This window comes from Carassius carassius, chromosome 44, assembly GCF_963082965.1.
Source record: "Carassius carassius chromosome 44, fCarCar2.1, whole genome shotgun sequence".
Classification (NCBI taxonomy): Eukaryota; Metazoa; Chordata; class Actinopteri; order Cypriniformes; family Cyprinidae; genus Carassius; species Carassius carassius.
In genome coordinates this window covers 21,423,144-21,551,467 of record NC_081798.1, presented here as the reverse complement: position 1 = coordinate 21,551,467, position 128,324 = coordinate 21,423,144, and the positions used below count along the sequence as shown (strand labels likewise).

The 128,324-nt window shown below is 36.5% G+C and overlaps 1 protein-coding gene across 26 annotated transcripts; it reads right to left on the bottom strand.

The window, feature by feature from the left end:
- Positions 1-8,394: 8,394 nt before the first annotated feature.
- On the bottom strand, positions 8,395-105,640 carry LOC132126641 (adhesion G protein-coupled receptor L2-like). 26 transcript variants are annotated; one of them, XM_059538034.1, is made up of 26 exons: positions 104,827-105,639; positions 83,165-83,349; positions 60,441-60,654; positions 53,903-54,012; positions 47,177-47,977; positions 40,699-40,992; positions 39,977-40,080; positions 39,287-39,472; positions 36,090-36,128; positions 34,712-34,895; positions 33,611-33,733; positions 32,872-33,077; positions 31,968-32,141; positions 31,307-31,516; positions 29,659-29,879; positions 27,971-28,037; positions 22,457-22,548; positions 20,760-20,804; positions 20,059-20,085; positions 17,894-18,062; positions 17,657-17,785; positions 16,335-16,431; positions 14,607-14,735; positions 14,194-14,211; positions 11,677-11,715; positions 10,317-10,456 (listed from the first exon to the last, which is right to left on the bottom strand). In XM_059538034.1, exons 2-25 carry the CDS (start codon positions 83,271-83,273, stop codon positions 11,678-11,680), a joined length of 3,786 nt encoding a protein of 1,261 aa, XP_059394017.1. In that variant the 5' UTR covers positions 83,274-83,349; positions 104,827-105,639; the 3' UTR covers positions 10,317-10,456; position 11,677. The 26 variants fall into 26 exon arrangements, 25 of the variants coding, with proteins under 25 accessions (XP_059394002.1, XP_059394003.1, XP_059394005.1 ...); XM_059538036.1 differs by having other exon boundaries at positions 11,677-11,712; XM_059538035.1 differs by having other exon boundaries at positions 10,318-10,456; positions 11,663-11,715; positions 104,827-105,640.
- Positions 105,641-128,324: the final 22,684 nt, after the last annotated feature.

Here is a 128,324-nt window from a genome sequence, read left to right as displayed (position 1 = left end):
GTTTCCTTTTTAATTTTTTTTTCTATGTTCCCACTAATTCTTTTGATAATCAAATAGCTTTAATTACACAGTTTCAAAGATTCTTCTAATTGCATAGAAAATGTGAGATCTTTTTGCCTTCCAAAGAGCAAAACGGATAACGGGCTGGATTTTATATTTAATAATGAAAAAGTGTGCATGGCACTTAATCTGCCTGACTAACAACTACAGTAAAACATATATAAATAAATAAAACTAAATAGAAAATAGAAAATAAATCAGACGTGAAATATGGATGTGAAGACACATTAGAGAATGTCTTTATTTATTGATTGAAATGTCTCTGTTAATTTGAAGTTCCCTGTTATTTTTGCCCACAAACAATTATTTATATTACAGTCTCTAAAGCATGCTCATAATTCCATTTCTTTCCCTGTGCTACTGTAAAGGCAGTCAGTGACCTATTTCACACTTGTTTTATGTCAGAGTAAATCAAAAATTAGAGACAACCATCTTAAATGGAGTGAAATGGTGTGTAACAGGTTAAAATATGCTTTTGCTCTCTGAAAAAGAAAACAATGAAACATTCCCTGAATGAAAATGAAACCATTAAACACGGAGACACACATTTGGTAGGGTAATGGCTTCCATTAGAGCATATTAGCCTTGCCTTTTTTTCATCTGCCTTAATTTTCAATTGATTCATTTTCAATATATTTTAGCGCCACTTCAATGGCTGTGTTTGGAGATATTATTTAAAGCTTGATTAGAGTCTCTTTCTCTATGGAATTTTAAGAAGGTCCATTAAATCCTAGGATACGTGGTTCTGTTTTGAAGGAAAATACGTCACTCTGACTTCACAATTTTCTGGCAAGCTTTCACTCCTTAAATACCGTAAAATAGTTCTTGTGCATTGAAATGTTAGTGAATGCTAATTAATCGCTTGCTCATACTATATTACCGCTGTATAGTTTTCTGTGGATGAGCTGAGATTTTAATTTAAAACATTGGTATTGTATCTGGTATTGTTTCTTACTATATATAAAATTGGTGTGAATGGTTCAGGAGAGAGGCTATTTTTGTCATTTTTCAGACAAGGAACAGTTTGTTTAAGCTTTAACGTCAACATGAATTCATAACTGATCCTTCGCATTCCAGGTCATATTCTAATGATTTTTTGGCACGTTATTCCAAAGAGAGAGAGAAGAAATGTTTGCAATCTTTGTTTGTTTTCTTTGTCCACATAATATTTATGTTTCACACATTATCAGTATAAAATGGGTTGTGAATGCAATTTCATGTTGACTTAAAAGCTATTCATGCCATTTTCATCCTAGAAAACACAAAACGTCCCCTCTATCCAACAGAAATAACACAGAAATAGGTGTCCTGAGAAATGCCAGTGTCTCTGTGACAGCCCAGGGTTCTGTAAAAACAGCACAGAAAATATGACCCATCATCATCATTTCAGCCCATCAGAAGGCTTGGAGGCGCCTCTCTACCTGTGAATTGTTTTGAGCGTTTGGGTTAGCTGACAGCTGGCTGACTGACATGTCTTTGGAGGGCTGGGTTGTGAATTGAGGAGACTGTGTCATTCACTGTCATGGCTCATAGTGCTTATAGCAGATTGAAAAAGAGCTCTGTTGTGCTTCCCAAAAGCATTCATTAAGATAATTAAACGAAAGGAGAGACCAGGGATGGTTGTATCACTTTTTGCTTTAATCGTTTGTTTGTGTTCGTTTAAAACTAGTTCCCAAATTCCACCCTTTCAAGAAATGTTCTTCTAAAATAGCAAAAACATTTGAATAACAACATACAACTTATAATTTAGAAATCTGAAATATTACTAAGATGCCATCATATGTTTTATGTCATAATTGCATTAAATACATATTAAATATTCATAATATTTATAAAAGTAATATTTATAACATATGCAATACATAGGTTTAAATGCTATAACATTTGCATAAGATTTAGTTTTTTTTGCATCATCATTTTCTCAACTCCAACCCATTTCAGAATTGTATTCAAAAGGGTATCAAATTGAGACAGTTTACTCAGTTTATTATTAAAGTGCCTCTATTATGGATTTTTGAAAATTACCTTTCATGAAGTATTTAACACAGCTCTAAGTGAATGAAAATATCCTGCAGTTTTAAATCTGAATATAAATGCAAATTCATTCTTTGCCACTAGGTGCCTTTTGGAGTGGTAAAATAGCGGTTTCCCCGGTAACGCTGTACACAAAGCAGCACTGCGCTCACAAACACTGCTTTATCAGGCATTTCAGGCATGATGACATGAAAATGAGACCAATCGACCAATCACAGCAGATTAGCGTCACGCAAAGGAGGAGTTTGAAAAAAATGAATCGTTAAACTAATCATTTCGGAGACCTTGAGCAAATAAGGTCAAAATAAATGCATATCATAAGACGATGCAAGTGTTTTTTGACCTTGCATGCATGTCGACCTGTTGTTGGGGACTTCCAAAACCAAAATATGAACCTTTCATAACCCAAAATAGAGGCACTTATCACATCCACCACCACAACTACTACTACTGCTACTACTATCATAACAACAATTTCCCCAGTTTAATAATTTATATCAGAATTGTCAGAAAATAGACATTTTATTCTATAACAACAATACTACTACTACTACTTCTAAAATAATAATAATAATAATAATAAAAATAATAATAATAATAATAATGATATAAAAATCTGAAATATTACTAAAATGTACCAACATGTATTTTAGCAGATGTCATTATTGAACTGCTGTAGCCCATATGTTTAAAAGATGTAACATCTGCATAATATTTTTGGCCGCTCAGAATGTCATTCTTCACATCAATTAGCAGTAGTTCTTATAAAGCATCACCTAAAGGGCAGACATGACATCAAACTCATAAAAATCTGAACAAATCTGATCAAATTAGTCAATTTCAGATGATCATTCACAGCTGTGTTGTGACAGAGATCCAGACGCGACTGAAGCACACAACTTGACATTTATTGAGAGGCTAATTTCCGACTCTTCAGGATCCGACTCCAGTAGGACCACACTGGAGTGCACTTATTTTCAACCTTGTGTGATACATAAAACTATATACCCAGGGTAAAATTTTTACTGCTTTATGGAGTTCTTAATTGTTTTAAGTATGAATGTTTAAAAGTAATAAATAGAGACACTAACACTTTGGTAGAGGGACCAATTGTTAATATTAACTAGTTGCTTATTAGCAAGTCAATTATTAACATATTGGCTTTTTGTTAGTACTTATGTAGCACTTATTTTACATGACTGTATTTTACATCCATAATCCTACCCAATACCTAACCTTAACATCTACCTTATTAACTGTTAATAAGCAGCAAATTAGGAGTTTATTGAGGCAAAAATTTTTAGCTAATGGTTTGTTAATAGTGAGAATCAGACCTTAAAATAAAGTGTGACTAAAGAGACAGAATGAGTTAGAGAATTTAGATGTTGGAGAATACTATAATGCATGGCATTCAAATATTATATCTCAGATCCTTTTTGACGAATTGGAAGAATTTGATGTGAAATGTGTGAATTCATATTATAATCTCTGTTTATTGATTACACACTGCGGTGTCTTGGCAAATCTGAGCACAGAGATGTCAAATCTGGTTAGTATTGTGGTCTGTTTCTAGAGAGCCTTAAAAAAGACGTTATTTCATGAATGGAAAGTCATTATTCGCTGAACATTTTGTCATCTACAGCAGGTCTGGCTTAAATGTGTGATGTCTGACAAAACAGCAAACATTTGATTTGAAACACCATGAGGACAAGTGAAGTATTTTTAAGGTGAACATTTTCAAAAGTCTCTGTTTGCTCTCCATTTATTCTCAGTGCTGTAGAAGAAACAATCGAGGGGAGGGAATTCTTATTTGTGATTTTCTTTCCTATTGGAAGCTTCACAGCTAAATTGCTTGCCTTGACAGGTAAAGGATGATGATATTTAAGGGGAAGAAAACACAAGGTGACTTGTTCTACCCACATAGCGTGAAGATTTTGCTTTGATGATGTTCTAATTTAGAGCTGTCTTTTATGTCGACACTGCAATCGATGTGCAGACTAAAAAAAAATCATTTATTTGTAGAATAAATATTTGAAAGAAAAAAAAGAGCTTTGTTTCTCCTCTGAATGTTCGATTTACCTTTAAGTACTTTTCAGTCACCTTTCAGAATTTCTTCTAATCCTGAAATAAAACAGATTCGAATGCATGATATTCATAAATCTGGTCACATGAATTGAGCAGTCCCTGATAAATGTTGTATTATGACCCTACACATCACTTCTGCCCTGAATCCCAATAAGGCTAAATAAAACCCCAGAGAGATTATTTGCCCTGATCACCTGATGGTTTAGTCACCTGACACTATCTCGCCATCAGCAAGGCAATTCATAATCAATATTCTCCCAGAAAGCACACCTGCATTCAAGGTTGTGCTCCGAACCTGATTAATTAATGACGCTGTGTTGTGTCCCTGCAGACTTCATGATGATCTTTCACAGACAGAATACAATAAAAGATCTAAAAGTTGAAGCTGTGACCTCAAGTATGGAAAGTTTCTGAATATTACTTTCATATGGTTAATATTTTTGTACAGTATTCAATACAAGTTAAAAAAACATTTCCAATAATAATAATTATAATAACAATAGATTGTCTTGACTAACTTGATTGTCTTGTAACTGTTAAATAATTATTTTTATTTAATGATTGTTTCAGAAATTATAAGAATGCCCCAAATGACTTTTTATTTAACTGTTATTTTCTTTCTTTCTTTAATTATTATTAACAATTATTTATTTTTCTTTCTTTTCTTTTACTGATGATATTTTTCTTTAGTCTCTTAACAGTTAGACCTTCTAGACATTTTTATGTTACAGTTAATCAATGTACTTTTAACTCTATCTAAATTTCGCCTAACAATCAAAATACAGAGCAGGCTGTGTGTAATATTGTTTCCAACAATGCAAATAATTTATATATATATAAATTATATATATATATATATATATATATATATATATATATATATATATAATATTAAATATATAAAAAGTCTCCTGCACTACAAGGGGACATAAAACACTGGACCACGTTTATACTAATGTGACTGATGCCTACAAAGTCACACCCCTCCCCCATCTGGGTCAGTCTGACCACCTCGCTTTGTTCCTGCTCCCCAAGTATACCCTGGTTATCAAATGTGTGAAACATACAATAAGGACTGTTAAAATCTGGCTGGTAGGTGCTGACTTCACTCTTCAACATCAATTTCAGCACACAGACTGGAGTGAGTTTGCTGCCCAGGCCACCACAAAATCTCAGATCAACATTGACAATTCATGACCAACTCTGTCCTGGAGCACATCAACAGATGTGTGAGCAGAGTGACCACCCAAAAAAATATATATTTTTTTTCCCAATCAGAAGCCCTGGATGAACAGAGAGGTTTGCCTCCTGCTCAAAGCAAGAGATGCAGCCTTCAGGTCTGGAGACCGGGAGGCTTACAGCTCAGCCAGAGCCAACCTGAGGAAGGGTATCTACCAGGCCAAACTCACACATAAACAGAGGATTGAAGAACACTTCAATTCTTCAGACCCCCGGCGTATGTGGCAAGGGATACAATCTATCACAGATTACAAACCACCTAACTCTGTGCCCCCCTCTCCAGCACCTGGCTGTGTGGTGTGCCACCAACAAACACCCAGAAGACTAAGGAGATCATTGTGGACTTCAGGCAGACTAGGAATCATGCACACACACCCTTCTATATCAACGGAGCTGTAGTGGAGCGTGTGTCGAGTTTCAAGTTCCTTGGCATCCACATCTCAGATGACCTCACCTGGTCCCTAAACACCTCCACCCTGGTCAAAAAGGCACAGCAGTGCCTTTACTTCTTACGGAGCCTTAAGAAAGTTCACCTGAGTCCCAGGATCCTTGCTGAATTCTACCGCTGTACCATTGAGAGCATACTCACAAACTGCATCTCAGTATGGTACAGCAATTGCTCTGCATCTGACTGCAAAGCACTCCATCGGGTGGTGAAAACTGCTCAACGGATCACCGGCACCCAGTTAACTTCCATAGAGAACATTTATCAGAAGCGCTGTCTGGGCAGCGCAAGAAACATCATCAAGGATGCCTCTCATCCTAACCATGGACTCTTCACCCTCCTTCCATCCGACAGGTGTTACAGGAGCCTACGCTCTCGCACTAGCAGGCTCGGGAAGAGCTTCTTCCCCGAGGCTGTGACACTTCTGAACGCCACACCACCAATCTAACCTGGACCTGCTCTTTTACTGCACTGGTCACAGTACTTTACATACATTATTTGCACTATTCATATTTTGCACAGACTGCACATGGTTAAAGCTATTACACTATAAACTATCTAAAGTTGTTAGTGTACAAGCACAGTAAACTATTTCTACAAAAAATATCATTGCACTACTGTTTTTTCGCATATAATACATTGCTCAACAATACTTTTGCACACTCATCCAACTGTATTTATTACCACTGTTCCCACGTTCCTGCTGTTCATAATGTATATATAATCCTTCATTGCTCTGTTCATAATGTACATACAATCCCTACATTGCATTCATATTTATATTCTGTATATACTCTGATCAATATTGTATATAGCAACTCCACTGTACATTCTGTATATCATAGCTTTACTTACTCTGCACTTTTATGTATATAAAACACTATATTCTTGCACTTCTGGTTAGATGCTAACTGCATTTCATTAGCTCTGTACTTGTACTCTGCATAATGACAATAAAGTTGAATCTAATCTAATCTAATCTAAAATATATATTTATTTATTCCATTTATTTATTTATTTATTTTTTTGATCAAAGGACTGAACAGAAAATTAGAATAATGTAAAGGAAAATTGTTATTTTAATTTCAAATATATTACAGTTTGAAACGTTTGCAGAATTAACTCTACCTTTTCATATTACTATTAAACCTCCTATTAGACAAATGTCTAGATTTCAGTGTATGCTGCACAATATTTATTAAGCAGTAAGCCTGAATGCTATTCTGCACATAACCTTTGTCTCATCTTTGACTCTTATATCTCCTATAAAGGAGTTGACTTCAAAGAGGCGCAGGGAAAATTTCTGGGTTACGTCAGCAGGTGCAGAAAGACTTTCTGAAGACTGATAGTTTCAAACAGGACTTCAGAGAGACAGGTTCAAAACTTCATAAACTGCAGTTTTCTCCAGTAAATGAACTTGCGGTTCCCTGGTGCACTGCCCTCTAGCTAGAATGCTGCAAACTGTTCTCAGGCTGTTTATGAGGGTTCATATTGCAGTTTATGTATCAGCTTACAGAGCTTTTCACTTTGATGTGCATCACCAGCTTAAATAGCATAAACATGCCAAACCACTGAGCTAAAAGAGGGATGAAACACCGTCTCAGTTTTAAAATGGATTGCTACCCGTATCTTTACACAAACAAGCAAATACGCACTCATGTTTCAAATTGCCAATGTGCAAATAACAACACATTCGATTAGACAAAAAATTCACATTTATTTATTGTTAAACAAGTGTAGAACTTTACATCCTTTGTGGAGATGGGCTCCTTAACATGTTTATCAGAGATGGGTCTTTTAATTATGCTTATGAGGATGAACTACGTCGACCAGTGCTGTAAAATATTCACAAAAGTATCATTTTTAAAGAATAATTTAATAAATAAATATCCAACCCCAGCTGCAGTAATATGTCTATAAAGAAGAAGGTCCTCCTTCATGCTCAGCTGCGGCCTTCAGTCGCCACATTTTTCATGCTTTGCACAGATTTGCACAAAAATAAATTTGTGCAAGGCACGAGAGCATCAGAATCTCCTAAAATGAACTGATGTGGGGCGGCAAAACCATTTTCATGAACAGGACAGAGAAATTTCCATGTCTTCTGCAGCGGTCATCCAGCGATTGCATCATCGTAAACACGCTTCGAAACTTTTTACATAGTCATCTCGTTTTCAAAATCTCTTTATATTTAGGGTTGTTCTTGATTATTTTATAGGAATTTATTTTACACAATCAATACAACAAAATATATTGTTCTATGTTATATCATTACCCTCGACAGTTCCGTGTATGATTGAGAAAATATAAGGCCTGGGGTTTGTTTTCTAGTGGTCATATGGGAGTTTGCCGATGATTGTAAAGGGTGTTACAGGACTCCTTGAATTCAGTCAGGACAATCTCTGCATGTCCTGGAAATTTCATTTTTCTATATAATAAACAAAAAAGCAAAAGCAAAACTTGCATTCAAAAGAGAAATATGTGAACATATATGTACATCCTTTGAGAAACATATGCACTGGAACAAGAAAGACTTTTTTTTTTTTTTGGCTTAGTTTTATTTTGATTTATTTATTTATTTATTTTTTAAGTGAAACTGTATTTCTATAACCAGGCCCACACGGAATCTGCAACCACAGAACATTGAAAGGCCCTCAATTCTCAAAGTTTTACTGTACACTTCATCCGACCCTTGCTTGCTTGTAAATAATTGTGGCTAATTTGATTACATTCAGCTACCAAAAACAGGGTAACAATTAGAAATGGCAAACTATGTTTCAATACTAGTTTTCCAGTAAAAACGTTTATTTAAACAACATTATACTTGCTGAAGTATGTCTTAAGATTGTTTCTCACCCCATTGGCATTTTTTCCCTTTTAAGAATAAACCTTCTTAACCCTTGTGCTGTGCTGAAAATCCTTTACCTAATGTGGTGTTGCTGGTCATTTAAAATTTGTACATATCTTAAGATGTATTATCATCAAATCTTGGACTGAATATATTTGTCAACTTTTTGTTTTCTTGCATTTAGCACAGTTATTGTTGTTTCTGTTTTGGAACTGAATGAGTGTTGGCTGCAGTGATCTGCGCTTATGCTAGAGTTGCCAAATCCGCACTTTTCCTGCTGCGGGTTGTTTTTTTAGTCCGCAGGTTAAAGCGAAATCCCCTACCCCTCTGTAATGCGTTTTCGACTGTGTACGACCCCCGTGGAAACCCTGCTATTGAGCTTGTTTGGATGTGATAGGGCTAGTTTGGAGTAGCAGTTGGGTTGGTTTTATTATGAAGTCCTGGCAGCTCTGGCTTATGCACCTCAGTTTTTGAGTAAAAACAACATTATTTTAGCATCATTTTGGCAATGTATACCATTTTTGACCAGGAACACCAAGCGGTGGGAAAGGTAGGAAAAAGGTTGGAAGGTAAGACAAGGGAAAGTATTTATACCCTGTTTGAAGTCAGTAAAATTGAAGTAACAACAACAACAATTATATTAATAATAATACAATTTGCCAGTGGGGTAAGAAAAAATATAATTCAAGAAATCTTAATATCAGGTTTATGCATTTTTTTAAATACATTTTACCGAAAAACAAGGCATGATCCATTTCACCAACGTTATCCATTACATGGCAAATTTCCAGCTAAAAATCAGCACAGAAAGTGCAATAAAAAGTCTGCAGATTCCGTTTGGGCCTGCCTGTAACACATTGGACAGCAGCGGTACTTCTCCATTATGTGTGCAGTTATGTGGGAGGCTAAAAAAGGAAGACCACTCTGCCATCTGTGGATAGGCGGGGCTGTGTACATGGTGGGCGGTGCTTATAGTTAGTTTTAAAGGCTTGTGACCAGCTGCATTTGTCCCTCTCGTACATCCCCCTCGGGGACACAGGCGTCTTTAGAGATGGGGATGATGAGGCCCTCGCTACTGTCTCTGCTCATCTGATAATACGCGTTCAGCTGCTGGCCTGACCCCAGGTTGGGCATGCTTTTATAGTAAACGTCTTCGCTCGGACTGTGTTTGGATGGCGAGAGATCCTGGCCGATGTCTAGACTGCTCTCCGAGAATGGCGAGTCTCTGAGGTTTGGCATGCTGGTGTACACCGAGTCTCTGTTGGGGGAGGGCAGGGCGGTCTCGGCTGGAGCCGGGAACTGGCCGATGTAGCTGTGGGGATGCGAAGGCCCTCCGTCCGTGTCGGCCCTCGCTCTCTCCTGCGTGTGGTACAGGAGCGAGTGAGTTCGCTGGGGGATGAGTGGGGCTTCGAGCGTGCGGGGATGCGTGTGGTGAAGGCCCAGACCGTCCATCTCGCTGTCCCCACCCACCTGCACCAGGGATGACATCTCTGCGACCACAGGCTCCTCCCCCCTGCTGATCCCCACCCCCTTTTTGGTGCTGATCCGGGACTCGGCGGCCCTGAGGTTGTTGTGCACGAGCTCGGAGATGATCATCTTCTCGAAGGCCGTATCGTTAAGACTGAGCCCGCAATCCACCACCTGCACGCTGTCGCTGTAGTTATGAAGTGAGTAGCTGTTATTAAAGTTGCCATTGAGTGGTAGAGTCCCGAACGTGTTCGTATCTCTGCCGCTGGTCACCGAGTGTCCTGCAACAACACAAGAAGAAGAAAAACGTTAGGTTGGCCGCTCTCAGAGCATCCGAAAGATCAAAGCACAATGTTTAATGCTGTTTAGGAGTCTCAAATGCAACATTTTTCAGAACATGTAAAAATCGCAAATCTTTAGTCTGCGCGTGTAGAACTGTAAGGCTCTGTTAGGAAAAATGCTAACTATATTTTTGCCTAATGATAAGTAAAAATTTAACATTTGGTAAGCATACGAAAATTGTAAACTGTTTTATCGAACAGCTTCCTATATAAAGTCCATTGGATTAAATTATATTGCATACATTATGTATATATATATATATATATATATATATATATATATATATATATATATATATATATATATATATATATGAATTGCATATATACTTGCATAGGGCAACAGTTCCTATATAGCATATCTCAACAACAAAATGTAAACTATATTACCACCCAGCTCTAAACTCATAAATGCAACTAAGAGGTGAGATATTAATATGTTAAATACAACATCAAAAATTAACATCATGGGTTTCTGTAAAGCTGCTTTGAAACAATACGCAGTGAAAAGTGTTATAAAAATAAAATTGACTTTAAGTTGTGAATTTACTAAAGTAGTTTAACTACTTTCAGCATGAAATTATGCACAAATTAAGTTAAACCACGCCCTAAAACTGTGTAGTTGTATTTACGGATTTTAAAGAACTTGGATCCCAGTTCTACAGCTCCAGCAAAGTATGCCAGATTGCAGGAGTCTGTCACATCTAGGTGTATATGAACAGATTTGCATAATTCCCTTACTGAATCAGCAGGCGCAGGCACAATTCATTCTTTGTGAATTCTCCACAGTTTGAAGTTCAGAATTTTTTCCTCAATCAAACAATTTTGAACAATTCACAATTACCAATTTCAGAACATTGGTTTCAACTACATCCCAAACAACATTAAAATCATTCTGAAGGGTTTCAAACATCACAGACACAAATGAGAGAGCGGCACAGATGTGTATTCACAGATGAAAGAGCGGTGACAGTCAAAGAATTCATCAACATCAGCTTGTATTTGAAGCAGTTACGGCGGTGGGGGGAAGGGTTTGAAAGTAACGGAAAAAAGCCAAATTAGAAAAAAACACAAACAGCCATTTCTCACACTACAGAGAGCCAATGAAAGCGAAAGCATCCAACAGACAGGAGAGAGAAAACTCACTCTGAACAACTCACATCAAGTCTGTCTGTTCAGGCCAGCAGACCTGAGCGCTGCTGATGAACGAAAAGAACACAAAACAAAAAGGAAAATGATTTATTGTAAAACATGATGAGATATCACTAACAGAAAAAAGTTGGGGGAAAAAAACAAACCAAAATAAATTACAACGTTAGCGCAAGCAAAGAACTTTGCAAATTAAATTAACATCACAATTAAGGCCTTTTCCCTCCGTTAAATGTCACAGTTGGGTTTGTTTGCTGGACTGGACTCTATGTGGTAATTGGAGCTCATTTGCACGCCGGTGGATGAGTGGCCATCTGCATGAGCTACGATAATCTTTATCTGCATCTTACGAGAGCCCACCGGTGGGCGGCTCGGACACAGCCATTCTCAGAGCCTCTCCACAGAAATGACTAGACAAAGGAAGGAGATGGCAGATGGGAACAGAAGAGGGACAGTAATTTGATTAGAGGGAGTTTAAGAGAGATTTCTGCTGGATATTGAGACGGAAGGGCTAAAGAAACATGAGGGCTTTTCTTTGACGGAATCCCTCACCAAACTCTTAAAACAGACAGAGATATGAGTTAAACTGGAGGAGGGTAACACAGAATATACTGGGGACACTACACATACGCTATGACACTATGGAAGCCTGTTTCTACCATGGGGTAAAAAAAAAAAAAAGAAAAGAAAAAGTAATTGCCATTTTCTCATTAATCTGAGTTTTTTTTGTTTGTTTTTTTTATTTTTGCTAATTTGTGAAAGAATGTCAAAGCATTAGAGCTTAATCTCATGAAAATGCATATCTATAGCACATTGTTTATTATTAATTTGTTATGTGCTATTTATACACAGAAACTGACTCTGGCATGTACGTGTTTGACGTGGATATAATATGCAGTTTGTGCATATGAAACACACTTTGTTGACATGCATGTAATACGCATTTTGCCTTAAATGCAATTACACTAAAAAAAAAAAAAAAAAATATATATATATACATATATATATATAAATTGAATTTACTACATTTTTTTAAGGTAAGTGGTTGCAATCAATTTATTTTAGCTACATATAAATAAAAAAAAATTAGTTGACTAACTTTCAACATTTATATTTATTAAATAGAGCTAAAATAAATTCTTGGCAAACATTTACCTTCATTTTTTTTTTTAAGGGTATAATATGCCCCTACCCCACACCCTTAAACCTACCGATTGCATATCATATGCATGCTAAAGTCCGTTTCTGTGTATAAATAGTACGCCAAATAGAAACATAAAATCAATGGAAACGCCACTGAAATGCACATTCATGAGATCGGTTTAAAATATAAACTCAGAATTCTGACTTATTTTCTCAGAATTGTGAGATATAAACTTGCAATTGCAAGTTATAAAGACCCATTTTGAAGAAAAAAAGTAAGAATTCAAAAATTTGACATTTTTCAAACAATTGTGAGTTTAGATCTCATAATTTTGTCTTTATAATACGCAATTAAGAGGTATGAAGTCATAATTGTGAGAAAAATGCAATTCTGATTTCTTAACACCAGTTGCGAGTTTAGTTAAATCTGAGAAAAAAAAAAAAGTGAAATCAAAATGTGCAATTACCTTTATTTGTTTGTTAGTTTGTTGGAAACAAACTTCCATAATATCTGGATACTTTAAATAATTTACTTGCATTATTTAACAACATGTCAAAATATATCATTTTACGGAAAAAAAAGTTACAAAAAACAAAAACAAAAAAGTATTAAATAATAAGACATTAAATAATAAATTAAATTACAAAAACTATAATTTTAAGGTTTAAGTGGAACATGTCTATAGCTAATGTAGTGAACTACACCTGTCGATATTTTGCAAGGACACCTGTGTAAACTCGAGGGGTTCAGACATCATATATCCATGTTTTATGAAAACTAAATTCATAACTTGGCAAATATATATATATATATATATATATATATATATATATATATATATATATATATATATATATTTATATATATATATATAACAAACAAAGAAATATATGCTACAGTAAAGGTTTTTTCGTTTTTTGCCATGTTGTTAATTTTCATAAAACATCTGAATCTCACAGCCACAGTAGAAGCAAATTTTAACTATAAACTATATGCTTTTCATATTGAAGAGACTGGCTTCAAAATCTGTAGCCATTCAACTTTTAACAGAGAAGAAAGTATTTGGATAATTCCAACCCAATGTCCAAAGAAACTGTGTTTAACAAAGAGAGAAGGCGACTGCTTTCAGTACAATCTCCATTCAGAATGACGTGTGTACATTTACATTAAGAAATCTCAATTGTGTGTGCAATGTGCATGCATCGTGCCAAGTTGTAAAATGCAAAGGTGATGAAAGTATTGTTTCATTGAGAGCAACATTTCCTCGTTCTAATGATTTTTGAACCATGTGCTGACAGTATGTGGATGGTCTGTTGATGGCCAGAGATTTAAATAATGGTAAAACAATTACATTTGATGGGCAAATTTAAAACTGATTGCATACTTGTCTCTCTGTAGGTCACTGAGTGTGTGCAGGAAGGGGAAAGAGAAAACAAGACACAAACAGTTAACAGTGTCATGTCACTCACAAAAAAATATAAATAAATAATAGTAATAAAATGAAAAATAAAGTTGAATTACTTTTACCTCAACATAAATATTAAATTATAAATAAATAAATGTGTGCAATATTTTTTTAATACAAATAATTGTAAGCATCACAATGATTTCATAGTGGAAAAAAAAGCTTTACTCTGTGCTATAAAATCTCACACTGAGAACTACAGTTTTAGCCTAATGCATCCGCACAGAGGGGCTGATACTGTTACTGCCTAGTGCTCCGATAATACTCATAGCACTACACAGTACCACATGAGCAGAAGGGCAGACAGGAGTGTAGTGGGTTAGTAGGCACACCTGGAGAGTGAAAGACTGGCACCGTTGGTGTGTTACATACGATTGTTTCAGCCAATAAGGTGTTGTAGGGGTTATTAGTGCCTTGTGGTCTCAGAAGAGGGTTAGTAAGAAGATAATTGCCCGTCATTCCTGAAGCAACAAAAAACAAGAGGACAAATAAGATTATGACCTAATCTTATAGTAGTAATGAAATAACTGGATATATGAATTAATCTACCTGCATATGTGTGAAATTTCACTGGAATCTACTTGCTAATATTAAATCAAATCAAAGCCAAGAAATGCAAATAACTCATTTTAAATGTTAAGAACATTTGTCAGTGATATCCTACATACAAAATAAAAGAATGAATATTTGTCAATGGCAAAAAACAAAAACACTACCATACTGGGCACAGTTCTTACTATTTCTAAATCTCAGTTTAAAATAGTCAGTGCTATATATACATATATATATATATATATATATATATATATATATATATATATATATATATATATATATATATATATATATATATATATAAATTATAAACCTTTTTTTTTGGTCTATATTATTATGTCATGTGATATTAATATTGTAAACAAAACCAGTAACTGATGTTATTGTTTCTGAACAGAGACACTGAAGAACACAAAGACAAATAGCTTCTTTTTTTCTTTGCACCTTTGTGTTTTGTGCTCGAATGCATGCATTAAAAGCATGCTGTGTGTTTCAGAGCAAGCCAAAGCAAACGGCTCTAAATAATATAATCTTACCACAGGTCAGCTAGAGTTGAACATCATCTTCTCATCACATGCATTTCAACCCTGGCTAAATAATAAATGACAGTTTTTTTTTTCTAGATCCTTGAAATAGCTGACTGAGGGCATATTTCCTCCTGACTCACTACTGTAGCTGTGTAAAACGGACCCAAAAGGGGCTTGCCTGGCTTCCTGTGTCTTTAAATGGGCATTTATTGTTTGATTTTACATTAAAGTCAACATGAAATCAAAGTTGACCCTATTTACTTTCTCGATGAATTTTTTCTGCTGTTACTGTGAACGAATCATGAGTCCAAGTCATTCAAAAAAAAAAAAAAAAGTTTTTTTTTTTTGTTTTTTTTTTTTTGCATTATAATCTTTCATCAAAATGTAATAACCTGCTTTGCCTCTGAAACGACTTTTCTTCCGAAAAACTGTCATACAGAGACCACTTTTCACAATGAAATGAATTTGCTATCTGACAAATATGTCACATCATATTAGCAAAAAGGTTGCAAATGATGTTTCATGTTGACTTTAACTAAAATCACATGTGGGTGGTTTAAAATTGATACTTGTGCATGTTTACCAGTAATCATGCTTTTCATAAGCTTATAAGTTGTAAATGAAAAACCTTTTTATTTTTTAATAAATACATTTGAAATATACTTGAAACTTTTTTTAATTTGATTTCTAAAGCAGGCCTGATGAGCTTAAAATAAATGTTAGAATTATTGAAATGTTTAAAATAAATAATATTGTTGAAATATTTCATTCAAATGAAAATGGTGAGTTCGTTAGTGCAGAGCTTTTCAAATCATTGGCTATTAAGAGAATTGATAAAATATGAAGTCAATTAAATATTTGTAAACATTTAATTAAGCATGGATGACTGATTGAAGATCATCACTGTGTCCGAGTCTATTATTTTGGAGAAAAGTTTCCGTGAAAGCGAGCTGAAATGAGTTTGGATGTATGACTGACCTTGGTTGAGGGTTGATGTGCTGTTGATGTCTCCTGAGATGAAAGAAGACTCCGACTGTTTTCTGACTGTGTCGTTCCACATTCTTCTGATTCGACTCTGTTAGATGAACAAACAGCCATGAAACACTGATCACTATCTTTGGGAGGGAAAATTTGCATGTTAGATTTTTTATTTTATTTTTTTCTGATATGTACAGTGGATGCTTTTAGACACTTCAGTCGTACTTATCTGATGCAATGGCATTCATACATTTATAACACAAGCAACCGGCGTCTAGAAACAAATGATAGCTTTTATCAGAACGGACTTCACTTTTCTGAGCAACTGGTAATATATACCATAGCCATTATATTATATTATATTGTTAATGGGGATTTATGGACAGTTTTTTTTTTTATTTATTAATAAAAAAAAAATTTATGTGAAAATGTACAGTTAAATCTTTGAGGATCCTTTTATTCTCTTCTCTCTTGTGTTTTATTATTTTACATATTAGCATTTATTAATTATTTATTCTAGGTATTTTAGGTGATTTCAAACATAAAATGGATCGAAAGAGAATTAAATGAATTAGTTAAAAATGTAAACGTGTAGGCAGTAAATAATACCAAAAATTTCTCAAGCTTCTGTTTTACAGTGATGATTTTTCTGTAATTATTCAATGCATTTACATAGAATATTTGACACTTTTAGGAAAATAAATAAAATTATATTAAATACATGTAATGTTTCGTGCTTTCCATTTATGTGACTTAACATACTGATGATTCATCACCAACGTGTAGCCTGTGTATGCTAAAAGTTTCTCTGGGATATAAGTATTAAGTAAATGCACACTGGGGCAACTTTCCTCATACATAATCAATTTGATTCGTTTGGGACGCTTTTGTTGTTAAAAAACATAATACTCTCCACTCATTATTTTCACATTACAACTATAAATCAGTATGAAAAATATTTACCCCAGAGATTTTACAGCATTCAACATTAGATATCATAATGCGGTTTATCAAGTAAATATTATAGTATACCAGAGCCCAGAGATCTAAACATTGCACAGTATACACAGCTATTGCTATGATTCTCTATAATATAATGCAATCCATCATAAAGACGTGCAAATAAAATCTGTAAAGTCTGTCTGCAAAAAACAAGAAAAAAACATAGATAAAAGATCTGTGCCTGTGTGTGTGTACTGGAGCAGATGGAAGCACTCACAGAGTTTCATTTCATTCCAATATGAAATGTGTCTCATAACCGAGCGTCGCATTAAAAGCCGTCAAAATGAAAACAATGGAAATTGGGTCAGTGGTGTTTGTACCTGAGTACCAGAGGAATAGCGAGCGCTTGTCCGTGTTGTTGAGGTCTTTGTGGAGTTGTGTGAGCTCTCAGTCGTGATCCCGCTACAGCAGTACGTGTGTCGGAGGCATTTGCTGTACTCTCTCCGAACCTGCAGTTCAAAGACATTTTTTCCCCCCTTTTAAACGTGAACTTTTTAATGTGCGCTTCCCGTGTTGCCGCAGCTCGGGTGGAACAATATATTTCAGAAAGCACTTACTTTCTTCTGAAGCAGGCAGTGGAAGGTGAAGATAAACATGCCCTGGAAAGTGTTGAAGATGGTGAAGAGATACGCCAAGACAACGGACGACTCGCTGATAAAGAACAACCCAAATGACCAGGTGAGGCCCAAGAGACACAGCAGAGCAAAGCCGCCCATGACCCACGACCTTCCAAAGCAAATGAAACAGAAACAATGAGGCATGAGAGAGCGACATTTCCTTCAGCAAAAAGCTGAAATCATTACAGCATTACACTCTCAGCAAAACAATGCAAATCAAACACGGGTTCTGAAAAAAAGAAATCATTTGGACTGACATCTTAGGCACAAGTAGATGGGAAATGCAGTGGAACATATCATTGAGAGGTTAATCAATCCCATATGGAAGCGGGATTATCGTAAAGAAGGTTTAATCAGTTTTGAGGCAGTGGAGTGTGGAGATATTTTTGCATGCCACACTACTGGGTAAAGACGCATGATACTGGGCTGCATTCAGACGGAGGGGGAAGAGAAAGAATCATCTCTGATTGGTCCGTTTTAGTGGAGGAGGCGCTGACAACAGGTCTCGGCTGGCTAAAGAACCAAAGAGATAGAGCTTGCTTTCATCAGAGGAGAGATGAGAGATGAAACAAGGAACCAGCATATGAGGATTTGAAGGAAGAAGGAATAGGAGGGCTTTGGGTTCTAAAGGTTTTCTGAGGTCTGTAAATGAGGGGCGTAATGGATGGAGCTGAGGATGCATTGATATAAAAATTATATCCGCTGATCAATTTTTGTATTATTATTTTATTTATTTTTTATGTTAAATGGCTAACACTAAAATACTGCTGTCTAAAAAAATTATAAAAAATAAATAAAAACAGCTAAATATATAAGTAACACACTACGATTCATTTATAAATGAAAATAGCTAAATAATACCTATTTTCAAACTTGTAAATGCAACAGTGAATTTTGGCATTACATTGTAAAGTACAGTGTAAAAGATGGATTTGCATATGTGTATATATATATATATGCTTCCAATATGGACATGCCAATAATTATTTCATATAATGTTAAAATAAATTGTTTCAATAAATAAAATCCTGCAAATAATTTATAAAATAATACAATATAATAGCAACTATTAAATAGTTTTAAATGCTACAGTAAATTTTGACATACTATAATAATTAGTGCTGTCAAATGATTAATTGCATCCAACAGAAAAGTTTTTCTTTATGTAATACATGTGTGTGCACATTTATTATGTATATATAAATACACGTGCAATATCTATTTTGAAAATATTTACATGTATATATTTACTGTATATTTATATAATTTATATTATATATAAATATATTGAAATATATACGTGCACGTGAATGTATTTATATATACTGTATATAAATGCAGTAGACACATACATATATTATGTAAACAAAAACTTTTTTATTTTGGAATGCGATTAATCGTTTGACAGCACTAATTATAATGCTTTAAATAAAAAGCATTTTGAGATCTGCTGGAGATTATGTACAACTGTTTAACAGTGCCGATAAATCATTTGTGTTTAAAGATTTACTTTCATTCAGGGATATGAGAGTAAAGGTAATCTAAATGATTAGCATTTAATAAAATATTTGTGGAAATCAGCATACGCAGTTAAATGTGCAATACTGGCCAACATATACAGTACAATATGGACTGTAAGTAAGTAAATAAATAAATATCCACTGATATACTGTATCATATACCCATGCACAGTATGTTGTAATTGAGGGCATGGTAGCTTGTGTGAGAAAATGAAGAGAAATAACTCTTTGGCATCTGAGGGTTATAAAAGTAGGAATATATTAAGGGGTTTGTCATATGAAGAGTAAGGAGGTCTGAGAGTTCGAGGGTAGGGAAAACGTGAAGGGTGAGGTTACGGAGGGTGGAAAGAGTTATGGGTTTGTAGGATTTAAGGATATTAGGGTATGATGTTAAAACGAACAGCAATGGTCCAGGCGGAATATAATTTAAGAAACCAGTTAAGCCACAGACAGACAGACAGACAGACAAAGTGCATGAGCAGCACAGAAAGACGGCGCGTCTGGAAGAGCCCAGCAAACAGACAATAAGATGACAAGGGGAGCAACCATGAGGCTGTGGCACAGATGTCTAGCTAACGCTCTTACTTGATAAATGGTTTATTATCTTCATAGCTAGAGAGCATGGCCAGCAGAAGAGAGAGACAACATTGGATCAGGCAAATCAGTTGGATTAGCATTGAAGTCCAAATGTAAGAATTCTGAAGTTAAAAAAATCAAATAAAGCTGGACAGAAAAAAGGTCGATTTTGTCCTCAGCTGTGACAAGACAAAAGTTTCCTGAATAAATGTTCTTAAAGACAACATGAAACATATATTTTCTGTTTTTCAATGTGTATAGCTCTAAAATATCTTCTGTAATATCTATAAATAAATATAAAAAATATTCAGCAACATAGTTATATAACACCAATATATGTCATTTTATATAGTCATTATACTAATATATATATATATATATATATGAAAATGAAAGTAAATAGGACGTATTTCAAGTTGTCTTTAACACAGTTGATGATTACATGACAAGACTTTTCATAAAACTTTACTGCCACTGTAAACTTTACATTTTTTTCTTCTTTTTTTTTTTTTTTAAAAGAGACGGCCAGTACATTTAATTTTCCCATGCTGCTTTGCCTTATGCCCGTTTCTAAAGAGCCTAAAGATGGTTCTCTCAGGCCAAATGTGCCAGTACTTTGCACTATTATGCAATATATGCCGTTTTACACTATTTAATGCGGCAGTAATGTTTTATGAGCGACGTAAGTTACGGTGTGCGGTGAATCTTACCCAGGCAAATCAGAATTATAATAGCCATCACAGACGCGATAATTACTGGTTTGGGTAAGAGAACAGAGAGAGGACAGAGAAAGAGAAAGAAAGGAGAGAGAAAAAACAAGGGGAAATGGGAAACAGAGAAATGAACCGAAATGCTGCAGGTTAGCTTGCTGAACATGCAACATGCTGCCATGAGCCTAGAGTTTAGAGGATTGATTCCTCTTGCCCTGTGGTGATGGGTGGAGAGAAATTTAGACAACATACGGCCGACACAATGCCTGTGAGCAACATATTCTTCAAGCGTGTTATTCATGTCTATATCATTGTTAAATCTAATAAAATATGCATATTTCCCCAATGGCTGTGTGTTAAGTTTAAAAGATCACATTAAATGCAATCTGTGTCATATATCAAATCCAAAACATATAAAGGCTCTTTCCATGAACAGGGTCCAAGAGTTGTGACCAAAAATTTGGAACTTGGCTAATTTGTCATTTGTGAACATTTAAACATGAACTAACAATAAACAACATCTACAGTATTTATTAAACTTAGTAAATGTGAAATTAAAAATTATATGTTACCAAATCCACTGCACTGTGAACTAACATGAACAAACGATGAACATTTATATTTTGTAATAACTAACAATAACATTGTTTAAATTGTTTTAATGATTCATTAATTTATGTTAGATAATGCATGCAATGAGATCTTAGTTTAAAGTGTAAAATCATATAAATGCAATCAACACTGCAATCAACATATAATGCAATTGTCTTCCATTCATGCAGTAGAAAAGGCACAAATAATGTCACTTCATGCCTGAGAAAATGTCAAAGAACCTGACATTTTTGTAATATAAGGAAATCTTGAGACATAGGGCACATGTGCAATATATGAAAACATTTTAATTATTACTACTAATATTATTTATTGATTCATTATTCAAAATCTAACAAAAATATTAATAGTGTAAATGGGATTAAGACAATTTAATGTATTTCAGTGTGTAATGTATTTGAATGCATTGCAGGCTTATTCATGGAAAGTGCCATAATCACTGAAAACACATTGGAAAAAAGACTAAAAACAACAAAAACAAATCGCAATTTCAAAACATAAACAAAAAATGTCATACACTATCAAATATAACCAGTAAGACATGCATTGCCATGCCAGCAGAAGAAGAAGAAAAAAAAAAAAAGATTTATATGGTCAACCAGGACATTTTTTTGTTTTTGTACTTTTCTGATACAGAAAGAGATCCCCCTTTCCGTAACAGGAAACACATGGAAGTGCTTTGACTGTGCTGTCTTTACACACACACACACACATCTGAATTCACTCTCCAGGCAGACTCTGAATACGGGGAGTTGTTCCAGAAAAGAGTTTTGTGGTCACTGTAAAGGAGGAACGACGCTGAGCCTGTCTCAATCATTCCGTGCCTCTCTGGCCATCGCTCCCATTAATAAACGACGTGCACCTGAAGAGAATAACATCTGTCTGGAGTCCATCTGAATCCCTTCAGTCGACACACTCAAATTCATCCAAGCAAATAACAACAGTTTTGTAGATGCTACATACAATGTAACCAAGAAGCAGTGTCTGTTCCTGTTCTAAATGTTAGATTAGGAATGCTGATTCTTCTGAGTGTGTGGCGGCACACTTCCACTCCACATGAGTTGGGGGAAAATAATGTGACTTACTTGATGTGCTCCAGCCGGCTGGAATCAGGTTTCAGCGATGTAGAGTGTTTCATCATTTTGTACATCGTGATGAGCAGGAAGATGAGATTGAGCTGTGTGCGAAAGCAAAAGACCTTTATTAATAAACAAAAACGAAACTTAAAAGATTAGATAAGTGAAGTTTTATTGGGAGCATTAATTGAAAACAGCCATCCAAGCATCCCTTCAGCCAGTGCCTAATACAATAACCATCTGGCATACTGCGAGACAAAGCCAAGAAGACTGGCGCCAAATACAGTGTCACTATATATCAATACAAGAATACAAAAAAAAGCAATAAAACCGTTTAACTGCAGAATGAAAACACAAATAGTTCAGAGACCACACACGGAGAAATGGATATTTGAGATTTCCTCAGGGAAGGAAAAAAAAAAAGGATAACTTTAAGGAATATTCCTGGTTATTTCATATACAAACATCGCATTTGTGGCAAAACCTCAGAGGGTAAGCATCCCTTAGTCTGTGAAAATGAACAGAAAATTTATATTTACAGTGTTCCAAATTAGCAGACAATCATTCAGCGCTGCAAATAAACATTTAAAATACACTACCACCAAACTATCACACTAAGTAAACCATAATCTTACACATGGGACTCGTGTGTTTATTATTTTGACTGATTGTATGGCACATTTACTGTAAATATATTTTTGAAAAAGTCCAATAAAAAAATAAATAGTCCAATTTAATTCACAGTCCAGTTTATTTTCTGTGGCTGTCAACCGAATCCCACAGATATTATCCATAAATATTAGGTTATTTAATAAAATGTATTAAACTGTTACTTTAAAACCCCAGATACTCAACGAGTTAATACATGAATTTTCCATTTATTGACACAAATGCAAAATGTAGCAAACTGGAATTATTATTATTATTATTTATTTATGTGCTAGTAAATATGATAGCAGCATAAATGTTAATTAACAATTGCCCTTTTTACGGTAAGTGTTCTTGCTTTAAACACATTCCTGTTCATTCTTACAAACTTATTTTTTATTTAAACTCAAATTAATTTTCTTAGGTAATCATGTTACAGAAGCTGCCTTTAGATATTAAGTTAGTAAACACAATTTATTACTTAAGTGATTTCTGCTCAGTGAAAAAAAGAAAAGAAAAGAAAAAGTAACAGTGTCCAGGATTTTTTATCTACAAAACCAAAATATTCTGTGCTTTTAAATTTTGTCCATTAATTTACAATATAAGCAATCGACTACTGCACACCTGTTTCATTTGCCATTTTAAAACCTTCATGGACATCGAAGACACACACACACACACACAGCGAGAAGGACCTTGTGACAACCTAAAGTAATGCATTGGTCATAGTTTATCACGTACTGTGTAAAATGACTTCTCAATAGCTGCAAATATGTGGGACAACTACGTGGTGACGGAACATTTTCTGCTCTAATCCATTTTCTGGAGCACAGACAGACGAGAGGACGTAACAGTCTATCATTTGCGGCCGCTCTCATAAGTGGCGGTGTCACCAGCTCAAACAAGCTCTTCAGTTCAGCTACTTGTTCGGGTGCACAAGCTCATCATTCTGCCATCAAAACAGCGATGGCGATCAATAATGTGCTGCTCATGCAATCAAGTGCCACGGTTTCTCAGAGACATCACGGCGAGAGAGAGAAAGAGAGGGGAGGGGGTGGCGGGGTTATGACTGGTTTTCACGGCCCCTGTACCCGAATTTATGAGCACAGAGCTATAAAAGGCCTCACACGCCGCCAGAGCACTGACAGTGATCTGATGAGACGAGAGGAAGTAAGGACGCTCAGCAGAGGGAGTGGTAACCTAGCAGAGCAGCCACTACACTCCTAAAGCTCCTTGTTCCTGCCCGTCCCATGGGCTTCCACCGCTTCGAAAAGAGCTTTTCCTGAACAACCCCCCCCCCCCCCATCCCTGAATCATCACCGCTAGCCAAGCAGAAGACCCTCAACTCCACTCTGGGACACTGGAGAAAGCTGTATGCGTGGGTTTCGCATTTGTGTGTGTGTGCGTCTTGAACTCTGATTGAACCAGATTAAATATTTAAGGTGCAGATGGAACTGTCTGCATGATGCAAACGTGTCACAGTCCAAGCGTGTTTTAACGTCACTCACACACACTAATGGTTCCCGACCACTCATTAGCTCAGTGTCCTGGCTTTCATGGATCTTATATGCCTGATGCCCCAGAGCTGAGTAACATCTTTTCCACCAAAACCGGTGGTAGCTGTCCTGCCTGAGCCAGTTTTGGCTGGTTAATGTGCGAACTTTTTTTCAAATGTTATGAGATTTTACCTTAGTTGGCGCTTTTGATCACAAGCTGCTTTTGATGCAATGGCCGTAAAAAATAAATAAATAAATGAGCATTTTCCTCCTTGCGTAATGTTTTGTTCAAAATGCTTTTACCCCAGCACATGATTTGTCAAGTAATATATTTTGACTCTTGTATCAAATCACCAGCTCCTTAGCTTTTCTAATGTAGTAAACTTGCTTGTTAGCTCACTTTGTACAACTGACCCTTCACAAAGACCTGCCCCCTTAGTTACTGTTGCTATGTCCGACCACAAAAAGCCATGGCACTCTCAAGTTCAAAAACGTGCCACACATCATGTTCAAAAATACATCAAGAAAACTGACAACATGCCGACAGACAAGTAGCAGGTAGCACCGAGCAGGTCACTTTAGTTATGAAACAAAGTATCCACTTTCAAATGTTGTGATTTTTAACCATTTCACAAAATACTGTTTTGTGGCTCTGTAATGGGTCATGACAGATCGCTGAATTGCCTCAGTTCAAGCGGCACATGAACCGATAATCTCTTTTTCTTTATAGCATGAAATAAACATGAGTGAACATCAGAAGGTATCTTGTTTCAACCATTTTTCAAGTTCAAGTCCACCATTCTTAATCTACTCTCTGGTCTGTTTTGTTTGTCGGACAACACTGGCAGATCCGGTGTTACGATTGGTCAGATTGCCTGTCAATCAAACTCCCTGAAGGGTCAATTTGTTGTGAAGGCCGAGCCCAAGTGGATGAAAAGTGAAACGCGAGTCACGATAAAAGAACTGATTAAATTATCTAAAATAGATTTTTTTATCTCACATTTGCTTGTGTTAACACTATTGGTTAGGTTTAGTGAAGGTGGTATGCTATTTTCAAAGATTTTCAAGATTTTATTGGACATTACATTTCTGAAATGCCACATTTTGTACAAAAATCTAATAAAATTAATTAAAATAAAATGTTGCCAGATTCACACTCATTTGTTTTACAGTAAATAAAAGCTAAACACATATTTAGCGCCACTCATCGGAAGTTTACGTTTCAATGTGATATGAAAAGCAGCCTAATATTTGGCAGAAATGCTGACACATATACGTATTTCCAGTGAACTTGGGTTGAATGTATTATTCCTGGTCAAAATAGACATGTTGTTTGAGACCAGATGGCTTTCACAGCAAATGTCAAACCAATGTTTATGGCTCAGAATTGACTTTTCGGTTGTGGAAAGTGGTGGAAAATGCCAGCATATAAGACACTGGCTTAGGGACCCTATTGGTGGAAAAAGGAACTAGATTAGCTGTGAAATTCATGGAGCGCTACATCGCTGCAGCATCGGGCATGAGGACGCTGAAAATAGATGTAGAATAATGAGAACCACAATGGGCTTCAACTAATTGAGCAGGATCACACCATTCTTTCCCTCTGCACGGCGAAATGGGTGAAACTCTGAATAATGAGACTCGCTCTGGCTCTCTCATTGACAAGGACAAAACCAATCTGCTGAGAATCAGGGGTCAGAGGTTGGGGGAAACCTTGGTCTCGCGTTCCCCCGAGAGCCTCTGGTCTTTGTGCTTTATCTAGCATTGTCAAGCAGCCTGAGGACTACGAGTCCTGCTTGCTGTCCGAGCAGAGCACGCAACAATAAATCAGCTTCATAAAGGGTCACAGTCTTCCTGCCGCTGATGACTGGAACACGTATTCTGATTATCAGCAACACTGCAGACACATACATCACGCCTCATCCAGCGCTGCAGCGGCTAAACAATGTTTGCAGTATCTCGCGGCCTGCCAGCCTCTTTAAAATCAGTCTGACTTGTCGAGAAGAGTGATAAGTTATACTCCATTTATAACTATTCAACAGCTTTTTTATAATCCTTTACAAATATTACGCATTCTGATATTATGACCTGAGAACATACTTAAAATATCTAACTAGTCAAGGTTAGTTGATAGTAAAATTTTTGATAAAATGATAATTAAAAAGCACACGATCTGTTGTCAAGTAAATTTAGTTGTAAATGTTACAGTCGACTGCTAAATTGCAGTGTTTACATAAAAGAGTCTGAAATTTAGATTTTTGATACATCTCTTCCATGACTTCTTTTATATATGCTCTATGGTTATGTGACGGATTCCATTTAGTAGACATGTTTATTTATTTATTTTCTTGTATTATTTAAGTAACGCTGGATCATTTGATTATTAAAAGCACATGTGGATGTTTCAGGCCACTTCTCTAATTACCTTCAATTTTTTATTGTGCCACAAACCAGCGTTTGAACCATCTGTGTGTCTCTAAATCTGTTTTCAACTAAAACAGCTAAACAGAGCTTGGCAGGAAGATCACCTGGTCTGTTTACATAACCATAAAGGATATAATAAAGTCAACCCTCCACAAACATCTCTACTTGTCCTTCCATTTTCAGGAAGACGATTTGATTTTTTATTATTTTTTTTCATCCAGAGATTAGAGGGCAAACAAACAGCCAGGCAGATGTGAATACCACCTGCTAGTCTTTCCAGCATATTTGTCTCTATCAGGCCTTCTTCCTCTTAACCTCCCCAATCTAGTCCGAGGCTCTAATCTCTTTTTCGCAAATAACAGCATGCTTAAACTGCAGCTATGTCAATCCAGTATGCCTTATGACCGGCATCTCACGGCAAACAAACTCTGTAGTGTCATCAGCTACCTTCTTAAAAGGACTGAACCATGACAATATATGTTTTTGATTTGTATTATTTGACATTGCCGTTTCTTCTATCCGCATCCCAAGGGGCTGTCTCGACCCTGTAGCTTGAAAGCGCCCTGCTGAGTATCATTTGAGGATAATGTTGTGCTCTAATGCCACGTTGAAAAAGCCGCATCGTATCAAAACGATCCACGAGAAAGAAAAAAAAGCCTTAAGAGCAGCATTTCCGAACCTCTCCGCAGGCTGCATTGACTGGGTCTGCCGAGACTGAACCGATCTAAGCAGAAATCGATGGGCTGCAATCTGTTGAATAAGGCTGAAGAAACAAAGGCAGCTCAATGTTTTTGCACGGGAGGATTTTGTCAGTTACTCTTTAAACTCTGAGGCACAGTCTCGCCCTGCACAGAAACATTCTCCTTCTTGTTCTTTCAGCACTCAATCACACATGCTCATGCACATGCCATTTACAATTTTAAGCCATATGAAGGTCAGTAGATACTGAACGCACCATAATAATGAAGGTGACGGGTCCGATAAAACTCCAGATGAAGTGATTGTCCATCCTGAGCCAACATCTGCAAAGACAACATATTCACAATAAAAGAAATGCAACATGGCAGCTTATAGAAAACATGTCTAAGCCATTCCATTACTTTAGACAAAAAACAAGAGTTTTACAGAAACATGTCTTTAACAAATGGTGGTTGCACACACTTTCTAGATAAAACATTGGCCCACCGGTTGAAAACTGGAGGGCTGATCAACTATCGAGTGAGAATCTCTTTTAATTGCTTTCAAATGGTTGTGTTAGAAGTGAATGACATGAGTACTATTTATTGGTATCACTTGATACCACTTAATTTCATATGATTTAAAATGATATATCGCCCCAAAATATTCTCACCCTCATGTTGTTCCAAACCTGCATGAATTTCTTTCACAAAAGACAATATTTTGAAGAATATGGGTAACCAAGCAGTCACTGCCATTTGCTTCCATAGTACTGTATGTAAAAATTGTTTTCAAAATATCGCTTTTGTGTTCAACAGAAGAAAGAAATTCATACAAATTTGGAAAAACATGAGGGTAGGTAAATCATGATAAAAATGCGTTTAAACTATCCTTTGAGCTAAACACTTAAAATCACAGTGAACACTACATTCACCGCAGGTTCACTGCATCCCACACACCAATATTTAAAAAAATTCATAATAGACGAATCTCTGTCTGGTCATCTGAGATGTCGGTATGGAGATAAAAGTTAGTATCGTGATATTTCGGTAGTATTACAACACACCTTGAGTGTATATAAGCACAATTTGTTATTTGCTTTTGGCATCTGATAAAGCGTTTGCACCTGGAAAGTCAGTCTTAACAAGTAGATACTTGCATTATGGCGTGAACTACGTTCTGACAAATATTGGAATGCAATTACATATGGATTTGAGTAGTATTTGTTTGAATTCTGCATATTTAAGTATGAACAATTGTGTTAGAGATGCTTGCCTTTGCAAACAGCACCAATAAACATACACACTAAGGACGGTATCTGTTACTGAGCAGGCTCATGTGGGTTACATTACAGTGTTTTATATAGCTTGATTCTGCATTCGTTTATTAAACTCTGCTCAAAGACAATAATTTCCTGTAACAGATCAAGTTTCTCTAGAGTGCGACTTCCAGTGGGAAACACTGATCATATAAATTGTCAATGTTCTTCAGTGTTCTAAGAAACCGTAGAAACATCAGAGACAAATGCAGTGCTACAAGCATCGCTTTCATACCAATATAAACACATCTGAAGCAAAGCTATGTGCTTCGTATTAAGAGACAGTGATGTGGCAGACAGGGTCGACACACTACCACCTGTTTATGTGCTATAAGGAGCAACCCAAGAGCCCATGCAGGGCTGAAGCACTGCCATTAATCTGCGTAAAAGCCTCTTTCTCATGCGGCCCTCATCTCCGTTAGAGAGCATTTACAAACAACAGGTCACAAGAGACTCTTTGAACAAAAGACACTAACGCATGCAGCCCTGCCTGGAAACCGCATTTTGTACTGTAAGGCATCCTCTGAAGACTTTTTGTGTGTGTGTGTGTGTGTGTGGTACCTATGGAACCATCAGTTTGTGGTATGCTTCCGCAGACAGCATTGCATTTAAAAAAAGAAGAAGAAGAAGAAAAAATGCTTGCTTACGCTTTCTTTGTCCCGTAGCTTCTGTAGTCTACAGCAGCGGAAACGCCCACGACCACAGCGGGGAGGAGGTATCCCGTCATGTAGAAATACTTCCTGCGTGAATATTCGCTCTCGAAGACCTCCACCAGCATCAGATAGAGCTGAACTCCTTCCAAACACATCCATGCGAAAGATGCCAGAAAAAAGTAATGCAGGATTCCTGCAATTATGGAGCAGGCCATCTGTGGGACAGACACATGGGTCAAAGCTGTAGTTTAAAATGTACATTTTTATTTTTGTATATTTAATTTAATTTAATTTATTTTATTTTAACTTTTGATTTTAATGTTTATTATCTTGTATTAACCTTTAGAACATTCTCAACAAAGTTTTGATATAATGGCTCTTTAAGCTTTGTAATTAAATTTGATTTCTTTTAGCAATTTAAAGATTTTTATTTCTTTATTACTAACCAAGGACAATTAAAAACATTTTGACATTGACATTATCTAGCCTGACTTCAATTCAAATTTTTAAAATGTTTAGTTTAAAAGTTTAAAATATATTCAATGAAATGCATTTATACACACACACACACACACACACACACACACACACACATATATATATATATATATATATATATATATATATATATATATATATATATACACACACACACACACACACACACACACACACACACACAAAATCCAAATTGCTGACTATCACTGGTTGAATACACGTCCCTAGACATTCCCATAAGACTAGCTGAAAACATCCCATCCGTTCAAATAACGTACCAAGTCCAAAAAACAAACAAACAAACAAACGACTTTTATTACTGTTATAACATCTTTTCAACAAAAGTTTTGATTTAATGACTTAAAAAAATGTCAGGTATTACAGCTATGCGGTAGATAGCCAAGTGTACGTGGACCTCCTTCTAATTAATGGCTTTGGCTGGGCCTCTTAATTCCAGTGAAGACAAATCTTAATGCTTCGGCATAAAACGACAGTATAGAGAATTGTGTGCTTCCAACTTTTCTGGCAACAGTTTGGTAGAGGGCCTTTTCTGTTTCAGCATGATAACGCCTCTTGTCTACAAAAAGAGGTCTGTAAAGAAATGGTTTACTGGTGTGGAAGAACTTGACTGGCCCACACAAAGCCCAGACATGAACCCCACTGAACACATTTGGAATGAACTGGAACAACGAGCCCCATCTCTGATGCCATTGTGTTTAAATGGGAGAAAATCCCCACAGCCACGATCCAGTGAAAAGGACAGAGCCTTTCCGGGACTTTTTTTCATATTAGAAGTAGTAAAAGAATGAAAGATATTTTCAGTAATATAATGATTTAAAAAAAGTATAAATGTATATAATATATATATATATATATATATGTATATATATATATATATATATATATATATATATATATATATATATATATATATATATATAATGCAATTTCTTCAAATAGATTCTGGACAAAAAGTGTCAAGTTATTGACTCGCAAGACTCAAGTAAGCCTGAAAACTATAATCATGTGTCAAAATGCTGCGCTGGAACTCCCTTCAGAAATTTGTCTTGGATGTTGTGGACATGTCTCTAGATATTTCCAGGAGACTCGCTGAAAACATCACATGCATTCAAGGTAATGTTACCCTGGGCTCCGTCATGTCGATTCCGATGAGGAAGATGAGCTCAGCGATGAAAAGGTTTATGCACAGGTTCTTGTGGATTGTGTTCCTGTCACTCTGCAGCCCACGGAAGAAACAGAATGTGAAGATGCTCATGGCCAGACAGATGAGGGATACCACGATACCCACACGACTGATGACGCTTAACAACAGCTCCTGGACTTTATCTGCACCCTAAGAAACAAACAAATAGTGATGGAGGGGAAAAATGTAGAAGCAGGTCACATATATTGAGTGAATTATAGAGGGGCTTGCAATACAGAATATGTAACACATTTCCAGAAACAAGTAAATTATTCTGTCCAAATTGAAATCTAAAATATAGCAAAGCACAGCACTTTTGCGAATTAGATAAAATTTGATGTTCATTAGACAGTTATGTGGTTATGTTTTTCCCACTGGTGGCAGAGAAAGATCTGCTTTAAACATTTATTCAGTTTTTGCTTAAAGAAACTTTTGCTTATATCATATTTAGACAAACTCTAAAACATGGTGATTTGCAGCCTTCAGTTAGTAGCGTTCGGCTTAAAGAAGCAGATGAGTGTTGGCGGTGTCTATTAGAACAGCTGGGTTTCACAGTAACGCACGGACAAAAGCTTAAATATTTATGAAGATCGCATCTTACCAGCAGCTCTCGATGAGCCATGAGCACCGCAAAGTTGGTGAGATGACTACAGGAGCAGGTGGTGTGACTTTTATTGGCGTGGATGAGTTTGCAGCCCTGAGTGGACCAGTATCCCATCATGGTTCTCTCCGAGTAGTTCCAGAAAGAGCAGTTGGAGTTATAGTAATGCTGCATCTGTAATTCGACAAGAGGAGACAGAACCATTCCTCATGAGTTAGCAGACGATAATGAATTGATATTTAGCAGCCGTCCCTCTCTTAATGGCGCCTGCGCGAGAACGTTAGGGGAACGGCATCCAAATTCACTGCGACTGTTGGGGTTCATTCTTTCGCAAATGATACGCTGGCCATATCAAACAATCTTTTGAATGCGCAGTGTGTGTTCTCACATAAACGACTAAAGAATCTAATAAGGTTAAATGAGTGCGAAATCTAGCATGGGACCATTGATTATATGAGGTGCTAACAGGGGGCAGAATGGTTTGAAGGCATGTCTGTGGAAATCGCACAATTACTTTGACAGAGAGCAAAAATCAAGCCGGGTCTCCTCTGGGAGCGCTCCTGACACTTTAAAAGAGAGCGAGATGATAATTGGTCCTCTGGTAATTTCATCCTGCATTGTATAGCTAATCTGGGAGTTAATTTTCCACTCAGAAAAAAGGAAATTGCATCATTTACATCCTAATGTCGACAAACGAATTAGTTTTCATTAAGAATTTGGTCTAGGCTGGTAATAATCATTGGTTCAGACTTTGTTAATTTCATGTTCGATGGCTTAAATAAACCCCTCTGTGACCTTGTAGGGTGTTGGAATTGAGACTGCTTTTATTTTATTTTCTTTGCCAGCTTGCTTTGCTATCCTGCTGTTTTTACGATCCCTTTGTTTGTTTATTGCTTGCACTCACGTCGATGTGCTCCAGGGTGAAAATCACAGGCTCCGATATAAATACACGACTGGATTCTTTGTTTATTGAGGCGGCAATGACGTCGGAATTCACAGCCACGGAGAGGTTGCGTCCGTTAGCCTCGTGGTCGAGCTTCATCGTCGCATTGTCCGTGGTTAGAAACTGCCCCAGGTTCTTATAAAGGGCAAAAACCAACTTGGCAACACCTGCGAAGAGAAAACAGCAAACCTTACTTCTCATTAAAGTCTATTATGTCAGTGCATCTGTCAAGAACAAGTCTGGATTTTATTTCACCATATAGTTAATAGAGGAAAAGTGGAATTTACATTTTTTACAATTAATAGTAAGTCTTTTAAGAGTAGGATTTTGTGACAACAGAATGGCAATGCTATACCCTTAAAATAATTACAGCTTTAATCATACTTAATTTTACATTCACCCATGTACATCAGAAAACATGATAATCCCATAAATAAATGTATATACCCCACAAAAGTTTCTAACTTCAGTATATGGATCTTTTTTCCCAAGTGATCCTGCAGTAGACCCAGTTATATTGTCGAAAACAACATATGTTGAGCAGTATGTTCGCATCAATGTCCATATCTTTTTCTGACCATGACAGCATTTCTATTGCCATAGTTACAGGATCAATTGGATCTTATATGTTCTTATTCTCACTGGAATTGATACTAATGGCCATATATATGAGTGAGTTTGCACGTGGGCTGGAACGTACCATTACGGCTGTTGAGTTTCACCGTATTGGAAGACAATTGGATAGAAATACCACTCCTGCCGCTCTGGGGAAACCTGAAATCTTGAACCTGCCCATCTGTGCTCAGCACGTAAACATCCAGAACTGCGGAGAGAAATCAGATGTTTCACAATGTTAGTTCACCAAGTGGAAACAGAGAGAGAGAGAAAAAAATCACTGAGAATGAATTGCAGTTTATTTGCATGCATATCTAGCATTGTTCAGTTCACTACAGGAATTATGCAAATCAGTTAGTGGTGAAAACGCATCCACAGAATCTGTGCCGATCGCAATTTGCATAACGTTATTCTGAAGTTTTAGTTGTTAGGCTGTAGTGGATGTAACAGACCACAGTGATATGGCTTACTTTACTAGCAGTTTTGTTTTTGTTGTTTTTTTGTTGTTTTGTTTTTTTACTGCATAAAGTTCATTTGTATACAATACAACTCCGGATATAACAATCTTCTGTCATGATTTAAATTTTTAATCTGTAAAAAAGTTTTCTAAATAAGGGGCAATATATACTAAGCCTTATTTACTTAGAAAAGAGATATGTTTGCAAAAAACACACAAAAACTGTGTGCCAAAAAGGCCAAGAATCAAGTATTGATTCATTGGATTTTGGACTTTGTGTTATCAATGGTGTGCAAAATATAAAAGTGTATACAGGAAAAGTATATACATTATTCCCTGTAACTGGTCAAATTTCTTTATTCACTATTTTTAATCACGTTTTTGCCTTCACTTCATTTTTAAAAGGTCCTGCGGTGTGGCAAATGAATGGAATAGAACTATTCCATGTAGAGTCTCAATTAATATGAGGTCGTAAAAGCTGCATGAATAACAGTAAGAAAAGAATGAGGAAAAATGCTGTTTAAAATGGTATAAGACGGAGTTAGCATGCCACACTGCAGGACATGTCAACTCCCAGAAAAGTATTTCATGTCAACCAGCCGTGTGTTAGTGGCCACTGCTATTATAATTTCGCAGCTGAAGCATATTTGCTAACTCAAACTGATCAGCTGCAAAATAAGCTGTTTACGTTGTCACTTTTATTCCTTTTTGCGCATCGCTCGTACTCACTTATATTACTGGCTGGTACTTTCACGATGGCCGGTTCCATTAAATTGTCAGCAAGGACAAAGGCTCCTTCCTCCAGGGTGTCCAGTAACATAGTTGCGGCGTGTGTCTGCTCCGTGGTATTCATATCTCGCCATGATTTCAGAGCCTCCGGTCTGAGGAGGTTGTCGACTGTATCCACGATAGCCTGCAGCCCAATGAGACGCTTGTGTCAGCACTAACCACTGTAGTAAGGTCAAATGTCAAAGCCTTGACTTTATCAGCAGCTGTCTGCCCGTGCCCAAATGAAAGCAAACATGCACACTTTGTTTTAGGTCGTTATCAGGTGACACACATAAAAACAGGCTGCAGAAATGATCCTGACATGCTCTGTCTGTCTCATGAGTGCAGTATTGAATGTCAAAGGCTCTTCAAGCACGTAAACGGACACATATGAGGTATAGAAAGACAGCCGGTCGTGATGCCTTATAAATGCAAAGATAAAGACACCATTGTTCTGTGTTGTCAGAACCGAAGGCGTCTCATGATTATATGATGCACAAAATTGAAATAAAATAAATAGCCACCTGTTCCCTCACAAAATACACTCTCATACTATTTTAGCAGAGCTTCTGCGCACACACACACACCACCAGACTAAAATATCGATTCATACTTGTCGCCCTCTTTGATAATTATTGTTCATCCTATTGCGGTTTTGCAGCTCTGACTCATACAAGCTCTAACTTCCTACATTTTTATGGTCATTTTTAACTACTCTCAATGCTAAATCGCTTTTCACTCCTACACACCAATACATATTAAAAGATGATATATATGCATCTTCACAGTCTAGGGTTTCACATTCACTGATTTATTTTACACTTTCCGAAACAGAATCCTGCCTTTCATGTGAACTCAGCATAATATCTCTTGTCATACTTAAATTTTTCGTTTTTGCTAGGTCTAAGTAAATCTTTTAGCAGTTGAAAATGCTGTGGAAAAACCAATGTAGCAATCAATAAGTTTCAAGCACCACAAATTGGCATGTACCCTTTACAACCAAAAAGAACATGCAGCGCCAACTTTCAACTTAAGCACATCAACATATATTAACACATGACTTTAACAATAAAGAAACTGAAAAAAAAAAATAAATAAGAAATAAACAGACCACTAACAAACACATAAAAGGTATGAACTGGGCATAAAAATTGCAGCCACACGATTTCCAATCAACTGAAATATTGAACCTCCGGGAGTGGGGACACAGGTGGAGTGAAATGCTGTGGTGACAGTGAGAATGAAAGGACACAGGACCATGCAGAGAAACAATAGCAGGAAAAGAAGAAGAGAAAGTACAGAAACAAGTGAAGAGCATAGTAGCGTAGCACAGATATACCTTCATATACGCCCTGCACGTCCTTTCTCGCTTTTGAAGCTTTTTCATTTGAGAGAGGACACACACAAGAACAAAAACAGACCAAAGAAAGACAGTTAGAAAGGTTGATGGTGCACTAATGGGTTCTCCAATCCACAAGCACTTCAGAAACACAATATAGCAGTTGGATCTGCTATGATGAAATCATGTAACGGATGAATGTAGGGGTGTACAGAGTGTCCCTGCTTTCAGAACAACAATTTAGTCTGGTGATTTCAAAACCCTCAGGTGCTCTTTCAAGTAAAAAATAGAATCAGTAGCTCATTACCATCTAAAATATGCAACTAAAACAATATTCAGACGCAGACTGCCTAAATCAATGTGTGGTTTACCTCTATAGGTTCGGGATCAGGGTTGGACACTAAGAGAAGGGCTTGTGTTGGAGATTAGGTGTAAAGGTGTGGTTTATGAACTAAGGTTAAGATACAGATTTACGGTAAGAAATTGGGTGCTTGGATAGGTCTAAAGCAGGGGTGTTCGATCCTGCTCCTGGAGGACCACTGTCCTACAGAGTTTAGCGCCAACCAATATTATACTTACCTGAACAATCTAATCAAGGTTTTAGGCATAGTGGAAATTTCCAAACAGTGTCTAATCTCTGCAGGACAGTGGCCCTCGAGTACCGTTTTTGGCTAGAGGTTGGGATTCAGATTAGATGAAGGAGTTTAGGGTCAGGAAAATTACTAGGTGTTCAGGTGAGGTTTAAGAATAATGGTTAAGTTAAAGATTAAAGGAGGAAACTGGGCACTGGGTCATAGCTAAATGTCGGGATCCAGGTTAAATGAACGGTTTTTGGGGTCCGGATTTAGGGGATTTGGGATAAAAGTTGGGGATTAAAATTAGGTTTCTGAATTGTGTTCACAAATCAATAGATGTAGAATTCAAAGTGAAACTTTTCCTTAACAGGATCTGTATTGTTAGTTTGTACTAGGGGAAGGAGCAGAGTTGGGTTTTTGAGGTGAAAAGTAAAGTTTAGGCTTAGTATTTTAGGTTACACTTTAGTAGAGGGACCGATTCTCACTATTAACTAGTTGCCTGCCTATTATTAAAACATTGGCTGTTTATTGGTGTATTGGTTATAAAGCACATATTCTGCATGACCATATTCTACATCCATAATCCTAGCCAATACTTAATCTTGCCTTACTAACTATTAACAAGCAGCAAATTGGGGGTTTATTGAGGCAAAATTTGTAGTTAATGGTTTGGTATTGGCGAGAATTGGACCTTAAAATAAAGTGTGACCATTTTTAATGTTAATATAAGTTGATGTAAGTGTTGAATTTTTCATAGGAAAGAGGCAGGGGTAATGGTTAAAATCAGAAATAGGGTTTAGGGCCATTATATGTGTGGGGTCAAGATAAATAAATCTTTGATTTACAATTAAGGTTTAGAGTAATAGCTTAGGATGTTGGTCCAGGAACATGTCCTGTTCATGTAAATTACACTGGCTGATGTCCATGGCTCCATGAGACAAATTCCATTCTTGCTATAGTGCACTGGGTGAACCAAACTCTTTGCAAACAGGGCTGTGTGCCTTCAGTCCCTTCCACTGACCTGTAACTACAAAATTAATTTGAAAGAAAGGTTTCACTCTTAGTGAGTACAGCCTGTGCTCCAGCCATTTGATATCCACTCACTTCTTTGACTTTAATGAATAAAACACACAAAAAGCCATACAGACGACACAATAGCCAATAAAGAGGTTTCTGTCTTAGTATTTAACAAAACTAATGTTTCTTCAAACACTTTGAAAAATGCTATCCAAGCTCCCTGACTTAAAGAGATAGTTCACCCAAAAATGAAGATTCCGTTCTCACCCTCATGTGCTTCCAAACAACACTGTAAAAGTAAAATGTATTAATCAAACAGTTTAATCTAAGCCTTTTGAAGGAACAAGCTCACTTTTTATGATGAACAGATTTAATCCTTGCTTGATGTGCAAGAACCAATGAAGTTTGTTCTTGTATGTGAAGCATGCTGAGCTGCCTTTTCCATATTTGATGTCCTTTTTTATGTGTATTGAGCAGTGTTTACATTTGAATAAAAGCCTATATTAAATATGTTCAACATAGTGTGTCCCCTCAGAAAACTGGGATTAAACTACTCAATTAATACTTTTACAATGTCAAACTTTTTGAAGTTTAGGTTGAATGGACTTTCAATGGAAGCACATAATTCTCTCAAGTAGCATTACAAATATGTGTATTTGTACACAAAATTTGTATAGGTTTCATGAGTAAATGATGACAGAGTTGTACATGTTACAACAACTAATATTCAGTCCCAGTAGCCTTAGAACATGCTGAATAGAGTCATATATCTTTAAAGCTCATGTTTGGTGAATGTATGCCCTCAAGATTCCTAATGGTTAAAGGAAATGTTACATAACGGCCAGTTGTAACCAGAAGAGTTTAGTATGCAGTTAAACACATAAAGCAGTCTCTCATCTGTATTTTAAATGCAATGCATAGGTTTCATATAAAGGCAGCTAATCACTTTTGTAGACTGAAAACTGGCTTCATTCTTTTCCTTGCGACCTATTTTCAGAAAGTGCCTGCACTGTAATTTGCATACTTGTAAAAAGCAGTAAAATATGTACAATTCTGGTGATGTGAAAGTTTGTGTGTGTGAGACAGTGCGCTAATACTGGGACATATCACCATGTTATTGTGTTACTGTACCACAGGCCCCTTTGTCGCATACAACTTATATTTGAATCTAAATTCATTGCCTAGATATTAATTATTTCTTAATCTTTCTTTCGTGCTAACTTTGTCATTCATTCATGCATATAAAAAAAAACTTGTGGCAGCTTCAACCTTATCACTATTAAACAACGAAATGCCCTCATCCCAAAAATGCATGTACGGATGCACACCAGACAAAGTATCTCATCTAAGCATGCGTCATGAAACACTAATTCTGATCAGACACATACTATTTTGCATGGATAGTAGTCAAAACCCACTGAGTGATTCACTTCAGTCTGTGCATTTATACTTTTTTCAATTCTGTAAAAGCACAATGGGGTGTAACACAATGAGTTTAATAGTCTTTTTGAAGCAAGTGTCCTTTAAGCAAAGTGCCTCTGAAACGTCCATGGCATGCTGCTGCTTATTAAAAAAATCATGTTGAGAATGAAATCCTGTTAATACCTTATTAAAGCTGCGGCCGGTGGAGTCTTTCTCGCTAGGTCGCAGTTCCTGTAACTGAGCATCTAGAATATCCACCAGCTGCTCCATGAGCCTCATGGTAGAGCTAATGTCACCGGCAAAGATGGCTCCTTTGGTATGTTTGGCCAGCTCGTTCGCCAGGTTGGCTGCATTTTCCCCGCTCCGGATCTGAGAGATTACACAAATTAACCTCACAGCATGGATCTGAAAAATATCATTTTGTATCTACGAGGCTCTGGACTCCCATTATGACATCATCACGCTGAGTCAGCAACAGCCCCCACGAGCAATTACAGCTATCATTAGAAACTGGTAACACTTTGGAAGAGCATTTGGAAACACTTCCTGGGTTTCAATGGCTGAAGTATTTCTGCTACTTTAGTTCATTTTTGTGGGTGTACGGGAGGAAGTTTGGTTTCCCATTGTGCACATCCATTCTATTTACTGGAAGCATCTCACTTTAACACAAAAGTGCACACACAGATCAATCTGCAAGATCCCTGTTGGATGTTTGAAGGCCGTGTGTCTTCCTCTTAACAAGTGATAACAGAAAGAATGAGCTCCAAAATATGCCACCGGAGAGTATTTTATTTTTATGATGTTATGCTCTGAAGACTGTCACATTTTTTGCTCCTTGTTCTGCGAGGACAGATATATTCTGGAACTACAAACCTTTTGTGCGACTTGATTCACCCAGTGGGATGTGCAGTTGCTCAGATCTGGGCCTTTTGGGTTCCAGGTTCCAGTGGAGAGAACACATAGGTAGGAGGCAGTGCCTGTTTAAATAAAGATAACATCAACATCATCATTATTGGCCACACTGATAAATCTGTGTGTGTAAATAAGATTGAACACTGTTTGTAATCATTAACCTTTGTAACTGTAATTTAATTATACTCTCAGTAACTAACTGATTAGAATTGCATTTGTTTTGTAATACAATTTTGTAAATCCTTTACATGGAACCAACATTGGTAGTTAATTAACATTACTCAGTACTTAAATATATTATTACACTGTCACAAAATAAAGTGTAACCAATATTTGTTATGGCAATAAAGCACCAATAAAGATATTAAAGATCTTAAGTCCAAAAGCTAAAAAAGACTCTCTGACGACTTTCCAAATAAATACACAAGTTGGCATAAATAGATGTTAATTATTATTAACAAATTATTTATTCTTATAAGTAAACACCTTTGCTGACAAGATTACAACGCATGGCCTCTCATGGATTTATTGCTTTATTCAAATGGTCAATCCTAAGAGAATAGACACATTTCTCTTCGCCTAGAGGCCAAATGCATATCAGCTAGTGTGTGACTGATAGCAATTCAAAGAACCCTGAGTGGAAAACTGCAGCGTGTCACACTTCAACAGGTACATGCACCCACCTCGAGTTCCTTTGGGGCAGGGTCGTTCCACTAGCATGCCCCTCTGTGTCTGCGGCCACAGTATGTCCCTGAGCTCTACGCTCTCGCAGAAGCGCTCAGGTGGAGGGAAAGACTCCAGTGAGGGAGGCGTGGTGGTTTGGGGAAGTACAGCTGGTGATTTGGGCGTCTTATTAACAGCTCTGGTCCCTGTAGTTGTAACAGTAGTCACCTGACCTCTCGGTTGAGCAGTGCTTGTTGTAGTGGTTGTTGGTTTTAGCAACTTGGGTGTTGTGGATGCCTCTGAGATAGGTGGTGCTAAAAAGAATCATTAGCAAAATTAGTTGTTGAACAAACTATGTTCTGTTTCTGTTATCAAGCTCGTATAGTGCTTAATAAAAGAGAATAATTATTAAGTAAAAAAAAATATTCAGCTCGTACATAAGACCTCAAGCTCTATTATACCGTATCTCAAGAGCTTATTAAAGAGCTGAATAGCACAGTTTTTGAACATATATTTTCTCTCACCCTCAGTTTCTTTGTTCCTGTGCCTATATTTCATAATCTTAATATATAACTAACGTAATTCCTTAAGGCAAGAAAAATATGGTACATATATAAGTGTAAACTGAGCAAATATTGCAGGCCACACTTTACACCGGAAAATATGCGTGTCTTATTTCCAAAACGTAATTACGTTTTTCCTAGCTAGGAAGTTACATAATGATAATCAGAAGGAGATTCATACGTGAAGGGGTTTGAGTCCTAGATAACTCAAACTTCTTTGCAGTTTGCATTGGTTCTTCCTGTACAGAGTAAAAGTGATATACCTGACCTCATCATACCTTGAACCACAAATACTGATAAACTTTCACCGACTAACCAGATTGTGTGAACGACAGCGTGCAGCCAAGAATAATGAAGCAGCCCATAGAAGTGTGAGAGATTTCAGCAGTATGGGTGTGAGAGCCCCTTTGTATATGTTTGTGAGGTGGAAAATACTGATCGAGTGAAAGAAAAGGCTTTCTTTTTGAGGTTATATGTGACCTACTGTGAATTAGTGTCAACTGACCAACCATAGCTCAAAAACAGCTGCAACACCTTTACCTGCAGACCCCGATCTTTATGGTTTTCACCCATGTGTGCGAGTTTTGACATGGTTGGCATAACTGGTGTGCCATTATTGGCTTTTCACTCCCAGATTCTGGCTGTTTGTCATGATGGCTCTAAAACAAGCTTTAGCTCAATGTTCCAGAATTAAACCACAGATGAGAGAAGCCTGTTAAAGTCAACAGGAAACCACATTCGCAAACCATTCTACTATAACTGTAGCCTAAAAATAATGCTTCAAAAAACTATTTGTCTACTGGGTAACATTATCCTAATGCCACATTCTTAGGTTATGTGAGCTGAAAAAGGGGAATAATTCTGCTCAGTAGCAGGACAAAAAATCTGAGCAAAACACAAGGAAGTTAAAAGTGCTAAAGAGACAATTTCATAAAAATAATCATTAAAAAAATAATAATAGAACAGCACTTTACCATGGTAAAGTGGTAAATGGTAAATTTCCTTATACCATGTTACTGAATGACAAACATATTTATGTACCGTAGTATTTGCATGGTATTTTGACATATCAAAATAATGGAAATTGTCCAGAAAACAATAGTAGTACCATAACAATATACGCAAAAAAAAAAAAAAACATCATCCTACTACTGTGGCACTTTTGTGAAAGATGTGTTTTCAAACTTTGACACTATTGTCCTTTGTGCTTTATGTATAATTTGGTGTCGATTATGGATTGTGGTCCTTCAAAACTGAACATGCGAGCGGTAAATGGATACTTACTCAGCTGTCTCATAGCATCTAGGTGTTTGTTACTATTTTACATAATGCCTTTGAAATCTGATTTATGGGCAGAAGTATAAATTTTCTCTTTGTTGTAACAAAGGCAGTTTCTCTTAAGATAAGTATGTCTATAGTGCTGTAATGAAAATGTGTCTGACTCACATTAAGGCTCAAAGGAACCTTCAGCTCAATGTTAAAAAAAGAAGAAATATTTCCTTCGCAACAGAGAACAATTTCAAACTAAATATTGAAATGAAGTTGTGGCGATAAGCACCTAAGTACTAGTTCCAGTATGATGGAGAATTTCCAGTGACCGTTTTTACATCGAGCTAATGATGGTTCATTTAGAAACATCTTCCTCACATTTCTATGTTTATTAAGCTCATTGAAAATACGTGCTTTTGACAATGTTTTAACACTAGTATTATGTATCTTATTGAACATGTTGTGGCAGTTTTACAGTGAAATTTCTAGTAAGTGGTGCTAAAAAAATGGCCACATTTTTTTTATTCCGGTATTGCGGTGGTTTTGAATTCAAATGTCTGGGGACTGTCTATACCAAACCCAACCCTTAACCTACCCGATAGTGTAAACGAAAGCAGAAGTCATATAAAAACGCATTTGCTAATGCAACTGTGCTATTTAAATTTTCTTCTACGCAAATTTGAGCGTTTTTTTTTTTTGTTGTTGTTTTTTTACCGTAGTTTCACATGATTTGTACTGGTGTGCTTTGCCTCTTGAATTAGAAAACCCTTAAATTTGAAGCTGTATATGTGACGCTTACATTCAAAAATATGAGTTTTCAAATCTCTCAGGGTGTTTAAATTGTCATAACATATTGTGCGAGTAATTGTGCAAAAAGTAGGCTTTCGTAATGGAAACTCGGGCCCTGTAAATCTTCATTTTTTTTGTGAAATGGAATAAAAGTTGTCTGGGTTCTACTGCCTCTAGTGTTCATGTTAACTGGAAAAGTATTCATACATATAGTTAGGCTTTGGTTTTGACTTTTTGTAAAATGATTACTTTATATGAACCTTTATTTTACTAGCAGCATTTTCATACTAGAATTTGCTTTGAACACAAGAAATCTAAAAAATAAAAGGTTGTTGCCATGCAGACTTAATAGATTGTGTCATTCTAGCTTTTAATACTGAGAAGTAGTCTAGCCATAGAGGCAGTGGTCTAAGAAGGACAGCCTCCCTAGGATGCAACCCTCCAATTGAAAAGCACCCTAAATGAGGGCTGACTGAGGGAGGGGCTAAATTAGATTTTCTAGGGAGGGGCTAAATGTGAGAGGGCTGGTTAGGAGAATAAATGGTTAGGCTGGGGGAGGGGCTAAAAATGTCACAAAGAGGAAAAGATTGAGACGTGTGGGCAAAGGGAGAAGGTGAAACTACCTTCAAAGGTGGAAATTTGCATCTAATAATTACGTAGCAGCATTAGCAATTGTAATATTTAACAAAAATAGAGGCCACTGAGCAATCTCTCCAAGTGGCAGTAGAAGCGAGACCAAAATAAAGCCAAATCCATTAGTGGTCTTCTGAACACAAAACAGTATTTTTTTTTTTTCAGGAACAGAGAAGGCTCTGCATAAATTTCGCTAACCATCAGCAGTGTAATATCACATGGCAATTATCACAATCAGTGTCAAACTAATTCCATTAATGATGAGCAAAAATGAGATTAAGTGGCAAGTGGCGTAATGTGTGTTTTCCACCCCGATTCAGATGGCAAATATAAATGCTGTCTGTCTCTTCCACATCAAGATGATTCCCCATTATGAAAGATGATTCCAGTATCAATATGCTGCTGGTTTTAATCATTTTCTCTTTCAGCAAACGGCGCATATGATGCTATTTAGGATCTTTATGAGATGTCATCCTAATACGTCGTGCCAGTATTCCACATGAACGAACAATCTATCAAGCCAGCAAACAAGCAAGTATTCTGGCAGGTATGTGGTATAGAGCCCACTAATACATTACATTTTGTTTACACCTGGTATTAAGTAGTGTTTTGAGTATATCACAAGTGATCAGGTGAGACACATCGCTGTTTACACTTGGTAGTAAAATGAATCTCAAATACATTCTTACTTGCATTAAAACAAGGAAATGTCTCAGTTATTTTAGTGGGGTATCTGTATTAACAGGACTTTGAATGTTCAATGTCTCTGTGTCTCAAACAAAATGAAACAAAAAGTTGTAGTATACTGTTACAGTCTGAGCAAAATTAAAAGCCATAAATCTAGTAATCGCTCCATCCCTGAAGAGAAGCTGTTTTTGTCGCCCTCTGACTTAAAGGGAAGGGGATTTCTTCCTATAAAGACAGGGGCTTATCATATCGTATGTACTCTAGTGGTTCGTTGTAGCAGTGTCTCAAAATCAAGGTAATTTCACAGCTATCAAAGTGGAGCAAACATCAACTCTGCAGAGCACAACTCTGACGGCTGTGTGAGTGAGCTGATTATTGAGATGATGAGATAATCACCACATCTAAAACAGAGAAAACACATCAGTATACAAATGATGGCAGATTAGATTCAAGTGGGGGGTATCGTTCAACTCACGCACTGCACAGGAGCTAATGCTAGTGAAATTAGCATGTTTTTTGTCCTTCATCAGCACTGATTGTAGAGCTAATTACTTCCTTTACAGGCGGCTAAAAGAGAGGCAGAACATACATGGGCACATTCAATCAGCCACATCGTAAAAGTGTGAACCACAAGTGGATACATTGTGGTAACAATGTGATAACATTTCCTTAATGAAAGATTTGAACCCTCCGAGGTAGCACCCCAGAGAAATGTTCAATGAATTTTAGATCTGAGCACTAATACTTTGCATCTGAAGTGATATTGAGTTGATATTTCTTACTTAATTGCTTGCTTGTGCAGGGTTGAATATTATTTTTTTTTTTAATTCAGTGGATTTTTTTTTTTATTCAGTGGCAGTAATCGCTTCAGGCTACAGGAAAGCTGCTAGCACATGCTAAGAATGACTCAGATGATTATATCCTGAGCTCAAAAATAAGTCTGATATAATAAGTAGTGCCGATAGTAATGTGATTATGAATGTCATACACAGCCTTTGGAGAGGTGTTTTGGCTCTGTTCCAAAAGCTAGTGATCTGTTTTGCAGTCTACATAGGCACATTTTAGCATCTTAAGAGAAAAGGAACCTCATTGGAGCCTCAAGTGAATGATTTGCGACAAAATAGCATTCCTCATGTGAAGTGCACATACAGAAAAGATTTCAATATGGTGAGATGTTAGCATGTTGCTAAGGTACACTGTGATGTGTATATGCTTCTCAACAATTAATGTAATATACATGGTAGGAAAAAAAAATCTGAAAAATGGAAAAGGTACTGGTAATTTTCTGCCAGGACATTATCCATTTTCTGGACATTTTCCTTTTAATCCAATGCAATGCATAATTTATTATAAGGGAAAATCTCCTGTGAAAAATTTATGGTTCGTTAAGCCCCGTTTTTACATATTTCTTCTTAGCTTGTATGCATATTTTAAATTTAATTTGATTCATACTTTATCTTGGATGAATTTAGCCAGTTAAAAAGGTTGCAGCCTTCATATCAGAAGCACACCTGTGATGGTTGGTTATAATATAACAGGTAGCCTTTGAGTTGCTTTTGAATGCTATAAGCAGACCACAAAAACTCTGTGGCTTACAAACTACTATCTTGTAATTTAGCGGATGCTTTTATTCAAAATAACTTTATCCAACATGTTCTCATCAGGGGAACAGTTTCACGATGACCCTGGGTACAGCTACTCTGCTCAGTAGCAGATTCATCACTAAGGTAGACACCTCTGGGTCTCCGCAGAAGAAAGACACTCGTATTTTAAATTCTTAAGCCCCACTAATCTGCGTAAAGTTGTTTGACCCATACACTTAGCCAAGTTTTTCTGGAGTAATGCAAGAGTCTCTGCCACTAGGCTGAGCTGGGATTATGGTAATTACAGTTATTATTTTTTTCAATGTAAAGATGATCTGACACATAGTATGGCCATCCTGTCCTAGCTCTTGACAGCTAAATTAAAAACAGACTACGCTGACGTGAACTTCGGGACTAATCCGGTCTCAGCGGAGAGCCGTCTCTCAGCACAGACACATTGAGAGACTTTCAAGCAAAAGTGTGTGTTGTTTTCTTTTGAGGCGCTTGAGATCTACTCTTTTGGGGGTGATCTACCGCTGCGGCAAGGCTGCCTACGTACCTGTCCAGACAGGTAACCCTCTACCAATGAGGGAAGAAGTGCCTTTCTCAGTGCAGCAGTGGGAGGGAGTTTAGCCTCAAGAGTCTAAACGCTGGGGAGGAATGGCTCTGTCTTTTAAAACCTTGAGGGATGCATCTCTTATTATATGCTAACAACGCCTATGATGTTGTTTACTGCTGAGACCCACCACTCCACTCTAAGATGTTGCTTGCACTCGAGAAAGGTTTCCGGAATACATCAAGCACATATTAAATCTGAAATTAAAAATCAGTCATCCATGACATTTGACACACAGACTCGGGAGCCAGAGGAATACCAACTCAGTGGCTGAAATCTCGCGACCACTTAAACAGATATCCAGAGGGACTCTGTGTGTGTGTTTGCAGCTAGACTTGGGATTGTAGATGAAGCTTACCGTGAGCTGGATCAGGTGGACCAAACACCAGATTGTACCGCAGGATGTAGAAATTATTCCACACGTACAGCTGGTTGTCTCGCGGGTTGTATTCCACAGCGGCGATGTACTGGTACTGGTTGGGGAAGTGGATGTCGATGTATTCACCTCGGTTCAGTTTGGTGTTGTACATGTAGTCGATGAGGCTTTTACTGACTTCACTCTCGTTGTCTTCGTATGTGGATCGGACCACATACAGAACCCCACAGATCATGAAAGCATTGGAGGCCGATCGCTTGTCGTAGGTGGTCTCCCAGGTGGCCTCGAAGCGAAGGGTATACGGGTTGAGCTGACTGATCACCATCATACCGTTGTTCTGCTCGGTGGCATAGATCACCCAAAGGCCATTTTCGTCAACTGCCAAGTCAATGTCTGTTTTCCCACCCCACTTGTATGGTGAGGTGTCATGATAATTGGCATTATTTATAATTGCCTCCCCACTTTTAATTCTGGTCCGAAGGTCAAATTTGACAATATTACGTGTCCTTTCCTTGTTAAAAAACACTGCGCCATCGTATACCACAAATCCCGTGCCATCGACCCGATGGGGGAGTTTGTACGTTGTGGTCTGTCGGGAGTTTTGAAAGTCGTCAAGCGAGTTGTACTCAATGAGTGTGTCTGTTCTGTAAGGGGTCCAGGGCATAAAATAAACCTTGTCTCCTGCCTGGAGAGGGTCTTTGCACCACGACCCCGCTTGTTGCTCCGCCTCGTACAGAAACGACGGATCTCCAACCGCTTTCAGAGTTCCGGGACAAACAAAAACTAGTGATGAGAAGAACAGAGCAGAGAACAGTCAAAAGTAAGCGCACGCAGCTCACGCTAGTTGAAAGCAGAGGGCAAAGTGCCGTCTGACTCTACATCACTCTGATAACTGGGTAGTCAGTGAAGACAGAAACACACACTAAGAAGTCTAACAGCTACCCACATTCACAAGCAGTATAAGGTGCGAAGAATCTGCATCTGAAGGTTATTGAAGCTTAAAACGGAAGCAAAAACAGTTTTTATGTGTCCGTAAGCAAACAGTTTCAGCTCACTGCTGCTTGGACATACTGAAGGGGAGTGATGGAAAAATCAAACCACAACCAAACACAAAAGGAAAAAAGGAAGGCATACGACAAATCTGCCCTGCAAATAAAAGCAGACAACTAAATAAGGCTTGAAGAGAAGAGCAGCATACAGGCAGTCTGTGTCCTGAGCCAAGTTTTTCCAGTTTTTACGTCTTTCCTACGGGCCTAATGTTGCAATCATTTTACAGCATATAGCATTTATTTTCTTCTTAAAAAAACATGATAGTCAAACATGTAGAAAGGGTGAAGTGAGTGCGAGAGAAATGTAAAGAGATAGAGAGAGAGAATCAGAGTCAGAGGGAAAGACAGAAAATTAGAAGAAGGGAAAGCCAGAAACAGTAGAGGTAGTGTAAGTCTATAGTAACCCTCTTACCAAAGCATGCTGGGAGTGTGGAGTGGGGCTGGGGTTCGAACAGGCAATAAAAGAGAGAAGGGGGAAATGGGGCATTTGTACCTTCAGCATTACTGCTAACATTTAACTTGTGCTTTATAATTTCTTTTAAAGCTGCCCTCCAATTGCCGCTCGTGCACTGACCTTTACTAAAATACAAGACCCTTTCTGCTACTGCCTGCTATCGGAACAGCAAGAGTGGGCACAGGAAGGTTTTACAACCACAAAAAAACAAAAATATATATATATATATATATATTCAAGAAAGAAAAACAAGGAGCTGATTGTGTCAGTGATTTACCTTTTTGCTCCACTTCTATTTTAAGCGTTGGAAGAGAGAATGAAAGGAGTGCAGGGGGAAAAAGAGATTAAAATGAATTAACCATCATGTCCATGATCACATGCAGTTAACATGTCATGAGGTTACGGGCATTATGCACAGAGCTACAGCTGTCAGAGGAGGAAGAGAGCGCAGTTAGACACCTTCAACACATAAAAGAGAGCTAGGTTAAAGGGGGTTCTGTCACAGTACAAAAGGACAGCGTATGTGGCATTGAAGACAAATCAATCTGCTCTTGTCGAGGGAAAGCTGCGGGGAAATACACGGGCTGAATTCTAGATAGTGGCGTATAGATTTTCATAAGAACTCAGGGACAACGAGTGGGGAAATCTGAATTCCAGGTGGACAGATGGTAAGTTGTGCTGGAGGGAATCTCAAAACCAGAAAAATAAAGCTGTCCCTCGACTTCCTCTCCAAGCACAGAGTTCTTGTCAGCCCTTCTAAGCTTTATATGAACACTTGAACAGTCCGTTATGGCAGTTTAAATTTCCAACACGTAAAGTTTGTACAATGTATTCTCACGTTTTAAGGTGATGTGTTTTCATTTTTCTTTTAGTCCAGATCAGTGTGGCAGTGGAAGATACTTTATATACTTTAAGATATACTTTAAGATTTCCTGATGAAAAAGAGCCATTTACTCAACCTCGTGTCATTCCAAATGTACCTGATTGGCTTTCTTTTGTGAAACATACTTTTGAATAATATCATGGTTTTTCATGCAATTAAAATAATGCTGTATGTTAATATTTCAGTCTGGTTCTCACAAAAATCTATCAAAAGACTTGATATACTACTTTAATACTATTTATGGTGAACATTTGTCATATCAGAGTTTACGTCTTTCACCATAATTATACTGAAATGGGTGGCCAGAATATTCTTTAAAATTAAATTTTCCCACATTAATATGGGATTGGAAACATTTGGAATGACATATCAATGAGCAAACAATGAATCTTTCATCTGTAATTTGCAAGTATAGTTTTTGTTATCTGTTATGTTTTTGTGCCTGTTTCACTGAGTAACAGTCCAGTTTCACTTCAAAAATATACTGACAATCTTGTTCATGGTTATTATTATTTTTATTATTAATGTGAATTCTGAGTAAATAGTGTATATGATGAATATAACTTTTTGTTTGTGCATGCAATTTCCAAACAGCTTAACTTTTACTAGTCAATAAGGATATTTTGCTATTAAGGCACTATTTTTAAGTCTTGCTTCTCGAGAAATTCTTACCATCATAGCTTTGGACTACAGGCCAATACGCTGTCCTTCCAAATCCTTACATAGCACCAGATAAAGATAAAGAGCGATACATAGACAGGCAGACAAACCGAAATCCAGACAGACATATAAACAGAAGAATCTTGACAGTCTTCAGGAGATTTATCTCAATCTTAAATAATCCAAAACATGAACACTTCCTACAATCTAAAGCTACATTTCTCAGATTTCCGTTTTGTATTATTATGATCAATCTACTAATGGTGTCCATTCTCTGTGTCCATCACTGTTTTCTTTTTTATGGAAGTCACCATTTTCTGCAGGTGCTCTGCTTAGCATTCATGTATGAATGAATTTCACAAAACCTGTCCAGAACAAGGAAAATGAGAAGAAATAATGAAATAGAATTTGCAAAAAATAATTTATATTTGTTTGTAGGACCATTACCATTTTTATTTAAATGTATACTATTTATTTTAGATTAAGTAAGTTTACTTGCCCATAATGCCGAAAAAATATATAATAGTCATGATAGTATTTTTGTGATAACTTTATGCTGATTTAATAAAGAAATACTATGATATTTGCATCCCAGTAATGACAGTCTAATAAGATTCACCTTAGAGAATAATAATGAAAAAAAAAAAAAAACTCCTTTCTGGATGCATTACAGTAATAATAATTTTGGCGGGGAAATGTGCCTAATTGTCCTGAAAATAATATTATAATTCAAAAAACCTTAATGGTCCATAAAATTGGTTTCAGTTTCTTTATGGAAATTATATTTTATAATTTAGTGTTTATTTGAATTTGGGTTGAACGTAGATTCTGGACATGTTTATAGAATTCACCTGGAGATAATGCAGTGTTTCATTAGTTTGTACCCATAAACAGAATTTTAGGTTGTTGTTATAATAATTAAACCAAAGGAAAATAGATAGAGAGAGAGAGAGAGAGAGGTTAATCCACATAGTTCCAGGTTACTAATGAGTTAGGTTAAACTACTGAAAATATGGTGACATCCATTCACAGGACAAATCATTTCTAGTTTAGTAAGCCAAAACAATCTGGACAGATCTCAGAGTATGCAGTACACTTAATACCAGGACAAATCCTGTTCTCTGAGATACCGTCGGCTAAAGAACATCATGAACATTCCACTGTTGCAACCAAACAAAACCAAATAAGAAAAACACTTCCAGTCAAAAACCAACATTAAGCAGCCTGAGGGTGACATGAGGGCTGTGGCATCCTAGGGAGTCAAACTGTGATTAGTAAATACAACTGTTACGGACCGCCTGGAAACGCCTAGAGGAGGTAATGCAGAAACGTAAGAAAAAAAAAAACCTTTTCTGTAAAGATGCTAACATCAGAAAAGAAATGTGAACAATCCTGGAGAAAAGCTGAAAAACATGATAGTACATAAAACAACAGCTTTTAACATTTTGTGTGGGATTTGACTCCAATAACCCATAGATACGGACGTAGATTAAACTAATGCACTAAAATCCAGCGGGCCTCTGTTATTTTGGGATGGTGGTGGGAAATGTGCGGCAGAGGACCCCGTCTGGTATGTGAAGTCTCTGGAAACATTCTCTGAGAAGACGAGACAATTCAATCAGAGAATAATATTACTATCTAATTGTTTAATGGAGCAAAACAATCCATACTCTTAATGTAATGGGAAATCTGAGAATAGAAGTGAGGCGTTTGTTTGGAGTTTGTTCATGTTAGATCCATGTGCAGTCATTTGTCTTTTCTGACAGTCGTACAGCTGCGGTTTCTTACGAGCAAACACAATGATCAAGCACTAACGAAAAACATCTTTGGTCTGTTTATTAGTTGGCATAACGCTGGCATATCTTTGCTTGGCTAAATCTTTTTTTAAGGCCAAAGAAATCATGCTGGTCTGTCTCAGAGCGATTACATGTGCAGAAACTGGATGTCAGAGAATGCTGCTTTGCTTTCATGTATTGTGCATCACTGTAATGTTCCTGATAGATGAAAGACTGCTAAAAAGTATGTTTTCACAGGGAAAAAAGGCACATGGAAATGTTTACATTTAACCGCTTACATTTGAGTTTTTATGAAACAACGTCAACATTTAAAGGCAGCAAAAAGCATTTTTGTACCCAGCTCTGTGCGCTACAATCACACTTGCACAAGGTTTCAGGATACAAATCAAACACTAAAAACTGTGCATCATTAGAATAAAGCATTACATCGTAAAAAACAATAATAATAATAATAAAAATAAACATGAATAACAATTTCTTTCCTCGAGGAAATAGCACTGCTTGCAAGGCAGCAAACGAATAGTGTTTTACGTTTTAAGCTTAGATTTACTAAATGCAATGCTGCATCAAAGACGCTTCGCTGTTTTCTTAGTACTCATCTTATTTTCTCAAAAACAGCTATATATGTTTAATAGCAAGAAAGAAAAGACCAATCAGAATTCAGTAGGTGAATAAATTCAAGAAAGAAGACTAATCACAATTCATCGTGCACATATTGTCACTGCCTTCACTTTCACAAACTGCAGAATATTATATAATGCTGTCTTGCAAACACTGATATTGATAATACAGTGCCTATAAAAGTATTTGTTGGTGTTTTTATTATTAATATTTTTTTTTTAGTTAAATTTTTTATTGTCATATGATCTTTTTCTTAGTAAAATTAAAAAAAAAAAATTTAATTTAATTTAATTTAATTTAATTTAATTTAATTTAATTTAATTTTCACTGTGGTCAAAATGTATTGTATTTATTTTAACTAGATGTTCACTCCTTCATGTAAGTGTACAAATTGAGTAATCCTGGTCTCATCACACCATATAAACTTCTTGCACCTGGTTTGAGAATCTCTCACATGCCTTCTTGCAAACTGCAGGCAAGATGATTTATTTTATTTTATTTATTTTTAAACAACAGTAGCTTTATCTTTGGCTCTCTCTCATAAACCTAGAGAAGCATCCAGGCAACAGTTGTTGTTGTATGCACAGTCTCCAGTCTCAGCCAGGGAAGCCTGTAAATCATTGGTCTCTTGGTGGTCTTTCTCGCCAGTCTTGCACGGTCACTCGGTTTTTGAGGACAGCCTAGATAGATTTACAGCTGTGCCATACTCTTTCCATTTCTTAATTGTTGATTTAACTGTACACCAAGGGATATTCAATGACTTGCTTTTCAATTACAATTCACTTTCACTGCTTGGAGTCTGCAATTTTCTGCAGTAATGACTCACTAGAAGTTGGACCTTGCAGATAGAGCTGTATTTATTCTACAATCAACTGAAACCACTTAACTACTCACAAGTGATCTATTTAGCGCTCACCTTGAAAAAATGAATTGGCCGTGCCAGAGATGGTTTAGGTGTGTCATTTGTTAAGGCTTTTTTTATTTAATTTTTGACATTTAAACTTTTATGTTGATCAGTTTCAAAAAAAGCTAAATTAGATCCATTGTCAATGCTATAAAATGAAACCTGAAAAAATCCTATTGTACATGTTTTATAAACACTGTATTATCAAGGATAAAAACTGGATCCTGGAGAAATGAGGCACACTCATAAAGGTGTAACATTATTTATTTATTTATATATATATATATATATATATATATATATATATATATATATATATTAAAAAGACGGTTTGTACTTACTGTAGGGAACACATTCATACTGGACTTCAAGGTACTTATATGTTCCTGGGCAGGGGTCAGGAAAAACATCTGGTCCAGTGATGACGATGCACTGCGTTCTGTTGTTACACCTGGACGGAGCGAGAGCAAGATAAAAGAAATCAAATGAGTGAAATATAAAAGGAAACTATTCACACCAGAGTTTAAAGGAATGCTCTGGATGTAGAATTTGAGCTTGATACAATGGAAACATACTGTACATTACAGTGAAAAATCATTTTGAATCTCTGCCCCTCTGCATTACTTATTTATTTATTTATTTATTTATTTTTACAAAATTATTTTCAGTTATTTAAAAAATGCCTGTATGAACCCTGAACATTGCTTTAGCTGTGAAGGGCAGCAGCTTCCATGCGAGAGCGAGTGTGCACAACGCTGATGGACGGACGGATGGTGGCCCAGAGCAGGAACCAGATAAAAGACGGCAAGAATTAGCGGAGCGGATAGATGCCAAAGTGGCCCTTTTCAACCCAACGACAAAGATAAACAGCCTCATCTCTGAGTGTTCATACCTGCCAGCACATGAGTTATACATCTGTATGAATCCCCCCTGAGGTCAGGCTGATTGTACCTATGATGGATTCATTTTCCCTATATGCCATTTCACTCGGAATGAACTAACCATCCCTCCACTGCCTGTTTAACAGGAAGTCATGCAGAAGGTGGTTTATGTGGGTTCTAGGAACTAAAATTAAGCACATCAATAAAAGATAAAGTGCAGAAATGATCTCATGGCTTACAGACACAGTGTACAGCGAGATGTTGGGAAAGTAGTGGTAGTATTGTCCATCAATCTGCGTCACATCGTTCCTGAGGTCTGCGTCTAAATTCTGCTAAATTCCACAAACACCTGTAGTTCTGTAAAAAAACATCAATGTAAAATAAAAATACTGTTGATGTCCAATGTTTAAAAAAAATAAATAATAATAAATAGCTTATGCTTAATTTATTTGATGACAAATACAGATGAAAACAGCAATATTGTGAATATTATTAGAATTGAAAACAACAGCTTTTTGTTTGAATATATTTTACATTTTAATTTATTCTTATGATGGCAAAGCTATTCATTCTTTAGTAAAATTGTACAAGTCTTTATTGGTTAGTGACTGCTGAAAATTATGCTTTGCAATTTGCATAAAAAAAAAAAAATAATCTTAAATTGTAATTTTACTGCTGTTTTTCGTTGTTGTTGTTGTTGTTGTTGTTTATAATATGCATAATTAAGCCTTGGCATTTAATGATAAGCGACGTCTTTCAAAAACAAAACAAAACGAAAACCTAAAACACAAAACACAAATTATGTCTCAGTTCTCAAAGAACCATTTCTTTCGTTTGGTCCTTTGGGGGTGTTTAGAGAGAAAAAAACAAGGTTATTGACAGAAAAGAACCACTAAAGAACCTGGTGGTGTTTGTCAAATCTACAGACCAGAATATTATTGTGGATTTGAAACATGAAAGACACATGCGGTGTAATCTCACAGTTGTTAAGGAAAATGCAGGAAGATTGTCCTAACTTAGAGGAACAGAATGTGGAAACACAGGTCTTTGTTTGGGGATAAAGAACATGTTTTACTGTCAGCGCAGCGTGGGGGGTGAATTAGCCTGCTGGTGTTTTTCTGACCTGGCCTTGGGGCAGCATCTCTTCCTGCAGCAATTTCTCTTTACCTCAGCATGTGACTCTGACAATTAATTTGTCTTATGTTCTATTTGCTAATAAACAAGTGGAGACTTTTCTCTCTCTCTCTCTCATAAAAGCAGCGAAGCACATGGAACAGAGTGCTGCTCCGTCCACAGCTGTGAATTCCCACCGGTCATGTTTGAAGATCAGAATTTATACATAGACACGAGCTTTGCTGAAAAACACGTCCCTCATATGGGAGTTTCTTTATTAACGAGCGCTCATATGTGGTAACAGATGAGAATATCAGCATGTTTACCCATATAAATGAGTTATGGATCTAAAATTATAACACACGGCCAAAGCTGGAGCCATAATGTGGTGACTGGTTGTTTGGTTATTTGTAGTTGTATTGCAGGGAGACCGTTCCCATTCATATTTCATTCAGTCGCAATGTGCTGCTCATTTGCATAATGTACTGTATGAATAAATTATGATCACAAATTATCTTAAAAAAGGGAAAACATTAAATAATAACTTCTGGAATCAAAATAATGCCATAACAAGGCTAATAAAGTTTTATTGTTATTTATACACACACTACTAACCTCATTACTTAAATTTTGAAATAGATTTTATTTTCAATATTTGTTTTCTATTTTTATTTAATTTTTTTTAAGTAATTTATACCGGTGATTTCAAAGCCGATTTTTTTGCATCATTACTCCAGTCACATGATCCTTCAGAAATAAGTATATTATTCTAAATTTGCTGTTTATTATTATTATTATTATTATCATTATTATTATTATTATGTTGAAAACAGCTAAGTAGATTTTTCCCCCCAGATTTCTTTGATGAACAGAAAGTTAAGAAGAACAGCATTTATCTGAAATTGATTCTTTTGTAATATTTTTTGTTTATCATCACTTTTGATCAATTTAAAGCATCCTTGATAAATAAATGTATTATTATTATTATTATTATTATTATTATTATTATGATTATAATTCCTCCCCTCCACCCACCAAAAATAAATAAATAAAAAATTATTAAAAAAAAAATTATATAGACTTTAAATGTTTGAATGGTATAGTGTCTAATGTTAGAAAAGCTTTTAGTATTATTATTATTATTATTATTATTATTATTATTATTATTATTATTATTATTATTATTTCAGATAAATGCTGATATTTTGATTCTTCTATTCGTCAAATAATACTGAAAAAGTACTCCGATGTTTTAATTTAATAATAATAATAATAATAATAATAATAATACAGAAGATTAGAGTAATGATGCTGACAATTTAGATTTGATTACAGGAATAAATTATATTCAAACAGAAAGCAAATATTTTAAATAGTACAAATATTTCACAATATTACTGCTTTGTCTGCATGTTGGATCAAATAAATGCAGGCTTGGTGAGCATACTAGAATTCTTTATAAATATTACAGTTCAAGAAAAAAAAACTGGTAGTGCATATAAAATAATAATAATAATAATAATAATAATAATAATATACTTAATCATATTTTTTTGTGATTGTAAGGCATCTTTTTGCTATTTTTCTTCTTTACACTTGAATATGTGGATAAACTGTCCAAATACAGTACTGTATGCTAAATTCTCATGATGTTCCTGTTAGCTGACAGTTGGTGTTTTCTCTGAACACCACAGTCACACGTCAGGCGCTTTCACAGGACGCCCCTCATTAGACAGATCTCTCCCTCCTAAACTCCAAACACTCACCAAAGCAACGCTTCCAAGATATCACAACATTTACAGTCAAAGTTTCACTCATTAAAAAAGAAAAACAATAGTGTGGTAAGTTGAAGGAAGTGTTTCAGTCAGGAAATCTGGACTAGAAAAATGCCCACAGGAAAGACAATCTCTATCTCTGTCTCATATATATATATATATATATATATATATATATATATATATATATATATATTGATCTATAAAAACATAATGTAAATTATATTGTACATCATATATTCTAAAGCCCTTCTAAGATGGTGCACAATACATTTTGTATTTATCACAGTAACAGACATCAAAGTAAAAGAAAAGGAAAAAAAATTTATGAAGCCTGAAAGAACGTAACTGCTTCATTTTCTGAATATGAAACAAATTGATGTATATTAAACCTATCTATTTTCTGAACGTACGCCGTGTTATGACAGATGAGGTACTCATTTACTTATATCACAAAAAAATAAAATAAATAAAAATAAAGACCAGCATGCCTTATCTGGATCTTCGGTTCAAACAGATGTACTGTAGATGATCATTCATCCAAACCAAAACACAACAAACCGAATCCGACAAGTGACAAATGAAATCAGAAATCGCTTGCAGTACTTTTAATCAAAATGTTTCAGGATTTCTAATGTCTGATCTGAATGAAACCTCACTTCCTCTTATCCGTAGCATCAAGCAGCCCAATCCTCACATAACTAATTAAATCAGGAATCATGGGCATTATTTAAGACTTTATTACCAGGCCAGCGGAATTCCCAATGCTCTGAATCCTTAAACAGGTGTAGCTGTTGTTTCCTGAAGCTTGTATTTACGGTGACTTATGAAAGCTTAATCTGCGATGCTTGAAGTATTCACTAATACCATATGTACAGTGGGAGTGCTGTACACGGCTGTGTGCGAACGCTGGTCTTCTGAGAGCCATGCGGACGCCTCTGTCACGGATATTAATGGTGTGAATACAGAACACATTTCCACCGTACAGCGCTGCAGCCGTTCCCTCGTGTTCCCCAATGCAGGGTACTTAGCAGAGCAAGGACGATAGGAGCAGGAGAGTTTCCGCAAAGAAAGTTTTGTTTCAGATGAGTTGCTAAGGGACTAAGGCAAAAACAGGCATAATATTTCAATCACAGAAGTATTCATAATTTAAATAATCAGAGCTGTAACGCAGGACACATATTCCTCACTTGGTAAGCCGTGGTTCTAATGCAGATGATGCAGGTTTTCTTTCTTTCTTTCTTTCTTTCTTTCTTTCGTCTATTCTATTCCCCCGTCTTCCTAGTGAATTCCTGTTTCTTACATACTCATGAATGCAAATCAAATTTGTCTTGTGATCAATCAATTAATCATTCAATCAATAAAATGACTCAGTTGCCGGGGATTTTATTGTGAAACGAAACATAATTCATGGTTTGAATTGCAATGTAATTAACTAAATGATTGACTGATGAATGAATGAATGAATGAATGAATGAATGAATGAGCAAGCGAAAGTAAGAAAGATTATTTTTGTTTAAGATTGTTTTTGGAAAAACTATCTCTTGTGCACACCAAAATGGCATTTCTGTGAAGCCAGTAATATTGTGAAATATCATTACTGTATACTTACATCATTTGATAAATAAAAAGTATTAATTTATTTAAAATAATACATAAATAAAATGTAAAAAACTAAAAAATTCATTAGCTTGGGTTAAACTAATTTTACTTTGTTGAATCAGCAGCTATGCTAATGATGTCTCTATTTTGTTTCTATGTTTTGCCACGGGATTTACATCCCGTGGTAACTAGGATTTACACAAGCTCCAGTCTGGATCCAGAACACCTGAGAAGAGATGATGCTAACCTTGAATCAACAAACAGAACTAACAATTATTGCTACATGTGTGACTGCATCATATAATAACTATTAATTAATAATATTGATAGTTCATCGTCTAGCTGACTACGTCTTGTATTATTATTATTTTTTTTTATTTTTTCTAAAATCCTGTCAAACGTGCACAAATTACTAGCTACTACTAAATATTGTAGAAACATAATTTTCTGTAAAGTTGCTTTGTAACGATTTGTATTGTAAAAAGCGCTATACAAATAAACTTGAATTGAATTGAATTAAAAAAACAACAACAAAAAAAACTCCAAACTTTTGAATGGAAATGGCTGTGTAATTTTTTTTTCATCAGACATTTTATATTCTAATAATATTATATTAAGCCATAAAAAAATAAAAATAAAGAATAAAATGTCATCATGTTTTTTTGCATTAGTGCAGTTTACTACACTGTTTTCACCTCTCTGTTGCAAATATTTATTTATTTTTTATTTATTTTTTGCCATTTATTTATTTTCTCAACTGGTTTCTCTCCGAACCCTTTCAACAATAATGAAGTTGTCTAATATTAACGACCAAGAGAAGACCAGCACAGAAAAAAATCAGAAAGTGCCTCTGGTTGCTCGATATGAATCAATAATTAAAAAAAAGTATGAAAGTTTCTTTTTGCAAAGAAATGAAGTAGCGATGAGTGAAAGCTTCTATAATTAAGTGTAGTAATCTTTTTTTCACAATCGAAGATTGCGAGGCCGCTGGTGATTAAATATTTGACCATAAAAATAATAAGATGAAAAGTGCACAACAATGCAATTTCACATCTGGACTTCTGCAGACCTGCAGAGGCAAATCCCTGCATAGAGTTCCTGTGCAGATCAGCACCCACTTGAGACGCCTAATTGCCTGCAGCTGAAAGGACTAATTGAGATGCCACATTTTCAAACCTATTTCCCCACGAATCATGACATTCTTATAATAGGCCGAGCGGAACTGTACGCCACTCCTGCGGCAATACATATCAAAGCCCGGCTCACGCATCACTTCCTGTTTTTAGCACAAGCCTCCAGATGTACCACACTGTCAAATCTCAAAAGAAGATCGGATGTGAGCACATTGAGATCTGTTTGGTTTGGTTGTTGAGATCGTGGAGGGAAATATTCTTCATGTATGCCGCTGAAGATGCTCGTATTCATGCACTGTGTTATCAAAGACGGGCAAATGAGAGAGAAGACGCGTTTTAGAAAAGGAGGACAGATCTTGGCATGGAAGAACCTGCCTTTGAGACATGATCTTGAATGCATCGGGCAGATAACAGTTGATGTTCTCCATTTGAAAGGGGTCAGCATCGCAGATCTTGTCATCTGTCCGGCCGTAATTGGCACTCTCGATCATGATGACATCACTTCCTGGACAGCGGAGGTCAATGGGGTAACCCTCGCAAGACAGCTCCCGCCTCACCAGACCAAACGGCATGGCTGCCCGGCTAAACCCTGGAAGACAGAGAGAGACTTTAGACTCCAAAAAATACACTTCACAAATCTAGTGTCATGACATGTCAAATATCAAGACAAAGAAGTCCAAGTCAAGTTATTTTAAAGGCTGTCAAACCGACAGCAAACAGTGTTTCAGCCCAGAATCAAAAAAAAGAAATAAGCAGTGGTGCCTGTTTGAAAGAACATTGTTTTTTTAAAAAAAAAAAACAATAAATATTTATTTAGTTAGTTATTTGTTGATTGATTTTTTTATTAGTTTTTTTTTTTACAATACCATATTTATATAAATAATTTAAAGCTGCAGTCCGTAATATTCTTCCTCAACATGCACACAGTTCTGTTTATTAACCACTAGAGCACCAAAAGTTATGGACTGCAGGTTTAAATTGTGATGCATTTATATATCATGGAGCCTGTCCTCCAACAAATAACGACCATATAGGTTGTTTGTGCAAGCACCTTATTACGACCTATATATACGTTTTAAAGTTAAGCGGCCTCTAGCGGCCATAAAAATAATGACAGTAAAGCGTTGCGTCTGTCGTCATGAAATGACGTATAACGTCATTACCAATCAAAACGCACGTTTATTTAAACGCAATGTGTGGACTTTACACCAATCTCACAGTATTTCCCACAAATTTAATAGGTGGCTTATTCGTTCGAATGTCCACACCTAACCCCACCCCTAAACCTAACCCTCACAGAAATCATGCTAAATTATGATTTATTGAGCATATACATTTTATGTGCACATCTGTTCTCTGGGATCGAACCCATGATAGCATGATTGCATATCAAGGTATAACGCAATAATCTACCAGCTGAGCTACACGAAACACAAATCAGAGTGCAAATAAAAGAGTACAAAACATTCATATGAAAACGACCTTTTGCCGATAGGGGCGCAATTGTAGTATACGCTCTGATGGGTCGTATTTCAGGGATTTGGACAAATGACCTATACGAGCGTATTGGTTGGAGGACAGGTTGATATCATGGTAGCATTTGTCTAGATATATTAAAGGGTTGTTCACATCGGTACGAATATCATGCACAACTATTGCCAACATTTAACACCTCGTGACTAATCAAAGGGCGCCAATGTGAGTGTGCACACCCACATGCAAAATAATAGCGTAATAGCATATATATATATATTTTTTTTACGCCTCAGGCTTGTTTTTTTTTGGTTTGATGTGCCGTTTTAAAAACTGTAGACCAAGAAGAAGCATCGAGGCGGGATGAATGTAGAGCTGCTGGTCTCATTGGTGTCTGAACACAAAGGGCTTCATGACAAACGTGACAGCGACTACAAAAATTTAGTTTTTATGGAAAGGAATTGCAGATTGAATAGGATTCATGTACTGGGGTATTTCTATATTTCATTAAGCGCCATCTAATGTCAGGGAGTGAATTTGCACGTTCACTCGGCTCATCGCCAACAAATATCACTTTGGTATGAACACAAAAGATGAGCCTAAAAACGTTGCGATAAGCCCATGCGATAATCGTCCCTGTGTGTACGAGGCTTAAGTCTTTATTCAAGTCTTTAGTAATGAGGATTTGGATGAAAAAATTGGGAAAATAATGCCACAAAGTAAGTAAGAATGTAAGTAAGTAAATAAAAAAGTAAATAAAGTTAAAAAGCACAAAAAATAAATAAAGTACTGACAAAAGTATTTCTCTCCATTTCATGGAAGGGTGAGAAAGGCCAGACAACAAGAGAGATAAAAAGATAAATAAATAAATAAATAAAATCAATCAGTCGATACATGTGCCGTGTTCTGCTAATGTGAAGAGTGTCAAATGTCTGCTCAGAGAGTGAAATCTAGTACTGAGCTCAGAGCAGCATGTAAAGGGCATTTCCCTCATCACGCTAATGTCAAACACAAATAAAACACATTCAGCCAATCACAAGCCTTGACCTTAAATATATCTCTATATTTAGAAATTAATCTCACATGCAAAATGCAGCACGGATGCACCAGAAAATAAGTACAAGAAAAATAATCAATTATGTGCTATGACTAAAAATTACATCTATCCATCTGCCCAGAAGGTGTATTTAAAAAGCAAACCCTCACCAAATCCCATTTGTGCATGTGAATCACAGCCAAGCAAAATATCTTACACTACAAGTCAACTTTAATACTTGAGGCTTCATTTTTTATTTGCTTGCTGCATCAGACTGTAAATGGGTTTAAAATGTGTCTTGTTTAAAATACTATTTTTTATTACAAAGATTCATAACCTGAGAGAAAGACTGCTCTTTAATCTATATTTCCTCCAGCAGTGCGTATAACTTTGGCCACATTAAGTAGAAATCCATCTAAAATCAATCTGTACGATTGATTTATTCAAGTAAGTGGAATTATAAAGTCTACATCGTGGCTCTGCATTTTTTTTTTCTCAGTCATGTTTTCAAATGAAGAGGAAAATAATCTGTCTGCTGAGAAGCTTCTCCTGTAATTATTCAGGCAGAACGCAGTCACTGTGCGTTTTATCCACAGCATTTCCCCCTGAGTTTGACATGCTGAGATGTTCTCAAAGACACTGACAGCAAAATGGATTCAAATGACTTTAAAAAGTCCATTCAGTGGAAATCAAATCTTGGGTTGTTGAACCAAGATTTATCGCAGATTTTTTTTTTTTTTTTTTTCAAATCTGTAGTCATTCCTTGTGACCATTAGAAAGGCAACACAGCAGCATGTTTTGACTGATGACAGGTGTTGTCGCCTCAGATATGTCATTTTATAGTGTGCGCTGCTCAACAACATGCAATTCAGTTTGTGACTCGGTAAAACCACCAGTGAGAGGTAAAGCTCAATAAAATGCCAACTGATAGTTCCAATTATGCTCAAGGAATGGATGAACTGCATTCAAAATCATTGTAAAACGCCAGTAAATCTAGTTACTACATCGGTTGGCATGTGTAAATTACAATGATAAAGAACAGCGTTATTTGAATTATTATTATTATTTACATATTGGTTGTCATATTGCTAGTGCTATAATTTTATAAGATAATTAAAAACAAAATTATTAATTAATTTATCTATCCTGCAATGAAAACTGAAAGTATGACTGTTACATTGTTACTATATATATATATATATATATATATATATATATATATATATATATATAATTTTTATTTTTTTCTATTAAAAGCATCAAAGGTATAGTAAAAAGTTTCAATCCATTTTTATTGTTGTTATTATTATAGCTTTTATTACTATTATTATAATTATTATAAAACATATATATAAAAGCTGTTCTATGGCATTTATATTTTATTTATTTAAAAAAAATTAAGCAGCACAACTGTTTTCAACACTGATAATAAGAAACTCTTCGAGCACAGAATTAGGAATACGTTACATTTTAAATCTTATACAAATAGGAAAGGGTTCTATTCAATTGTCCTAATAATTCACAGCACTTCTGTTTTACTGTACTGTTATATACTTTTATTTTCTGATCAAATAAATGCAGCCTTGCTTAGCATAATAAACATCTTTTGGAAACTTTACAAATCATCTTATGAATGTATACATCTTTTCAAAATGTACTAGTCGTGGATTGGCTGCAGTCAGAGCTCACAGAGCTCATGAAGCATTCAAGTAAATTGACACGAATAATGTGATTAAACGTTATCATGATTTATTTGCTCAGGTCTTTTCAGCCTTTAGCTGAAACATTTCAATTCACGGCCTCTTTCCCCTGGCCTACATTCCACTGCACTCTAATGCAACTCGATTGCTAGGTCACAACGGTGTTTGAACGGATCAATCGGGCTGCGGCGGTGTCCGTTAGACCGGGCTGCATTATCTCACTCGGCCCTTTTCCCTTCTGACTCCAGCTACACAGGAATAGCACAGCCAAACCCGCCCCCTTTTCACCTCATCCGATCGGCTCTGCTGAAACTCTTCATTTTCCCCAGCTGCGGTTCCGCCACATGGCCACCACACTCCATTCTTTCATTTTACCAGAACACCAGGAAAACCAGAGTATGTTGAGGGCGTGGACGGGACAGTAATGAGAAACTTCGATGTGTTTCTGCGGCCTGGCATGTCAAGTTTACAACACGCGATACTTCTCCAGTGTCTGGGAATTACATTAAAATGCATTCCCATTGCCAGAGCCCCGAAACGCCCACCAGCGCAGTGGATGCATCATGTAGTCCGCTGGAGCCTGCTTCATAAACAGCTTTTCAAAAGCAGGACAATTGATTAGGCCTGGAGTCACTGCTGACTCACGCTGTTATGGACGGATATTTCAGGACACGGTCAAATCTATACAGCAGAGAGAGAAAAAGGGCCAGACTTCCAAATCTAATTAAGAGGAAAAGACTTCTTTCTGTACGGAGGGCTTTTTTCACTATACTGTAAAATGTTACAAAGCAGATCGAAGTAGTTCAAGTAGCCTGGAACATTAACATTATATCACTTAATGAAATATATATTACAGCGAATTTCTTGCAACTACAGCTGCCAGTTATTTTTTCCTTAAAATTTAACAGGATTTTAACATTTAAAAAAGTGCTTGTTAACCAAACGCCTTCAAAAGCTTCTTTTTTTCATTTCTCATTGCTGCAGTCTGTCTCTAAACTTCATTGATTTGCTTTGATTAACTAATGAACAGTTTTAAAGATTTTTTTTTTTTTTTTTTTGTGGGGCAAATATACAGTAGGACACATTACACCTGACGTGCAAAGACAAACGCCCTCAACAAACTTGAGTCTATTAAACCATCAGATAATGTCAACGATCATTCAAATCTAGTAGATAAATCTGTCCTTCATGATGCACTTCAAATGAATATTGTAAGTTAACATATCCATGACTACAGGATAAATTATTACATTAGAGAAAACATCATGTTAGTACTCAAAAGACCAATTCTTACTATTAACTAGAATCCATATTGCCTGTTTATTATTTATAAAGCACATATTAAAAGTTTTTTCTGCATGAGCATATTTCATATCCCTTAATCCTACCTAAACTATACAACTACCTAACAAACCTTACTAACTTGTGTTAAAAGTTGTAGTTTACAGTCAGTGGATAGTGAGAACTGGTCCCTAAACTAAAGTGTGACCCTTTTTCCAAATAAAATACAAAAGGTGCAGAACTGCTACAATGACAAAGAAACTTAATTCTGTAATTTACTTAACGCTGCTAGATAATTAAAGAGGATTGTGAGTGCTAAATTATTCTACACCTTAATTACTATCTTTTTTTTCAAGTTTTTTTCAAGTAGATTGAGTTTCAATCTAAATAAATACATATTTACAGCTTGTTCAAATTTTCTAAGTTATGAGACTTAAGATTTTTTGTCTAGAACAGGCAGCGACAACCCAGAAACCAACAACGACAAAAAACCACCCACTGTGCCGGTGTGTTTTGAATGGCCAAGCAACTCCCATATTTTCTTAGAAAATGTAAAAATACAGTTTTATTAAAGATAATATTATATTAAGGCCCATGACCAAAAAAGATCATCCATTTTTAATCTTGGAAAATAAAGAGACATTGTACTAAGGGGCGGGAAAAACACAGTGACAACACCAAAGAAACCAAATTTGGCATTTTGCTCAGGAGAAAGGAAAGTAATTTAGATTAGTACACCCAAAAGCATTTGTAAACGGATTATAATTCTTTCAAGGGGAGAAAAAAAAGAAAAGGTTTTCCATATTATGCTGCATAGAGAGATTTAGAAGTCAGATTTTCATTTCTTGCTTAATTTCCTTTATTATCTCTATAAAGCCAAGGATCCATCGTCTCTTTTGTCTCAAAGTTGAGCATTTGTGTAATTTCCGCTCTGGTTTCAGCCGGTCAGGGTCAATGAGCAGTCGTGGTCAGACAGCAGGAAGGACAAAGTCCATTTGAAAGACATTTGCACCTCAATGACAAGGACTCAAAGTTTCTTCTATAGAAGCTTTAGTGATGGCCACTAACTACTTGACTTTTGTGTGTTCAGCCCTGTGTAATGTGACCAGAGCCCATCGAACGGTGGGTCAGCCATTTCACTCCCAAAATTATGAGTTTGCTCATTCAAATGAAACTTCAATTAGGTATTCATTCATTTACTATTTGAAGCGCTTCACCTCAGAATTGCCATAAAATGTATTTGATTCATCTAAAAGTAGTCTGGACATGACGAAACATTTTTGCTTTTTGGTACGCCTTGTGCCTAAGAGAATAATTCTGATTGATCCAAAGTGTTGGTTTTGGCTTTAGCCCATGGATCGCCTCTGCTTTTCCTGCGGCGATGCGCAAACTGGCTGTTGGGCCGGTTTTCATGTATAGTTTATGCCTGGTACCTTTCTTTCAGATCTGTATTATGCTGCACGGAAAACAGCCAGAGGTGTGCGAACTTTCAGCGCACGAACCGGCGCTTTTAAAAGTGAATGGGTCTCCTGCTCTCTCCTGATTAAATGACGTGGGTCAGGAACGGAGGCAGTAAATAATATATTAAAGAGAATGCTTGATTTCATCACCATGGCAACCTCTCCAGCAGTGCCATAATCGCTATAATCTCCCCTTGAGGCTTATCAGTCATTCTGGTCAGTCACCACAAGGGTCGCTTTTCAATTCCTTTCAGGTAGATAGGTAGCCAACTCTGAACTCTAGCGAACGGGCCCCACGTCGACACACAATGGAGTTCTTTCAGAGCCCAACCTTATCAGTTGCACTGCTGTACATGACTCCACAGATCTGCTCGGTGCAACTGGTGGGAGAGCCTTTTAATCAGGGCTCAAATACACCTCCCATTTAACCTTGTCGAGCTCTGTTACCATGTAAATGTTTTTATACATACAAGGTGCTTTTGTGCCGCCGAGATTAATTGCGGAAAACCGATACATGTGTTTTTAATTACACAAGATTATTTACGATGTTAGGGCAAAGAGGTTTTGATACTGAATCTTATTACACTGCATTCAAAACATGCTGTTTGAAGTGTAATTCCTGTATCCATTCTTTACTAGTAATTAATCTCTGAAATAATAAAATGTAAATAATAAAATCGCTAACCATATAATTGTGCACAGTTAAGACAGTTGTTATATACAATAAACATTTCTGGTAATGTACCGAATCAGCACTTGGTATAAAACACCAAATCCCAATCTAAATCTTAAGGCAACACTAGTTTATAACCACTGCTGGAAACTATTTATCTTGTTGACTATAAATAGCCTTGTAACTACATGTCACTACCAGTGGGGATGGGCGATACCAACATTTTATAATCTGATACGATACAAATACCGATACCAATACTATTGCTTAAATTGTATGTGCTTTTTAAAAAATAATGTTGATTTTTATGGGAAAAACAAAACTAAACAATAAATGCACTTACAGACAGACCATGTTAAGTAAGTGAAGTGAATGAGTGTCTCTGTGCATGTGTGTGTGGCTGTACACAAAAGCATCAATACCAAACAAGTAGCTTGTAAAAATCGATATATACAGTATAACTACTGCTGTATCTATGTGCCCCTCCCTAACTAACAGTCATTAAAATATTAGTAGTATTAGTAATATCTTCTAAGTATGGCAGCTGTGACCTAATGGTTAGAGAGCTGGACTAGTTACCAGAAGGTCGCCAGTTTGAGTCTCTGTGCTGGCATGAGTTGTAGGTAGAGGGGAGTGAATGCACAATGCTCTCTTCAACCCTCAATATCCATGGCTGAAGTGCCCTTGAGCAAGGCAATGGTCCCCCAGTTGCTCCCCGGGCGCTGGATCTATAGCTGCCCACTGCTCCGGGTGTGTGTTCACTTCTCACTGCTGTGTGTGTGTGCACTTGGATGGGTTAAATGCAGAGTACCAATTCCGAATATGGGTTACCATACTTGGCAAATGTCACGACTTTCACTTATTATACTAAATCTAACCTGAAACATAACCGAGTCTACTTATACGTTAATGAGAGTTAGTTGGCGTAGTTGCAAAGATAATAATAGTCAACAGAAGGAACCATCAAAATAAAAGTGTAACCCCACTGCTATAGCACCGGTGGAACAGGATTTGAATACAACTGCTTTTGCAACCAGGCTTTAGAAGCTTTGTGTTCTTAAACTGGTCAATTTTTCACACTCCGCAGCCAAGTAAAATAAATAAATAAATAAATAAATAAATAATAATAATAAAATAAAATGGAGGTGTGGGGAACTTAGAAAAGTGTTTATATGCTAGCTACTCCCACTGTAAACACAGATAGCAGTCCCCTTACCGGAAACACCAGGATCAGCTTTCACTTTTACAGTAAGTCAGGAGTTCCTGCATCTCTGCTGCCCAATTCCCATGATCCTGCTCTAATTCTGTCATCACCTTTGGGGTGACATTGACCCATTCTGTGCGCAACAGCCAGGCAAAAATGCTAATTTGACGAGGACAGCGGCCGGTCTCTTTAGAGCCATAATATTTTAATCTCCCCAACGTGGCAAATCAATCGGAAAGTGACCATCTGCCAGGATATGAGTGTCACTGCAGAGGGGTAATGAACAGAGCACGAGTGATAAAGATCACCATCATCGGCCTGCTGTAAGCTGCCTCATACTGACCGCCAAGGAGCCAGATGACAAACAGATGAGTCATGTCACCATTTCACCTAATAAAGAAATATTACCAGACTCAAGAAAACAGCCCACGGAAGAGTCCCTTATGCGGTGCATTTTCGTGTATGATAATAGAATGCAGCGGTTTTGGTATTTGCAATAAGGTTGAGGTGAGATCTAAACTGCTTTCCGAGTCTTCCGGGAAAAGCCACTGGGGCCAACAGCAAAGAGTTTTAATATGGTTATTCAAGCTTGACACGGCATGCCGTCCTGCAGAGAACCGAAAGGATTCTTGACCTCTTCATGCTTGCCAAACCCTGTTAATGTAGTTTGAACTGTGTTTTGTCCTGTCAATGGCTACAGCTGTTTGTAAATGAGCTTGACGTTTCATAGCCGACTAGTATTATTACACACTTGCAGTTGACAACGTAGCTTACCAGGAGAGTTTTAAAAGAGGAAAGGGACCCATAATACTCTGAATCAGCTTGGAGCCACTGGAGACGCAGCTTGATACCTGCATTTTTTTGTTGCTTTCTTGCTCCCTGCTAGCCAAATACTAGAAAAATCTACGGAAGGCAAAGACGCCAATGAGGAGACGTTTCTTCCTCCCACAGAGTGGTTTCCATAATCCTGCAATATCCTTTATAAGGGCATGTTGTCTTTGGAAGTCAGGTCGCACCAGAGGGAGAACAACAGGGCAATGCAAATATCCTCAACAGGGGAGATGCTCTCAGGCTGAATGAGATCTGTGTAGAAAAAAAATAAAAAATACTGAAGCTCGGTAAGCTATGATAAGGATGCAACCCTCGGCATGGGTGCGTGTAAACATCTTTGGTATTCTTTGGCCAAATCTTAGCATTATAACTTTATTAACTAGGCATATGTCTACAGTGTAAACTTAAGCCTGGTATTAATCCAAATAATGAGATTGCGTACATTGTTTCATAACACAGCCACTCTGACTGGCCACTTCTGTAGTCTTGATGCCTCATTGGGCCATTAAAAACACAATACAAAAAATAACTGGCAGTGTCAGTAGTTTACCAAAAAGAGGCGTTAAACATGTTCGTAAGCTATCGGCTCCTGGGCTCATTGGTATTCAACACCACCATTTGCCCCAATTCATCTGCATCCTTCTCTTCCATGGCAACAGCAGGCGGGCTATCAGGAGGATCTTTGATATAGGTACATGCTTGTACAGAAATAAAATAAAATAAAAAAAACTATGTCATTTAGCTTTGGGTAGGACTATAAAACATATCCTGCTGGTTCTTGCATTGTTTAGGGAAGTCTTTGTAAAACTGGCTTCAAGCTTGTCTTCATTTGCAACTTTTTACATATTAAGCTGAGACCGATTTATTATTATTATTTTTTTTTATCTATTCCACAGACAACTGTTGAGCATATGGTTAATGTTGTGAAGCTGTTTTTGTCCTTTATATTAATTAATTGTAAAAAAAAAAATCAGCATGTTTTTAATGTTTATTTATAAAGGTAAATAATAATAATAATAATGATATAAAATTATGAATACAATATATATATATATATATATATATATATATATATATATATATATATATATATATATATATATATATATATATATATATATATATATACATAATTATAATTTTTTTCAATAACTATTTGAAAGCAACATAACTCCATGGTACACAGACCTTTGCATACGCGTTTTAAACTTTTTTTTTTTCCTCAGGCAAATTACTTCAATGACACATTAAATGTGCACTTTTATTTATTTATTTACTTATTTATTTATTAACTATACAACGTTTTATATATATAAAGATATAAATAGTGCTCACATGAGATTCCAGTTATATCAGTAGCATAAAAGCCATTTTATTTTACATGGAGCGGGTCAGTATGGGCAAATATGTTAAGATGAAGTGGCCAGTCAAATATTATTCACTTGATCTCAGTCACTTTTTATTTTAATAAAAAAAGCCACGGAAAATAGTGCATTTTTAATAATGAAAAATTAGCTTTTGCATTATGTACTGTATACCTATTTATCCAGCATGTAAAAATCTTCAAATAGGCATCAACAATTGTTGACAATACATCTGTGCCTTTACAATGACAGAAAAATGCTACTTATTGAAACATTTTAATGACTGTCCAGCCATTAGATAAGAAGCCACTATACATATTTCTGAGGTCTTTGTGTTTTTCAGTGCTGTTAAGTGGCACAAGCGAGACCAACAACCTCCACACTGACTCACACATGTAAATCAACCTTTACACTTAATTAAGCACAATGGGCCACATCAAGGTCATGAATTCTTCCTTTATAGCCGCCTATTGACGAATCATCTACTGCACTGCCAGCGTCTGGCTTTCACACCCTGCTTCATATCTGAAAACCCTCGAGGGGACACTAAAAATGCAAGGACAACCTAGAATAAAAAAAGCCTTTATGACACTTGTGCTGTATGGTTTTGAGTTCACAAGCTATGGGTATTCATTAGCAAGATATACGGGGAGATAATTTCACCCTGGAATCTATCTGCTTCTCTAAAATTGCTCACGCTGTCAGAAATTAGTGCCTATATGCCTTGTTTGAATTCTCATTTAACTACACTAGAAAAGAAAAAAAAAAACCCTGTGCAAAGGGTTTGCCGACATTTACAGAGACATGTTGGAATAGTACATTTTTGGGTAACATGCAGCTAATGTTCCATGACAATCTGATATCCTAATAAACCTATCTGATCCAGTCAAACAAGATTACAATCCACACTGTACCGTATTTAAGACTACTCCTCACCCAGCCCAGTATAACTGAAAATCAAGTGGAAAATGGAGTTACCACATCCATGCTGGCTTACAGATGACTTAAATATAAAATATAATGCAGTAAAGTTCTTAAAACCATACATATATGGAAAAATAATTAGCGGTGTTTGCTAAGTGATGCATCGCTATTAGTATTATTTATATGAAGAGCATCGAGTGGAAAATCCAATCGACTGAAGGCTCAAGAATACCACAAAGAGTTGAGAAAGGCTCTTTTGATATGGGACAGTAACTACCTAGCAACCACCCAGAACACATTGGAAACTGACATGCTAAAACGCTTTGAAGACCCTAGAAACCTCATAGCAACAGCCTGGCATCCATCCATCATAGAGGATAATTTGGAATAGACAGTCAGTGCTCCATCTATAATCATACTCCAATAAAATGTTCTGGTTTTGTATTTTCATTGCATTATGTAAAATTGCACTCTAAGAAAAACTGCTTAGTAAAGTGAACTCTGGTTAAGGTTTGAAGCACCCTACATGGAGTTTAATACTCTTGTCCTTGAGGTTCATAGAATGAATAAATGCCTCCAAAAGACTTTCAAGGGTAAAATGTTATAAATTAATGTGAGAAAAGACAAAATATGTGCTGTACTGCTTTTCTGACCTATAATTCTTTGTGGAACGGACCTCTGGCCTATAAGATGTTGCACTCAACATGCAGCCAGGTTATTTGCCCAAACTGTTTGTCACATGTCTGAAATGTAATATTCGTTCAGCTCTCCTGATACCATTGATACTTATTGCTGCAGGAAACCCATCACACAAGTACTGAGTTAGTGTCACATCAGAGGAGAGTCTCATTTTCAGAGTTTTATAAGTTGGTCAAAGTGAAATATTAGGAGAAGGCTCAACTGAAATACCACTACACTCTTATATTTTGTCAAATGGCAAATGTTATTTATAAATCAATTGAATTATGTAGGGTTTCCAAGCAGAATCCACAAAGAGTCATAGAAAACATGGAAATATTGGATTATTATTATTATTATTATTATACAACTACAGTTTTGGGAATTCATTAAACAACTTGCTCTCAAAATATTTAGGATAAAGTTGAAACTAATGAAATGTAAAAACTCTACGAAGTTTCATGAGTAATACAAGTTTAATCATTTTCTCTGGGTTGATAAATAGGATCACTTTCAAACTCCTTAAGATCTCATGTTTGCGGTCTGAATGGCCCAAGAAAGCACTATAGTGTCTGTTTTACAAAGTTCATGGGAATTGGCTTCAGTCAACATTACTTTAAATATATGAATGTGAGGTTCTGAACTTTTGGAGCACTTTTCAGTACAATCACAGGCATCCAGACACTTCAGCACATAACAGCCCCCGCTCTAGTCCGGCTGAAAGGATGAGTGTGTTTGAAAACGTGTCTGAGGCTGTCTGAAAAATATCAGAATGTAGTCAGTCACTCAGACTGCAGAGACGAGGCGCAGATGGCCCTGAAAGCTTGAGGTGCTACAGCAAAAAAGAAAACTGACTGAACAAAAGACTGAACATGAGCTATTTCCAATGTATTATATGTACACTAGTGTGGAATGCTGTGTAAACTGGGGAGTTTTTCAACATTAAAATGTCACATTCAATACTTATTATTTTAGGAAATAGTGTATAAATTATGTGGACATAGACCAGGTTCAAGGTGTTTCTTCTAAGATGTTGTTTCAAACACTGCAGTGGGATTTGGGGACCAAATTTAGGATTTAAACAAAGCAAAACAGAACCTCATAGCATCATGTTAGTAAAAACATTGCATTGGAATCCTTGCTCTTAATGGGTTACTCCATCCCAAAAATGAAAATGTTATCATTAATCACTTACCCCCATGTCGCCCAAACCTGTGAAAGCTTCATTTGCCGTCGGAACACAATTTAAGATATTTTGGATGAAAACCGGGAGGCTTGTGACTGTCCCATTGACTGCCAAGTAAATTACAATATACTCTCGTCTGTGTCAGCCGCGCCACATGGATGCGCTGTTTTCTTTCAAATCAAAGCGTAAATACACATAGAGAATGTATCCTTGTGGCGTGGCTGACAAACAAGAGGATATGCTATGCTTATGTGGAGAGACACAGAGGAGATGAATTGTTGAATAAAGTCGCTATTTTTGTTTTATTTGCATACAAAAAGTATTCCTCATCACTTCATAATGTTACGGTTAAACAACTGATGGCAGATGGACTATTGTGACAATGTCTTTCATACTTTTCTGGACTTTGACACTGTAATTTACTTGGCAGTCAATGGGACAGTCACAAGCCTCCCGGTTTTCATCCAAAATATCTTAAATTGTGCTCCGAAGATGAATTAAGCTTTTACGGGTTTGGAACGACATAGGGGTAAGTGAATAATGACAAAATGTTCATTTTGGGGTGGAGTAACCCTTTAAATTGTTGCATTCAGTAATTCAGTCATTTGTTTAAGAAGAAATGCAACATTACATGTGCAGTCTAATAAATGGGCGAGTTTCAAATTGTAATGGACATTATTGCACACACACACAAAGGTAAATGAAAGGCTGCCTTTTCTATTTTCTATTTTAAAGCAAATGATAATTACAAAAATCTTTTAATAATTGTAAAACATTTTAAATTAATTTGATGTCATTTTATTCATTTATAATAATTGACTTTTTATGTACCTTTTATGAATATGATTTTAATCACTTGAAATCACTAGTGAATTGCTATTGTGTATAAAATCTTATTTTACATAAACTGTTCTTCTTCCTTAAAACTGAAATGGCTTGTCAGCTATTCATTGTTAAAGTTATTATTTACACATTTGATAATAAGGAACACAAAAGGCACTCATTTCCCAGAATCTCCGAAATGTCAGTGTCGACCTTCTTTAAAGGGCTCAATTCCAAGGCACAAAGTAAAACTCAGCTTTCCAACCTTTAGATTAATCTCGTTCTTGGGAATGTTTTTTTTTTGTCTGGGTGTCTACCTCAAAGCATTTTTTAAACTACAGCAGGATACAGTTCATTTAGTAGGACTGGTGAGAACAAACCTCCCTGTGAGTAACAGAATCTGCTGCACATTTTCAGCCATCGATCTTTGAGATGACATCACTGATACATTCTCTTGTGAAGAACGATTGCAACATCTGCTGTGACGGCCACACAAATGGGAACTGTCCTAATTTATATCGCAAGAAACTGAGGAATGCTAAACTAGTCTTTTGATTCTCAATTTTAAAATTAAACATTTCCAAAGCCACCCTTGGATTAGTTTTTAGTTGTTGAGTAGTCCACCCAAAAATGAAAATCTTACTCATCATACTCATGTCATTCAAAACTATTAAGACAACAGTGCCGGCTAGATTACTTACAAATGGTTGTCCATTACTGAATACAAATTGCATGATGAAAACTGTAGTTAGTAACACAATCTGGATTAAACATATTGCAGTGTGACTATATTTTCATTACTTTTATGTTGTAGACTTGAATTTGATTATTGTGTATCAATAAGAAAAAAAAAAACAGAGAGAAAATATATTTATTTTTTATCAACATCACGAAAAGCATCAAACATTACATAATGCTTAAAAAAAATGATATATATATATATTAGGGGTGTAACGGTACGTGTATTCGTACCGGACCGTTTCGTTACAGGGCTTTCGGTACAGTGCACGTGTGTACCAAATGACCAAATGCAATATTTTGTATGCGGAACATAGGTACATTTTCGTGTTTCCAAACGAACATATTAAGTGGCGGAAGTCTCCGTGTTCAGCGCAAATCCCGCCCTGCAGCTGATTCTAAGGCCGGCGACACACTGGTTGCGTGGTGTGAGCGTGGTGTTTCTGCTGCGTGTCAGTTGCGTGACGGCTGCTTCGCGTTTTCTGTGTCTTTATACACCAGAATCGTGCCTGACGCGGCGCTGGCGCGCTGCTGCTACTGTAGTTGACATAGAGGGAGACCGCCGACAGACCAGGATCTTGTCTCCACAACAACAATATCTATACTTCATGTTGAGCATAAATATAAAGCCTTATGATAAAGGACACCGTCAACAGTATTGACGGCAAAATAGTGTGAACATCACTACAACTAGGAAAAAAAAGATTGTAAATCAAACGCAGCTCCCGTCGGCATTTAAACAGACCTTTGCTCTTAATACCGATTGGTCCAATGCAATAACGAAATCTGAGCAGGTCTACAAACTGAAACTGTTGATGCTGCACTTTACACTTTGGAAAAGTTATACATATATTTTTAAATATGAGTAGGCCTACAAGCTGGGATTGGTAATGCTGCACTGTAATCATAGTTATTTATTTATATTTTTCATTATATTTTATTATATGATATTGGTTTGAGACTGAGAGTATTTTATTTAGTGGAGAACTTTGCAGCAGTATTTTATTTCTTATTCTTTTTTTTATTTTATATATACTTTATTAAAAAGTATTTAAAAAAAAGTGTAAACAAATTGTTAAAAACGTTTATAGTAATAAACAACCTGCAGTTTAATGTTTGCATTTCTTTCCCTTACTGTACCGAAAATGAACCGAACCGTGACTTTAAAACCGAGGTACGTACCGAACCGTGATTTTTGCGTACCGTTACACCACTTATATATATATATATATATAAATGTGTGCGCGTGTGTGTGTGTGTAGCGACGTGAATATTATGCTAACATCTTTTGCAGAACAGAATGCCATACCAGTTCAGACTGATCCAAAGATGAAACAATAGTGACAGAATCGTCTTTTTTAGGTGAATTATTCATGCAATTGTTAAAACAACTCCAGTTACAGTAACTGAGACCTGTTAGCTAAACAAGTTAACGTGGGAAAGCAAACTGTTTGTGTGATTGCTGTCGCCACTCTACCGCTATCTTGATTTTAGTCATCTAGATCTGTGATGTTGATCAGAGATTCGGGAGTAAAACAGAAGAGAGAAGATGAGTAACAGGGATGCATCTTTTCATCTTTGTTTTCAAAGTTCTGAGGCGAATCCGCAACCCCATCTCTTGGCTCCATCCATCTGTCTGATCGAATCTTTCAGACTCGAAACAAAAACAAGAGAAGTGAAACAAAGATGGTTATAATAGGGGCCTGTATCTCTTCACGATATCACCCCCTCAAGATCTTTTAAACAAGCGCAGTACAGAGAGCCCGTCCCAAACACCAGAGAGCCAAATCGTAAATATTCCAGAGCACAATTCTGTTTAGATTTGAAATGTGTTTTAACAAGAAGATAAGGTGTAAGGTCTGATTTCAGTGGGTCTGCTGTGACCTCCTGCTGCTGTACCCATCATTTCACCAACCAGCTTGACACCAAACAAGATAAGAGAGAGCCAGAAACACAGACACAACACGCACAGACTCATGTGGGCTGAAAACCTGCAAACACTCAGGAACCTGTAATAAGAGATGGTCTTCATCACTGTCAATTTAAGCAATGTATAGTTGTCTTCTCAGCTGAAACTGTCCCTGAAAGAGCAGGCATTTCTCTCTAATGCCATCAGTGTTGAGGAAGCAACTTTGAAACTGTAGCTTGCCAAGGTGCAAATAATTTGGCTTCAACTTACAGTCAAACTTCTCCTGAAAAAGTAGTTGGCGAGCACTAACAAAAGGTAACACACTCCATGGAAACTGCTTAAGTGGGCAATATATGAGTTAAAATTGTATTGAGTTGAATTAATCTTTACTGAAGAAAAAAAAGTAGTAATTGATATGTTTGGTCAAGGATCTGCCTCTACTTGATGTAAATATATTGTACAGTGTCCGTTTGTTGTGGTAAACTAATTTAATATGACTGAAACCACATGAAGCACATTTAAGGATCACCTGAAAAACATTGGTCAAATAAATAAAGGAAAAATGCAGTGTTGTTTGTCTAAAATTCCTAGATAGATAGATTATATAATTCTTTAAAAATAGCCAGTATTTATCTTGCACAAAATAATGAAGATTTTGATTACTTAATCATTATTACCGAACTCCGTGATTCATTTTAATTTTGCAACTTAATAAAAACTATTCTGGAAACTGACAAACTGTTTTCTGGACTGAAAATACCCACTTGGTATGTTTCCTTGAAATGGTCTTTGTAGTATTTTGACAAAAACAGACAAAAGAATGTTTTAATTTTAGGTTTACAATAACATTATTACATTCTTATAATAGCTTTAAAAGAAATTTACAACCCAGCTGTTCAAGCCTAGTACTCAAAAAAGGAAAACAGCTGAGCTACTGTTGCACTACTCAAAAATGTAGTTAAGTTTGTATTGTTGCCATTTTTAGTTAGTTGTTCCCGACTGAATGCCACAAGAAGAATTTTAGTCTCTTACAAACAAATGTCCATCCAATGCTAATCTGTTTTACGCAGCTGATTAGAGATAAATGCAAAACAATGCAAATGTATTAGCAACGCGAATGAGTTTCAATCACTTTCTCATCAGATCACCCACACCCAGAAGTCTATTATCCCGAAACCATGCTGCAAGCTACACTACAAACAAATTACCAACAGACACCAATAACACAATGTTTTGTATCATCCAGACTGAGCGGGAAGAGCAGGAAACACAGTAAACGAGTAATGTGACTAGCCCTGTTTGATTTTTGCATGACAACCACCAATCATGAGGCAGCTGTTATGAGGCTTAATCTATTAAAACCAGCGTCTCCTCCCGGTTGAATCCTAATGAGGATTTAAAGAGCTCGCCTGCAGGGGGCCGTCGGACAACAGACACACCTTGCTGAGCGGTCTGCCCCCGACCTGCTATTGTCCTTTCTTATCATACTGATCAGGAGGAGGGCTGATGAAAGACAGTGAAGACGAATGCGGGCGTATTGACCCCCCGGCCGCTCGGCATTATGGGAAGTCTGATTCCTCAGTCTGATAGAAAACCCCTGGGTAAGAGGAAAAACAAAAAGCAGGAGACAAGAAGAAGAAAGACACAAAGAGAGCCGTGTAGTCTGAGGTATAAAACCCAAAACAAAGGAATCCGAGATCTGGATCCAAGATCTTAATAAAGAAGCTAAATGCGGGGGAATTCAGATATATTGATATTGAAGGAACGTCGATATGAACAAAAAGCCACAGGGCTGAGGCTGAGGGGAATTGGTTTTAGCTGCTCAAAGATAATCAGTTTCGCTAGTTTAAATGTGTAACTGCACAGATGGGATTTTGAGGCATGTGAAAGACTTGTCCACACTTGTCCGTCTCTAAAGAGAACGGCGCATTTTCACAGCAGGATCCACGTCATTTAATCAGACCCTCCGGTATGAAACAAATCTGAGATGAATCTTGCACATTAGCATTCCCTGCAAAAAAGATAAAAAAATAAAAATGATACCAGCCCAAGTTGGTCTGCAAGCCTGACTGAGCTGGTTAGGCTAGTCTGATTCGATGATTAAGAAATAAAAAGGTTTCGGGCACTTCTCAGCTGGTCAGACTTCGTAATCAACTAAAACCAGCAAATTACTTTAGGTTAGTTTATTTACTTTACTATTTTATTTTTATTATTATTCAGCAGGTTCAGCATTAACATAATGGGTCTCAATACGAAATAAAAATAATCAGTCCACAAATATATTAAATTAGATTATTTTTGTTTCATCTACTGAAAAAATACATAAAATCACAACACAAATCACATATTTTTTTTCCCCTAAAATACTTGATTGACACTTGAGGAGACAAATGCGCAACCCCGTCAATCAATGAAACCGGAAAGATCCGCTCTAATTCTGTCTGTGTGTGATTTAAGAGAGACCAGCGGCCCAGAGACATGCAGAAAGGGACAGAATACGAGAAAGAGAGACATGTGGGAGGGAGAAAGACCGTGAGAGAGACGTCTAGACGAAAACAGTAACAGAAAATGTAAGAAACAACAACTCGACAAACCTTGATATGAGCGGCTCCCCAAAACAAACAAAAACAAACAACCAAGACAACCAGCCCAACCTAAAGTAAGCAGTAAGGTCTATCCTGTCTTTCTCATGATACAACACAAAATGTATATTTGTGAACTGACACAAGCACACACACACACACACAGCTATATATAGAGCTGCCATTTTAGACGTCACTGTGACATATTTTTACTGTTAATCAGCAGACATTCAACCGAGGTGTTTAAAGAGTCGAGATAGACAGCTCATTTCAGTCAGAGAGACAGATGGCTCATTTCTGACAGAAAGACAGACGGCTTGTTTCAGACCGAGAGACAGACAGCTCATTTCAGTCAGAGTTTGAAGGCAAGAGGGACAGCAGCTGTCCAAATAAGGGGCCCATTTGAGATGGAAAATATGATTTTTAGGTTACACTTATATAGGGAGGAGTGTTAACCTTTGGGGGATGATTCCAGTGTAACAAGGGGTTGAAGGATTGTAGTGGGTGATATAACCAGAATTATATGTCATGGTATGAGTAATTTTATAACACGGATCCTGTGTACTGTATTTAATGATATTATATATGCATTTATTTTTTTCTGAAAATTCTACCAGAAAGAATTGATGTTACACATATGACCACTAGTTCAAAGAACAGCTTCACTGCAAACATCATAAAACAAAAGACTCAAAACAGTAAAAAAAATGCAATGCTTATGATGTTAAATGACATATGTATTGCTGCTGACTTCTATATTAAGTAAAAAAAAACAAAAAAAAAACAATAAATAAATAAAAAACTTCCCTCTGAAATATCCTTACTGATGCCTGGTCAACACAGATTACAAACTGCATATTTAACTTGTGTTTTTATATTGAGAATGCAACATTACTTAATAGAAATACTTAAGAAATTGAGCACGTGTAGCTGGAAGCATGCAATATGCTTTCTAAAGATCGATCGGCAGAGGAAAGAAAACTACAAAGAATTTTACATTATTAATATGAAAGACTGTGGGTCATTCTCAGTGTTGTTGAAGTATCGTTATGAATATTATATATTAAATACAGTGTTTTCAGGCAATGCTTCTATTAAATTACATATTTGTTGAATACATGCCATGTAATTACACATAAGTGTTGTAAGTACAAAGTAAGTACAAAGTGTTGGCAGATTTCGACCATCATGTGGTTCAGCTCTAACTAATGGTCAAAGTTTTCATCCCAAACGGCAGGATTTTTCATTTCCATATGCTTTGGAGACATGCAAATCACTGACCTACAGTCCCCTATTTATGCATATCATGTTTCAAATCCGAAAATCAATAGGCATGACCTTTAAATATCTAAAAAGATTGACCAAATATCCAGTTCTGAGTTAAAAACCACAGCTGAAATAGAGGAAGCATAGGTCAAGATTGCAATCGAGTTCCACAGCAAAAGAACATCAAGAAAGGAAACTATTCACTTGATGGAAAACTGGGTTGTGTATTTCCCTAATAACGGATGGAGGTGAAAGTTATCTCTCCGTAAAAGCAAAAGTTCAACCTTTTAATTCTGTTTTGTCAAAAGGCTATAGCCGCCAAGAACGCAGTTAATTCTGAGATGTGTGATTTGGCTGTCTGGAAGTCACACAGAAGCTGTTCTGATTTGAATTAAGATGGAGATGAAGTATTTTTATGAATACAAGCGGGTGGCCGCCGGTCGAGGCCACGGTTCCCTGCTATTCGTTCTGAATGAGCCCAAGGCAGCAGGACACAAACGGATATTATTCAGTCCTTTCCATAATTAAAAAAAAGAATGGCTCATATTACTCACAATCCTTACCGGCAAATTGGCCAGACATATAAAGCAAAGCTTTCTTTCAAAACTACTTAGTCCCATCGTGAAATAATCCAGTGACAGCGCGTTCAAAGAAAAACTGTAATTGCTGGTAAATAATGACCTTAATTTATCAGCAAATAAACCTGCACCTTATTACTGTACATGAATGAGTCGACATGAGTGCTGTTGACTTCTGTAGTAAGTAATCCCATGCACTAAAAAAAGACTTTCCTCTGAAAAATCCTTACTGAGACCAGAAAGTCACAAATGCCTGATCAAAGCAGATTACAAATTACATATTTAACTTGCATTTTTTTTCTATTGAGAATGCAACAGTGCTTAACAGCAACTTAAGAAACTGAGCGTGAGTAGCTAGAAGCATGCACTATGTTCAGGACTGTATGCTTTCTAAATATCTTCCGGCAGAGGAAATAAAACTACTAAGAATTATTAATACGCAACACTGTGGGTCATTCTCAGTGTTATTGAAGTATCGTTATGCATATTTTATATTAAACACAGTGTTTTCAGGCCATCTGTCCCACAATGTTGTGACAGTTTTTTTAGCTTTTAAAGTTCATCTTAACATGACTCACTCTTGTGAAGCAGTAAGATCGCTCCGATTATCAAATAAGCATTAAGAGCTCAGACTAATATAGCATTCAGCATATACAGCCCTGATTTATTTCTATAAGAGCACAACGCCACATTTCATGGCATTCGATGGCAGACATACTATCAATAAAACGGCTCCACAATACTTCATCACTGCTTTGCATTTCGGCTTCATAAAATACCAGAAAATGCAGTTTGAGGAGATGCACAGAATACAAATGAGTTACATCCGAACTTATAGACAGTGTTCGGCCCACGAAATGAAATCAGAAAGATGAGATCTGAAGTTTCTAGGATATACTCGAGAGAAACAGGGAACAAACCCTCAAGCAATCAATCTTTCAAAGTTTCTGCACAAGTGAAAACTTCAAGCCATGGCTATGGCAGTAACCCATTTAATTCAATTATAAAAATGCATTAAAAAGATATTACGGCAGGGACAGAGTGTAATGAGGCGTGTTTACTTGAGGATATTGTTTATAATGAGCAGTTGTAGGGTTTAGGCCTATAGTTAGAACAGGACATGAGAGTAAACAGACAGAGATGAGATGAGGGAAAACTCGGATACACTGTATGGTCTTTCTTTTAATTTAACCAGTAAGAAAACGAAGGCAAGCTCTGTGTTAATGCACACAGCTTCCCAAGAACCTCAGGCTATCTGTCTTGAAGGAAACAGCCATTTCAGAAATGTTGTCTGTTTCAAATGTCCACCAGATAAAAGAACATGAACACACACAAAAAAACAGCACCATAAACTCAAGAACAGCATAATATTTTGAGAAGAAGAAGAGTCTTACCGTCTGAACTCTGTACAACCGTCAAGACGAACACCAGGCCGCAGAGGACCAAAGACTTCCATTCTGAACATCCCATCCTGGCTCTGACTGGACTCTCCGCTTTCCACATGTCTGGGTCGAAATCACTGTAGTCACAACGATCCAGTGAAGTCACTCTGAGAGATAACCATCATTGACCTCCGAGCCTGCAAGAAAACCACAGCGGACTGTCAGTGTTTGGCTGTCGATGAAGAACTCTTCAGGCATAAAAACTTCCTCCTTTAACTGCTGCAGTCTCGCTCGCCTCAGTTCCTCCAAAGGATATTTTTTTTTTCAATTCATCCCAGGAGTAGAAACCCTCTATTGGAAGGAGACTGAGACCTGAAACAGCAACTCCCGCATTACAAAGATGCCATTTACCTCAAAGTTCGTCTTTATCTGACTCTCCTCTCCCAAACCTGTTCCACTACCATCCTTTTCTGAGGGGAAACAGGTTGTTCGTCCACTTAAGCTACCGGTGCATTTTCTCCAGCCGAAGAGGACTATGTCATGTACAGTATCTCATCCTTTAAATGTTTTCCTGCTCTGCATGTTTACACCCTCCACCAGCCTCCCATAAAACACACTCACGGCCTCATGGGAAACATCGTCACTCCAGTAACGAGCCACTTAGGAGCCCATTAAAAACAGTGTGTGCACCCCCTAGGTTTCTTAAAGATACACTAAATATATCACACCACCCTTTAATACTTCATCACATTACAGGGTAGTTCCTCGTGTCTGGTCAATGAAAGTATTGGAATTTGAATTGTCATATATATATATATATATATATATATATATATATATATATATATATATATATACATATATATAGTCATGAGGTGAGAAAATGTGATTAAAAACATCAGGAGTCTGTTTACATTAATATAAAAGAGAGGGGTAATAGTGTAATAGTGAATGTATGTATTATTAGATGAAGAATGTCTAAATGCTAATGCATTGTCTTAAACGTATCAAGGTTATGGCCTTCTGTATCATTAGCATTCAAGAGTCAACAATGCGGCTGAAAATAGTATAGTCACATTGTTGTTTTATGTGACAGCGTAGATATCTTATACTTGTAAAATCTTGTCAAGTGTGAAAAAAAAGAATCAACAACAAATTATGGACAGTAGAACTTGTCAACTGTAGGACTTCTCAAAATGAAACTCAGTCACTCTAATGATGTCACTTCATCTTCATTCATCTTTTCAAAGAACAGTTCAGTATTATTTAATTTCCATGTAGCTAACTGATTAATTGTGTTATTTTATTAATTTGACCGTTCGTTTGATTGTTTGTCCTTCAAACTAAAATATGTGTTCACTAATGTAAAGTAACATGGCAACAGCAAGCAGATTATTGGATAAATTAATTAATTGCTGATCACTAAAACATTTATTTCTGAATTTAAACAATCACCCCTCATGACATTCTGTCTTCTGTGGAAAATAAATAAATAAACAACCAAAAAAATATATTTTGAGAATATATCAGAATGGATGTCAATGTGGACCAAAATTGTTTGGTTGCCCACATTCTTCAATTAAAGCTAGGACTGAGGTGGGTCTTGTGCATGTTGCCCAGTTGGGTCCCACCTAGTGGCAAGTTCAATCCTTTATGAAATCAATGTGGGCAATTGAAATGGGGCCATTATGGAACTCCCGGACAATCCTAGATAGAGAGCCCATTTTTCAGCCCATTTCAAACCCAAACGGGTCCCATATACATATGTTAGCTGTGATCTTCTTTTTCTGTAAATGATGACATTTTTGGGTGAACTATCTTAAAAAAAAATAGTTTGGCTTTAAATTCATTTGAAATATACTAAACAAAAATGCTAAATATGTACCATCATCACATTCAATATGTTTTTGAATTCATATATTTAAGCTGACAAAACAATAGTTGATTATTGTGTTTGGTTCACATTAAATCTTTCTATTTAATGGGAACACTGAAATGGTGGGTGTAGCATTATTAGCATTAGCTTTAGCTAAATGACAGCACAAAACAGCAGAGCCTCCCAGCATACTTAGGTTCTGAAATATAGAACTGTATTTACCCTAAAATCATCTGTGTTGAGTAAAAAAAAAAAAAAAAAAATTGACTAGCGAAGTCGGTGTGGTGGTGGCTCACAGCAGGTTAGCTGTGAAGAAAAATAAATGCATAAAGGATGAGGGCTGATCCCTACATAGTCAAGGGGTGTTAGACTAAATCAACGACAACAGCTCCGTACTTTCATATCTCCATCTCACGCTGTGAGCGGTTAACATGCTGATCAGTCTCCAGAAGCAGAGCCTTGGACGAAGGCGGCCCGTCTGACTCCCGCGCTCCTCATTATACGTGTTGAGGTCTCTCCCCTCCGCGGGAGGCCTTATCTCCCTAAGCTGCAGCAAAGACCGGCGATCAACACCTGTTAAGTGCTTCAAACAAATACTGCCGTTCCAACGCTGACGCGGCACAGCGGGATGGCCTGTTGTCGCTGTTCTGTTGTGTTTTGTGTTTGCAAATCAAATTAAAAACTCTTATAATGACAAATTAAGACAGCAACCATTTATCTTCAAAGGATTCCGGCCGGGGTGTTTGATACCGGCTCTCCCTTTGATTACGGCCGGCCCTTTACGCCGAAAGCTTCGCAAAATTGTGCAGCTTTGGTACAAACCAACAAAGCTATATAAGGGCTGTGATCGATGGAGAGGTCCAGACCCAGAAGGCTTTTTCACAGCTGTGTACATCTGCTCCATCAGACTAACAACACGCAACAAAACAGTTGCATGAAATAAAAAGAGGAACTTTGAAAGAACATTCCACTTCTCTGGGTGAGAAGAGAGCCGTTCAAATCAGACCTGAAAGGCCAGTTTGAGATGTTAATGCCAAAACAGAGAAACAAAGGGCAGATGTGTAATTATGCGGCCGTCTTTCTCTCAAGCGGGAGTGAGACCCACCGGAGAATAGAGGAGGAGTCATCCATTCAGAGGGGTGGGTGCAGGAATAATGCACGAGAGGCAAGGCGGAGGGGGGTTTACAAACTTTACAATGTGAGATTGACAGCTTGCAAGTCTCGCTTGACCTCTGAATTAACCCCCAAGCTTTCAATGAACTACAAAAAGAGCCATGAGATTGATAGTCAAAGAATATGACAAGTGTATAAAAAATGGACTCATAAACAGGAACACGCATTCACACAATGGACCTCGAACACACCAGTGTCGGGACAAAGCACACAAGCTGACAAGCTAAATATTCATAAATCATGCAAATCATGAAACATATCTTTACAAGTACATTTTTTGTATCATTTTAAACATTCCATCAGAGTTAATTGTTAACAAACTGCAAGCTAAATCTTGTGAAATTATGTTGGCATAGACCTTACGCCTTCAGAAAATGTATCAGAAGGTTTGAAAGTAACTTGATGTTGTTGTAATAACGTAAGAATGTGAATGAAGAGGAGACTCTAAAAAGTTTACTTCTCTAAAAGAGAGTTTACATCTCTAAAAAAGGCTGATGAAATCAGTCAGGATTTGTATTATTTAAATAATAGATACTTTAAAAAGAGAACGACTTTCAAGTAACAGGGTAAACACTTAACCTGGAGACACTACCTCAAGACTTACTGAGAAATAGAATATTTAGAAAATGTAGATGTACGTAGTTTTTGGAAGAAAAAATATGCAAAAATAAAAGACTTACTGGCTTTTTCCTCAATGTTTGTCTAGTAAAACGTTTGTAATGTATTGTTATTTTTTATTTTTGAATGAGGGACACAAATGTCACCAGTTTTCCAGACCAATAATGCACCATTAGCCACATGAAAAATTCGCCTGTGACGAGTTTGTTTTCGATGTTTTAGTATTTGTGCTAGAATATCAGGTCAGTGATCAGATGACAGTGTCCCATTGAGACAGAAACGCTAGAGGAAATCAATCAGCGGTCCAGGGGTGGGCCAGTTAATGCACAGCCACACATGAGTCATTCTGAACACATCCTATTCGACTCCACTGTCATGCATTCACCTTTGCCATCTGGACGCTGTCGGTTGTGTACATTTTAAAACCAGAGGACAAACATCATGATATAGGGGTGACGGATGTATTAAGGTCAGGTGGACGACAATGTCAAACATTAAATGAGCAAATGACAGAAAACTCCAAATGTCGCTGTACACGCAGTGAATTAGAAATGGCATGACAAGCTAAATGTAGAGGATAGGAAAAGCAAATCAAACTCAAAAAATGGAACACAAACAGAGGCATTCTGCATTGTTTTTGAAGCTTTCATTGCAACTGGATGGACAAGAGTGACCAGTGTAATTCCTTTAAATTTCTCTTGTTGTGCAACACAGTCATACAGGTTTTTAGCAACATAAGGTTGATTCAAAATGACAGTGATTAGGTAAACTAATCCATAAATAAATCTATTTTTTTTTTCCAGAACACTGTACTAAAACTGCTTCCTGCGGTGCTATTTAGCGCTCCGTTGCTATTAAATCTGCATTGCGGCAGCAAAAAAAACATATGTTTTATCTTTTTGTTAGCTCACTCTCTAAATGAAATAAAAAGTCTGGACAATCAACAGACAGTAAATATTATTATTATAAAATGAATAACTATGTCCAGGTTTTTTTAAATAATAAATAAATAAATAATTACTCATGAATAAACTGGTCACGAGACCAAATCCATCAAAATGACTTATTAATGAAATCATTAACGATCCCGATTCAAAACATTGATTTGAATCAGAATAGAAACCAATATCACTCAGTTCCTTGCGGTTCCTATTCCTGCGTTCACCAGCACAGCTGGCTTTTACACCAGAGATGCAAATGTATCATCTTAACTGGCCATTTAACTCTGTGTTTAAGACCTGGAAAAGATACATGAAACTCTGTGTCTCATGACCATGCCTAATCTGAATAACTGCTTTAATGAAAGTACATAGACTCTGTATAAAGGAACACATAATGCTTTGAGTGCTGGTAAAATACTGCAATCACTCTCTGTGAATGAAATCTCACCCTTTTTAACTTCTTTTCATCCTTCACTCAAAGAGGATGCTAAGGATCCATTAATCAGAGCAATCAAAGTCTCTATCAAGCCGCCACACAAGCAAAAAACCAAACCAAAACTAAGAACCAGAGCAGAACCAAAGCCCTCAGTGCAAACTAGAGCTTCTGGAGAAGTTGCTGGAAATAGATTCAACAGCCCCTTTTTAGTAGAGATTACCGAACACCACATTCATACCCTACAGGAAAGGGTTAGTTTACTCATCTATTCATTATTCTTATACACGGCTTTCTAATTCCGACAGTAAATGACATGCACACCGGTGTAATAACATGCAGAACGTATCAGAAATCCTATTAAAATGGCACGGTGTCTCTCAGAGACGATTATAATGGGCCTGGACTGCTATGAGTAAGTTAGTTTTAATACGGCCGTCACATATTGTTAACAGTAATTTTGATGTTTTAGTGGACAAGGAGTGGATTATCTGAAAATGAAATTTAAAAAATGTCATTTCCATTAACTGATAGCGCCAAAGTCCCACTTTTAGGTTGCAGACGATAAGGAGGATTCAGCCCCGTCGTGTTTTCTCGAGATGCCTCTGCTTTTTAACGGTAATAGAGTGACATTAATATGGGGAGACGTAGAAGAAGGTCAAAAAAATTCTGAGGACCACCATTATACAGGTATCTTACACGGATAGCACCTGCCAATCAGAAGAAAGAAGTCCTTGACACTCCATGTTTCCCCTTCAGCTGGGATACGGGAGGAAAACACACTTTCTTTGGCAGCAAAATGCACTGAGCACTTCACACAAATACACTACACTGTGGAGTTCCATGCCTTTATTAAGGCATTAGAAGAACAAACAACTATTTGTTTGTTTAATTATTTAATTATTAGATCTGTTAGATAATCTACTGCGTAACATGAATAATATTCAACTCATTTTAAAAGCATAATTTGCATGCAACCCTGTTACTGTACAAGTTAGCCCTTTTAGTTGCATATAATGCAACTGCTTCAAATTGTGACATTCAAAAAATAACATATATCGGGTCATTTCTAAACGTAAATAATCTTATTCATTACAATTTACACAATTTGTAGCACTGACTTTATTTGTCAAGCGAAACCATTCAACAGTACATTATTAATTTAAAATATGTGAAAAAATAACAAATGTGTAAAGATTCCGTTTTTAATATAAACAGATCATTAACTACAATCCAACATTTTATCATAAATTAGTCAAGTCCAAATTTAGCAATAGGCTAATTTAGGCTAAATTTCAACCATGTTTTAACTTTACTCAGGCACAAAATGTAGTAACAGGACAGCAAAAATGTTCACTGACTATTTGATCAAAATAAGGGTTTAAAATGAAACTTATTTTTAAAGCCCTATTCTGTACTTCACTCTTCACTGTGTTTTTGCATCAGTGGCAAACAGGGCCACAACATCTGTCTTCATGCCACAAAAGGAGAGCTGCCCAATGTAAGAGGTCATAAAATATCAGGAGAGACTAGAGACAAGAAGGTTTCTGCTACTCTCACAGGCTCATCATCTCACTTTCAACAAAATGCATCAATTTTTAATTCCTGCGAAAGCAATGAAAGCACTGTTGCTGTCAAAATGTTGCAAATGCATGGGTGAAAATGCGTCCATGTGTGTGCCGGTGTGTGTGTATGTGTGTGTACGTGTGTATACACAGAGGGACAGTCACAAACACGGTCTGTCATTTAGCATGCTCTGTTCAGAATGTTCATCCAAATGCCTGACCTCACCAAAGAGCTGTCTTCTTGTTTTAGTCAACATGAAACAACATCCACACATTGTACATATATAGATAGATAGATAGATAGATATATAGATAGATAGATAGATAGATAGATAGATAGATAGATAGATAGATAGATAGATAGATAGATAGATAGATAGATAGATTTATGTTTACATAATATAAATGTTTACACACACACACACATATATATATATATATATAATCACGATTAATTGCATCCTAAATAAAGGTTTATGTTTACATTATATATATATATATATATATATATATATATATATATATATATATATATATATATAAATTGTAAACAAAAACCTTTATTTAGGATGCAATTAATCGTGATTAATCGTTTGCTAGCATTCATTTTAAAAATACATTTTTAAAATAAGATCTTATATTTTAAGTATAAAGAATGATTGGTGAAGTCAGCCAAAATAAATATTAGTTTCATAGGCAGAAAAGGTGTTACATTTTGATCAAATATTACATATACAAACTTTTTTTGCTTTATAATAACACGCTCAGATGAGGTACATAAAAAAGAATCAGGAACATGTATAAATAAAGTAAATAAGATCAGTTTATATTTCATGTCAGCCTTTTATGTTTTTATGTGTCTGTCCTTCACTGACATTTACTTATTGAACACCATTTTACACACACACACACACACACACACACACACACACAATCCAGCTTGTCTGTCTGCACAGATACACAGCGTCTCCTTCAGACAAGAGCAGTTGTGTGAGCGTAACGCCTACTCTGTCCCTCTATTAAGCACCAGATCATCAATTATTCAGCACCATCGTGAGCCATTATTCAACAGGATGATTAATTTTTAAGATGGCAGAAGGGAACACAAAACCTAAAGTGAGGGGCATTAAAAGAAAGTCTTGAATGGGTGACATTAAAAGCGGAGTGGCGAAGAAACCTACCGATGATTGATTTGGGCAGGTTGATTGATCGATTTCATATGAGAAGAAACGATTTGTAGATGATTCGAGCTTTGATAGCTCAAACGCTAGCAGAGATGATTCAGGATTCGGCCACAAACCACAAAGTCGTTTAGACGCTTTTAATTAATGGCCACTTACTTTAATTAAAGTAAACAAGCTAAAACTAGAGAAGGGTTTTCATGAACGTATAAATAGTCTACTAAGCACTTAAATCCTTCAAAACACTATTTTTTTTTTTTTTGGGTGTGTGACTTCTCCAGATTTCAACAAGCAAAATGGCGTGATGGTGAGAACGAGCTCGACAGTAAATCGTTTAAAAATCGGCAGACAGATAAGCAGGGAGGAGTTTGTTCCCTGCGAGAAATCAACTGTCAGGTCAAATCTCTCCTGACAACACAACCAGCAGTTAAAGCCTCATGCTAAACCTAATGCTACGATACTGACCTTTTCCAAAGACGCCATCAAAATCATTCATTTTTGAATTCAAGTGCGCACCTGCTTTTGCATGTGAAAAATTAGTGTCGTTAATGCCTTTGCACGTGAAAACCGAATGCTAATTTTTACCATCGCAGAGCCTCGTCGCCGGCCGAATTATGTGCCTTTTGTGTTGCTATAAGCATTTGGTTGAAAAGTGAGAAAGCTAAACAGTTTAGGAAAGGAAGTGACTTTCATTTTACACCCTCGCCTCCCACAAGCTCAGCTGAACAGTCGGATGCTTGGCAAAGAGTCACGGTGAGTCGACACTGCCATTTCTGTGGTTAAACAGGACAAACTTGTGGTCCTGCAGGTTTTGCTTTCAAATTCTCCATCTCATTATGATCCTCTGCCTGGTATCTCATTTTTATCACAGTTTGGATCATAATTAACTCTATATTACTTCAATCTTGCTCTAAGACCTCTAATAATATATATACTGTATTTTTTTCTAGTTTAAGATTACTACTCAAATGGAGTGGAAAGTGAAAAGATGACGTTTTTTTGATTTGCTAGTATTATTGCCTGAGCCATATGTTAAAAACGAGAAACTTTTAAGTGTCTAATACGTATGTATGGCTTTACAGTTTCAAAACTTCAGTAATTACTTTAGGATGATGAACTAAAATTGATGTCATTTTAAATCTAGTGAATGGGAAAAAAATATAATGATTCAAATCTGGAGGAAAGGAGCCATGCACTGAGTCTCTCGCATGGCTCTAGTTTGTTTGTGTGGTGATCTCTCATTGTGAGCTGTTAGGCTCAAGGCTCTGGAGAAGAAAGCCATGAGAGATTGTGTCTGGATCGTTAGCCTCATTTACATGTGTTAACTAACACTGTGAGCAGTGGAACTGAGACGCAGCTGTCCCTCCACTAGATTGAGACTGAACTCATTTGACCCCCTTACACTTCTTAAACTTTTAAAGAAAGTTGAAAGGCTAATTGCCAGTTCTGTGTATTTCATTCAAAACACTGAAAAGGCCAATGCACATGCCAAGTGTCACAGTCATGTGACTGCGGTAATGTCTCTCCTGTCAAGCACCACAAATGACAATCAACTCGGTCTCCGTACGCATTCAATATACTCATTATTATTTAAAGGGTTCATCGGATGCCCATTTGCCACAAGTTGATATGATTCTTTGACTATGATTCTATGATTCTGACCCCGCCCCTCTCTTCCGAGCTGCTCTCTGAGAGACGGTAAACTTTAGCCGCATTTATCATTTAGCTAACTAGCAAGGTATCAGGAAAGGTGATTTGCAAAGAATCATAAAATAAAAAAATTATACTCACTTCTTCTTTAGGTGAGGCTGGATAGTGGGCTTAGATGTTGGGAGTAAATAAAAAAACTGCTGTGTTCATTATTACATCTAACAACAAAACACATCAATCGTTTAGGAGTCATTCTTGTCTACATCTGCTCCGGTGTGAAAACAATGCTGGAGTAATGATAGCTCACTCAGGGCGGGTCTAAGGCTAGACGCCAGTCCAGTCTGTGCTGAAACGCTACTGTCAATCAACAATCGTGGGAGGGGCCTGTCTGTGTGATGTCACACAGACAAGAAGCTGAGAACGGTTTGATTTGAGAAAGGGGTAATGATTTTAGTAGATAAAATAAAATAACAACAAAAAACTTTTTTTTAAATCGTTGTCATTATATGGTGGTTGTGTACACACACTGCCAACACACATGTATGTAAACATCTTGTAAAAGTGTATTTCAAATCCGATGACCCCTTTAGTGAAAGTGAAAAGTGAAAGTGAAGTGACATTCAGCCAAGTACGGTGACCCATACTCAGAATTTGTGCTCTGCATTTAACCCATCCGAAATGCACACACACACACTGTGAGCACACACCCGGAGCAGTGGGCAGCCATTTATGCTGCGGCGCCCGGGGAGCAGTTGGGGGTTCGATGCCTTGCTCAAGGGCACCTCAGTCGTGGTATTGAAGGTGGAGAGAGAACTGTACATGCACTCCCCCCACCCACAATTCCTGCCGGCCCGGGACTCGAACTCACAACCTTTCGATTGGGAGTCCGACTCTCTAACCATTAGGCCACGACTTCCCCTTTTATTACTTAATAGTAATAATAACTACCATGGTGAATTTCCAATTAAACTTTGCCACCACAGATTAGCACTGTTTGCTAATGTTACTACATCAGTCCAGTGGTTCACAATGAGTGTTTCACAGTGAAATCTTTTTTTTTTTTTCAGAAATAAGTTATTTTGGAACCCAGATACTTAGGTTTGTGTAGTGGCTTTAGGGCTGTTTGTTATCAGTAGCAGAAAATGGCTTTATTGTGTAGCTAGTCAGCAGATGTAAACAACAGCTATGGCGGCTGCGTTTTCCACACAGGTTAAAGCTGCACATTAGCACAGCAGTCAAACAGACACAGCTTGGAGTGACTGAAGAGTTTGTGTGCTATATAAGCCTGACTGACTTTGTATGCTCCTTCAGTCCTTTAAGCCCACGCGTAACACTGCGCTGGCAGCAATCACGCATGAGTATGCGTGACATAATATGAAACCATGTTTTCTTGCCATTTTCTTCCTGTTTATAGTGTAATAAATGCATGATGGGATTGGGAACAGTGGTTTGCTGGAGGGTCTGAAGCTTGATTTTTTTATACCAGTTGCGAAATGTCTTCAGGAAAGGTTTGGAAAGCCTCGTGAAATGGTTTCTCAACCTCATTCTGTTTATTTACAATTCGAGTGTGACAAATTCACTGCCTCATAGATGCGATGTTGTCTATCTCATGTATTTCAAAGGGATTTTTTCTTCTTTTTTATTTTTTTTTTGCAAACACAGAGCACAAACATCTGACATTAATAGCAGCCCATATAATAATGTCCGACATTCAACACCAGCAGGAATACGGGACTGTTTCCGAGCACATTTTAGTCAAAATATGCTTTCTTCATAAAGTTCTCCCACAGTTACATTTTCTCACAGTGATGCAGCCTGAATAACGATGTTGCTCGGAAATTAGCTGGGATGCAGCGGAAAACAGCTGCATTCAGTTGCAGGCGATAGCATACTGGCGCTTGGATGTGACATTGATGGGTTTGATGTCATCTAACTTTTCCTGCAGCGTTTCATGCAATCCTCAAATGGCTGGTGGAGCCACAATGCTTTCGGGAGATGCATGTGTCATATAAGTGACCTGCGTCCAGGGAAACAACCTCCCAGCAGTGGACTCTGAACCTGTCCAGAAATCAAAGCCTTAAGTGTCCTGAGGAATCTTCCTCATATAAATAGATTACCAATGTTTCAGCTGTCTTCTGCCACCAGCGGAAAGGCTGCAGATACAGAAAATTCCTTTTCTGCCTTTCTCTGTCTGTCGTTTTTGTCTCTCTAGCCTCTTTATTTGTGTTCTTTCAGCTCTGGTATGTTGTGAAGGTCTCTGCCATTCAGTGTAATTTTCCACAATCTGAGTCCAGAGGAGGATATCATGAGCACACTCGGGGGTGACAGCGCAACTGTCTGAAAGCAGGGATCAATTCAGGATGCCTGCTTCACAGAGAGGTCAAAAATAACAAGTAGCGTTTCCCTCTGATCAAGGCGTAGGTTTAGATTTTAATAAGAGCTGAACATACAGTATGCAAATGATGTCATTCAATTATTTATACATCGTTCACGCAGACTTAGTCTTGCTCTGTGTTTCTGCACCCATTGTGCGTATCGTGAATATATCTTTGTTTTAGTCCTTCAGGGAAAGATAACCGATGATGTTACTACAACAGAGGACAACTGCAGGGTTAAAAAAAAGCATATTCTCCATAAGCAAATATGTATTATCTAACATATGCTGTGAGGCTGTTAAATTATGTTATATGCGTATTTTGATTTGATTCCTTTCAAAATAGTGTTTAACTTCCTACATTTTTATATAACATTATTTCAATGTTTTTTTAAACAAAGTATTTTATATGTTCCAAGGTTGTATTTATTTGATAAAAACTACAATAAATAATGAAATAATATTACAATTTAAAATAACAAATTAAATATAACAAAATAATAAAAAATATATATTTTAAAGTACTTATTAATTTATTAATTAGATGTCAAAACTTTTATATATATATATATATATATATATATTTTTTTTTTTTTTTTTCAGCATTATTACTTTATTCTCCAGTGTCATAATTTTTCCAAAGTCAATCTAATATGCTGACTTGGTGCTTAAGAAACTTGTCTTACGAATATCAATTTTGAAAAACAGTTATTTTTGTGTGAACCATGATACTTTTTGTTTTCAAGCTACTTTGATGAATAGAAAGTTCACAAGAACAACATCTATTTGAAATAGAAATCTTTCGCAACATTCAAAATTTTTCTGCTGTTACTTTTGTTCAATGTTATGTGCCCTTGCTGAATAAAAGCATTACATTCTTTAAAAGAAAACATCTTACTGACACCAAACTTTTGAACGCTAGTCTTTAATTAATAATGAATCAGCTCTGCTCCAAAACCTAGTCAGCTGCCTGTGTAGGTTTCATAGGAATGCATTGTGTCTGGCTCTTTGAAACAAACACAAAGATGCTGCTTATGTACAGCGTCTTACGATGTTCGATTTCATAGGATGCTGCCTTTGTAGGCAGTAGATAGCAAGGCAGCACAGAAGGTTTGGGAGAACAGCCACAGTCAATAAATGTTATACTGTACAGTCACTGTGTCTGAATCCATTGCGTCGTTCACATTCACAAATATTTCATTTCATTGAGGCACTTTCAGAAAAAAGAAAACCAAATCCATATTACGAGACGAAGGAAAGGCTAGAGCGTTTCTCTCTAAGAACATGAGCTCCTAAAATGTTATTGAGGACAGGAAACCATTTGGTGCAGCAGAATGAATTAAGCCAAAGCAATACAAGATTATCCAATTATAAGACTAATATGGCTTTAGCAAAGGTAATTGCTTTGATGGGGCTTGCGATTCGCTGCATGCACCGGACAGAAAGTCCAATAGGAAAACCGACTGCACTACAAAAAGCTTCTTCTTTCCTTATGTATTCTGTGACATAATCTATAAATCACATTAAACTCTGTGAATGAAAGCCCACGCACACACGCACACACAAAAGATGTTTCTACTCTTCGGCTGGGCATGTTTTCCTTTCTCTTAATTGCAATGAAGTAACCAGACACACCACTGGAGGTTGGTGAAGCAAACACTGAGTAGATCTTATCAGAATACAACAAAAGAGTCCACTGGAGCCGTGGTGGTGACGGGGGGCCACTCGGCGGACGGGGTCGGCTGGGCCGGGGGCTCGCAGAGAAATGTGCTTCTTTCAGCCAAGAGCATGAAGATAGAACAGCTCTGTCCATCACGGGAGCTAATGACGGTTAGAAATATGCCTATTAATTATAAATGCAACATTTATTTGCTTCTGCTTGTCAGCATTGTGTAACTTTTGAAATTAATATTGAAATATTTTAAACAGCTTATAAAAAAAATGCATTTTATCATTGTTTGTTGTTATTAAAAATGTGTGTGTGTGTGTGTGTGTGTGTGCACATTTTAATAATACAAATAATATCATACAATTCTTTCTATTATATTCTTCCCACACTGTAGATTCTCGTAGAGTAGCATTGTGTAACTTTTAAATTTAATATTTGAATATTTTAAACAGCTCATAAAATGTAACTTATTAACTATTAAAAAGTAGCATTATTTTTTATTATTAATATGTGTGTGTGTGTGTGTGTGTGTGTGTGTACAGCATGTGTGTGTATGTGTTCACGCGTATATATTCTTCCCACACTGTAGAATGTATCTATTTTCAGTTTTAATGATAACATAATTTTTTACAAGACTACTCAACAGTTAAAAATTTGCTATTTTCAAGGTTTTAAATGTAGTATATATATATATATATAAAAATTTTTTTTTTTTTTTTTTTACATTTATCCAGTTAGATATCTGCGAGTAACTCTCTTGGCTCTCGTGTGTGGCGTGAGACAAGCCGCCCCACCACTGTTTGTGTTAACGGACGAAATTCACACCAGGCATGTGTGAGTTATGCAAATGCCATTAGGAAGTGTTTGACACTTCGCAGTTTTTTGCCGATCAGAGCCATTTCAGCAGGTGCCACAAACCAAAGATATCAGAACTACCATGTGGCTGAAACACACTTTAAATTATTAGAATGTGATTGATGGGTGGTTCCTTTATACACAAAAATTAGATCTTTAGCATTATATAAATGAGTATTTTCCTTTTATATGTCATTTTTTGTATGCCTTACACATTATGCGACGCATGCAACATGCTGTGAACTGTTTCCCCTCCTTAAGCTGTTCACATTAGAAATGCATTGTGGTCATTATAGTCAGCCTGAGAATAAAGGAAGTCAGCTTATATCGTCTGCCGCTTAATCCTGCGCTTCACAGCCAGAGCTGCGGCCTGGCAGTGCTACACACGCTCAAGACACATCGAGCAAAGAGACCAGATCACACTCTGTCTCTCTTTCTGCATCATTTCCTGTCCTCTGTACTCCCGTCCCTCAGGATGAAAATCCTATATGTTACAGAAGAAGACATTACAATTCAAACAAGGCCGAATTTCAACATGACTTCAAAATGAGACCCATAAATGTTATTGAGTTCTTTTTCTCAAAGGTAATGGCTTCGTTTGCCATTCTTTGTTTTTATTTCAATGGGAGAGAAAAAAAAATGTCAGGTAGGTCTTGATTTCATCAGGTGAGATTTCATTGGACCTTGAAAAGTGGGCGTTCCGCATCAGAACGGAGCCTGAATGCGAATTTGCAATGGACACGAGCTCAGATCTTTTGAGGAGCCTGAAGGTCAAGTTCACCCTTGAGGTTTTTATGTATTCTTTATTTTTATTTTTATGTATCCCACTTTTCCAACTTATCCTTGTTATTTGCTGTTACTTCCATAACATTCACTACATTAATATTAATCACATTAAATTGCTTTGTTAACTATTGGCATAATTTTAGAAGAGAACATTACCAAGAACTGTGTACTGAAACAATGCTTTAATAGCTTTTTGGATGCAGCCTTGCTAACATCAGCCAAAAACGAAAGTCACTGCTGAGGTGAAACAAGTACAGGGTATCTATCTGCATGTGTGTGTGTGTGTGTGTGTGTGTGTGTGTGTGTGTGGTTGTGTGTTTAAGCAAATATAAGGCTTTATAAATCATTTTTACAAAAATAATAATATTGCACACCCATACAAAACAAACCAATACAATCTCAAAATATCTCAAAATATTTTACTTAAACTTTTTAAAAACACTATTAAAATAATGTTATATTCAGCATGTGTAGAAACTGGTATATATATATATATATATATATATATATATATATATATATATATATATATATATATATATATATATATGAATTAAAGGTCTGATACAATAGCAATGCAATACGCAAAAAGAAGAATGTACATACACATTAAAAATGTAATTGGTTCAACTTTCAGTTCGTGGTTGAGTGAAAATCCCTGATTCCATTCAGCAGATGATTTGTATTGTACTCATATGTCAGCCAAGGTACAAAAAAGAAGAAAGAAAAAGAAAAGAAAAAAAGAAAACAAGGGGATTTATATACATGAATCCAGTTTGTAAGTATTGCAGCTGTCATTTCTCAGCCTAGCGTGGCTGATGCATTGTGTTAAATAAGCACACACAACACAATGGCACTGACAAGCTGCATTTGAGCCAGAACGGCCAGGTGAGTGGTGTCAGAGAGAAAGACACTTGAGGGCTGTTTGTATTGGGCACATCAGCACTAGAGTAAAGAGTAATGACTGCTACCTTTAAGTAATTAACTTAGTTCTGCAACCTGGCTGTTTGTCTGAATTAAATTCTCCACTCATTATGTGTCATCTTACGCAACGTGGCCGACGGCCTCCTTCGGAAAATCAATGGAGGCGGAGCTGTCAGATGTCACTCGCAGACTGATTAGCCAATCAGTGTTTACCCCTGGCCAGCACAAAGGTCTCACACCTTAATAAACTCCTAATCTCTACATCTGAATTTAGATGAATGCATGGAAGCACAGCATTGATTTAGTCGTAAGAGTTCTCTAGCTTGCTCTATTTGGAGGAGCCCAAAATGTGCTGATCTCAGAACAGTATTCTGTTTGAATTGAATTGAATGCTTGAATTAAAAAAAAAATAAATAAAAAAATAACCTACTCAAACTGTTGTATTCTGTCAGGAACCCTAAAAATGTGCTTTATAATTTATTATTTAAAAATGTGGCATTACTATTTACTTTTTTATTATTTCAGCTGAATCAGAACCTAACACTTGGAGATATAATTTGAAGCTAAATGATCTACAACAGGAGGTCATGAGATTCGGGAACACAGTCCTTGTGATTATACTCTTATGATTGGCTGATAAACTGTCACATAAACCTCACAAGATAAAGCTGACCTCTGACCTTGGAATGTTTTTAGAAAACAACTTCCTGTTGACCCCAGATTAGATTAGTTTTCTAAGGATTAGCGAAATCTGCAGGAAATGTTTGAACTGTTGTTCTGTTTCATTTTATGATAAGAATGTTAACTACCAATCAACATTTTTTTGAGCACTTATATATGAATTCCATTTTTTTGCTTCATGTTTTATGGATTAGATAGAACAAAGAAAACATGTTCAGCACACATGAGAAATCCTTCAAGATTCATCTTTTTTAATCCGTCACATATATGGTTATATAGAGAATATATAAGCAGCGGTTGTAAGTCAGGTCCGCTCCATGGACAGTGCAATTATTACAGAATACAAACACAAAGAAAGTTATATAGAAATATAGGTATGGAAAAAGTAAGATAAAAAAAGAATAAAAATAAAATGCGCAGGACAGTTAGTAGACTTAATATTAAGATGAGCAGGACATTGTTTCATTACTGGTTGAGCTGAAATAAAAGGTGGCTACTTTGAAAAAGCTAAAATCTTCGATTAAAGTTTATTAACATTTTGTTTATTTTATAAAATAGTTTCCATTGCTATTATTTAATAGCTTTAATGACTTTATTACTGCTATAGTTTTTCACAACAATACAAGGTAAAACCGTTTAACAAAAAAGTTAATAGTAATTATTAATATTATTATTAGTAATAATACAAATTATTTAATAGTTTTAATTAATAATTTGTGAAAGTAAATAATAAATACAATTAAAAACAAGACTTTTCCATAATCTTTGAAATTTGAAGATGTTGTGTTGTAAATAACTTGCAAAAGAAGGATTGCACTGCAGGCCAACCTCTCTTCAGCGTTCTGAAATAACAGGTGTGTCTGCTTGAAAAGTGTGCTTCTAGAAACCAGCCGAGACACAGCCCTTCTCCTAGCACCAGACGTCTAATAAACCTCTCTCTCTCACACACTCGCTTTCTCTCTCTCTCTCTTTGCTCACAGATATTGTTTACCCTGTACCTGGGTTCCTACCTTCTCCTCTCTGATGAGAAATTGAATTTTTGGTATTTTCTTTTTAAATACCAATTCTGGTATAGATAAGTCATGCCCCCTGTGTATACACCAAACTAAATATGTGTAGTTCTGAATTTGAAAATGAAATAACACGAATCACGCTGTGGACTTCATTTACATTTAAATCAAAATAAACACGCCGGAGCACAAGATAAACGCTAAACGCATGTAATCCACGATACCAAAATATTCCTTTCCACACAGTAAAAAATCAAATCAAATCGATTACAACAGCTTTGTTTCTATCCGTATAACTGTATAAGTATATAATTGTTACAATCATTTCTGAAAAACAAAAACTTTCATTAATTGCATTCACTTTGTTTATTGTTTTGATTCACTTCGTATTCACACCAGTATTTATATTTTTAAAAGTAATCAGAAATATGCAATTTATCACTTTTTATTCTAATTCTGATTCTATTTTACACTGTAGAATTATAAACAAAACCAATTTTTTTTTTTATTATTATTATTATTTAAAAATAAAGTAATTTTAACTGTTATGTATTTATTTATTTTTTAATTCATTTGTTTATTTATTTATTTTTTTAAGAGATACAGCTATTTAAAAACGAATCAAACTGCTTGTTGTCTGAACACACTCTGGAGTCTGGGTGTGTGCTGCCCACAATCTGCAGCTGATTAAAATGGCAGCCTGTGTAAAAAGTCTGCCGTCCCACTGTCACACAAACCTTTCGCAAGCAGAAACAAATGCTTTGACAAAACGGCAGAGAATGCGCCCTGCCTTCCTCTGATTACTGATCGTAAAATAAAAAGCACCGTAAAATGCAGGTATTTGACCCACCCAAGGCAGTTGAGCACTTTACATAAAACTCCAAGTGTAACAGGGCTGTTTATTCCCCGCAAATTGGCGAGCGTTTATCGGCACAGCAGGATGCTCTGTAAACACAAAACTGAATCAAAAACAAGGAAAAGAAATCATCTGATTTTAAATTCTTGCCAAATCAAATGTGTTTTGATTTGTTTAATTTATATATATATATTATTAGCATTTTTTTTTCGCTTAGTAACCACAGCGTATGGCCCTGTATCCTGTATCACAGTGTCTTTAAAGTAAACGGAGCGAATGTCAATGCTTAAGTGGCTCCCTTGTTTCTGTCAAAGTCATAAAGGCACGTTTATTTATTTATTTTTAAAGTATTAAATCAGTGCTTTAAAGACTATTCAGAAACCATAGTTCCATAGACATGCTTTGTGATGTTGTATTTGTTGTTCAGTAAGTCTGACTATTTGATTCGGCTGTGCAAACGCTCTCATGTTCAAAGAACAATGGCTGTCAGTGGCAAACACACACACACACACACAATACAGTGTATTACGGCTCTAATAAAAGTTCTTCCACAATTTGGCTTGTTCATTATTTAGGGCTCAACTGTGATTTAAATAGACTCTGTTTAACTTAGTTTGAAGTGAGAAATGTTCATATTTGACACATTTTATTGCTCATACTATGCCAAATGTCTGATATTGACCACATGGCGATAATATTGAAATCAGCGCACAGGGCCACAAATCATAATTCCCAGATCGCAAAAATTAAATCAGTCAATAAAATAAAAATTCTGCATATTATGAGAACAGATGAGACTATATAAGCACATTAATAACTGGTCGAGGACATCTCGCTGACAAAATTAAATAAAAAACAATCATTATTCATGCTCTAAAACTGAGACTTTCAAGGCTGACTTTAAAAAATAATAATAATAAGAAGAATATTCACATCATATTTAGCAAACAATATCTGCACTATTTAGACGAAGCGAATCGTGAATAATCAGACATGTGCCGGGCTTTATATGTCTGAGACTAACTCTCATAAGCTACACACTCATGAGCAGAACGTGTGTGTAGGTGTTATGAAATCCATTCATCCCTGCATTACTGGAAATGTAGAAAAACACTCTTTTTCGGCTCTGAGTGAAAATACCTAAGCAAGTTCTCTGGTGGATCTCATAATCCTGCTCATGTTTGGCTGTTTTCTTTTCTCTGATGCAGGAAGGGGGCCAGAAAGAAACAGAGCCAAGGAAAATATTCCTTTGAAATGAAAAGGATGGGATAGTGTTTTCACACACAAACACAAAGACGAGGAGAATTGAACTACAAGCCCTGGTCCCCTCTCACCCCTCCTGTTCTCCAGCTAATAGAGCACAGGGCTCAAACTGAGCTCAGGCCACTTTGAAATGCTAATGGAGCGGCTTCAAACAGAGTCCATTCACACTTATACAAATTCAAAGAAATATATATATTTTCTTTTTTTTTGGTCAGTGAATGTCTATTTAGAGCACAAATGGTGACATGCAAGAATTCCGAGCAAAAACCACTACCATATGGTAAAACTCCGCATCAACACCAAAAGTCCTGTTTCGGAGAAATGATTATGCCCTTTAAAACCATATTGGGCATAATTCTATAAGATCAAATATAAGCCTATTTTAAAGCGTGCAATACTTTATTTTTTTTTCAATGTTATTAATGTAAAAATGCAAACATGCCATTAAGCAACGATTTAATATATTAGATTAACCAGAATGAAAAATAAATCAATCAATCAAATAGAAATGACAGTTCCCATCAATATAAACTGCACATGTAGGTCCAGACTGCCCATCGATGCAGACTCGATATGTTTAGCAGTTTTTTAGTGTCTCTCACATCATGCACCGCATTTCAAACAACACTGGAGCGATGTTTACCCGAAAACATTTGTGATTTGCTCAGTGTTTTGGTAACATTTCAAATTACAGTGTCCAGGTGCAGATATTATATGCTATTATATTTAATTACTACAGTCATAACAATAATAATGTGTAATTATGAGTGCCGCAAATAATTATAACACATTAATTACATTATTACTACCATGTAATTACAATGTAACATGCATACTAATGCAAAGTTTGCCCCAGCACTTTTCACAGCAGTTCAAAGTGTGTTTGGGCAAAGTAGTGCCACCGACCGGATTCTGCTCATCTCACGGTTGGCACCAGGGGCCTGGGCGCGGATTAATTATGAATGTGGGGTTAAAGGATCTAATTTTACAGCGGCTGCTCACAAGTGTCCGATGTTACATTTAGAGTAAGTCAGGTTCAGACAATTTCAGCTGCACTGGGTTCTTACAGTCCCCTAGTTAGCACTCGATCACTGCTGCCTGTGCACCCTGAACCATTCTTTTCACATTAATCAAGCTGAGGAGTTAAAAACGACCAAAAAGAGCCTGAAATTGCTTTTAATTATAGACACAAGACCTCAATTTAACAACCCCAGTCAGGCTTTAGTGAGTTCAACAGTTGATGTAGGTCACCACACGCTTGTTGTAGGAAGCAAAAGGCAATGACAATAAATTAAAGTGTGCAGACTTCACCGACACCTTTAAAGAATTTCCAGTGGAATGAAATATATCTACGGGATTTATTTGAAGACCCCTTATTCCCACACTAATAGTTTCCATTCAAAGAGAGAGAGAGAGAGAGAGAGAGAAAGAAAGAGTAAAAGACAAAGAGAGAAATGGCAGCCGACCAAATCAATCCACATCTGGTTGTGTTTTGATAATAACCATTTCTCAATTAGCCATGGTCCCCCTTTCCATCATTTTAATTACTCTGAACAGAGCAGTTTTGTTCTTTTAGAGTCATCCAACTGGAGCTCAACTCTACTCTTTCTTTTCCATGCAAGTTATGAAATGTAATGCATATTTAAAAGACAAACTTCGCTCTATCGTTATTACTTCACACTATCCTTATCTTAGAGCCTGATTATTATAGCCATTTTTTTTTTCGAAAAGTTTGAGTAACTTATTAATCGCCCACTTCACAGCAAAATTATTTGCATTTTTATAAGCGCATTATGATCATTAACAAAAGGCGTCTTACCTTTTGTGATTGAGCGGACAGTTGAAGAAAAATCTAACGGAAAGTTAATGAATCAGTTGAGGCAATTACAAGCAGGTATTCGAACAGGAGCAGCGCGTTTCAGCGCAGAGCGCGCACATGCTCCGCTCATCCGAGCCTTGTTCTCAGCGCGAGCGCTCACATTCCCGCAGACCGGCGCTCAGTCCTGCGCTCCTCCGCGTCGGGATGAAGAGATGCGGGTTCAGTGAAAGAGTCCGTCTGTCCTGCTGGAGGAGAGAGAGGGGGGGGGGGGGGGGGGCGGGGACGCGGAGCAGTTCGCAAGGCAACTAATAAAAAAAGAGCAAAAAAGCAACGCGAGAAAAAGCAAAAGCAGTCCTCTTTATTTATTTCAGTCCTTTGCGCGTCTTCTTCGGGGTTGTTGAGTCCCGTTCCAGCCGGAGAGAGAGCGGCCCGCGGCTGAGGGCTTTCTCTCTGTGCGAGCTGAGCTGAGATGTGAGAGAGAGGCTGTGCTTAAACCCCGGAACTGGATTCCTGGATCGCACGGATGCGGACTCGGTGAGGAAATGATCGCGTAGACGTAATCACGAGTACAACTTAAGCAACGGCTGTTGTGGAAGACGATTACCCAGAGCCGAGCAGGAAAGTAAAGCAGATTATTTGTTTTGTATATACAACTTTTGGCCAGTTTCCATTGGATTTGCACTGCTACATGCCCTTCATTGGGGCACACAGGAGAAAGATTCCATCATGCACTGGGCAGGCCGGCCTGCTCAGCCAATGACTGCACATGTTTTCTCACTGTAATTCTAGCTTGCATCAAAAAGAAAAAGTGCAGATTTTCGTCTTTTTTTTCTCAACTTGCCCTCAATCAGAAAGACCCACTGTAGCCATGCTGCAACCGGAGCAGTAATCCACAGAACAATGCCATTTGCAACAGCGCACTTACCATTATTTCATTTGTTGACCGTCCTCACAGTCAATGAGCCTGAAATGCAATGCACATCCTAGAACTTATAAAGAATGCAAGGAGAAGCATGCAATTGGAACGCATCCCCCCTTACACCTGGCTTTAATAAAGCTTCGGAGCCATACTTCAGTCAAATACAGCAAGTCAATGGTGTGTGGTTAGCGCACTGGCGCCGTTGTCCTGTGGCTGCCGTCGCATCATCCAGGTGGATGCTGCACATTGGTGGTGGTTGAGGACAGACCCCACCACATGATTGTAAAGTGCTTTGGGTGTGCAGCAGTACACATTCAAGCGCTATATAAATGCATCATTCATTCATTCATTCATTCAACCCTAAGTTGCTCATTTCTCTGTTTCAGTCGTACAGCAGGTGAGGCTCACAGCATAAGAGTGCACACATATATTTTCATATGCATAACTTTACATAGTAATAGATCCATTTTGGGGGACAAAAGAGAAAACAGATGTGATAAAGGTCATTCTGATATTTTTTTCTGATGTTTATGCATTAGTTTTGCAGAAGTAAAACCACATGTGTGTTGCATTCTTGCAGTCAAAGGAAGGCAGTGGGGTTTAGTGAAATCACATACGGACAAATACACACCCACTCACATACGCACATAAAACACGTCAGCTCAACGATTTGATCTATTTAAATATTCTAGGGTTGTCTCTTCAAAAAAAAAAAAAATACATTCTTTAATTGATTTTACTGTTACCATTTTATTTATTTTAGTGGGAAGTACTTCAGAGCAAACTCTTCAAATAAATACAATAATCTTGGAGAATCAATAGATTGTATTATGCATTAAACATAACTGAATTGTAAGATAAATTATATAATATAATAATAATAATAATACTCAAAAGCAGAGTAAAATTTCATGTTTAATGTGTTTCTTAACCCATGTGAATTTTAAAGAAACAGACCTTGTAAAATGACTATGCGCATCCGAGAACCTGTAACAGATATTTGTAATTTTACTATGAATACGAATTCACCTGAACTGTGGTGTATTGTAAAAAGAATAACACTGTTTGATCTATTCAGGATTGAACTGTATTCATTTTAGTTGCTCTTTATGTTATGTAGCACAGCAGATTGTAGCTTAAACAAGGATTAGTGCAGGTATTAGCTGTGCAACACTCTTCCAATCATGAACATCAGAAAATGTGCAGCTTTCCTCTGCTTTGCTGTTTCTGTTGGGTCACATGAGACCCAAAAAATAAAACAGAAAAATCCTCTGAACTATCAACCAGCAACCCTCCCAGTCATATGTTTGTAATGTTTTATTTACATTGGTCGGTGTATGTGTGTGTTTGCGTGTTGGTATTTTTCATTTCTTTAAAAACATTTCTGCTTTCAGAATGTGTGCTTATCTACATTTTTGTATATGGAAAACAGATTTTTCATCATCAGACGGACTTTATTGCTGTAAACACAGGGGTTGCAAGTGTAAATGTGCATGCCAGTCAACGTATTGTGCTTCATTTGTCATTCTCAAGATGTGGTTCTTCACAAGATCCCTTCCTGTTAAACTTGCTAATTTACAGTATGTATAATACTCTTATTTGTTTGTTTATGTGTTTGTGTGTGTGCATGTGTGCATGTGTGTGTGATACTGTATATATATATATATATATATATATATATATATATATATATATATATATATACACAGTAATTGTGTCTCCTTTAGAAAATCACAGTGATAATCCCAAACTTTGTCAGGAATTTCAATAGCTCAGAAATTTCTCATCACATTCCTAAAAACCCAAATAATCTGCTCTGTTTTTCTTTTTCTCCCAAGGAGTTTTAGGAGAACATCTTCGACTAAGTTGCTGCTTAAATTCCAACTCCTTTACGTCTCCTGAGCTATGAAAGAGGAAACTCTGAGCAATATATAATTCATCATCAAATACCACTAAACCAACCGTTTTTGACAGAAACTGTATGAAAACTCTGCAATAAACACCCAAAACTATTTAAAATAAATTCAAAATGCTATCAAGTAAAACCAGCCCTCCTCAAATGTCTCCTCGCCTTTCCAAATTTCACTGTTTACTCAGGGAGGAACGGTCCCAAGCCTCAAAGGAAGTTCACATTCTACTTCCTTTATGACCACATAGGTTTCTGGGTTACACAAATGTCAAATAACTGACCTGTAAAGCAAATGACTTATACAAACAAATGCCACTCTCCCACATGGAACGCTAACACAGCCTTCAACAGTTTGTACGTTTATGTCACTGTATTACGCCGTGATTTTGTATTCTCTCTCAAACTCTTTCTCCCTCTCTCTCCTCCGAAACACGATATCTGCTAAAACAAATATCTGTGAAACAAATTTAACCAGTGCTGAATGGTTTAGCAACTGTTATTAAGGTCACTGTAATTTAAAGTCAGTGTTACGTCTGAACTTGGAGGCTTGATGCAAAGACATCCACAGCCAAGTGGAAACAGATGTGGGGTAAAAGCAGATACAGCACCACTAGCCAACAGCTCAGCCCTTCTCTGAGGTCCGCCAGTTAAGATGAATATAGCCTAGACATTAGCATATACAACTGCCCTACGACGACCTGTGAGACTCCAATTCATTCTATTTACACCAGAGGCCAAAAACCACATTCTGCAATAATGTTGTCCCTTACCCATTAGGAAGCTCGGGGTGACTCAGTGTCTTATCCAAACTTTACAATTATCTGATGTTGATACAGTCGGAGATATCATCTTTAAAATTAATGAAGTGCAGGACGTTGCAAAACCAGAAACCCCCAATGGGCTTAATTTTTTTAATAATTTGAGTATTTTTCTTTTTTTTTTTTGCTTGCATTCAGCGTATTTGCTGTTGGTCCTCAACGCATTAGATTGAAAACCGTTTTAGATATTTTATTCACAATGAACTGAAGGTAATTTAATGAATTAATTTAATATGTATTGTCATTCTGTATAAGTATCAGGATATTAAACGCTCAAATAAATTACATGAACCAATAAATGACCACCGTGAAATATTTTACGGGTATTAAAAATGAATGATTGACAATAAGCAGTCTTTTACCTTTTGTGAAACATCACAATTTAACTGGGATAAATACCCCAAACCTCTGTACTCGTATAATAATAATAATAATAATAATAATGGCGTTTGGACATTTAGAGATGCTGCTGGTGAGTTTCTTTTGTTTTAATTAACATGAAAACAGTAAGAGAACGGTAGACGGCCAAAACCAATGTGACACTACAGGTCCCCTCTGAGGTCAATAATCTTCTGAAATAATTGCCTGAATACTTAATTGAGAGGAGATGAAAAATCTCTCACAGTCATACATAATTGTAAATGCGCAATCCCCAGTCTTGTGTACCCTTATTAATTATATTCATTTAAAGAGAACTCTTTCGGTTCATGTGAAAGACGATAATTATAAAACTTTTTGAATGCATACAGCTTATTTCCATAAAACATTATTGTCCTAAATCTATTCATTGAGTGCTCAGTTATGCATAAATTGGTTGAAATGAATGTTTAAACTCATCTTAACTCCATAACAACTGTGCAACCTCATGAGGCTTGTGGCACAATAAAACAGAGTTGGATGAAAATTTCATTTCCTATTTACATCAACTGATGCACTTAGTTAAAAAAATAAATAAAAATGGACTAAATGGTAATACAGAGTTGTGTCCCCTAAATCGTTTCTGGATATTCAGTTTATTGTATTTAGTGTACTATTTCAGTTTGACTACACAACTTTAAAGTAGGTGAAACCTTTTTAAATGTGTGTTATGAAGAAAAAAGAGAAAGATATGGATCAATGTCCACTCTTTTTTTTATTATTCATATAAACATCAGTAGGCATCGGTGGCAGCTCTGGCTCTCTGCAGAGTCCTGTGAAAAATAAGACACAAGACATAAGACATGGGAAATATATATATATATATATATATATATATATATATATATATATATATATATATATATTACTATAAGATAGGCTAGTCTTGTGGTACATTTTGATTTTTTAACATTAACAGGTAAAATTTCTACCACTGAACTGTAATATTTTTTTAAGCAAATTATTTGCAGAAGCTGATTGTTTGTTTGTTTGTTTGTTTGTTTGTTTCATTTCATTTTATTTACAATAATTGGCAATAAAAAATAAAATAAATAAATAAATAAATAAAAAACGGTTGGGCTACTGATGGGCATGATACTTTATTTACAAATGCTTTGTAATTAAAGGACAAACTATAAATGTGAATTTCAGTGATTCTGAGCTCATGGTGGTTCATAGCAAAGGGCTGATTATTATTTTACCAGTCTGGATTTGGTTAACCCGGTCTACTTGGGCTAAGGTAAACTCTGCTATGAATCAAGTCTCAGTTGCTTTATTTGTATTTCTGTTCATTTTAACCAGTGAAATATTGATTAAATTAGAGGTGTCGCTACCTTCAGGTTTATATATATATATATATACATATATATATATATATATTGTTTTTCTTTACATTACATTTATTCATGCATTTATCCAAAGCAACTTACAATTGCTATATATGTCAGAGGTCGCACGTCTTGCTCAGGGACACATTGGTGTCTCACAGTGGATTTGAACCCGGGTCTCTCGCACCAAAGGCATGTGTCTTATCCACTGCGCTAACTAACACTACCCTGAAGGACACGCTTGTGATTGCAAATCAACAAAAGAAAAGTTGTACCTCCAAATGTAAATAGATGGAAAATAGATAGAGATTGGTAGAAATATATAAAATGAATATCAGCTAATTGTTGCCATCTTCTCAGTCTAACAACACAATTCACAATTTCCAAAAATATTTAAGAAAGAAGACCAATCAGAATGCATCATAAAAAAATATAACAAATGATTACAATGGTACCATCTCTTGGTAGTTTTAAAATAAATGAGAAATTCCCCAAGTCCACTATAACCAAATAAAAATAAATAAATAAATAAATAAATAATGTCACTCAAAGACGAAATTTATCTGCAAAATGAAGTTCGGATGAAACCTGTAATCAAAATGGTTCCAGTTCAAGTATTTTCAGAAAAAAAATAAATAAAATAAAACAAACAAACAAACAAAAAAACAATTCTGAAAAAAAAAAGTGATTGGCTCTTGCTTGCAAAAAAACTCACAGCCACGGGAGTTGTGAATGGCTGACAGGGTATTGTCATGCGGTTGCTAAGGTGTTCTGAGTGGTTTTAGCATTTTGCCATGCAGCTGCTGGGGTTTTCTGGGTGGTTGCTTCCTGCCCCAAGTCAAAAGAGCTCACCCCCCATGTCTCTATGGTCACGTACACACTGCTAAACTTCTAAATTGACAGCTACAGTACAGCTGAATGTAGGAGTGGATCTCTTAAATTATAGTTCCAAATATGTATAGAGAATATGCTCACTATTTAGTTAATTTAATGACAACCATAGCAACATTTTGATTTTCATGAAAGTAAACTACAATGTCAACAATTTTTCCTCATTTTGTTGAAGCTTTTGTCTTTAACAAAAGTATTATGTCTGATTTTAGATCTATTATTGGTAGCTATTGTTGGCAAAAGTATAATTTTTTTACGATTTTAAACATCGACCTCTCTGAACCGTGATTACAGAGAAGGGGTTTCTTACGTAGGCTGGTGAGAGAAATACTGAAGAGAGACAGTATAAAAAAAAATTTCAGTGAGTGTAGACAAAAATCTTATTATATTGATAACTGGTTTTTCAGTTCAAATTAGTCCTTAATATAGTCCTCAACAGTAAAAGAGCTTACCTTAACCAACGCAATCTAAATAGATTCCTTGAGGATCTAAATACTGAATACTGAAAATGGTAACATAAAATTGTGTGTGCTGTGCGGTGCCACATCAGCGAGCATATCAGCTGTCGTTCTGCGCTCGTCTGGGAACAAGAAGAGAGATTAATTTAAACCATTAACAAAAACAAAAAAAACAAAAACAAAAAAAAAAACATTTGGAACGAGAAAGCTCCTTGGCCTTTGAATCATTTGAAGATTTGCCACCTACCAGAGGACAGTTGTACACACAGCCAGAGGATATAACTTCAGCAAAGGAGAATGACCTCTGTATGCCTCAGAGCTCCAAATCACACAGCCCTTCATTTCTCCCATGAAAGACATCCCTGCTGCTTGGACTTCACAGCTGCCGAGCAACTCCATTGGAATATATTGGATTATTGGAAGAGCCGAGTGCACTGTGGAGTCTAGCCTCGCTGGGGTTGATTTTAATGTTAATTTACCACTGCAGAGTGTCTTCAGTGATACAATGGCCTGAAAGAGGAAGAGACGTTCCTGTCAACAAAATCCTAAACAGCAGCGTGAGGTGGCAGACTCCGCTTTAGAACAGAAATAATCCTTCGATGAAATCTGAGCCCAATTCCCAGTCAAACTTTGTTAGCCCATTACATGGTATCAGAAAACAGTATGCATTCAGCATAATTTTCATTTTCAGGCGAAGAGTAACCCACTGGTGCCATGATGAACTGTATGTTCTTTTATTCCAAAATCTACTGCTACTTTCCATGTTCATACACTCTATGCAACAATTTTGCTTCATTGGGATTCAATTTAGTAATATGTGATTTTCTATATCACTCACCTAGGTGAGATCTGATGGAATTGGGTTGGGATTTGTCATAGTTCCACAGAATTAAGTTATTGGAATTCAAATCCAATCCCACTTTGATGAACATACCTCTGCATGTTCTTTTGTGCATATTCTTGTTGATTTGGTGGAAAAAAACAACAACAACACAGCGTACAGCTGCAAGAACTAGTCACCATGCCTCACACAGTCAGCAGTTATTCTAAACAAATTAGTTTACTATTGGTAACAAAGTCAACAAGCGTGTGCGGCAGATGACACAACCAATCACATCACTCTCCAGTTACGATGCCCTGAATGGATGTCTAACGGAAAACCTAATGCTGTGCAGGTAAAACTTCCCGAATTGCATAGAATTCCGAAATGCCATCAATGTTAATAAAGTAAATTGAAGAAGTAGATTGTCTTTCTTCCCTCGCCTGACTGTCCGCAGAATAAATTAGCTCTCACAGATTCGCCTGTGTTTTTGACGTAGAGCACCAGCGCTATAGTATTTCCAAAGAATGTCATATTGCAGATATGTGAAACTGCAAAGCCGAATATGAAGCCAAGAGCCAAGAAATGTCATTCCTTTGACATTGTACATATTTCAGTGGATTTTCATTCTGTCAGTTACGACTCCCTATGCATGCCAGGAAGCAGAAAGCCCACAAATGATTTAACTAATTTTTCAGAAATCCTACGAAAGCCCTTTCGCTTTTTTTCTGGAAATTTCAGCCCCAATTAGTAATAAATCCAGCATTAAACTCATGTGCATATCCAGTTACAATAATTGCTCTATTGACAAAAGCATGCCTGGGCCTTTCGGAGTGGATATTCTCTCTATGGTTCGCAATCGGGCAGCTGTTGAAAGGCTTGGTTGCACCTTTGAGTGACTGCTTGTCAGCAAAGTTCTCTGGTATCAGACAGAAGCCGAGCTCAGGTGACTGGGAGCCCGAACCATCATGAAGTCTTGCAGCGAGTCCCTGGAGCCCAGCTGCATTTCCTCACCATCACTCAGCTCGGAAACATTTCATCCTTCGCTCTCTCTCACTCTCATTCCTCCCGGCAACCACCATGACTTGGTCTGACTCATAGTTTTGCACTTTTTGCTTGAGGTCTCGAGTCCCTGAATGTTTGGGCAAGAACTGTGGGATCATTGCCCTGATTTTGAGACTCGTTTATTAAAAGTCATATTCAAATATGCCAAAATTGAGTGCACGGCTGACAAATCTTCAAGGACCTTTCAAATTAAATGTAGAATGATTCCTTACCTCTCTTTTGGAATACTGTCTGCTTTTGGAATATCACAGAGCATTCAACAATAACGCATAGCCTATTGAAAGCAGTCAAATACTGAAATACAACACTCCATCTCAGCATGCTGAACACATGATCAATATGCAGCTACAATTCACGAACCAAGAAACTGATTAGCAGCAGTGTGAATTGATTGTTCCACACCCACACTGATCTTTGCATCCTGAGACCGTTCAGTGCATGCAAGTTCTGTATAATTACTTACACTAATCTCCCCGTATGCATGCTGATCTCTATATATTTTCAAAGACCTCTCTGTTGTGATCTCTCCATTCTCCAGCTGATCTCTGTTCGCTCTTGCACTGATCTAGCTTCAATAACTCTGCTCGCACAATACTTGTCTGTGCACTGCTTCTATTCTCTCCATACTTGTTCCAGTATCTCCGTTGAGAACATATACCTGACGCCTGCGTAAAACCAAATATCCAACAGGACCATCAAACTCACCCAGTACTCACTATGATGCCTCTGATCTCTCCATACTTGTTCTGATCTTCCCTTTGAGAGCCAACCAAAGCCAAAAGAATCATGAGGTTTTGTTTTCACTGTCCATATCGATAAAGAAAATTAGTCTCTCTCAGTCCTCACTATGATGCCTGCATACTGCCTCTGATCTTTCCATTCTGATGTCTCTATACTTGTTCTGGTTTTTCCTTTGAGAATTTATATCCAACACCTCCTGTGTAAAACCCAAAAAGCCAGCAGAACAATGAGGTTCCACTTTCACTGACACCTCCTGCATCAATCCAAAAATCCAACAAGCCTTTCACTGTCCGTATCAGTCTCTTTCATTAATCAATATGATGCTTCCATACTGCCTCAGATCTTTCCATACCCTGATCACTCCATGTTTTTTTCTGATCTCTCCTTTGAGAACTTATACTTGACACATCCTGCTTAAAACCCCAAAAATCCAACAGAACCATGAGGTTCCACATTCACAGTCCATATTTACATAGAAATCCAGTCTTTCTCTATGCTCACTATGATGTTTCTGTACTCACTGAGATCTCTCTATAGTCATTTAGATTTCTCCATCCTTTAATCCAGGGGTCTCCAACCCCGCTCTTGGATAGAAGTCAGCGTCAGGGCGAACCAGCTAAAGAAGGTGCTCAGGTTTACTTGATATGTGCATGCAGGAGTGGTGGGGTTGAAACTGACATCAAGGACTGTGGGACAGTTGCATTACTTTATTGCCATTTACAAATCTTCTCCCATGGACTCATGGGATAGTAAGGTGTTAATCCGACCCACACTCAGATCACTCCATACTCACTTAGATCTCTCATGTTTTTGGAATGATATCCTATTTAAGCGAATCCCTACATTTCAATCTCTCCAAATTTCATACACTAATCTTTTCATAATTACTCTGTATTTAATCACTCTGATCTGTCTGTTAATTCTTCAGTTTCAGTTTTAAACAGTAAAGGCATTACGCAGAATTACACAAGAGTGAATTTCCTAATAGTTTCAAATGTGTTGTATAAGGGAAGGTTTAAATAACCTATTATTAAATTGGTTCCCAAAGAGTTGTACAGTACAATACAAAAACTATATCCAATCCTACAATAGGGGCTGCTGTGGGGTTCTCATTGGTTTCCGCTACCCATACAACAGAGTGCCAGATGGAAACAGTTTTTAATGAAATGACTCACATTTTAATGCTACTGTGGCTCCACTTGAGTGGATCCAGCCATCCCTAGCCTAAGCAGTCTGGATCCTTTAATATACTGCAGGTTTTATTGCAGTTGCAATCCATACAGATCTGATCAATGGATGATAAATTTGTGATTTCTTTGGGCTGCTTTCAAAACCCTCAAAATTCCTCTTGTCCCAGGATTGACCAAACTGGCTAAACCCAGTTATGAAACTACGCAGTAAAGCAAACGAGCATGCCACACTTCCTCCCAAACTAAAATAACTCAGTGGGTATAACAAGCGGCTGTCAACGTATAATAAAGCACCTGATCTGTGACAGACCGACCTTGTGATACACAGAAATGAGAAATGGATGTCTTAAACAATCACTGTCAGAATGCGAGAAGGAAGGTTGTGTAGATGTTGACTTGAGAAGATGCTTGTGGAAATACTCTGAAAATCTTAAAAATATAACCTGCAGTGCAAAAACCAAATGCAGTGCCAAACTGTAAATACAAACCTGCCCTGGAAAATGATGTCAGGTCCTATTTTACAATGACCAACCTGAGGTGCATTTACTGAAAGCAACTATGTAAGATCTTGTGACCGTAGTTCTCTAATAATACTTTTGGGAAACACACCTCTTATCATTTAATGAATACCTGCAAGACTAAATAATCATAGGCCTTAGAGATAGTAAGCAAACAACATACTCTAAGATTTTTTCCCCTCCCTTTAATTTCATGGGATGGTACAGTACATTACAGTATTATTATTAATTATATTATATTATATTATATTATATTATATTATATTATATTATATTATATTATATTATATTCCTATGCATGACTGCATAAAAGTCAAAACTTAACAGGTCGAAAATATTTATGTTTTTTAAGATACTAAGGATTATTTTACCCTAAAACATATTTCATTATTTTCTTAATGTGATGTTGTTTCAAACTACATGGCTTTATATATATAAAGCCTCACGCTTCATCTAAGGACGATAAAGGTATCATACAAGACTAGTTTGTCTCTGAAGCCAAAACTAGTGCTCTGAAGCCATATGATATGATATTCAGTGAAAATCATCACCTCTGCTTTCAGGTCTCAAATCAAATAATCTGTAGATTTAAAATTATGACATTTGGTTACAATGTTTTGATATTACAGAAAATAAAAACGGCATATGTGATAAGAAAGTGAATAAATAACCAAACAATTCTCACTTTTTGTGCGAACTACTCCTTTAAGGAGAAAAATATCTGGATTTGAAAGAGAAATCAAATGAATGTCATGCCAGGCGTACCCAACAGTGTCCTGCCAACTTCTCTTCTGCAGACTCTCCAACAGACCCACAACTTAATAGAATCCCAGACCTGCTTGTAAATTACCCGAAATGTCCCCTAAACAAGATTTGTTAAATCAACTATACAGACCAGACAGAAAACATAATTAACATTTCTATCTGCTTTCCCCACGGCTCTTTTGCCCCATTAATCTGAAGAGGAAAAAAAAATTGTGTTGCTGTTGTTGTTACTGATTGCTTTCAATTCATCATAGTCATAAAGATGTGTTAACAACCAGAATAACACTCTCATCAGTACTGTGTCAGTGTACTCTCTAACCTGAGCAGTGTATTGAATCATAGTGCACAGATGAGCCTATCAGAGGGAGGGATTTAAAGCTGTCACTTAAAGCAGCAACCAATCAGATTACGGCCCGTTCTAGGGACGTCCAAGACAAGCCTGGTCTTTGCGAGACTCGTAATGGCTGCCGTGTTGGTATAATACTAGATGTTCTTTCAGCAGCTCACAAATTGTCTTATCTCGGCATAATGGGTGCATGTCAACGAGGTGGCATGGTTTAAAGAATAGTAGCAACACAACGAAATGACTCCCTTCTTAAAAATAAAGAGAGGAATTGATTATAGTATTCATCCTGTGCTATAAATACCCAGTATATGAGTTGGCCCGTGAGGCAGGCAGAGGAAGAAGGGTAAAAGTGGCTTGCATCAGATACTCTCAAGCAACCCATGTGAAATATTTAAATGAAAGGAGTTTTTTCTAGTGCATAAGCTAATAGAAAAGCCTCTCTGTTGGCACCAGACTGTCTGACACAAACTCAAATTGATTCCTAATTGAGTTTGTATGGATTTTGATCCGGCTTTTGTTGGTTACATTAAGACCTGACCAGTCTCATTTTACTGGGGTCTATGTGGGCTGCAAGCAGCTCTGCACAGCGCACATTGGCTTACACCGCGAGTACTAAAACTGTTGGAGGGGGAGAAAAAAGCACGTAATGGAGGAATCTTTCCTCTGTTTTACTGGCCTGTTTCCTTTCTCTCACTGTGCTCTAGGCTCCTGATAAATCAAAGGAGATTTTACTAAAGGTGACAAAAGATGCTGTATTTTTTCTTCAGGCTGGTTGCCTTTTCTTGGAAAAGAGTACATATTTCACACCAGAAGGTTTTTCACTTGGGCTTCTAGTTTGATACAGCATTAAATGTGTGGAAAACAAAACTATAGCGTATATTGAGCCTTTGCCTTTGGCTTTTTTTAAACGATAAAATGTAAAATATCTGGAGTCATTTCAACTGAAATTGAGCTATTTTGAAAACATTTATCTAATTTGAAAGGAGCACGCTCTCAAATACTTTACTATCTGAAAAGAGGTTAAAGGCACTCAGGTAGAATATAAAGTCCAGACAATGAAGATGAACCAGCCGGCGAATTAGCGAAGTCTCTCTGGTTTATTCAAATGTCCAATTATTTGGATCAAAGGGAGTGGGGCAGCGGGCACTGGAGGTAATTTAACTGTCTATTCAGCGGGTCAACCATTGGGGTGAGAGTAAATTAACACACTCTGTGGAGACTTTTTTCTTTTAACGGGTGACAATTTTTGTTTTTTTATTTCATTTGATAAAGCACCAAACGCATGGTGGACTTCTATGATTAAGAAGAATTATGACAATTTCCTCTACCATTAATATATTGTGCTTTAATTAGTTTTTCTCACTCGCTTCCTTTCTTTCTCTCTCCCTCTCTCTCTTCTGCCTCAACTAATAATGGATTTCTGCTTTGTGAGGTAAAGTATGCTGAAAAAAGGAACAGATTATTATTAGTATTTTACTAATATCGCTACTGATAGTAAGTCGTTGGTCAGACGGCACTGTGTATCTGCTTTTGTGAGCTGGAGGTAGTCTCTCAACATCTGGGATAACTAATCATGCCGCTACCGTAGTCCCACATCTAAGGTTTCGGTCACTTAAATTTAAAAATAAAACAATCGTACAATGAGATAAAAAGTACGGCCCAACTTGCCTCGGAAGCTCTCTCTTTAAAGAGACTAAAATTCATTTTTGCTTCACCTCTCAGGTTTCATTGAAAGCATTAACAGGGCAGTTAAAGAGGATTTGGACTGAAGCCAGTTTCTCCGCTTCAGCCGCCACAGTGGCATCAGCTCTCTGCCTATGGCACCTCTGAGAACAACAAGGTGCTAATTGCCGCATGGTGTTTAGAAGTTCTCGCGAAAAGGCCAGCGGCTGACCTCCACACCAGCTGTGATAAACGACTTTGTAAACACCACCATAACGCAGAAGATGAGCAGGTGCCAGGGTGTGAAAAATGTGTCTAAGACACAAACACTGAAACACTGACACATGTTGTTGTTCAATGTAAAAAAAAAAAAAAAAACTACAATAAAAAGAAAACAGGTCAGAATGAATTTGTTTACAAAACTCCAAACACATTCTTGAAAGTGCATGGACTCAATTCTTTTGTAAGGCTTTTCAGTTTGCCGTTTGGATTGACAAATGCTCCAGCAGTCTTCCAATAGCTAAATGTTAACTTGGCAAGAACGTTTTGAGAGGGTTTCCTGCCTCTGGTTTTGGCCTAGTTCACTATGACATAGATCAGCAGCTGAATAATGAAACTAAAACAGCAAAAAGGTGCGAAAGGTGTGTGAGAAATCATGTCTGAGAAATGCTCCAAACACAAACTACAAGACCTCCCCTGCTAAGAGCTTATAGGGTTCGATTTTGAACGCGAAGAAGCATACAAAATTTGTATGCTTCTTCACTAATAAAAAGCAAGATATTTTTGTTCATAAATTTTAACTGGCTTTTAGGAATTCCAACTGAATTAATAATTTAACGTTGAATGCAATTATATCTAAACAAGCCAAACACACAGTCTTATTAAAAAAAAAGCTTCTTATAAGAGCATCTTATAAGTGCAGAAATACAGCAAGATGATTTTCACACATGCACTCAAATGATCAGTCAAATCATGCGGTTCTAAATATAAAGCCAAACGATCAAGTGACAAAAGCCACTATAGTGTTAACACAAATAGAAATTCCCCAGTAGCACAACCTGAGCGATATCAATGCCTGCGTACTGTTTCCCAGGTGAGAGATGGTTCTGAATCAGAAATGAATTGAGCACAAAGAGAGTGGAAGAAAAAAGAAAACAAAAACAAAAACTTGTGCATTTCTCATATGTGTAAAATGGCACATTCAACCCATTTTATTCATCCAGAGAGATAACAATAACTTCAGACAACTGTGTGATAATGAGAATTGAGCAACCGAATAAAGCGAAACAAGATTTTGTTGTTTGTGAGTCTTTTGGTTTCTAGATAGGTAAACTACATTGATGGAGTGAGATTAACATACATAATACACGTTACTCACCACTCACAGACTATTCTATTTATAAAATCTTTGTACATTGTTGCAGTCAAAAGATCACAAAACCAGTAACTTCGCATAGAAATATGTGGATTATTTTATTATTTTTTTACAATATTGTAGTTGCACAGTTTAGTGTTCCTGTAAATATTACAGAAATTTAATGGCTGCACGTCAACTACAAGGTAATAAATGGCTCCTCCCATTCTAATATATAACTGTGATTAATTTAAAGAGCAGTGGGTTTATTTATTAAAGGGTACCCTTTGCTTAATACACTGAATCAAATTCCACACTTGACTATAGATTTAAGATCTGCAACCCTGAAACTGCAGAACTATGAATTATATTTGTTTTGTTCTTGAAAGGCATGAACTTCTGCTACAGAATAGAAACATTTCATCAAGTATCTTGATTTAATCCCACTAAATCAATTCCGAGTGAGGGACATAGTTGTTGTTTAATAAAGAATATTAAACATCATCCCACTGAATTTAATATGACCGTTCTATATGACAATCAGTGTAAGTGAGTTTTAAGAGATCTCTTAGTCAATACAGGCATTTTCTCCATTTTTAAAGGAGTCTTTTAAACTACAATCATATCTTAGATAATAAAAACCAATTGCGTTTGGCCCGTAAAGAGGTTTATCTTTGCTGGTCATAGTAGCCTGCAGGGACAGGAGAGTTAACAGCATGGAAAAGAAGCAAATGGTGGAGAACATCTCTTAATCTGTTCCTACTCGTCCTTAAACGCTGTAAAATCTTTCAGCATTGATGCGTTCAAGAGTCCCAAGATTAAAAAAATAAATAAATAAATAAAAATAAATAATAGCATCCCAACTGTGTGGATTTTAGATAAGAAATGCCAGTCAGTTTATGCTTCAGTAATCTAGTGTTTCACAATGCAAGGACGATGAATTTTGAAGATAATTCTGGTATATGACTATACTTTTTTCCCCATCAATATTACATTACAATAATCTTGCAGATGTTTTGGTTTGGATCTTTTCTCAGAGGAACCAGCACCTACACAGATTAAAGAAATAGTTACCAAAAAAAGAAGAAGAAGAAAAAAAGAAATATATGGCATCTTTACCCTAATTTCATGGAGTTTTCATAAACGTTGCAATAGCTTTATAAAAGCATCATGCAAGTATTTTAAAATGCACTCATACTTACATACTGTATATAAATCATGCAATAATTTTGTTTGATAATAACAAAAAACTATTATTATTATTATTGTTGTTGTTGTTGTTGTTGTTGATAAATTAAAAACTGAGCAAAAATCGGACAAAATTGCTTAGAAACAAATCATTTGAACCAGTTTTGTTAACCAGATATTATATTTATTTTGGATGTACTATTTCTTAGTTAGGATCGATGCACATATAATAAAACCCAACTTTAGCTCAGAAGAAAGACTAGCAGAAATCACAAGTGACTTCAGAACGAAACACCAGTGAACCACGAAGAGGTCAACTGCACATAAAGTGTCATAGCCAGAGAAAACTGACAAACCATCCGAAAAGGCTTTTGAAACTGATGTCCAGCCATGATTTACACACCTCCTGTGAGCAAACGCTGCTCTGTCTGTCTTTAAAACTGTATTTACTGGCACAGACAGCAGGAAAAGCGTAAACGGATGGACCTCAAGACATGGGGAATTAAAGCTTTCAGCTCGATTGGACATGCTAACAGATACATCAGGGTGACCATGCAGCTGTTTCTCAAACACTTTACAGCATTCTGCAGAAACAGAACAAAACATACGGCAATATCAGCCCACACTGAACAGATTAACTGCCAATATGGTGTTTTTGTCTTTTAGGAAGAAGAATGTTCCTCCTTTTGCACCACTGAGAGCATATGTCAAAATCTGAAGAAGAAAAAACTTTAACAGGTTTATTTTAGAAAACAGTAACCATTTATTTATGTATTTTTTTTAAGTATGTGCTCAGTGTAGGTGACTCATCTGTGTATTCAATAATTAATGGTTATAAACGTTCATAATTCATGTATACAGCATGTCAAACATTAGGAGGTAAATGTATAAACTGTCGGCCATTTTTAGATATTGTAAATCGCAACAAGCTGTTTGGCATACCTAGTTAAATATTTTCCAACATTAGACATTATTTGTCTGATGATGAGATTACCAGGGAGTGTGATCCGTTAATATCATTATCATAAAAAGTATTTATTTATTTATTTATTTTACTAATTAAAATTGTAAGCTTTTGTTTTAAATGGTATTTAAAATGTAAATGAATAGCTATAGCTGTTTAAGTTTTTTTTTCTTACAATGATTTCATTAATTACTGTATGAAATGTATAATTATATCTTAATTTATTATTAATGAATAATTAATCTTTCGCTTTAATACAGTGAAATTAATCAGCTTGCAAGTTTTAAAGGTTTTTCATTTTGTTCAATGCATACTTAGTAATTATCAGGGAAGTTGTGTGTTTATGTAATAACATGAATGATTTTGGATGATGAAGGAATATGCAGTTTTTAATGGTGGTTCTCTCGTACACACTGTGGTTCAGTGTCGCTGTGAGTCCGAGGCCAGTGCTGCTGTGAGAGCTCGTGTCAACTGGCCGCTCTGTTTGCAGGAATAAATTGTAAGCATATGGTGTGCTGACAGAATCACTCAATCTTCTCAGTACATGAAGTGCACATTCATCATTCTGCCGCTTTCATCACACAGGAATTTCTGCTCCATTCTTTCAGGTGAAATTTTGTTTACCCACAGACTGCTTTATATCTGCAACCCATTCAAACTCAGAGAATCAATGCTGAAGTTCGTTCTGCATTCAACAAAGAAAAGTTATAAGCGCTAATATCTAAATGTGTTATTTTTGAGCAAACTGATCTTTCCAGCTGGATAATTACTATCTAGTAGTTTTTTCAATATGAACAATTTTTGCCATGTGGGCTTGAACAATTTTTTTTTTTCACAGCATCACAAAATGTACTGGAAATGACACTCTTTCTACAGGTATTTCCGTATCTGGAATTTCTAAACCATATTTAAATAATTTCATTCTTTTATTATTATGAATAAGAGTAGAAAATAAAATGTATACATAAAATGCAATTAGAAAGAAGAAAAATAATAATAAAAGAAAAGAAACAACCACATGAACAAATTCTTAATTTTAAAGTACATTTGCTAAATTTTTGCAATGTTATTTAAAAAAAAAAAAAAAAAGAAAAAAGAAAAAAAAACTACAATGTGGTTGTGTGGTAATCATGAAAGCATATCACAAAAAAAGGCACATTTTTAAATGTTCTGTATGAAACAGATACTGTAGAGCGTGTGTAAGGTACGGAAATGGAGATGAAAACACTGAGCCTAATTATCCATTTAATGATTCAGACACATTTATACTGGCAATAATTGGCAAAATATTTCTCACATTAAAACATTGTTTGCACACTGAGAGAGAATTTGGGTGAGGATTTGGCATTGGAGTGTGTGTGAGGGAGTGTGTGGGGTCACACACACGAATACACACATGTTAGAGCAGTGTTGCAGCACCACCTTTATGCCAGAGATGTGATCTCGGGTCTGCACTGCTTTAATAAAAATATCCTTTTTTTTTTCTTCTTTGTTTTTTTTTTTGTTTGTTTTTTTTGCAATATAATGCAACTAAATTAATACTAATTTGATTACATATATTGACATTTTAATAAATTGTCCAACATTTTAAGATTACTAACACTTCCCGATTACAAACAACTGCAGTTGTGTGACTTTAATTTTAACCAAAACTTGAAAACAGGAAATGACATACATGTAATAGTGTGTGTATTTTATTTTTATAAAATAAGTTTAATATCAATTATGTACATGTCTCACATCATATTATGTATATACCATACATCCAGCTCTCTAGATACTAACAAATAATAAACACATGGGCAAAAAAAAGCAGCTACTACTCAACATGTCAACAAAACTTCTGAAAAAGGAGTAGTAAAGTGGCAGATAATGTACTGAATGCATGCCGTCTCTTGAGAACACAGACATTTATGTCTGTAGTAGTTTCACGGAAAAGCACATCTGTAGTTTTATAGTACCGTGGACTGTTAGCTTTAAAGCATTAACTGTCTATTTGTGAACAGTGTGGATGATGTGGTGGAAAATCCTACTCTAATTTCTGCAGTCAGCGCATGTAGTCAAAAGCTAGAGCAAGGGTGGTGGAGCTCGCCTTTTTAGTCATTCCCCGTATGAATGACAGACGAGACGTGACTGCGTGTCATAAAACATGAAATCTCATCATTATGAAGTACCCAAAACTTTGATAAAATTCCCTAGCATCAGCATTGTCGTATCTGAAATGTCTTTTGTTAAACCTGCTGATTTCTGAGCGGGCTGCACCTAAAACAGAAGCTACATTACTGTGTCCATTCTTTACCTCCTCCCAGAAATCGGTAAAAGACAAGTGTGTAATATAAATGAAAAATAACTCTATGGTATGAAAGAGGCATTTCATTTTTTCAGCCATAAATGTACAGGAGATTCACGGTGCCCAGCTCGGGTTCTGAATAAAACATAACTCTTGATAATTGGCTGGGGCAATGTTTTCTTTTCCCTCTCTCACTCTCATTGGTACTTTTTTTCCTGAAGCTTTCACCCGTTTCTCTGGCAGATCAAAGTTAGTGTCACATGACTCTAGCGTAGAGTAGCACAGTGACGTCTCTCCCCCTGAACGTCACCCCACAATTCATGATTAAAGCATGTCGGGGGGAGGCAGAAATTTTTACAATTTTATACATGACCTGGATTCAGTTGAATGACGAGGACGGTGAATTTGGCGGGACGATGTAAATTAAAGGCTAAGCTAGCGTTTCAGTCGCAATATGCATGCACACACAAACTGATGAGTCATCATCCAAAAAAATACACATAAAATGTATGCTTACATGGCTACTAATAAGCATGTAAACCATCTTCACAAAATTAAATGTTTGAAAAATTCCAAGCATATTTTGCAATTGATTGAAGTTACAGAGCCCCCCCCCCCCCAAATACAATTCTGTCGAAATTAAAATTCCTTTTTTACCTAATACCGAGTAAGATGGACATCAGTTTATGCATTTATGTTGTTATCCAAATTTATTTTCAGATTAGTTTATTTTCCAAATTTTCTTTCACATTTTTACCATCTCGCCATTTCCACCCTATTTTAAGTATGTTAATAAAAAAATAAATAAAGAATGGTTAAAAGAGGATACATTTGTGATCCTGGACCAAAAATACAGTCTTAAGTGTCAATTTTTCAAAATGTAGATTTATACACCTTCTGAAAGCTGAATAAATAAGCTTTCCATTGATGTATAGTTTGTTAGTATATGACAATATTTGGCCGAGGTACAACTGTTTGAAAACCTAGAATCTGAGGGTGAAAAAAAAATCGAATCAATTGAGAAAATCACATTTAAAGCAGTCCAAATGAAGTCCTTAGCAATGCATATTACTAATCAGAAATGATTTTTTGTTATATTTACAGTAGGAAATTTACAAAATGTCTTGTTGGAACATGATCTTTACTTAATTTTCTAATGATTTGTGACATAAAAAAATAAATAAAAAAAAAAACGATAATTTTGAGCCAATGTATTTTTGGCTATTGCTACAAACATACCCCAGCAACTTAAGACTGGTTTTGTGGTCCAGGGTCACATTTATTCTAAAATATAAAACAAGTTAAAATATTTAACAAATAAACAACGCTGAAGATTTGGAATAAATATTAAAGAACATCTACTGATTCAGATTATATAAGTTTTTAATGTCTCAGAATAATTTTTAGTTTTTGTGTAAATTATTATTAAATATTTCAAAATAGACGAATATACTTGTACTTATATTGTAAATATATTGTCTGTATTTTTTACATACCATCTTTAAAGCACATCTTTAAAGCAGTATATATTTGTAAGCACATATAACACATTTGGAACATACTGTACACTGTAGAAAAAAAGGAATATATATATATATATATATATATATATATAATTATGAATCTAGTTTTGATCTAGGTTATTCCAACCACATTTGCATTAATCCTAAGTGTAGTTTACTGTAAGATTGGAAATGTATTTTCTTGCCCCTAAAAAAGCTAAATATATTTTGCTATGTGAAGGTTAAAAATATATTTTCAGTTTCAAAAATATATTCCATTGAGCTACAAAGTTTATAACATATATTTAGCAGAAAATATGTATGTATAACATTTGAGATTTTATTTTGATCCCCAATTTTAATGTCTTAACGCATACAGAATGCCTATGTAAATCGTAGCTCTGCTTGAAGCATCTTCAGTCTCTGTATGCGCTGCTCCGAAATAGCAAGCCCGCGCTTCGTAAACAGGCTCTCAGAAATGTTCAGTCATCCCGTCCCGAGGGTTCCACAGCAGTGGAGCTGAAGAACTGAACTAGAGAAGACCTCGCTGTTTAGCAAACATTTCTGCTTGGGAGAGCAATTAATAATTCACAAACGTGGACCAATGCAACCTCATTTTATCAGACCACAAAAGACTGGTCATCAGCACGCCGCAAGTTTTCTACAGCCTTGTCCTTCTCTTGCTCTACACAAATTTATTAATTTGTCATTGATTAAATTAGTCCACCTTAATGGTCGACTTTCCTGTTGAACTGAGAATTAGCTGTACATGTCACAGAACAGATGGCTCGGAGGGTACGTGGATGAATCGCTCTCCTTTGAGCACTTGAAGATGGTTCTTGGTAAAAGCCCTTTGACCAAAGAATTTGACTTTGGGATGCAAAGGCTAGATTTGCAATCACAGACTCTTGTTTTTCCACAAAAGTGAAAAGAATTTGTTTTTTATAAGTAGCGTGCCTACAGGGGAATTCACAATGGATTTTTGCATTTTAAAATAGCAAGACGGCGCGCAACAATAACAACATAGCACAGATGGAATACGTTCTGTGCGAATGACCCCTAAAAACAATCTGTATCTACAATTAAATCAGCATCACGACAAAAGGAGAAGTAGAACCAGAGTTTGGATGTCTCATGCAAGTTACTCAAGAAGAAAATGAGCCGAGAAAGGTGACTCACACACACTTACAGGTTGGCAGAGTAGATCGGGGCAGCGCAAATGTACCGTGCTGCACCGTGAACAATCTGTGGCCAGTTTGAAAACTCAGACAGGACCACTGGCCTCATTTCTGGACGTCAGACAGCACCATATGGCAGCAGCTTGCGCACGTCTTAGTTGTGATCTAAGTCTGTATTTGTATGCAAGTTTAAGAGTGATCAGCGTTAATTAGAAACACTGAAGGAGTGGAGTGGAGACAAGTTCACACGTTGTACACCATAGAAACAGTCCCACAGGCATTGCTGTTTAATGTACTGCAAGTCCTTGAAACCAAGCGACTACCAAGGACGGCAAACTTTCTGACTTGCTGTCAGGTGCTGCTTTAAATAGCTTCAAGTTATAGCTGGTTCGTTCATGGTAGTTGACTGCTGGTTCAAGTAGTCACAGAAGAACCCTGGGTGATCTTATTCGTAGGTACTTAAAGTGTGGATGTTCTTGTACCTTTGGACAGACAGCGTCTGTGTACGGTTTGACATCAGAACCGGAGAAAGAGCCCATGATTTCAAAATGTCACACACCAAGTGAATCGTTGTCTGTTGTCAGTTTTTTAATGAGCAGATTTTTCATAGGTCAGGTTTTGCTGTATATGTGAGCACACTAAATGAAATGTACAACACTGACAGCGTTTCACATGTGCACAGTGACCGGATCTCTTCAGACTGGTTTCGGATCTGAAATTGACTGATTTATTTGTAAAGGAAATCCAGATGGGACTAATAAAAGTTAAGTCGTGCACTCTTAGTATTGCTCAATTACATGAAATATTGAAACAGAAATGTGAAACACTTTTGATGATATATATGACCATCATTTCATGTGTTTGCCCTATCACAATGATTCTGACCAGTCTTTAAAAATCAAGTCAAGTCACCTTTAGAGATTGTTTCAAAGCACTTAACAGAATTAAATAGGAAAATAGTGTGTCAACAATGAGAAAAATAAAAAATAAAATCACAGAAAACAGAACCAATTTAAATCAATAATGTAAAATTATAACTGCTTATAACAATGTGATGCAGTTAAACATTTATTTATTATAAATGCTATAAGATATACCGGGGGTTCAATATGCTATAAACCTAATTTGTATGTCTCTAAAGTTGTGTGATTTAGAATCTATCCATTCCTTTACAT

What these genes read in the sequence shown, in the direction of transcription:
- LOC132126641 (XM_059538019.1), bottom strand. Translation starts at nt 83,273, where the DNA reads ATGTGGAAAGCGGAGAGTCCAGTCAGAGCCAGGATGGGATGTTCAGAA. An exon ending in AGCTACGGGACAAAGAAAGC is followed by an intron (nt 28,038 to 29,658) that starts GTAAGCAAGCAT and finishes TTGTCTTTGCAG; the next exon opens with ATGTTGGCTCAGGATGGACA. An exon ending in CCGTCACCTTCATTATTATG is followed by an intron (nt 22,549 to 27,970) that starts GTGCGTTCAGTA and finishes TTTCGCACACAG; the next exon opens with CTCAATCTCATCTTCCTGCT.